At 47.0% G+C, this 144,179-nt stretch overlaps 1 protein-coding gene across 1 annotated transcript; it reads left to right on the top strand.

The window, feature by feature from the left end:
• Positions 1–62,314: 62,314 nt before the first annotated feature.
• UBR7 (ubiquitin protein ligase E3 component n-recognin 7) lies at positions 62,315–142,554 on the top strand. Its single transcript, XM_085626485.1, has 11 exons — positions 62,315–62,864; positions 64,382–64,515; positions 64,675–64,735; positions 66,123–66,218; positions 66,728–66,781; positions 72,177–72,282; positions 74,614–74,825; positions 77,993–78,154; positions 87,448–87,607; positions 88,060–88,121; positions 141,411–142,554. Exons 1-11 carry the CDS (start codon positions 62,712–62,714, stop codon positions 141,501–141,503), a joined length of 1,293 nt encoding a protein of 430 aa, XP_085482611.1. The 5' UTR covers positions 62,315–62,711; the 3' UTR covers positions 141,504–142,554.
• Positions 142,555–144,179: the final 1,625 nt, after the last annotated feature.

Below are 144,179 nucleotides of genomic sequence, written 5' to 3'. Positions count from 1 at the left end.
GCCTTTAAGTCATTAGACTATAAAGGAGTCTAAAGCGATTATACATGTTTGAAATCCTAAACACTCCAAAAGCCATGGTGCCTGGAAAAAATAAAACAAAACTGTTTTGGACAAATTTGTTTTTAAAAAACAAGCCGAATTGTTCCCACATGGGAGAGGTCAATTATTTCAGGTGTTCCGAGTGTCAGGCGCAACATGGCTGTTGCCCATAACCGCAGACGATGATCCCAGAGGCCAGTGGCATAACGAAACTTGAGGGGGCCCCCCTGCAAAGAACATGGAGGGGCCCCCCCCACGCTCCAGACTCAGTCAGGAGCTCTCAGATCAGGGGCCTGCCGCCGATGCACCAGTGGCAGCTGGTGGATCCTAAAAGAGGTGAAGCGAAAATCTGAGATCCAAGTTGAAGGAGTAAGTGAGTACAGCAAGCACACCAAAGTGAAAGAGGAGGGTTCGGGGTTGGCCTTCTCGAGTGGAACAGGAGTTTGATTGGTACATTTTACAAGACAAGATTCAGGAAAATTAATTAGAAGCAAGTCGAAAGATACCAATGGAATAATACTGAATAGCTTGGTTTGCAAAATCCTGTCCCTTCATGGCTCAGTACAGAGTTCTTACTCATATGACACCCTTGTGAATACAAGTGCAGAGCTCTAGTTAGAATAAAGCTCACATCCCCAGATTCTCAGTATAGGACTACTCTGCTAAGATGAATGAATGAAGGAGATTGATAAAGCGCAAAACAGCTGCTCCAGCAGGAGCATCCTTGCGCTAATTGAAGTCCTATCTGCTCAGTACATACTACATGTAGGTTCAGAGCTCTCCACTCAGCAATTATCAGGGCACCCTGCCCAGCACAGAGCCCATTGAACAGTATGTGCCCCCCTGTTCTATACAAGACCCTCAACTCACTAAAGGGTTCATTGATGAGTGCAATGCTTCCAATCAGCTCAGAATGGTCTTCACAGCTCCAGTCTCCATGCACAATCCTATCTCTACATTTGCTGGTTGCTTCATGTTAGGCTTGGCGTGGTTGCCCCTGACTTTTTGCCTCTACCTCCTGCATTTGTGACTGTGTACGTGATTTTGTTTTTGCTGGTTTAGATGCTATGGGCACTTTGCCACTGCTGATCAGTGTCAACGTGCAAGCGCTCCCTGTGTAAATTGTGATTATGATTGGTTATCCATGATTTAGATATTTGATTTATTGGTACGTCCCTGTTAAAGTGCACTGAGAGTGCCAGGGTCCGTAAATCAAATGCTATTAGTGGGCTTGCAGCACTGGTTGTGCCACCCAGATGAGCAGCCCTGTAAATGTGTCTCAGACCTGCCACCACAGTGTCTGCATGCACAGTTTTAAACTGCCATGTTGACCTGGCAAGTGTACCCACTTGCCAGGCCCAAACGTTCCCTTCCCTTACATGTAAGGCACCCCTCAGGTAGGCCCAAGGTACCCCCATTGGCATGGTGCAGTGTAGGTGAAAGGTAGGACATGTACTGGTGTGTTTTATATGTCCTGATCGAAAATAGTGTGTATTTCGTTTTTCACTGTTGAAAGGCTATTTATCCAATAGGTTAACATGGAAGCTGCCTTGTAACATTTTACAAGTGTAACTTGCGTTTGGGGCAAGAGAGAGAAATGGAGTTTAGGCTCACTGAACTCAGAATTTAATAACTCACCCTTTAGTAAAAGTTGTTTTTAAATTGTGTGCTTAAAAGTTCCACTTTTAGAAAATGGACATCTTCTTGTTTAATTATCCTGTGTGCCCCTGCCTGTTTGTGTATTCACCTTCTGGTTTTTGAAGTAACAGGAGCTGGGGATGTGCATTCACATTAGATAGTCACAAGGGGGTCTGAGGTGTGCCCTACCTTGCCTGGGTGACTCATAGCCAGGCAGAATAGACCTTGTCTGCATTTAGACTGCTGGGAGGGGTTTCACTAGCACCTGAATAGGCTGTGTCGCCTTTTCACAATGCTGTCTCCACCTTCTGTGGTCCAGCTGGACAAGGCGACCAGGACTGGTTTGGACTGGGCTCAGAGAACATTGCCACAAAGAGACCAATGAGAAAATGGGGTATAACTATTGGACCTTAAACACCAAGACTTTAGATCACTTCTAGAAACAAGAGGACCCTGCCAAGAAGAAGAGCTGTGTGAGGAGCGCTACTGTTTCTGTGTGAAGGGTGGGTTGGCCTGCAGTTGCTATTTCTGTCTGTGGCAGAGGAAAAGGTCTGACTCTTTTTGCTCTACTGTGGTATCCTACTGGTGAAGAATCTCCAAGGGCTTGTGTGTGCTTGTCTCCTGTTTTGGAAGACTTAGGGACATCAAAGTCTTCTGTGTGCTTTAAGGGGAATTTCCTTGAGCTTTCCTGGAAATTCCCTTGTGCTTTACTGAGAGCTACTCTGTGCTTTACTCATTTGGGGAGTTTTTATTGCGTTTCCCTTAGTGGAAACCTCCCTCTGCTTCGCTCTTTGGAAGCCGAGTGAGCGTTTATCTTTCTTAAAGTTCTGGGCTGAGTCCCCACCCGCTGTGTGCAGAGGCCAAGGTCGGAGAAGATCTGAAAGTGCAAACGTGGCCGCTCGTCAAGGAAGCCAAATGGAAGGAGTCCTCAGTGTTGTCAGGCAACCGCGCAGCCGACAGGAGTTCCCAGCATTGCCCAGCAACACCCCGGAGGCTGAAGAAGACGCGGCATCATCAGCGGCCACCCAGCCAGCCAACACTGCTGAGAAGAGCACCCAGGCGAGACAGAGCAGGATGCTCTGCGGGTGACCGGAGCATGAGCCCCGCCCTTGCTGCACAAGCCGCACAGTGCCAGCATGCTGTGCACCGCTACAGTAGCGGCGCCTTCCACCTCTGTGCAAATCCGTTTGGGGTCATTTTCTTTATTTGTCTGCATTTTGCTTTGGTGTTCAGGCAGGCGGATTAATTACCAGAAACAGCAACCTCGCACCGGAACGGTGTGCTCAAAGATCATTGGTACCATAGTGCTAACAACAACTTGGTAATCCTGGTATTGTTCCTTCACTACAGGTGGTCATTTTAGATGGTAATACCTGGTATTTCTTTACCCCTTCTGAAGACCATAGAATAAGTTTCCTGTTTACAGGCCCTTCCTATAATATGCAGTGGAAGTTACTTAATGAAATAAGCAATCTAAAAGTGTGTATTACAATGTTCTAACTTTTATGCTTATGACAATTGCCTAGTTGGCAAACTGATTGAGATTTATGTGATTGTGTTGTAATGTGTTTATATACAATATACGTGATATTTTTATATACTACTGTGTGGAGTTTCTTTTGTATTGTGTGTAAGTGTGTCACTGGAGTGTGTGTGTGTGTTGCGCAAAAACGCTTTGCACATTGTCTCTGGGATAAGCCTGACTGCTCTGCCAAGCTACCAAGGGGATGAGCAGGGGTTATCTTGGTTGTGTAACTCCCTTATCCTGACTAGAGTGGTGGGTTTTGCCTGACTTAGATGCATACCTAGGCCAACCAGAAACTCCATTTCCAACACTTCATCTCTTGAATGTTATACCTATTCATTAGGAAGTCTTCCAAGATTTAGGAGAAACAGAAAAAATAATGAAACACTTCGCACAAATGACTTCTAGCCTGACTAAAGAGACATACATGCACAATGACATACACACAGAGAATAGAACATCTGTCTATGGAGAGAAGCAGCTTCCGAAAGGAAGCAGGAGACTTCAGAGACCACATTTGGAGGGATTCTGGCACATGGAATATCTGTCTCAAATTGAAGGGACATGTTCAGAAACATCCTAAAGTTTTAGGTGACTGAAGTGCAGGGGGCACATGGCTCTGGTACAGGGGCATAGAGAGAGTACCCATCAAGAAAAAAGACGCACTCTTTCAAAGAGAGGAAGAAAAAGTGCAAGTTCAAAGGGAGTGATAATGTCAAATCAGAATGAGGGTGTTCTAGTGCAGAAGAGATCCTGTGACATGGGTGAAATATCAAGGAGCATACCAGGAGTAAGTGAGGAAAGGTAGGCATAGAGAGAATGCCAGCTCTCAGGGAACATGTCAGTAGGGAGGGAATGGTTGCAAGGCAAGTGAGCATATCTAGTGAATCAATCAGTTGAAGAATGTGAAGACAGATGGATTCAGGAGATGCTCTTTCAAGTATTAAAGATGGTGAGTGAACATGCGCAATGTATGAAAAGCATGTGTCTCGACACTTGTTACATCTCTGAAGGCAACGGCGATAGGGTTTGTGTTTAGGCGTATTAGGTATTTGCTCAGAAAATGCATGGACTGCAAAAATGGATTGGAAGGGGTGAGGACCAACAAACTGGATGAGGGCACAGAGAGTAGACAAGATGTCAAGCCCTAGGGCCTAGCTTAAAGTGATAACTGCAATCACACACTGCTCTTTAAATAATTGTACTTCACACACTACAAAAAACTCTGCAAATGCACACACTGTAAACTAGTCTGTAAATGCACTGCTGCCATGCTCAACTTCACACATCATTCTATAAATGCACTGCTGCCATGCTCTGTATCAATGTCAATGCTGCTCAAGCACTGAAACACTGGCATAACTCGTGTAATGTACCTCAAAAAGCCCAAGTTGAAGCAAGTGGTACTAAGGCCCAGGCAAAGCTCAAGCAATTCATCTAAGTTTTGGCCTGCAGCACCCACTGATTTCAGAAAAACCCTCCTCTCACATATAGACTCCCAACATCTGGGAGCTTCCTTGCTATGCAGTACCTCTTTTATTAAATTTTAGGGACCGAAGGCCACAGGTGTGCAGTGTGGGCCTTCACAGGAATGTGGGAGTGACTAAGTTACACATGTAGTGGAGGAGAACGATTGAGAGAGAAGACGCTAAGGAGGTAAAAGAGTCATTGAAAAAGTAAAGAGAAGTCAGGATGGTGTGGGAAAGGAGTTCTCTTTCTTTTACATATATCAACAGCTACACATGGACATACATCTCAGGTGTGACCATCTCATATGTCACAAATCTTCTATTATTTGGTCACTCCTGATTTAGATTGATGTTGGGACTCCTCTACGAATCTTATCAGCATAGCAGGTGGCATCAAGGTAATCTGCATAGCTTGCTGTCACCTCAGAGTAGGAACGGGGTCTAGTATGTGTCAGAACTATAATCATGGACGGGGGCAGTTTTGTGAGGAGACCTATTATATGTAAAGTTGCCAGCCAGCAGTAAATTGTAAAAAAAAATCTATATTGTGCACTTCCCTCCAAACGTGAAGCATGTTTCATTCTGGGACTCATTGGCTTAGGGTTATCAAAAAAATGAAATGCCAAGTCCAGATATGCAGAATGCTAGCAGCCGAGCAGTCTGCTATAAATAAGGTATTGCAGGTGTCATGCGATCACTTTACATTTCAGTGTTCTAACATCGGACATGGAGATGGGTAGCTGTCTCTTGAAATTCTAATTTCAAACCTTTTTTTACATTTTTTTAATTCAGTTTTAAAAGAACATATACAAACAATTAATCTGTAGTAGTTGAGAAGACATCAACAGTTCGTACAATGATGATGGCGTGCTACAGTAACCATAAATCAGGTGACTTTACAGACAGACCATCTCTTGATAGTTATCAAACATGCAATCAATCATGGCATCAAAGCATTACATTACATCAGTGACATGAATAATCAGATATCAGTTATAGCCAGTAGATATGCAGTGAGCGGGCCCCAAATATCACGGGGCTTGGAGGAGCTAGGCAATTCCTCAGCATAGCAAGTGAATTGATCTCGGCAATATACCAGGTCTTGCAACCATTGTTTAGCTGTTGGTGCTGGTCTGCCACCCCAGCATATTGAAACCCTTTGTTTAGCTATCAGTAGTGCCACTGCTACTAACTTCCTATGAGACACCTTAATGTCAGTAACTTTGCCCAGTAAGCATAATTGGGGGGTACATGATATAGGTAAATCTACCATCAGTTGTATAGTGTTTGTGACTGCTTCCCAGAATGAATAAACCTTTGGACAGGCCCAGGCTAAATGGTGGAAGTCGGCATCAGGTGAACTGCATCATCTACAATCGGCAGTGGCCCGCAGACCATACTTATAGAGTTGGGCTGGTGTTTGATATATTTGATGGAGATATTTAAAATGTACCAGTCTTAAATTCCCATTTGCTGTGAGTTGCCCTGTCATCTGGCAGCAGCTAATCTAGTCCTCTTCCGAGAGCGGATCAGGTAGGATTGCACTCCATTTGTCCCTTGCCGTTGTTCCCACAGTGGCTACCTCCTTCTGTGAAGCGTGATATTGACGCGTGACTAGTCTGGTCTGTGAAGGGGTCGTGTATAGGAGTTGCAACGCTTCTAATGTTTGGCGGTTCTGCCGGGAAGTGAGGATATAACGCACGAATAGCAGATAGTAGCCGTGTGTATATAAACGTGCCCATTGCAATATCAGTCCCTTCAGTGAGCTTAGTTTTCGCTTCCACAAATTTGCCCCCAGAGAATACATCTCCCATAGTAGACATCCCCATGTCTTTAAGGGTTTTCAAGGCACCTGGTTCCCTGGTGACTGAGAGATCCGTGTGGTGTAATTGTGGCATGTTTGGTGCATACAGTGTCAGTTTTGTCGCGCGCCTCCCGAGCTCTTGCCATTCCCTAGTAGTGGTTTGCACTGTGTCTATCTCCCCTTTTTCAAAAACGGTATGCTTGTTTACTATCATGGCCTTTAGTGGTATTGGATGTACAGCCCCTGCTTCTACCGCTACATGGGGAATGTGAGCTGGTTCTTGTTGCCAATAATAAGCATATTGGGCCTGCGCGCAGAGGTAATATAAATGGAAGTAAGAGGCTGTGAAGCCTCCTTGTTCATATAGCAGCGTTAATGTTTCCCATTTGAGTCGTGGCTTTTATCCACCCCATGCAAGTGTGACCAATAGAGACCGAAGCGTGTCAAAGAAGTGTCATGTTAAGTGTACGGGGATGTTCTGGAAGAGATATAAAAATTGTGGAAGGACCACCATTTTCATTAGTGCTATCCTATCCACGAATGATACAGTAGTTTTATCCAGCGGGCTATGTGTTCTTCAAGGCATGTGATGGCTGTGCCATAATTTGATTGGACCACCACTTGCGGGTCTCGATGGAACCACACTCCCAGGTATTTCACGGAGTCTGTGCACCATGTTAGTGGGTAATCCAAGGTTACCTTGGGTGTGCTATCCGTGAGGGGTAAGATAACTGATTTCGACCAGTTTATACCTTGTCCTGAGAACCATTCAAACCGGATATATTCCCTAATGAGCTGCGCTAAATGTGTATTGGGAGCGCGCATACAACACCATGTCATCAGCATACATGGAGACTGCCAGTGGTCGCTGGTAAAATTGTAGTGCTGCCTGCGCATGGCGCTGCCGCAGAATACATGCTATTAGTTCAAGCACCAAAGCAAATAATAATGGTGATAACGGGCACCCTTGACGTGTGCCCCGCTGTATCTGAAAACTATCCGATAGATGACCATTGACTCTCACACGTGCCACAGGGTCTGTATATAGTAATTTAATCCAGTTTGTAAAAATGAAAGGTACACCCATGCGATGTAAAATAGCGAACATATATGTCCAGGAGATGGAGTCGAAGGCCTTAGCGGGGTCGAGTAGGACTGCCACCGCCGGGAGGGTAGGTTCAAGGACGTGTAACACTGCAAATAACGTGCGCAGATTATGGGATGTGGAGCGGGTGGGGACGAACCCCGATTGATCGGGGAGTACCATAACAGGAAGAAGTTGTCTTAGCCTATTCGCCAGTACTTTCGCCAATATTTTTACATCAGTATTTATTAAAGACAAAGGTTTGTATGAATTGCACCGGTCCGGGGCCTTATCGGGTTTTAACAGAGCTATTACCAGTGCTTCTCGCAGAGTGGGAGGCAAACTCTGGGCTTCATATGCTTCCACGTACATCTCAAGAAGGCAGGGGGCCAGAATGTTGATATATTCCTTATAAAATTCAGCTGGTATGCCGTCTGTACCCGCTGACTTCCCGTTTGGCAGTGCAGCAATTGCATCACGAATTTCATTTAGCGTTAATGGATGCATTAAAAAGTCTTGCTGATGGCGCGAAAGCCACACTAGTGCAATGTCGTCTAAGTATTGTGCTATTTCTGCCTCGCTTGCCAATTGCCAATGCTCATAGACCTTGGTGTAGTATTGCGCAAATGTTTTAAGTATGTCAGGTGTATCGCAGTGCGTGGAACCTTCATCTGTGATGGCCTTAACCATATAGTTCTTTCCCTAAGGGTCTGCTATTCTGTTAGCCAGCGCTCATCCAGGCCTGCCTCCCTCCCCATAATATCTAGCTTTGCTTCTGCGTGACATGTGGCGTATTTCTGTTATCTTTATTTTAATAGAGGCTAGTGTGGCAGGGTTAGCTGTGGTGCTATATTCACGCTCAAGATCGCCCAGCTCCCGTTCCAATCGAGTCATAGTGCCTCATAGGGATTTTAAAACCCCCGATTGTAACCCCATACATGCACCGCGAATTGTCACTTTGAAGACCTCCCAAAGTGTCCCCATAGTTTGCACTGATCCAGTATTATGTAGGAAATATTCCGATATAGCTTCGCCAATCCCCTCGCGAAACACTGGATCAAGTAGGGAAGAGGACTGCAGGCACCACTGAAATGGAGAGGAGGTATGTGTCAATAGTGTTATGCTTAAAAGTACTGGGGCATGATCAGATAGGGTCCTGGGTAGGTGCTTTATCTGCACAGTCCACGTATTGACATTTGTTGTGACCAGCCAATAGTCAATACGGGACCAGGATTGTCGTGCGTATGAGTGGCATGTACCTTCTCGTGTGTCCGGATGTCGCAGCCGCTAAATATCCAGCAGCCCCAGATTCATCATACCGTGATGTATGGAATTTGCTGCTTTTTTCAGTGTGGGCTCAGCTAGTGAATATCTGTCTATTGCTGGGTCTAATACTGCATTAAAGTCCCCTCCACAGAAAATGACAGACGGGGGCAGTTGGCATACTTTCCCCCATAGCGTTTCATAAAAACCAGGGTCGTCAATGTTGGGTCCATATATATTGACGATGAGTATTGTTTCACCATATAGTGTCCCTTGTACTAGTATATATCGGCCCATCCTCTCTTCCTCTACATGAATTGGTTGGAAGGGGATACCTTTCTTTATTAATATCATAGCCCCTCGCGCATAGCAGGAATTTGAGGCTGCTAGACACACCCCTGCCCATCTGGTGGCCACCGCAGAAGCTGCCCGTTCAGTAAGGTGGGTTTCCTGCAACATGGCTATTTCGATGTTGTGCCGATCCAGATAGGAGAGCACTTGTCTTACTTTCTTGGGGTTGTTTAGACTCCTAACATTCCAAGTCACCCATGAGATTGTGGGTTCTTTAGCCCTTGTCATGCTTTGTGCTGTCAAACATTATAGTGCGCCATCGCACAAAATCTGCCAATAGTCATGACAAGGTCTGCAGCTGTTGTATCCTCAACACTACCATAATGAGACATATTTTCCCAACATTTCCCCCCACGCACTTCAGCATTCGAAACTCGCTGAAGGTCCCATCCCACAGAACAAAAGTACTACCATGCAACCGCATGTCGTAGTTAGAAACCAGTCCAAGCACCGGATGGTGCTTTAATACAATAGAAAACTTTTGTGGGGTATTTCCTTTCTGAGGGTCGCTAGTAGCCGTTGGCCCCCGGTTGTTACAGGAGGGCGTCGAGGAGACGATTATCAGACATATCTCCCGCTGGCATAACCGGCTAATAATAAACACCAAATCTCAAGAACACACATTCCCCAACATTATATAGAGAGTACCAAATGAGGACAAGTAATATCAGTATTGAACATTATACATTGACGTGTAGAGCATATATAGGACTGCGAGCGGTGTAAGGTAATAGATATAGACTAGACAGTGCCAGCGATACCCTAATACTAGGTAGTGGTTAAATCAGCCGTCTGCGATCAAGGATTTATCTCATACATGCTATTTAGCACAGGTCTCACGTGTTCAGCCCTCTGCATCAGCATCTATACCTGCCTCTGTCTCTCGTGCCGCTTCCTTCCGCTCAATCTGCCGCACATATTGCAGGGCATCTTTGGGTGTCAAGAAGATGCGGGCTTTCCCTGCATGCTGTATTCTCAATTGTGTAGCATATAACATTGCATACTGTACACGCAGTTCTTGTAGTTTTTTCTTTACGGAGTGGAATTCTTGCCGCGACTGCTGCACAGCCACTGTGAAATCGGGGAACAGCTCTATTTTCATGCCTTGGTATGGTTGTGGCCCCTTTTTCCTGAGCCAGACGTAGAGCTGTGTCTTGGTCTCTATAGTTCATAAGTCGAGCTATAATGGGGCGGGAAGGTGCTCCTGGTATAGGTCTAGCTGCTAAGGATCTATGCGCTCTCTCCACAATTAGCACTTTAGAGAAGTGTTCAGCTGCCAGCATGTCTTTGAGCAAAGTTTCTACATACATGGTTGATTCGGGGATGCCCGTAATTCGTAGATTGTTCCTACATTTCCGGACCTCGAGATCCTCGTTCTTCGCTTGGATCACTTCAAGTATTTTTTTCATGCTGGAGCACAATGCGCTAACGACCACCATTTTGTCTTCTGTGGTGGAGATACGTTGTTCAGCTTCAGCTATCTTCGCACCGTTTTGTCGATTTCCGCTACCATGTCGTCCATGCGCAAGTTGAAATGGTCAATGTTTGCATCCATAGTGCGCAGACTCTGTTGCATATTGAGCATCAGTCGTTCCAGCTTGGCATTTGTGCCGGCTTCCAGCTCTGGCTCAGTGTCCGAAGCAGCTGGGGTTTGAGATTTCATGAGGCGTCGTGCTTCGAAATTCAATTTGGACTGTTGCTTATCTGTTATACCCATGATGGCGCAGGATCGCGGTGGAACGATGTGCACAGCAGAGCCAAATCGTATTGGTGCAGAATCAGTGCGTTGGAGAGTCTCTGTCAAAGTGGGTCACTCAATGCAGTGAGTATGTAACCACGTTGCACGGAGTGCTAGTGTCGACCTCTGCGCTATACTGTGGTGTCGGGGTAGCCGTCGGTCATCAGGTACAGCCAGGCAGTATGACAGGGTTGGAGTAATCTAGGAGCCTGTGCCTACCACTGCGTTAGCGCTGCCCAGTTTGCACCTGTTAATGCCCCCTGCTCCCATCTAGTACAGCCTGTCACAATTATGCGCACATTGCAGTTTCACCAATCACAAATGATGCGGGACAAATGAGGGATCCTGCACATATGATGTAGCGCCAGTGGAGTGGTGAAGGTTATTGCTGTCACGATCCCCACAAGCGATGTCCAAGCGGGGCCTTGCCAGGCCTCCGTTCCGTCACTTTAGACTGAATAGGTGGGCACCATTTTGTATAGTTATCCGGTGCTATCAGCATACAGTCCCAGGGACAGGGTGGCCCATCAGCGCGCCTCCAACCGCAACCGATCAATGCCCCGCAAGCCAGGTATTAGCAGCAGCAGCAGTGGGGAATGTCCAGATATCCCCACGGTGTGCAGGCAAAGTGCCGGTCCACGGAGCCAAGCCCCGTAATGCTGAGATGCCTCGCGGTGTAGTAGGGGACTATGGCATCCATTGCGGTCTGTACGGGACGCGCCGCGGGGTCTGATATTTGCGGCGTAGAGGTGGCGGTGGTGTAAGTAGCAGCTGGGCTGCGCCGAGAGCCAGTCCTGCCCCGGTAACTCGACGAAGATGGCGATCGTGTCACGCAGGGGGCGCGTGCCGCAAAGCTTCAGTCTTACCAGTGGGAGCGGGCGCTCGGTCACTTCAGGGATATTGCCGCATGCACTCCGGGAGCCTCTCCATCCGTCGTGTGGCAGGCGGTGACCGATGGGGGCTCCGCATCGTCCGATTTCAGCTCCGAGAACACTCCGGCGCCGCCATTTTGTTGGGAGGTGAGGCGATGCTGCTTTTTGCTGGTAGGGGTGCGGAGTGGTGAAAACAACAGCACCACTGTGTTCCTCACTTGTTAAGGTTTCGGGAAATGTGCAGGTTGCCCTGGGATGGCGTCGTTATTGCTGGATAATTTCTCTGATTCATTCCTCGACCAGCAGAGCTGCACTTGGAGGCGGCCATCTTGCTCCGGGCTCTCTAGCGCCCCTCATCTAATTTCAAACCTTAATACATAATTGTCAAGTAAAAAAAATGTGGGCTTTTGTCAACAGCAGGTAAAATTAGGCCTCCTATTCAGTTTGAAATTGTGGGCAATGAGAGCGACTTCACATAGTCTTCTTTAAATCTTTATTTCGGCAATATTTCAGCCATAAAAGAGTACACAACATATTATACACATTAAAATTACAGTGTTAAAAGAGCATCTAAAATGACATAGGCAAATGCAAATCAGGAGTGTAAATCAATGTCAGTATTAATATTAATTTTAGGACACACATTGTATCTGTAACTAGCGTTGCACAAGCAAAAAACATGCCCGGCTACTAGGCAGTATTAGATAGTATAAAACTCCTTTTAATCCAGAAAGCATGCAGATACTTGGCTAAGGCAAATACAATGTGACCTGCAGTTTCAGTCTTAAAAACCCTTAGTGCGTCCGAGCATTTCCTAAATCCAAGGTTCCTACAAATAGGTACGATCCAATTCTGCCTTGCTCTACTATAGAGTGGACAGAAAAAAAGAATGTGACTTTCATCCTCTTTGATCATGTCACAGCCAATACAGTGTGAGGACCTAGTCGGGTACCATTTGCTTGTTAAACACGCTAGGGGGAGTGCACCAAACCTCCATTGTATGTATAGCTTCCTAGCCATAACAGGGAAGATTACATCCAAAAAATCTTCAAATGAATAAACAGATTTGATCTCTATGAATGCTTTCACCATGGTACCATTCTTTGAATCATGGAGCCACGCATTAGAACATCGAAATCGGTATAACTCAGTGAATGTTTTCCCAGAGATCTCTCTGCAAGCTATTGCTGGATTCACCCACATATCTGCAAGACCCAGATTCGTAAATTCATCTTTGATATAGGAAAGCCAGGGGATATGTGCTGCCCTGCCTAATCTCAGTATTTCTTGAAGCTCTGTTTTGTACTGCTCCAGCTCGGGGGTCAGCCAGATCCTCCTCCAAAACCTGAGAGGTTTGATGGCTAGTTCCTCCTGGATGGGGAGTATACCTAAGTCAAGCCTCAGCGGTAGTAGGGGTGTACTTTGGGGGAGCGCGAGCAGTTGTCTCAGGAAGTTGTTCTCAACCTTAGTCAGTCCTGGTCTAGTAACGTGCCCCCATAGTTCCCCTCCGTATAGTGCAGCCGCTCTGGCCCTCATCTTGTAGATTTCAAGACTAGGGCTGATGGGTTTAAGAGTAGAGGCATTTGTCATCTTTAAGATTCCCCCAGCTATTTGGGTCAGTTTAAGTTGGGATTTTGCAAGATGTGGGCCCCAGGAAAGTTTTTCACCTAGGGTAACACCAAGATATTGAAAGGTGTGAACTCTCTCGAGTGCAACTGAATCAAGGGTAGGTGGTGGCCTAGTGTGTATTGGGGGATTAAAAATCATGTATTTGGTCTTATCTACATTGATCTGTAGTCCGTGCTCCCTACAGAAGTTGCTAAAACCCTCCAATATACGTTGGATGCCCATTGGTGTCTTGGAAAGGAGCAGGGTGTCATCCGCAAACATTATGGCTGCTACTTTCCTACCTGCCAACCTGGGTGCATCGTTGTTAGGGACTGCATCCAGGCTGGCAATCAATCCATTCACATAGATACAGAACAGAGTAGGGGCCAAGACACACCCTTGCCTAACTCCCTTGTTTACAGCAAACCTGTCAGACAATACACCTCCTCTTGCACACCTGACCTGGGCAAAATTCTCAGTATGTAGCCTCACCAATATACCCAGTAAGGAGATGGGTACACCCAGATCGCGTAAAACAGCCCAAAGTTTGCCCCTAGGAACAGTGTCAAACGCAGAGCGTAAATCAACAAATACCATGTGGAGACTGCCACCCTCCAACGACACAGTCTTCCAGTATAACATTACTAGGCGGAAGATCTGGTCCATGGTAGATGTTTTACTTCTGAAACCAGCCTGATAGGGAGAAAGGATATCATTCTCATTGATCCAGTCCTGCAAGCGATCTAAAATAAGTCTTGCCATTATTTTTTGGGGGACGTCAATGAGGCTGATAGGCCTATAATTAACGGGGAGCAGGGGAGGACCCTTCTTGTATATCGGTACGATTTCCGCTCCCAACCAAGAGTCCGGGACCTCCGTACCGTGCAAAATTGAGTTGAAGAGTGCACAAAGGTACGGTGCCCATATCTTAGGCTGATCTTTGAGCAAATCCCCGGGTATCTTATCTATGCCCGGTGCTTTACCCATTGCCAGTTTCCCTATGGCAGTCGTAACATCATCTACGGTGAATTCCAGGGCTTCTGCATCCCCCACAGACGCAAGCCGAAAAGGCAAGAGATCTAGATCAGAAGTGGCAGCGTAAAGAGTTTTAAAATGGGATTCCCACACCCCCGGGTCAAGATTAGCTTCGATGGCATTGCGGGGTTCCGCGCACCCAGAATTCACAATGGCCCAGAATCTGCTCAATTCCTTATTTGCAAGGGCTGATGATAAACTTTCCCATCTCTCCCAATCCCAATCTATCTTAGCCTGTTTTAAAACTTGTTTGTGGGCAACCCTAAGTGAACAGATTGTTAGCTTGTCACTGCCGGTTTTGATGGCATTAATCAAGGCAGTTTTAGCACTCCTGCATGCGGCATTATACCAGGATGGCGGGATAGTCCTTGGTTGCCTAGCAGGAACTATAGGGTTTAAAAAGCCTGCAAGGGTATCAACTAATTCCCTGTGGACATTGAGGAAGCGTGCAGAGTTATCCTCGGACTGCCCTTTGTCCCAGATATCACTTGCCATCTTGAGCAGGGGGAGAATAGATGAGTATAAGCTTGGCAATACATCCCGCCTTTCACATAGGGTTTCCCACTTAACCCTCCTCCTATTGTTGGTAAGAACCAATCCTAGTTCAACAGTTGGTTCCGTATGGGCTTTAGCAGAGTTTGGCATTTCCATTCTCAACAGTAGGGCGTTATGATCGCTGTCCGATCTATTCACGACCTCCAAATCCATAATTTTAGACCATAACCTAGTCTGGACCAAGAAGTAGTCCAGATGGGATTCATGGTCTTTTTTGTTATAGGTGCATTTGGATGGAATGTCCGAAGGCATTCGGCCATTAACCGCCCTAACTGAAAACTGCAAGGTTAAAGTCATGACCTGGATAGCCAATGGGGTCCATGCCTTTGCATAGGTGGACCTGCACTGTGGGATACCCCAAAACTCATCTTCTTCCTGCAATGCCCCCTCACCCAGCCCTGGAAGGGGCTCAAAGTGGCAATTAAAATCTCCTGCAATCACACAGTTAATATCATGGTCCAAGGATTCCAGGAAAGATGATAGTTCCCCTACGGTGTTTGATTCTTTAGCCATAGCAGTAGGGCGTGAATATACATTCACAACTGCCAATTTATATGAGTTGGGCCAGGACAGTTGGACACAAAGGATGTCATCCGAATTGGTCTGGATCAAATCCACACTGCAACCCAGGTGTACACCTATCCATGTTGTCAGGCCACCAGAAGGGCGGCCCTTGCCTCCCCACCGAGCTGCGATGTTAAAGGAAGCAAACCCGGCTCTATGAACCACCTCCCTGGCCCAGGTCTCCTGGAATAGAATCACATCAGCAGTGTCCACAAAAGAGCCCCATTCAGGACATGCTAGCTTATTTGTTAGGCCTGCCACATTCCATGATAGTAGGTTCATACATTGGTGGCGAAGTGTGTGCTGAGATGGGGGATCTGGTACAGACGAAATGCTACTCCTCTGGTGGGGATCAATTCTCCCTATAAGGGTGGAACTAGCACTATGGGAGGCGGCTGACATTGGAAGGGAAGCAGAAAACTGCAGGGGGTGCGCTTGGGGATTGCCATTAGTACTACTGTAACTGGTCTCCCCTGTACTAGTGGTGCAGCCCATGGTGTCAGAAGTCAAATTCCCTTCCTCATGCAGCCCAGGGGGCTCTAAACCTAGAATACTATCCCCCATAGAACCCTGAGCTACCTGGGTTGGCTTGGCCAGTCAATCAACCTGGTCGAGGCAGCTAAACCTGTTTGAGCAGATAGGATAAGCCCATTCTGCGTCGGAGGGCAGATGCCTTGATTTCCCAGCACCTCCCCTTTGTCTATGCGGAATATATGTCCAACCGCTCTCTTCTATCCTCAGATGATCATTTGGGTAGAAGTAGGAGAGGGGGCGCACCCCAATGTTGGTGTCTAAGCGGGGTTTTTTCCAGTTGCAGATATAATCTGCTGTCCTGGCATCCCGGAAGTTAACTATGACACAGTCGCCAGTTAAGTTTTTAGGAGTGTGCCCTACCCACCCCACCCTTCCCACCCTTCTAACCATGATGATCTCACAACTAACCTGCGGTGGCAGGGGCCTATGGTTTGAGAGCCAGTGGATTACCTTGTTTTTTAGGTTCAGGAACTCCTCAGTATTGTGATCATTCATTTCAGGAACCCCTGTTAGGACAACCATGTATGGGCTTACTTCCGGGGGCAAGTCTATTCTAGAAGTCATCCTAGTAGCCTTATCCTGGGTTCGCTTTCTCACTGTCCTCATATTGTCACTATTATTACCCAAGGGGGCCTCTCCCAAGGTGTTACTATCTGTGTGATGGTCAGTAAGAGGCCTAACTTCATGATGTTCTAGTGGGGGAGTGTTAAGTGTGGCTGGAATTGCCAGTGATGTAGCTTTCGGGACAGATGGTAGCCGTGGAGCTATGCAATGGGCCGCCGGGACTGGTAAGGCCCCGGCTATAGTGGTACAGTGGCAATTGCAAAAGCATGCGGGGAGTACTTTGTTGTTGTTGGCACCCTCAGTGTGATCCTTAATTCCTTGTTCAAGCTTAGTCAGAAGGGTGACTATTCCCTCCAACCTGGATTCCAGGGGTGCCAGTAGCGCGCGCAGCATTAGATCTAATTGTTGCGGAACTGTTGCGTCCCCTTGTGACTGTGTCATCAATTCAGGCAGAGCTGATGCCTGAGCAGGGTGATCCCCAGGAGACTTAAAGGAAGACGAAGCTGGAGGGAGGGAGCAACTACCCTGACCATCTCTAGCCACCGAGTCTGCCACTAAAGCTGCACCATGGTGTGCAGATTTAGCTCCCCCTGGCTTAGAGCGAACTTGCCTGGTGGCTTTTGACTTGGAGTTTGCGGACAGCCCTACCTTAGTGGCCCTTTTTTCCCGTAGAATCGGTCCCGACCTAGTCACTGGGGGGGATGTAGTTCTAAGGTTGACCACAGGGTCGTTGTCACTAGAAGCTTCACTGCTAGAAGTCTCATCAATAAATTGGGTAAGAGGAAGGGCATTACTACCAGTGCCATTTGGGGTGCGTGCAGATGCAAGGAGGCCCAAGGAAGATCTTCTTGCTAGGGCCAGATCCTGCGACACTCTGCGCTCCATAAGGACAATACCCTGGTCAATCACCGAGTTGGCTCTAACTATGAATTGATCTAGTGTACCAGTGAGATTGCCTTTAGTCACATGGTTCCTACCCTCTTTGGCTGCCATGCTCAATTAGGATGCAACACAGTGCGCAATTACTCTAATATAGCAGCAATGTGTCCTCCACAAGACAATATGAACAATACAACCACATGCAATAGAAATGACATGTAATGAACACATACGCGCTAGAGCCGTAGGTGAAAGAGGGGTAGCCCGGTCCGGTCTCTCTCGGTCTCGAACGGGCTACAACGGGCCCGCCCTTGGCCCGGGCTTCGCCCGCGCTGCGATCCGCACTGCGGATTCACATGGACATAGTTAAATAGTAAGGAGGGCGGGTCTTCAGGAAGAGGAGCAGGTGAGCCTGGTTAGCGGAGCGCAATGCTCCCCGGTCCTCGCAGTCCCGTTGTGTTCAGGCGTTCCTGGAGCCCCACAGCAGCGTAGCGTCCTTGCACAGGGAGAGAAAGGGAAACCCAACCTTCGTAGCACAAGCCGAGTTTTTGAATGGTGATGGAGCCTTCGAGCGGCACCCGCACAGCGGGGGCCGCGAGGCGTAGCGTGACGTGGGCAAAGTGGTCAACGGGAAGAGGAGCAGGTGAGCCTGGTTAGCGGAGCGCAATGCTCCCCGGTCCTCGCAGTCCCGTTGTGTTCAGGCGTTCCTGGAGCCCCACAGCAGCGTAGCGTCCTGTGAAGAGATAAGCTGTGTGCTTTTGTTTCCTCGTGTGCATTTGTGAGGTTCCAGGATGCTTCCAGTCAGATACTAAATCAAAAGGAGGCCTGATGGCCCCTTAACCTCTGACTTTATCTCTGCCAAGCTGGAGGTGAAAAAAAGCTCCCTCGCTGCCTCCACGCTGCTACCCTTCGTCCTCTATTTCTGTGAGGCGCCAGACCATGAGGAGCAATTATAACAGGGAATAGTAAGTTTTCCGGAACACAGTGTTTTCACTATCCAGAAGCAGTAGCACAAACTGTGCTCATCTCTCTTCGAGCCCAGAATTAGAAAAGAAATGCTTCCGAACGATCAGACTTCACATAGTGATAAAGGAATTTCTCACCTGACTCCTCATGGACATGCACACCTCTCCTGGATCCAAGCTGCCGCAGTGCCATTTATGCACTGCTGGCGAGTTCCCAGTCAGTAAGTTATCCAGGGCCTGAGATCAAAAGGGCAGGCTTCAGCAGCTCTTAAAAGTGATTGAATATTCTTATGGCGCTCTCCCACTGTTCGAGCATCGGGAGCAAGGGAATGAAGGGAGGTGTGACACTGCAAATCTTTGACAGTCTATGAGTTCCCCGTTCAGCAGCAAAGCCTTTTTTTTTTTCCTGCAGATTTATATAGCGCAAACTCAATCTGAACGTATTGGAGCGCTTTACACGATCACCGTTACATTGCACAAGGACTCATTCATTTTTTGGTAGGCGAGGGGAGATTAAGTGATTTGCCCAGAATCACAGAGTGCTGAGCCAATGCCGAGGCTTTAACTTGGTTCCCCAGTTCCAGAGTCGGCATCTCTGGCTGTAAGGCCCCATCCTCTCCTCAAGTCTCATCTCATCCTCTCAAGTCTTGCACTTTTTCATGCAGGATAAATAACAAGACACCACAGTGCCAACAGAACAGTAGAGTGCACGCTCAAGCGGCCTGGCTCTGATCAAGGGGCCATACTGCACGTGCACACAGAAGTCGCTGCATCATGACGCTTACAATGGCCATGCCCGCCATCGTGACATCAGAAAGCAGGACTGTGCCTCAAAGGTGAATCACTCTATACGCCCGCCCGGCACATATGTAGCTGTCCCATCCCACCCAAAACTCAGACTATTTTCTGTGATGAGCATCTTTCCGGTATTTTACTTTTGCTGCTGACTCCCACATAATTTTTAGAGGAACAACTCTTATTACCAGTCCATAGCTGCCAAGGTTTCGGATTGCTTATGTGTGACATTTTCATAATTTTAGTGTAATTATGAGTGACATTCAACGACTATGAGTGGCACTCTCTAGCATGCCAAATCAAGCAATGAAGACGAGGGAAATATAAAACTCAGAAATTACCCCCATTGAAAAACAAGAAGCTCTAAGAAGATCTTAAAACTGCTACAAAGCACCAGAAATGGAAGGGCACTAACCTAGTGCCCTTACATAGGAGTGCTACATGGAGGCTGTGCTTTGCTGCAGCCAGGCCCCAGAGTCAGGGGTTTGAGGAAAGCGGAAGGTGTGAGAAGGCTCCATACATGGGGTTGCTACCTGGAGACTGTGTATCACTGCAGCCAGGCCCCAGATCCTGTGGTTTTGAGGGAAGCAGAGGTGTGTGAGAAGGCTACATACACATAGCTGCCAAGTTTTCAGATTCTGTGACATCACCATGGATTCAGTACACTTGTGAATGACACTCAACTCCCAAATGTGTGACACTTAGTGTGACATTTTCCTGCGAATAAAACCATGCAATGAAGTGCACGGAAATAAGTTACACCCTTTTGATCAATGAAAAGCCCTAAAACATCTTTCAACTGCTTCAAAACCTTGAAATTCAAGGTTAAAATACTGATACAAAACTATTTGTGTACCAAGAAAATAGAAAAGTAAAGCAATCATCATAAAATGTCTTACACCCAGATGTCATTGAACTTTATTGCGTCCTAATAACTAATACAGTGAAGTATGTGCTGCTGAGATCCAATTAACACAGGGCTGATTTGTTGATGTTCCAGCCAGTAAAAGAATAAGAAAAATCACAGCTGGTACATATGTTTTCTTTACCATTTATCAATATACTTCACACATATAAATAGAAAGCACGTTTAAATGTGTTCTGACCAACTGATACTTAAAGTTAACAAACACAGAAATTGCACATTACAAATGGCTAAATACGATTTTGTTTCCAGTTGGTATAAGGCATGTCCAGGATCCATGCCTTTACAGACTCTTAAAATAACAATTAATGGCCGGTAATTTTCTCTTGGAAAGGTGTGAACTCTAAGCAGAATGCATGACTCACCCGAGTGCTGATATTCCAGAGCTGCAGTTTAAAGCTGTCTCCGAGCACCCGGCGACCCACTGGCAGCTCCCCTCAAAAGTGCTTGCTCTGGCTGGCGGCAGTTTTCAGTGATTCGAAGAGACCTGAGACCCCCCTGAATGGTGTTTTCTGGCGGGCCCGCCTTATACAGCAGAGCTGCAGAGATGCCTTCCTGGATGCAAGCAGGATAGCAAAACAGGGGGTTCCAGTCACGTGCGTCAACGAGACTGCGAAGGCTTGATTGTTAGCACACAGAGTGCATGGCCAATACTGTCACGTGGACCTGAGCCTCACACACTCTCTTGATCTGCGGCAGAAAAAGAAAGAAAGAGAAAGTGAATTTGCCCGCCACTCATCCATTGTCTATAGTGATCCCAGCTCAAACTGATGATAGTGCTGGGGGACGGATGGCCCAGTCTCCTATGCCGTGCACAGTGCTTGAGGGGGACCCCTGGAGCTCGGGCCCCCCCCGCACCGCTGGGTCTGAGGGGGCTATTGTAACGCCCCTGCCAGAGGCGCACCTCGAAGCAGATTTATGGAGCAAAGATGATTCTATCCAGTTCCCACAGCAGCTGCTGAGGCAGGGACCGCATCCTGTAGGAGTATTGTGCTGCTGTTGTCCAAGTCACTAGGAGCCGAAGCATTCCAGGGTGGCTCAAGGAATGCATTCGTCAACAACGGAAGATGATGGGGACAACAATAACCATGGGCCGTTAGCGAGTCCAGTAGTACATCAATTTCCAATGGAGCAACCAATTGTGATCCTAGGCATATGTCCAATATGCATTTGTGGCCGCAAAGCAGGAATTAGAATACAGGTTCTATGCAGTTAAGTCAAACAGGCCTGAAGGACAAGAACCAGTGCTCGTCCAGTTCTTGAAGTCGAAGTGTGCCAAACGTCTGAACCATATAGTCACGGCATCATAGCACAAGCAGTGCTGCCTCCTTCCGAATCGAACTGGGGTGTCCATTAGTAGGCAAAAAAATTAAATCAGGATTCCCGCCAAAAGTAACGGGACAAGTGGGAGCCATCCAAAAACGCTTCCCAGTACAGGGTGTATGAATGATGGAATAACTGTGAAGATTGTCTGAAAGGTGCTAACCAGTCCAGAGCTGATACATTTTAAAAAGCACACTATTCTCCTTGTATCACAAACGTAAAAGATATGATGGACTAGCTCCCTAAAATGCAGCGGGAAGTTAGTGTGGAGTAGCGTCTGTATCTCAAACGAGGACCTTGCAACCTGGAGATCAATCGTCTCTCTTGCCGAAGTTAAGGCCACATCCTGTTGAAAAAGAATGGCTTTCAGTCTGCTAAGGGAATCAAAGCATATGTTGGAAACATTTATCGAAGGCCACAGCGTTGCCTCCCTAATTTTGCAGCCGGGTAGAAACAGTACTTGTGTCTAACAAGTGACTAAGGAATTAACCATCACCAGATAAACGATGCCCGGTTACATTCCACAGCAAACTTGATCATTCAGAATCAAATAGCTCCCATTCGAGAGAAGTTTGAAAACAGATGTATAAAGGCAGCTGGGGAACTCTTGAGATAACAAGACAAGTTCGCCACAGAAGCATTACTTGCCCCATGAAGAGAAATGTCCTTGTAAACTAAGGAACCGCTTAAAGCGTCCTCACAGTCGGAACCACTAAGGAAAACCTCTGGGTCCCCTTTCCTGCAACTAAACCTAAACAGTAATTCCAAATATTCATGCACATAACCTTCCCCTCGCGCTTCATATCTGCCTACCTGTTGTTATTAGAGACAATATTGGAATGGAAGGTTGTGAACGGTAGGGTGATATAACCATGGATAATCCAGTCTGTGGATGGTGTCTCAGCCTCGGTAAAAGGTAATTGGTCTAATTTTTCAATGTGCAGCATGGTGCATTTTGCATCTCTGCGTGCCATAGTTATTTGCCTTTCTGACAGATCATATTTAGAAAATAGGTTAGTAGGATTGATCTAACCCCACGGTATGTTGCCAGAACGTAGTGTTTTTAACATCCAGCTCAGTATTACGATTGGTCGTAATTGTGACTGTCCATGTTGTAAAATAGACATGTCCTGTTGAATTATGTAGATTGTAAAAGGCACAATGTTGCCCCGTGAAAACATTCTGGATGATAATGTGGTCATACCATTGTCAACCACAGCCAAAGCCTTTTCCACCTGTTGATCTCGCGCAATCTCTCTGCAGCTTCCTGCTGAGAAATCTTCCATAGCTAGTTGTATATACCACACAGGAAGCACTTTTGATATGGGTTTCTAGGACCTAGTAAAACATCCCTAAGATCCAGGTCATCAGAGAGAAGTGTTGTTTCACCTGGGACAGTGTTGAGGTCTTTTGCCAATCTAGGCATAACTCCCCAAAACTATGTGATGTCACCACCCCTGCGTTTTCTGATTGGGCCTAGCTCAGGAATATAACAGACCCATAAAGCACAATGTAGTGAAAGATTTGAAAGGAGTTTGGGAAGAGAGGAATGAGTTGTCGGTTGTGCAAGGTACTGAATTTGGAGGTGACAAAGTGGTTCCTCCTGCTCCTTTGCTAGTTAAAATTGTGAAGTTGTGTCATGAAGGGCATGCACACATTGTTAAAACCAAACAAAGAATTAAAAGATGGTATTGATGGCCTGGCAATGTCGTGTAGTTCCTACTAATCCATAGGCTCTGTGCACTGTTTGGACAACATAAACGAAGGGCTTAGTGTCAAGACTGATTCCAGACACCCCAGCAGGATATGTTGGCCTATAGGTGTCAGGTTGCCACTTTCTCGGGGTCTGTATGATGCTCTTTTGGCCCACCTCCAGGCACCTCTAACTCAGTAAACTTTACTAGTGCTGAGGATTAGAGTGGCCAGGCGGAGGGAAGGGTTTGGTAACGGAACAGCAGGGAAGGGGACCTGTAAAACAAAAGATTAAGCACATACAATAATACAACAGCAATCAAAATCTTGCAAATTAGATATCTCTTATACTTCAGGGATGTTATTGATGTGCTTCTGTATGGGTGAATCAGTTAAACCAGCACTGTGAATTAATGCTCCATCACACTCATGTTAGATTCATAAAACACATCCAAGAAGTACGTTAAATGGTTAAAATCATCTTAGCTGGTATAACTACTCACGATCCAGTGAAAATAACTTGGGGGCATATTATCAAGCCAGGCGATAAAATTATCGCCACTTTAGCGGCAGAAAACTGCCGCTAAAACGGCGATAATGGGCTTGATAATATGCTGTATGGAATTCCAATTGAAGCCCATGTTAGATGTCCTTCACATCTAACATGGGCTTCAATTGGAATTCCATAGAGCATATTATCAAGCCCATTATCGCCGTTTTAGCGGCAGTTTTCTGCCGCTAAAGCGGCGATAATTTTATCGCCTGGCTTGATAATAAGCCCCTTAATTACTACTGGACAAACTCTCTCTCTGCTTAATCACGATCCCGTGATGAGAGCTTAAATCACTATTAATGCAAAATACCTAAGGAGTGCTTAATCACTCTCTGGTGAGTATCATCTGTAGATTGCCAAAATTAATGAAACACAATCCCAATGCCGTGATTCCACAGTAATTTTTATGCCCCCAAAACCGGAAATAATGCTTTGCAACAATCTTACATCAGGCGTTTGAACAGGAAATAGCTCACAGCAAATAAATAGGCCAAAAGAAATGTCAATTAAACGATCTTACCACACAGAGCATAGCCTGCTCTGAATATGTGCCAGTAAAAGAACTCGGAAACCCGATCCGCGGAGAGAAAACTATGGCTGCAGGAGTACGCCTCGTAACCAGGATTCGGAATGACAGAGCGGGAGTAAAACCGCGTGCTAACACAACAACATGGGAGCCGGCCACGGCTTACCTGACAGCACTGCCACTCCGTGTTGGACCCGGCCTCGTGGCGTGGTCCCGAACCCTCCTACCCGACCCGACGGGGGCAGCCCCCACCCTTCGGGGTCCCGCCAGATTGTACTTTGCCGCCCGCGCCAGCCTACGCGACCCGGCTCGCCCCGACATCAGCCCCAGCGAAGCCCCGACATCGAGGCACCAAGATCCGGCCAGGGGGTACCAAGTGGCCACTCCACCGATCCCGGAGGAGGGGAGTTTCGATGGGTCCCCCAACCGTCCCTCAACGCCTGGGTTCAATCGCCCTCCGGCCCTCCTGGGCGCGGGCGCCTCTCCCGCTGGGTGTCTGGCCTCTCCCATCTTGGCTCCTCCGCCCCCCAGGCGCAAGGGTCCGGACATCAAAGAGGTCCAGACCTATATCTGGGGCAGCCTCCCGCCAGGACGGCAGTTGTATCCTGGAGTCCAGAGCCCTGCTGATCGGATCGCGGCTGACCCTACGGAGAAAGACTCATTTCTTGGAACTTGGACCTCTGAGCCCTGCTGACTGCGTCGCGGCTCCCCCCTCTTGCTGAGAAGAAGACACTCCCGAACCATCGGAGCCCTGCTAACCTCGTCGCGGCTCGACCTCGCAGAGAGAAACCATCGGAGCCCTGCTGACCTCGTCGCGGCTCGACCTCGCAGAGAGAAACCATCGGAGCCCTGCTGACCTCATCGCGGCTCGACCTCGCAGAGAGAAACCATCGGAGCCCTGCTGACCTCGTCGCGGCTCGACCTCGCCGCAGCAAGCCCCCCCCCTGAACCGTACGGAACCCCCCGGCTCGAGGATTGAGAGCTAGGCACAGGGTGGCCAGTACCAGGCTAAGACTGAGACTGTCCCGCTACCCCATCCCAACCAGACTTTGAGACTCTTTTGGGATCTCTCGATCCAACTGTAAATATTGCCACAGAAACCTGCCTTGCTTACCGATAAAAACGTATAGAGTTGATACCCTGGTTGTGTCCCTTTGTGGGGGTGGGGTTGCTTGGCTGTTACGAAACTAGGAGAAGGACCTCGCCCAGGAGGCTTCTCAGCGGCGCTCGGCTACTCACCTACGGAACGGTGCTCTTCGGGGTGGTCAGTCCGATAACATCGGGCACCCGGAGGGCGCCCTTCTAACATTGGTGGCCAGCGGTGCGATCCGAGCCCGACGCATTTCGTACAGCAAGTAACTCACCCACTGCCTACCTAGACACAGGGTAACCATGAACAACCAGCAGACCACCCCAACCGCGGAGTTCCAACAAGAACGGTTGGAGGAATATACACATAAGGAACTAAAACAGTTTTGTAAAGACAAAGGCATCGCGACCACCGGATTAAATACAAAAGAGGACCTGCAGAAAGCCCTAAAGACCTGGGTAGAGTCCGAAGCGGCCTCCCCCCAAACAGAAGAAAACCCGGTGCCAAACACACTGCGGGAACCAACCGCAGCCCCGGCAGAGGGGAGAACAACCAGCACGGAGACCGGCCTCTCCCCGGAGGAGATACGAGAACGGGAGAGGGCCAGGACCCACGAATTAGAGCTCGCCCGGCTCCGCCTGGACGGCGAACTCCTACTAGCCGAAAAGAAGTTGGCCCTAGAGCAACTGCGGTTGCAAGAAGAAATAGAGGAGAAAAAGCGGCACCGAGAACTGGAGGAGAGGAGACTAACCCTCGAGCATGAGCGAGGGCTTAAGGAACTCGAAATCAAGTCCAGAAATGGAGAGACCGGCACCCCCGGAAACCGAGACACCCCCCCCGCCGGTCGAGGCGAAAGTGCATATCCCCAAGGATGTCGTCAAAGAGTACTACAAGAACGACGACATCCAACAATGGTTTAAGGCCTATGAGGTAGCCATGACCGCCCATCGGGTGCCCCGGAAGGATTGGGGTGCCGGCCTATGGGGACGGTTCCTCAGCGAAGGCAGGGACACCCTGCTACAGCTCCCCGACGCGGTGATGACCTCCTATGACCATATGAAGGAGGCCCTGATCACCCGCTATGGGCTCACCCCAGAGATGTACCGCCAACGCTTCTGGGACTGCAAGAAGCTCCCCGGTACCACCTGGGTGGAATATGTAGACTTTTTTAGCAGAGCCCTGGAAGGTTGGATCAAGGGCAGCAAGGTCACCTCCTACGGACAGCTGTTCGACCTCATTATATGGGAGCACCTCTCCAACAACTGCTTCATCGAGCTGAGACAGCACCTCCTCGACAGCAAGCTGACCGAGCCGCGGAAGCTCGCCGCCTAGGCCGATCGATGGGTAAACACCCGGGTCCCAAGAAACTCGATGGGGGGGAGTACCAACGGAACCCCACGGGCCCCCCCCGCCAGCGGGGTGGAGGAGGAGGAGGATTGAACAGGAACAGAGACTTTCCAGCGGGGCCACCCCGGAGTCCTACCCGGGGACCGCCCTCCAACCGCACGTCCCCGTCCCTCGCTCGAAAAGGGGCACCTCCAGCCCGACCAGGGCCTCAACCAACGGTAACGTGCTACAACTGCCAACAACCCGGGCACTATGCCAGTGACCCTGCCTGCCCCGTGAACCGACGTGCGGGGACCACCGGGCCACCCCCCCGCCAGTTGGCGGCCACTGCCCTGGGGGAAGGGGGAGAAGAGGAAGAAAACTACGACACCGGACCAACAGAGTGGGAACCCGCCGCCATGACCTTAGTCTGCCTGGGCAGTCGGGAGATGGTACCCCGGGCTCCCATCCCGAGCAACACCCAGAAGTACCAACAGTGGGTCACCATTAATGGACGCCGGGCCGAAGCCCTCCGAGACACCGGAGCCAGCGTGACAGCCATCCGCTGCCACTTGGTGACCCCCAAACAGGTCTTGCCTAACGTACTGTGCCCCGTCCGGTCGGCAGACAACACTGAGAGCTGGTGCCAGATGGCCCGGATTCCCTTCGAGTGGGGGGGAGTGTCGGGCATGCTGAAGGTCACCATCCGCGACGACGCCCCCGTGGACTGCCTCCTCGGGAACGACCTGGAAAGTTCCCCCTGGGCCCACGTTGAGCGCCGAGAGCATCTGGGGATGCTGGGACTGCCCGAATGGGTCTGCGCAACCACCCGGTCCACAACCGCCCGGGCCATCCAACCGAGCGTCGAGGCTCCCCCCGAAGAGCAGGAATGGCCCGAACCACCAGCCCCCTCCGTCGAAGAAGAAGCCGACACCGAGGCCGGGCCGCCAGAACCCGCCCCGGACGAGGTCGCCGCGCTCGGCGACCTCCCCGAACTCACTCAATGGCGCCAAGAAGGTGGCCCCACACGGGAGCAGTTCCGACAAGAACAAAAGACCTGCCCCTCCCTCGAAGGAACCAGACAGCAAGCAGCCGCCCAGGCCGCCGGAGACCAGGCGGGGACCCACTGGGTCTATTGGGACAACGACCTCCTCTACAGCGAGCAGAAGACCGCGGAATTGGGGGCCAGCCGCGTGCTGGTGGTCCCCCTCAGGTTCCGGGACTTCCTACTCAATCTGGCGCATGATGTGCCCCTCGCCGGGCACCTGGGGCAGGACAAAACCTACAGCCGCCTGGTGACCCACTTCTACTGGCCCCGAATGCGGAAGGACGTGGACAATCATTGCCGGACCTGCCCGACCTGCCAAGCCAGCGGGAAGAGCGGGGAAAGGGTCAAAGCCCCTCTCCAGCCCTTCCCCGTAGTCAACACCCCGTTCGAGCGAGTGGGGATCGACATCGTGGGGCCCCTGGACCCCCGAACCTCCCAGGGGCATCGCTTCATCCTCGTCCTGGTCGACCATGCCACCGGATACCCCGAGGCCATCCCTCTCCGGACAGTGACGGCCCCCGTGGTGGGCGGGCCTTGATGGGAATCTTCTCCCGAGTAGGATTCCCCCGGGAGGTTGTTAGCGACCGAGGCACCAACTTTATCTCGAAGTATATGCGGTCCCTGTGGCAACAATGCGGGGTCACCTACAAATTCACCACCCCATACCACCCCCAGGGGAACGGTCTAGTTGAACGATTCAACCGAACATTGAAAGGGATGATCAAAGGCCTGGAGGAGCCCCTGAGACGCAAGTGGGACGTCCTGCTGCCCTGCCTCCTGTTTGCCTACCGGGAAGTCCCGCAAAAATCTCTGGGGTTCAGCCCCTTCGAACTCTTGTACGGACACCCTGTCCGAGGCCCTCTCAGCCTGGTCAAAGAAGGCTGGGAGACCACCATCCAAGATGCTCCCCCGGACGTCTACCGGTACCTCCTGACCCTGCGAAACCAGACACGGAAATTCAGGGAACTGGCCGAAGCCAACCTCGAGGCCAGCCAGGAGGAGATGAAACGCTGGTATGACCAGAACGCCTCCTCCATCGAGTTCGAGCCTGGCCAGCAGGTCTGGGTCATGTCGCCCGTCGACCCCTGTGCCCACCAAGACAAGTGGACCGGGCCCTTCAAGGTGGTCGAGAAGAAAAGCCCCGTCACCTACCTGGTCGACCTGGAATCCCCCAGGAACCCTCTCCGGGTCCTCCACGCCAACAGACTCAAACCCCACTTTGCCCGAACCGAACTTAGTCTGTTGATGGCTACGGACGATGGGGCCGAGGACAACTCCGAGCCCCTACCCGACCTCCTGAAAACCTCCGAAAAGGACGGCTCCGTGGAAGGAGTCATCCTCTCTGCTACCCTGACTCCCGATCAGCGCCGAGACTGTCAAGGACTGCTGCACCGCTTCGCTGCTCTCTTCTCCCTCACTCCCGGAGTCACCCGATGGTGCGTCCACGACGTCGACACCGGGGACAGCCCCCCTGTGCGACACCGAGCCTACCGGGTCCCCGAGCGAGTGCGGGCCTGCATCCACGCCGAGGTCACCAAGATGTTGGCCCTGGGGGTCATCGAGCCCTCCAACAGCCCCTGGGCCAGCCCGGTGGTCCTGGTGCCGAAAGCTGCCGCCCCCGGCGCCACCCCAGAGCTCAGGTTTTGTGTGGACTATCGGGGATTGAATGCCGTCACCAAAACCGATGCCCATCCCATTCCTCGGGCAGATGAACTGATCGACCGCCTAGGGGCAGCACGCTACCTTAGCACCTTCGACCTCACCGCCGGATACTGGCAGATCGGGCTCACCCCCAGCGCCCAGGAGCGTTCCGCTTTCTCCACACCCGATGGCCATTACCACTTCTGCGTGATGCCCTTCGGCATGAAAAATGCCCCGGCGACCTTCCAGAGGCAAGTAAATAAGGTACTGGCCGGCCTAGAAGCGTTCAGCGCCGCCTACCTGGACGATATTGCGGTGTTCAGCAGCCACTGGGCCGAGCACCTGAGGCACCTCGGGGAGGTCCTGACCGCCCTCCAAAGGGCCGGACTTACCATAAAAGCCAGCAAGTGTCAGATAGGCCAAGGGTCCGTAACCTATCTGGGACATCAAGTGGGGAGCGGCCATGTGGCTCTCCGCCAGCCAAAGATCGACGCCAGCGTAGCCTGGGAGCCCCCAACCACTCAAACAGCCGTGAGGGCCTTCCTGGGACTCACAGGCTATTATCGGCGGTTCATCCAGAATTATGGAAGCATTGTGGGCCCCCTCACGGAGCTCACATCAAAGAAGCAGCCCAAGAAGGTGCACTGGACGCCCCGCTGTCAGGCGGCCTTCGAGACCCTCAAGACAGCAATGTGTACAGCTCCCGTGCTGCAGGCCCCCGACTACAGCAAAGAGTTTGTAGTGCAGACGGATGCCTCAGAGTACGGAATCGGGCCGTCTTGTCCCAGGTAAACCCTGAGGGGGTTGACCAGCCGGTGGCCTTCATCAGCCGGCGCCTGCTGCCCAGGGAGCAGAGATGGAGCACCATCGAACGGGAGGCCTTCGCCGTGGTGTGGGCCCTCAAGAAGCTCCGGCCCTACCTCTTTGGCACCCACTTTCGGGTCCAAACCGACCACCGACCCTTGCGGTGGTTGATGCAGATAAGAGGCGAGAACCCAAAATTGTTGCAATGGTCTATCTCTCTGCAGGGGATGGACTTCACTGTAGACCATCGGCCCGGCAACGACCACGCCAACGCAGACGGCCTGTCCCGCTTCTTCCGCCTCGGCGAGGAGAACCCCCAAGACGATGGGTGACTCTCCCTGCCTTCAGCTGGGGGGGGACGCCTGTTGGACCCGGCCTCGTGGCGTGGTCCTGAATCCTCCTACCCGACCCGACGGGGGCAGCCCCCACCCTTCGGGGTCCCGCCGGATTGTACTTTGCCGCCCGCGCCAGCCTACGCGACCCGGCTCACCCCGACATCAGCCCCAGCGAAGCCCCGACATCGAGGCACCAAGATCCGGCCAGGGGGTACCAAGTGGCCACTCCACCGATCCCGGAGGAGGGGAGTTTCGATGGGACCCCCAACCGTCCCTCAATGCCTGGGTTCAATCGCCCTCCGGCCCTCCGGGGCGCGGGCGCCTCTCCCGCTGGGTGTCTGGCCTCTCCCATCTTGGCTCCTCCGCCCCCCAGGCGCAAGGGTCCGGACATCAAAGGGGTCCAGACCTATATCTGGGGCAGCCTCCCGCCAGGATGGCAGTTGTATCCTGGAGTCCAGAGCCCTGCTGATCGGATCGCGGCTGACCCCACGGAGAAAGACTCATTTCTTGGAACTTGGACCTCTGAGCCCTGCTGACTGCGTCGCGGCTCCCCCCTCTTGCTGAGAAGAAGACACTCCCGAACCATCGGAGCCCTGCTGACCTCGTCGCGGCTCAACCTCGCAGAGAGAAACCATCGGAGCCCTGCTGACCTCGTCGCGGCTCGACCTCGCAGAGAGAAACCATCGGAGCCCTGCTGACCTCGTCGCGGCTCGACCTCGCAGAGAGAAACCATCGGAGCCCTGCTGACCTCGTCGCGGCTCGACCTCGCCGCAGCAAGCCCCCCCCCCTGAACTTTACGGAACCCCCGGGCTCGAGGATTGAGAGCTAGGTGCAGGGTGTCCAGTACCAGGCTAAGACTGAGACTGTCCCGCTACCCCATCCCAACCAGATTTTGAGACTCTTTTGGGATCTCTCGATCCACCTGTAAATATTGCCACAGAAACCTGCCTTGCTTACCGATAAAAACGTATAGAGTTGATACGCTGGTTGTGTCCCTTTGTTGGGGTGGGGTTGCTTGGCTGTTACGAAACTAGGAGAAGGACCTCGCCCAGGAGGATTCTCAGCGGCGCTCGGCTACTCACCTACGGAACGGTGCTCTTCGGGGTGGTCAGTCCGATACCAACGGGCACCCGGAGGGCGCCCTTCTAACACTCCGAGAAGGGGAAACAGAACTCACACGATGGACCAGTGAAGCAGAGCTCCTGCCCCTAGCGAGGATCCAGAATAGTGAGCAAGGCCCATAGGGCGGGCCATAGTCCATATTGGAGTTGCACAGAAAAAAAAAAGAAAACACACAATACTGGACTCTAATGTTTAAAGAAAGGCTTCATTATAACAGAAACAAACAATACAATCAGCATTTTCTTGTAGGACAACATAACCACCATCGAGCAGCACTGGAGAAATGCTTTTTACCACATTGTATTTTCTTCACATAACAAGTACCACGTATGCTTGGGACTTCCCACAGAGGCTTGAGATGCGCCTATGTATGTTTGGGGCGGGCCCTTAGAGTTTGCGCCACTGCAAGGCTGACAGTACTCTCCCCTCCCAAGCATGTTTTGGGCCCGGCTTTGAAGGATGGAGGAGATGAAACCGTCGAAGAAGTTTAGGTGTGTGTACATGATCTGCAGGTACCCAGGAATCATTCTCAGGAGCATATCCTATCCAAGAAACCAAATACCATACAGAGTTGTTACGCAGGTTAGCATACACTATTGCCCTAACTTCATATTCCCATTCCCCATGAACTAACCCCGGGGAAGGACGAGGGTGACAATGCTGAGGGGCTTTCTTTAATAAAGAAGTATGAAACACTGAGTGAATGCGCAATGCACAAGGTAAAGCCAATTTATAAGTGACTTCGTTCACCTGTCTCACTATACGATGAGGGCCTATGAATTTGGGATGGAACATGTTTTTACGTTTGAACATAATGTGTTTTGTGGAGAGCCACACCTTTTCACCTGCTTGATACACAAGGTCTGGACTGTGATGTTTATCATGCTGCTGTTTGTAAAAAGAATTGGCATTTTCCAAATGGCTCCAGATCTGTCGCAATGTCGTTTTTACTGCAGGTGTGAGATCGGTGGTAGGAGGCAAAGTAACCAGCAACGTATGCAGATGATGACCATACAATCCAAGAAAAGGAGTAGTATCAGTGGAAGAATGATAGGAATTATTATAGGCCAATTCAGCAAGCCAAAGGAGTGTTACCCAGGAGTCCGCATAACATCGTAAATACTGATTTAGAGTTTGGTTCAAATTGTCAGTTTGACCATCCATTTGTGGATGATGACTGGTTGATAATGTGGAGAGAATCTTAAGTGTGTTATACCATATTTGCCAGAATTGAGATGTAAACTGGGAATCATGATCAGAGAGGATAATCTTAGGGAGACCATGTAAACATACAACATGCTGTAATAAAAGAATTGCCAACTGACTGGACGTAGGCAACGTAGTGCAAGCAACAAAATTAGCATATTTTGTAAGGCTGTCAACTATGACTAAAATGACTGCACCTAGTTGTACCTACAGCAATGTGATCCCAGGGTTTGGTAGGAGTACGCAACAGTTGTAGTGAAACTTTGGGGTTAGACTGAGAAGAAATGTTTTGAGCACATGTATCAAATGCAGTTACCATGGGTTTGATGTCTTGTCGTAATGTTGGCCACCAAACACATCTCTTTACTAATTCCAAAGTCTTTGGAAAGCCTGGATGTCCTGCTATTGGATTAACATGCAACCAGTAGAACACGATTTTCTGTAGTTTTTGTGTAGGTACAAACAGACAGGTTTCATGAAAGGGCAATCCTTGTTTGATAGTTCTTTTGGGATGTTCATTGAGCTATTTCTGCCAATTCAGGATTTTGAAGGAGTCTCGAATATTGTTAAAGAATGTCTCTGTTCTGTTATGCAAAGAACCTTTGAAGGTGTTATGACTGCTTGAGGAGGTCCTGTGGAATGTATAGCCGTGGAATCTTGTCAAGATAGAGCATACGTTTTTCAGTTGTCTGATTCAGGTCTAAAAGTCACCACAAAATAAAATTCTGCAAAAAACAGCATCCATCACAATTGCCTGGGTGTTAGGAGCCATGCTGAATTAATGAACTGCAAATTGCGATGATCCGTGAAAACCGTGATGGTGTGTTTGGCTTCCTTTACATAATGGTGCCATTCCTTAAAAGCATCTCGAATTGCTAGTAGCTCTTTATCGGCAATGACATAATTTTGTTCAGGTTCATTACGTTTTCGAGACATGTAAGCTACCGGGTGTAATTGCCCAGTGTTGGAATTTCTTTGAGATAACACTGCACCTATGGCAATATCTGATGCATCCGCTTCTACTATGAAGGGTTGTTCAACATTAGGATGCGCCAGAATAGGGGCTGAGGTAAATGCTTTTTTAAGAATTGTAAAGGCTACGTCTGCATTTTCTGACCAGTTAAATAGTTCTTTTTTCTGTAACAGTTTTGTGATAAAACCCACAGTACGAGAAAACTGGTCAATGAAACAATGGTAAAAGTTGGCACAGCCAAGAAAACATTGCACATCTTTCACTGATGTAGGTGTGGGCCACTCTGTAACTGCTCTGATTTTTCATTCCGCCATTTGCATGCCTGAAGGAGACAACATAACACCCAAGAATTCCACAGTAGTCACATGAAATTCGCACTTGCTTAACTTACAGTATAGGTATTTTTTTTGAAGGGCTAACAGAATCTTTCGTACATGTTGTTCATGTTCTTGTACGCTGTTTGAATAAATGAGTATATCGTCTATATAGACTATTGCAAATAAATCCAAGTAGTCTTGGAAACGTTGCTCAGAATAAACTGGAATGCGGCAGGTGCATTGCAGACACCAAATGGCATTACAGTGTATTCATACAAGCCATAACATGTTTTGAATGCAGTTTTCCAATCGTCTCCAGATCTCAACCTCACCAGATGGTATGCTCCTCGCAAATCCAGTTTCGTATAGATTGCAACTGCCTTCACCTGATCTAGGAGAACTGGGATAAGAGGTAATGGATATCTATTCTTTATTGAGATCTTATTCAAAGCCCTATAATCTATAGAAGTCCTCAGATCTCCATCTGCTTTTAGGATAAAGAAAAGTGGCGAGGTAGCTGGGGATTTGGAGGGTTGAATGATCCCGTTGGCTAAGTAACGATCGAGATAGTTTCTCAGATGTTTGTTCTATTGTTCTAACAAAGCATAGATTCGACAACTTGGAACGACTGCTCTGGGTACTTAGTCTATTTGACAATCATACTGTCTGTGTGGCGGCAACTCTTCTGCTCCTTGTTCATCAAACACATCAGCAAACATGACATATTGCAATAGTAACTCAATGTCTTTTTCTGCAGCAGTTGAATATGGACAATAGAAGAAGTAACAGACCCTAACTTGATACATCCTTTGTGACAGAAGGAAGAAGTGAATTGTGTTGTTCTTTTCGTCCAATCAATGTGTGGATTGTGGAGGGTCAACAAAGGTATTCCCAAAATGAGGCTTTGATTACATCTAAAACAATGGGTTCTGAATGACGTTCATGATTACTTTGATCGTGACATATCAATTGAACCTGTATTGTTTGCAAGGTTATTGGGTCTCCTGACAGAACACTACCATCCACTGCTTGTACTGTTTCAGGACTAGCTTTCTGTATACAAGGCATGTTCAACTGCTGTACAGTAAGATCATCGATTAAATTTTCCGTTGCCCCTGAAACAATCAGTACAATCAGTACACTCACCTTATGTTTTTGATTGAGAAAGTGAATTTCTAATTCAAAACGGAAATGCGTGTTTTTTTGGAATCTGCATGCATTAAAAACGCAGAATCTGAGACCAAAGTGAGCTTGGAGTGCGGTTCAAGGTGATTTATACGTGTCTAAAGTGACGCTGGTAATCGAGTCTATTTTGCCGAGTGTAGACCAAGGGATATATCTAATTCACGTCATGTGAAAGTGATGCCAAAGTGCAAGTCCATCTATAGGTACGCATGCGGATGGTTTACTGAAAAACCCCTACCTTCTACGCGTATTGTAGGAGTGTTAGACCTATTCAAATGAAAGATTAATGCTAGTTACTTACTGAATCTAGAGGTAAAATAGATGTGTCCCAACACGCTTGTAAACCCATTCCGGCTTACCTTTGAACCGGTGATAATTCCGACCCGGCAAATCTGTACACAACAAACCACAGATTACATACCGCAGAGGCAAAACACTCAGAACTCGTCTCAGTCCTAGCTACACCTACAAGGCAACCCAAGATACTTGGTTAGTTGCAAAATCAATAGGTTTCTTTAAATGCGGATGCTGTGGTACTTGTAGATGGGCTGATGACAAAAAGAAGAATTTTGATGGCCCCAACAAGACTTATATGTGCGCTTATATGTGAACTCAGAAGTTTGTTTCTCTGAACCATGTTGCCATCACTTTTCTCTGTTTCACAGTGCTTATCGTTCACTTTAACAGTAGAGCTAATGCAGAATCCAAGCTTTGGATGCAACTGCTGTTTTGACATGGTGTTTTTTTCCCCCACCGGAATCACATATGAGTCACTATAAATGACATGTCTGTAATATGATTATAGGATTGTGTTAGTGATACGCACCTCATGTATGCTTTTTCTCCAGCCCTGAAGAAGTCTGGGGTTTATACCCTCTGACGAAACACGTGTTGGCTGGTTGGATCTACAGAATTTCACATAAAACTGCAAAACGGAATACAACCCTGTTTTCTTGTCATCCATTGCCTATACAGTTTTTTTGGTTCTATATATGTTGTGGATACTTCATGCTAATATGCAATTTTACTTATAACGTGTGCACAATTGGTATTCTGTTCATATTGGAGTTGCACTAAAAAGAAAAGAAACCACACAATACTGGACTCTAATATTTTAAGGAAAGGCGTCATTCTAATAGAAACAAACAATACAATCAGCATTTTATTGTAGGACAATGAAACCACCATCGAGTAGAACTGGAGAAATGCTTTTTACCCCATTGTATTTTCTTCACACCACAAGTACCACGTAAGCATGGGACTTCCCACAGAGGTTTGCAGATGTGCCTATTTATGTTTGGGGGGGTTCTGGAACGGGCGCCACTGGAGTGCTGACAATAGGCCAGCTAGCTCACAGTGCCACCATAAGCCCCCCTAACCTTACCAGGGAGCGAATGGACACTGGCAACCACTGAACATGACAACCCTGATCACCCAGGGATTGTGGAAACAGTACAGAACCTTTCGCTCAGTCACTCATGCTCACTTGTTCTCAGATAAATATAGAGAGAATACACAGTGGGGCGTTTTCAATAATATTTATTGAACCAATGTTTTTTTTTATTTATTTATTTATTTTTATTAATTTTTACAAAACCAATCAAAGACAATGACATGTTCTGCATAATAATGACATTCCCATGAAAAAACAGAAATAAGCAGCCCCATTCCTATCCATCATATCCAAAAGAAAAAGAGGAATTAAAAAAGACCACAAGTGCGTACAATACCAAACATGCAATCCCTGGAACTTTTCTGTGTTCCCAACTCCTTCCACCTAGAAAATCCCTCGCATTACAGCATAGATATCTAACTGTAAGGGCCCACTACTCCGATGTGCTCTGTCGGGCGGGGGGGGGGGGGGGGAGACGTTGCGCCTCAGCGCCTGCATCCAAGTCAGGATCAGTCAAGTGTGTCAAGTCTAGTCTGATATAGAGTCTAGAAATTCTTCGGTCGATTGCGAGGTGGTAGCAACTCACTATAATTTTCGATCTGGGTAGAGCAGAAGGTCATATCTCTGGTCCACTGTGCTATCGTAGGCACATCGCCACGCATCTTTTAGCTAACAGTAGCGCCATATCAATTAAATGCCGTGCAGCTTTGGGAAGGGGCTTGGAGAACCCAACTAGTGCCAGTAACGGATCAGGGGCCATCGTCAGTTTCGTGATAATGTTGAGTTCATGAAACATCATACTCCAGAAGCGAGTTATCCCCGGGCATTCCCATTCCAGATGGATGAAATCCGCTATCTGTTCCCCGCAGCTCTCCTTAAGCCATACCGATGTAATCGTTCCGGGGTATAGTATACCCTATTAAGGAATTTAAAATGGACCAGTCTGTGCCGGCCATTCAGTGAGATTCATTTAGTGCTCATGCAGCAGTAAGACCAGATGTCATCCGTGAGGTCAACCTGCAGATCTCGCTGCCAGGCCAATCTAGGTTTCGTGTACGTGCTGCCCCTGACGGACATGGACATATGGTATATTCTGGAAATCATCTTAGCGGGAGATTGTGCTTTTATGACAGCCGTAAACGCTAGCACCAAAGGGGGCTCCGCCATATCTTCACCTAATAATTCCTTAAGCGAATGTCTAAGCCTAAGATATTAAAATTGTGTCAGAGTCGTGGGGGTAGATTCCTCATTAAGCATGTCAGTCCACGAACGGACTGTCCCCTCAGCAAAGAGGTCACCTATAACCTGTGCTCCAAGTTTATGTAACGCATCTATAACACCTCTATCCCTACACGGCGCCTGCCAGCGGCACCACTCCAAGCGGGCGACCGGCAAGTACAGCAAATTGCCCGTCTGCATGGACAGCAATCACTGCCAAGCGTGTGCAACCGAGTCTAGGGTTTGTAATATGCCCGTGCGTCGAGTGGGAGGCGTGAACAGTAAGCCGGGAAGGGGTACAGGGTCCGTGACTAACGACTCAATCCGCACATGGGGGATATCGGCTGGGCCATGTATCCAATGATATACATGGGAGCTTTGAGCAGCTCGGTAGTATAGTTCCAGGTCAGGCGTTCCTAGACCACCAAGTGAGTATGGCAGCGTCAGAATATGCCAGGCCACATGCGGCTGCTTGCCCGCCCAGGCCAGATGGATCAATAGAGTTTGTAGGCGCTGAAATACCGCTCGTGGGAGTATCATGGGGATATTTGTAAAGAGAAAAAAGAAACGCAGCAGGACCACCATTTTCATGAGTGCCACCCTGCCCATCAGAGATAAGGGTAGGCATATCCAGCGCTTAACATCCTCTTCTAATTTAGAAATTGCTACTCCATAGTTCTCTTTGAGGACCACCTCAGGGTTCGTATGAATTCTGACCCCCAGATATCGTACCTCGTCTGTAGTCCACTGCAAGGGGTAATCAGGTTCAACAGGTAGCGTAGCAGGGGTCAGGGGGAACATTACAGATTTGTGCCAGTTAAGCCGCAGACCGGACAGAGAGCCAAACAGTACAATCTCCCACAGCACAGGTGCGAGGTTGGTATCCGGATCACGGACGTAGAGCAGTGTATCGTCTGCATACGTGGAAACTATCAGGCGGTAGTTCGGGAAGCGTATGCCTCTATAACTGTGGTACTCCCAAAGGTCGCACGCCAGTGGTTCAGCAACCAAAGCATAAAGAATGGGAGACAAGGGGCAACCCTGCCGCGTGCCCCTGCATAGTCGAATAGGCTCTGTAACCAGATTGCCTATTTTTATGCACGCTGAGGGAGCGTGATACAGTACCGCTATAAGCTGTAGGAACACCTCGCCCACCCCCATGCTAGTGAGCACCTGTTGCATAAATGGCCATTCGACTGAATCGAACGCCTTCTCCATGTCTAGGAATACCGCGATGGCAGGGCTTAGTATGTTGCAGGGCCGCAAAAACCGTACGGAGGTTATATGTCAGGTTTCGGCTGGGTACGAAGCCAGCCTGTTCTGGGGCTACCAAGATCGTGACGAGGGGGAGCAGGCGGTTGCCCAATATTTTCGCGAAGATCTTTGTATCTACATTCATCAATGACAGTGGCCGGTATGAGGCACACTCTCCCGGGGATTTACCCGGTTTGAGGATAGCTACAATGAGAGCTTCCCTCATAGTTGGAGGCATCACCCCATAGGTGCACATGTCTTCATACAATGTAAGCAAATGCGGCAGAAGCAGGTCTATGAACGCCTTGTAAAAGGCAACAGTGAGACCGTCATTACCCGGCGCACTACCCGCCCTCATGACAGAGATTGTCAGCAGTATTTTATCCCGTTCTATCGGACGCATCAGGAACTCCCTGTGCCAGTTCAACAGCCATGGCAGCTTAATATGAGACAAATAATCTAGTATCTGATCATCCAGGCTGCATCCTCTAGAGGAATACAAGTCGGAATAGTATTGTCGGAACCGCTACGCCACTTGAGCATCCGTGAGGGGGGCTTCTCCCGTGTCCGAAGCGATTTCCGGTATCGCAGAGGCTTCCCTGTTCTGTTGAAGGAGCCGCGCCAGGATAGCCCCTGGCCTCTCCCCCTTGCCTTGCAGGCCGTGGCGTATTTCCCAAGGTGTTTAACTTCCGTATCCGCCTCCTCATTGTACTCCTGTACAGTCTGTGACAGTTCCGCTCTGAGTGTCTCATCCGAGCCATTCAACAACGAACTTTCCAGCAGCTTGATCTTGCGCTCCAGGCCAGCCAACCTGGCTCGTATCGATTTGAGGACCCCCCATGCTTAGAGATTGTAACCCCCCGTATATACACTTTAAAAGCCTCCCATACCATTTGGAACGAGTCAACCGAACCCACATTCGTCTCAAAGAAAGATTCGATAGCAACAGACAGTTCGTCTTTAAAGACGTTATCCGTTAGTGAATAGGGCGAAAAACGCCACACAAAGGGGGGCACCCGCGGCTTGTCGGTCGCGAGGGCCATCAACAAGGGGGAGTGATCCGAGTAGGTGCGGGGCAAGATCCTGCAGGACTTAATGCGCTCCATTACCGGTCTTGTAGCAAACCAATAGTCTATTCTGGTATGAACATTGTGCTAAGTGGAGTCATGCGTGTAACCTCCTTTTCCCGCATGTTTGGTGCGCCAAACATCACACATGTCTAACCGGAGCAGCGAAGATTCGGTAACAGTAGCCGAAGCAGACACCCGTCTGTCCGGGCCATCCGACCTGTCCAAAGCGGGCTGTCTGATAAAGTTAAAATCTCCCCCCCACAAAAACTGGGCTGTCGTGTGAGCAAGAGAGAGTTCAGTCAAGCTGCAGTAAAATTATTTGCGATTTCTTAAATTGCGATTGCATTTAAGGAATCGCCAATTGCGATTCCTTAAATGCAATGCCAGATGCCTTTTAAAATAGCCATTACGCTAATAGGGGGCGCAAATTACCATGAAGTTGAACTTGATGGTAATTTGCAAAAACTTTGAAAAATGCACTTTAGTGCATTTTTCAAAGTTTCATGTTGCGCACAAACATGCCCTTGGGGCATGTGTGTGCGCAACATGGGTGCACATCACTATTTCAGAGGTGCAACAGGGTGTCATTTTGACACCCTTGAAATTGCATGCGCAATTTGCGAGTACCTATTGTTACACGCAAATTACTGTTACAATTATTGTACTGTACAAATTATTGTTACTCCCATTCATTCCTATGGGCCTGTAGGCCCATAGAAATGAATAGGAATGCATTCCTTAATTGCGACCTGCAATTTGCGAGTCGCAATTAAGGAATGTGTGGGAATCGCTAATTTTATAGCGATTCCTACACGCATAGGCTTTTGCAATTCCTTAATTGTGATTCCTTAATAATCGCAAATAAGGAATCGCAAAAGCCTACATTGATGCATATGCCTGATAGAACGTTGAGACATAACATGTGTGAACCTATAATTCCAAGAAAACCTTGGCACACAGTGGCTATTGACATCATGGACCCCATTGGTTCCCCAGTAAAGTACATCATCGCACTTAATGGTGTGTTTTCCAGATGGCCTGTAGTCAAAGTAGTAGCCTGTGCAGATTATCAGCGATAATGGGGTACGGTTTATATCTAAATTGGCTAAAGATTATTTCAGTAAGATTGGTGTCTAGCATAGCACCACATCTTTGAATAATCCCAGTGGGAATGGTATGCTTGAGAGCTTTAACAGAGTACTTAAGAATCCTATTCGGCCAGCTACCAAGAACGACCATTATTGGGAAATGCAGGTTTTTAAGGCTCTGTGGATGTATAGAATCACCAACCATGAGGCTTTAGAAGCTTTGCCTTTTGAAGTTATGAGAGGTAGAGGAGCCAGGACTAAATTTAATCCTGAGTGGTTGATTCAGAATAAATATTCTGCGTTATCGGTGGAGTAGCTAAAGGAGAACATTTTTGCTAAACACTTCAAGTATAAACAGATGTTTGATCTCAGGAGAGAAATTAAAAATGTTGTTATTAGAGTAGGTATGTAGGTCAAAGTTAAGAAACCTTTGAAGGTTAAGAAAGGTGAAAGCCAATTTTCTGATCCTTTGTAAGTTAACAAAGTCTTGAGGAATGCAGTGTTGTTAAGCGATGGTAAAGTATGGAACCTTACAAATGTTGTAAAAAATAATTGCTTTTCCAGGAATAATGCGGGTAGCAGTGGTGTATCAAAATTTGATTTGTATGAAGATTTAGTTCAGAAGAATAGAAAATATTCTAAATTAAGTTATAGAAATGATTACAGAGAGGAGGATACAAAGTTGGAGGAAGAAGTAGTAAGTGGGAAGGAAGTACAGAGAAGTGGTTGAATCGGATTTGTTGCGTGAGGATGTTGTGGCATCTAAGGAGATTGAGGAGAAGGATGGTGGCAGAGATACAGTAGATCCACATTTTGGGGGCAGCAAGAGAGTTCGGTTTCAACGCAGGTGGTGTCATGTAGTTCCTAAAAATACATAGTATCTGCCGGTTTAAACAACATAAATTAAGGGATTGGTGTCAAGACTGAGTCCGGACACCCCCAAAGGATATGTTAGCCTTTAGACCATCTAGCTCACAGTACCACCATAAGCACCCTAACCTTACCAAGGAGCGCATAGTTTCTGGCAACTATCGAACATGACAACCCTTGATCCTGCAGGGATCGTAGAAACAGTGCAGTACTTTTCGCTCAGATAATCGTACTCACTTAGTCTCAGAGAGATACATAAAATAAACGATCTGGACATTTTCAATAAGTGTATTGAACCAGCGTGTGAGAGGGTGAGCTCCGAGAGAGGTACTGAAACACTAAGAACAGGGGGAACTCACGTTGGTGACCGCGTCAGGGACAGAGACAGTAAAACGGGAAGAAAAGCACCTTTCTCTCCTATGTTTCCTCAGCCCAGCCATTCTCCGGAAGACATCGGGTGGCCATCTCGAGTGACGGAGAGGAGGGGAGGAGTCGACCCCGGAAGTGAAGTGCCGGGGGAGGTAAAAGGCCGTCCTGCCCAGGAAGGATCGTCATCGGTGGAAGGAGGAGATCGACCAGCGGAAGCAGACGGAGCGACCCGGAAGTCCCGACCTGAGGAAGAAGACGCGGACGGCGGTCCAGGCGGAAGCGAAGAAGACGAAGCTGATGACCGGTGGACCGAAGAGTGGTGGAACCCTCCGGAGGTTGCTGAGGAGCGGCCGCAACTCCGGAGAGTTGCGGCGGGGCCGGTGAGTACCGACATCCACGGGACTAGGGGCGGGAAGGACCCAAGGGCAGGGGAAAACCACTTACAGAAGGGAATGGGTGGTGGCAGGCGGCCGGAGGACCTTGATAACTAAAGGAGTTTAGCGGGGTGTATCCCTTCCGTTTTTTTTTCCTTAGCCCACACTACTCCGTAGGCAAAGGAGTTTATTCACTACTACATGATTGCCTTACGTTGTATCACCTAAACCACCTCCTCGCTCCCGTCTCACCCCTGTCCCTCGCACTGATCCTTAAATCAGACCACCCCCTACGCCCACAGTACTCAGAAGCACCGGGTGTTGGTGACGGCACAAATATAACGGTCAACCAGAACTCACCTATGGCCTCTCTTGTTTGTTTTTCTCTCCTCTGAGCCTCCGGTCAAAAACACCACGACGGAGGAAGCGGAACCTTTCTACGGGGCCACAGGCCATATCGGCGAAATCACCACACCATCGTCCCACGAAGGGGGTCCAAATCTAGAGGACGAGGACAGTTCTACTCCCGTGACAACCCCAATTGTGCTACCTGACAATAAAACTACTTCTATTAAACACTATATAAAGCCTCCACGTCTGTATATCCGACCCCGTCTCCCACAGGTGGTGTCATAAGTGGGATCCAGCGGAGACATGGAGGCCGCCTTAGTCAAGATGGCGGAAAACTAAGAACATTTAGGGAAAATGATGGAAAGATTTCTCAATGTAGTGGAAGAAGATCGGGACAAGATGCAGAAGACATTGGTGGGACAAGGACAGGCCCATGGGACAGCTATGGATAAACTCGCTGAGGCCCTGGGTCAGCAACGGGGTCCCACCTCCCTACCATCCATGGTGTTACAAAAATATGTTAGCGGAGAAGACCCGGATTTTTTTTTCAACAACTTTGAACGGATTGCCACAGCTGCCTCCTGGCCAGCTGACAAGTGGGGGCAATACCTGGGGCCTCTATTATCTGGAGATCTCCAAACTGCGTATCAGGCAGCAACTATACAGGGAATGACCCCTTATGCAGAGATTAAACGTTGCATTTTAGAAAGGCTTGGGATTGACGATGAGTCCTACCGAATCAAACTCCGTCAAATAAAGGAGGGTCCCCAAGAGACACCCCGAGCCTTATATTATAGAGTAAAGGACATGACCGATAGATGGCTGAAGCCCGCCACAACAGATAAGGATGGTATCATGTCCAAGATATACCTCGAACAGTATTTAACGTCCCTACATCCGCCCATACAGCGATGGGTGAGACAACAAGCCCATCTTACCCTGGAAACAGCGGTGGACATAGCCAGTGCATATAGCCGTGCCCAGGACATACAGAGAGGAAAAGAGGATCCGTCTTGGAAAGGGGGAAGTGCCGGAACAACGCGACCTCGGGTTCCCCTGAACAAAAAGACTGAACCAGTGACCTTCATTCCTGTACCTCAGGGACTACCCGTACCCCGACCTCTCGCCCCTGGACCACAGTGTTACCAGTGTGGAGGTATGGGACATATCGCACGCTTTTGTCCCCAAAAGGAGGAACCCATGGACATAGGGGTGGCCCGCAATTACTACTGTTCCACTGGGGAAAAACAACTTCCCCCTTATCACTGTCAAGTGGCCGTGAATGGACAACCCACCACGGCTTTAGCTGACACTGGCTGTCGACAAAGTGTTATCAGACCACAAGATATAGAACCCCGGATTGGTCCTGTTGACGGGGTTGTAGCAATTCGGTGTGTACATGGTGACACTAAACAATATCCCACCACGAAGGTCCAGATTCAACATAAAACGACCCCGGCACTTCCTTGACAGTGGGACACATCCCCAATTTACCTGAATCAGTCATTCTGGGAAATGACTACCCGAATCTTACCCAATTGATAAAACAAACGCACAAGGAAGAAGAGGACTGGTGGATTACAGCCCCCTTCTCTGGAGAAGAGAACAGAGAATGGTCGGAGTCCAAACCAAGGAAAAGTAGGAGACAACGAAGAGCCGAAAAACTAAAAGTACCGGTAGACGTACATGTTACCACAGACGACAATCCCTGGGAGACGGATAGGAATTTCCGTGCAGCCCAAAGAGAGGATACAACATTACAAGAGGCTTGGAATGTTGCCCGTAATCAGGAAGATCCCCTTCATGTGGGTCCCTATTTCTTCGTTAAAAACGGATTATTGTACCGGAAGGGCAACCCAACCCAGACACCCCAATTGTTGATTCCAAGACCCTTTAGAGAGAAAGTGTTATTTTTGGCCCATAGTCATTTACTTGGGGGTCATTTTGGGTCAGAAAAAACAGGGAAACAGATAACAGAAAGGTTCTATTGGCCGGGTATTTTCCAACAGGTAAAACGATATTGTCAGGAATGTCCAGTCTGCCAGACCAATAGCCGATATAGACCACCACCCGTACCACTCCGTCCTCTTCCCATTATAGAGGAACCCTTTAACCGAATAGGGATGGACATTATAGGCCCCCTCCTTCCCTCCCGTAGCGGGTGCAGATATGTCTTGGTTATAGTAGACTACGCTACGAGATATCCTGAAGCAGTAGCCTTACGGCGACCAGATACCACCAACGTAGCAAAAGCCATGATCGCAGTATTTTCCAGGGTAGGGTTCCCAAAGGAAATATTAACAGATCAGGGGACACCTTTCGTTTCGAAGGTTATGAAACAGGTGTGTGCCCAGTTAGGGATCCATCAAATCCGAACCGCTGCCTATCACCCCCAAACAGATGGGCTGGTGGAGCGATACAACGCCACCCTAAAAAGTACCCTCAAGAAGCTTCTAGCCCTAGAAACTAGAAAGTGGGAAGACATGTTACCCCTGGCTCTATTCGCTATAAGATGTAAGGTACAGAAGAGTACTGGGTTTTCTCCTTTTGAGTTATTGTTTGGTCGTCAACCCAGAACACTCCTAGAGATGGCGCAGGAGAAATGGGAGACCGAGCCTGACGATTCTAAACCCCTAATAGAATACGTATCTAATCTTAAAACACACCTAGGACAAATCAGGGCGATAGTACGTGCTAATCTAGAGGAGGCCCAAACATCACAAAAAGTACAATATGACAAAAAGACCAAAGAAGGAACCTTTGAGGTAGGTGACCATGTCCTTCTTATGATGGCATCGTCGGAACACAAACAGCTGGGACAGTGGCAAGGCCCTTATATCATATCAGAAAGGGTCACACCTGTCACCTACCGGATCGTCACCGATCCGGCCCGAGGTACCTCCCAAATATATCATATCAATTTATTAAAAAAATGGGAGGGACCTTTACCAGCCCTCGTTGCCGAACACGACGGGGCGATCCCTCTGTTTGTACAATGTATGGACACGACCCTTTCTCCTAGTGGCCAAAAACAGTTGACAGAAGTCCTCCTGCCTCTTAGCAACATATTCTCTTTGACTCCTGGCTTAACATCTATGGTAGAACATTCCATTAGGACGATCCCGGGAAAACGGGTACGTCTCAAGCCCTATAGAATACCAGAAGCCCGCCGGAAAACCATCAGAGAAGAAATAGGAAAAATGCTACAAATGAATATCATAGAACCCTCCAATAGCGAGTGGAATTCACCAATCGTACTGGTGCCGAAACCAGATGGCTCTGTACGGTTTTGTATTGATTTTCGGGAGGTAAATAAGATCTCTGAATTCGATACGTACCCTCTCCCCAGAATAGATGAGATGGTGGAACGAATAGGGAAAGCCAAATACATCAGCACCCTAGATCTTTGTAAGGGCTATTGGCAAATACCTCTAAGAGAGCAGGATAAAGAGAAAACTGCTTTCTCCACCCCTGACGGGTTATATCACTTTAAAGTCTTACCCTTTGGATTACATGGGGCTCCAGCAACTTTTCAAAGGGCCATGAATCATATTTTGAAACCACATGAGAACTATGCCGGGGCATACATAGATGACATTGTAATATACAGCGATGATTGGAACCAACACTTGTCCCATTTATCATCAGTGATAAGATCTTTAGGACAACATGGTCTTAAAATCAACCCAGCTAAAAGCCACTTAGCCGCCCAAACTGTACAATACTTAGGATACTTGTTAGGTGAAGGAGTCATACGACCCCAACAATCCAAAATAACCGCCATTTCACAGATCCCGTTTCCCAAAACAAAAAAGGATCTTCGAGCCTTTTTAGGGTTACTCGGTTATTACCGGCGATTTATACCCCGGTTTTCTCAAACCGCGGCTCCTCTTACTGATTTGTTAAAAAAAGCAGTGAATACGGAACTACAATTAAAACATCCTACGAAAGAAGTCATGCAGGCCTTTAATGATCTTAAAACTAAACTAACATCAACATCGGTATTAGTCAGTCCCGACTTCTCATTACCCCTGATTCTCCAAACCGATGCATCCGCCCACGGTTTAGGGGCTGTATTGTCTCAAGTGACCAACCAAGGAGAAGAGAAACCCATTTTGTACATTAGCAGGAAATTGTTTCCGAGAGAGCAAAACTATGCAGTGATCGAGAAGGAGGCCTTAGCGATCAAATGGGCCATAGAGACCTTACACTACTACCTAGAAGGCAGGGAATTTACCCTTTTTACAGATCATGCCCCTTTAGAATGGATGGCCCGAAACAAGGGGAACAATAACCGAGTTTTGAGGTGGTTTCTAGCCTTACAACCTTACCGTTTTCGTACATGTCACCGAAAGGGGTCTGAACAAGTTAATGCAGACTTCCTATCAAGATATCCCCAAGAAAACCCCTCTAGTAGTAAGACAGCAAGGGGAAGGGGATGTGAGAGGGTGAGCTCCGAGAGAGGTCCTGAAACACTAAGAACAGGGGGAACTCACGTTAGTGACCGCGTCAGGGACAGAGACAGTAAAACGGGAAGAAAAGCACCTTTCTCTCCTATGTTTCCTCAGCCCAGCCATTCTCCGGAAGACATCGGGTGGCCATCTCGAGTGACGGAGAGGAGGGGAGGAGTCGACCCCGGAAGTGAAGTGCCGGGGGAGGTAAAAGGCCGTCCTGCCCAGGAAGGATCGTCATCGGTGGAAGGAGGAGATCGACCAGCGGAAGCAGACGGAGCGACCCGGAAGTCCCGACCTGAGGAAGAAGACGCGGACGGCGGTCCAGGCGGAAGCGAAGAAGACGAAGCTGATGACCGGTGGACCGAAGAGTGGTGGAACCCTCCGGAGGTTGCTGAGGAGCGGCCGCAACTCCGGAGAGTTGCGGCGGGGCCAGTGAGTACCGACATCCACGGGACCAGGGGCGGGAAGGACCCAAGGGCAGGGGAAAACCACTTACAGAAGGGAATGGGTGGTGGCAGGCGGCCGGAGGACCTTGATAACTAAAGGAGTTTAGCGGGGTGTATCCCTTCCGTTTTTTTTTCCTTAGCCCACACTACTCCGTAGGCAAAGGAGTTTATTCACTACTACATGATTGCCTTACGTTGTATCACCTAAACCACCTCCTCGCTCCCGTCTCACCCCTGTCCCTCGCACTGATCCTTAAATCAGCCCACCCCCTACGCCCACAGTACTCAGAAGCACTGGGTGTTGGTGACGGCACAAATATAACGGTCAACCAGAACTCACCTATGGCCTCTCTTGTTTGTTTTTCTCTCCTCTGAGCCTCCGGTCAAAAACACCACGACGGAGGAAGCGGAACCTTTCTACGGGGCCACAGGCCATACCGGCGAAATCACCACACCATCGTCCCACGAAGGGGGTCCAAATCTAGAGGACGAGGACAGTTCTACTCCCGTGACAACCCCAATTGTGCTACCTGACAATAAAACTACTTCTATTAAACACTATATAAAGCCTCCACGTCTGTATATCCGACCCCGTCTCCCACACAGCGTCATTCTTGTATAAAACATGTTTTCTCGACAATCATTAGACAGAAACAAATGTATAAGATTGCAAGCACCAACAGAGTAAATAAAAAGTAGATTTCTACCATTGTGCTAATCCAGTGAATATATGCAAGCATTTTTTTTGTAAAATATATTTATTGATTAACCTTGTACAATACTTCCGGAATACATCAATCAGGACCTTCCGCATACATAGCAGTACTCTAAGATACAATACTCCTTGTACACTCAAGCCTTTTAGTGGTCTTTGGAGCTATTGTCGTCCTAACACATTGTAACAGCCTGCAACATACCACCCACTAACTGTACCATTGTCTTTTCATAGCAAAGCGGCACATAACAATGCTTATATCAGTAAGTCCACTTGGAAGTTCCATTTCGCAAGCAAAGAAAAGTACTCAGTATCCTAAAACCTACCCCTTGTTAACTTCTCTTCTCCCTCTTACCCCCCCTTCCCATAACTCCCCTGGCATGACTTGTTGAGCGAATACATCATAAGGTCTTCAGTTTTGCTCATACTTGCATCTTCCACAGTTGTAAGGTGCACTTCAAACTTCCCCAGCTCAGGACTACTAACAAGCTGAGCAGAGCAACCATCCATTCACCCCAGAGTCATTCTAACCAGGCCCAGAGGAGGGTATGTTGTGCGGGTCGCTAAGCTCCGATCCTACCTCACTATCAGAGTCCATGGGTTTCAGAAGCTCTGCTAAAGCCCTCCAGGCCCGGGCCGAGTCCATTGCCTTATCGCTATGAGCGCGGGTAGCCGCCTGCAATCTAAGAACCGTTTCACATTCCGCCCACCAAATGAATTCCGCCCTCCATTTCTGCAATCTCGGTCCTCGCTGCGCCTTCCAATTAATTGTAATCTCTCGCTTGGCCAGTACCAACCCCAGATCTATAAATTTACTAGTTATTTTAGTCTTCGAGGTGTGGGGAAACCAGTGCAGCAAGCAAGGGGCAATACCAAATTCAATCTCCCTGTCCGTGATCTCACACAGTAAGGACCAAATTTCCTGCCAATAGCCCCCTATCTGAGGGCAACTCCACAACATGTGGCGAAAGTCAGCCCCCTTGGCCTGACACCTAGGACAACTCGCCGTAAGCGTGTGAAAATACTGTTGGATTTTAACAGGGGTAAGGTAAGCCCTGTGCAATATGAACAGTTGGATCTGCTGGAATCGGGCGTTTCTAGAACATTTCCAGGGCCTCTCCAACACCTCAGCCCATATTTTATCAGGTATTGTGCCCTCAATATCCTCCTCCCATTGCTGCTTCAACCGATCAAGGGGGACCAACCTTTCACAGGTAATCCCACTGTATAAGCACGTGACCGCTTTGATGGCGCCAGCCGCCAGTACCACGTATTGGCAGGCCATGGATGTTCCAGGCTCAGACAACCCTCCCCTCCACCGTCGCTGAATAGCCGACACCAGCGCCGCGTGCATCAGGTAGTCCCCACGAGGGAGATCGTACCGGTTGCGGAGAGTCTCGTAGGGCAACAGTACATTGTCTTCATAGAGATCCCCCACAGTCATCAGTCCAGAATCATTCCACCGCGCCAGCGCCGACCAGTTGCCCCCATGGGGCAACTGCTGACACATCAACAACGGGATCTCAGGTGCATACGGGCGCAAGATCCGCGCCCTCTGTTGACTCCTATTCCAACATAACCTGAAGGTCCGTACCTCACTAGAGAGACCCCCGAGGCGCATCGGTTGTTGCATGACAATCCCGGACAGTAGACATGCTGGAATCCGTCCCCTCGGAGCTTTCCCCACCCCCCCCCGAAACTCCCTAGCCACCGCCTGGGGTGAATATATGCAAGCATATATATACATGGCGGTAATCAAGCGTACTCCTACGATGCAAACCGTACCTGAGTGTACCTAGCATGTATGTAGGTGTAAAGCCAAGAATCTCCTATGAAAGAGCCAACCCCATTACCTGATGGGAGTGAACGAAGGACCCCGTCTTGGACCATTTTGTGCCAAAGGTTTGCATGGGTATTGTGAGGTTAAAAACATTTCAGAGAACGCTACACTCTGACTAAAGTCAGTACGAGTATGTACAGGCACTCAAACAATGTGCGGATGATTGAAAATGTGATCATTTGGAGGAACAACTGATTTGTGATCAAGTGGTTAAGCATGCATGTAATTCTGCTATACTGGAAACGTTATGGATAAATGGAGATGCTGCTTTGGAGGATATTTCGGCGATTGTGAAATTGTCTAGTCATAGTGCAAAAGCCTTAAAAGTGGGACACAAGGATATTTCAGAGGAATTTGTACTTAAAATTTAAAACAAAGGGTTCAACCAAAAGAAAAGAGATGTTTTTAAAAGTCAGGATCTGCATCTTCCACAGTTGTAAGGTGCACTTCAAACTTCCCCAGCTCAGGACTACTAACAAGCTGAGCAGAGCAACCATCCATTCACCCCAGAGTCATTCTAACCAGGCCCAGAGGAGGGTATGTTGTGCGGGTCGCTAAGCTCCGATCCTACCTCACTATCAGAGTCCATGGGTTTCAGAAGCTCTGCTAAAGCCCTCCAGGCCCGGGCCGAGTCCATTGCCTTATCGCTATGAGCGCGGGTAGCCGCCTGCAATCTAAGAACCGTTTCACATTCCGCCCACCAAATGAATTCCGCCCTCCATTTCTGCAATCTCGGTCCTCGCTGCGCCTTCCAATTAATTGTAATCTCTCGCTTGGCCAGTACCAACCCCAGATCTATAAATGTACTAGTTATTTTAGTCTTCGAGGTGTGGGGAAACCAGTACAGCAAGCAAGGGGCAATACCAAATTCAATCTCCCTGTCCGTGATCTCACACAGTAAGGACCAAATTTCCTGCCAATAGCCCCCTATCTGAGGGCAACTCCACAACATGTGGCGAAAGTCAGCCCCCTCGGCCTGACACCTAGGACAACTCGCCGTAAGCGTGTGAAAATACTGTTGGATTTTAACAGGGGTAAGGTAAGCCCTGTGCAATATGAACAGTTGGATCTGCTGGAATCGGGCGTTTCTAGAACATTTCCAGGGCCTCTCCAACACCTCAGCCCATATTTTATCAGGTATTGTGCCCTCAATATCCTCCTCCCATTGCTGCTTCAACCGATCAAGGGGGACCAACCTTTCACAGGTAATCCCACTGTATAAGCACGTGACCGCTTTGATGGCGCCAGCCGCCAGTACCACGTATTGGCAGGCCATGGATGTTCCAGGCTCAGACAACCCTCCCCTCCACCGTCGCTGAATAGCCGACACCAGCGCCGCGTGCATCAGGTAGTCCCCACGAGGGAGATCGTACCGGTTGCGGAGAGTCTCGTAGGGCAACAGTACATTGTCTTCATAGAGATCCCCCACAGTCATCAGTCCAGAATCATTCCACCGCGCCAGCGCCGACCAGTTGCCCCCATGGGGCAACTGCTGACACATCAACAACGGGATCTCAGGTGCATACGGGCGCAAGATCCGCGCCCTCTGTTGACTCCTATTCCAACATAACCTGAAGGTCTGTACCTCACTAGAGAGACCTCCGAGGCGCATCGGTTGTTGCATGACAATCCCGGACAGTAGACATGCTGGAATCCGTCCCCTCGGAGCTTTCCCCACCCCCCCCCCGAAACTCCCTAGCCACCGCCTGGGGTGAATATATGCAAGCATATATATACATGGCGGTAATCAAGCGTACTCCTACGATGCAAACCGTACCTGAGTGTACCTAGCATGTATGTAGGTGTAAAGCCAAGAATCTCCTATGAAAGAGCCAACCCCATTACCTGATGGGAGTGAACGAAGGACCCCGTCTTGGACCATTTTGTGCCAAAGGTTTGCATGGGTATTGTGAGGTTAAAAACATTTCAGAGAACGCTACACTCTGACTAAAGTCAGTACGAGTATGTACAGGCACTCAAACAATGTGCGGATGATTGAAAATGTGATCATTTGGAGGAACAACTGATTTGTGATCAAGTGGTTAAGCATGCATGTAATTCTGCTATACTGGAAACTTTATGGATAAATGGAGATGCTGCTTTGGAGGATATTTCGGCGATTGTGAAATTGTCTAGTCATAGTGCAAAAGCCTTAAAAGTGGGACACAAGGATATTTCAGAGGAATTTGTACTTAAAATTTAAAACAAAGGGTTCAACCAAAAGAAAAGAGATGTTTTTAAAAGTCAGGATCTGCATCTTCCACAGTTGTAAGGTGCACTTCAAACTTCCCCAGCTCAGGACTACTAACAAGCTGAGCAGAGCAACCATCCATTCACCCCAGAGTCATTCTAACCAGGCCCAGAGGAGGGTATGTTGTGCGGGTCGCTAAGCTCCGATCCTACCTCACTATCAGAGTCCATGGGTTTCAGAAGCTCTGCTAAAGCCCTCCAGGCCCGGGCCGAGTCCATTGCCTTATCGCTATGAGCGCGGGTAGCCGCCTGCAATCTAAGAACCGTTTCACATTCCGCCCACCAAATGAATTCCGCCCTCCATTTCTGCAATCTCGGTCCTCGCTGCGCCTTCCAATTAATTGTAATCTCTCGCTTGGCCAGTACCAACCCCAGATCTATAAATTTACTAGTTATTTTAGTCTTCGAGGTGTGGGGAAACCAGTGCAGCAAGCAAGGGGCAATACCAAATTCAATCTCCCTGTCCGTGATCTCACACAGTAAGGACCAAATTTCCTGCCAATAGCCCCCTATCTGAGGGCAACTCCACAACATGTGGCGAAAGTCAGCCCCCTCGGCCTGACACCTAGGACAACTCGCCGTAAGCGTGTGAAAATACTGTTGGATTTTAACAGGGGTAAGGTAAGCCCTGTGCAATATGAACAGTTGGATCTGCTGGAATCGGGCGTTTCTAGAACATTTCCAGGGCCTCTCCAACACCTCAGCCCATATTTTATCAGGTATTGTGCCCTCAATATCCTCCTCCCATTGCTGCTTCAACCGATCAAGGGGGACCAACCTTTCACAGGTAATCCCACTGTATAAGCACGTGACCGCTTTGATGGCGCCAGCCGCCAGTACCACGTATTGGCAGGCCATGGATGTTCCAGGCTCAGACAACCCTCCCCTCCACCGTCGCTGAATAGCCGACACCAGCGCCGCGTGCATCAGGTAGTCCCCACGAGGGAGATCGTACCGGTTGCGGAGAGTCTCGTAGGGCAACAGTACATTGTCTTCATAGAGATCCCCCACAGTCATCAGTCCAGAATCATTCCACCGCGCCAGCGCCGACCAGTTGCCCCCATGGGGCAACTGCTGACACATCAACAACGGGATCTCAGGTGCATACGGGCGCAAGATCCGCGCCCTCTGTTGACTCCTATTCCAACATAACCTGAAGGTCCGTACCTCACTAGAGAGACCCCCGAGGCGCATCGGTTGTTGCATGACAATCCCGGACAGTAGACATGCTGGAATCCGTCCCCTCGGAGCTTTCCCCACCCCCCCCCGAAACTCCCTAGCCACCGCCTGGGGTGAATATATGCAAGCATATATATACATGGCGGTAATCAAGCGTACTCCTACGATGCAAACCGTACCTGAGTGTACCTAGCATGTATGTAGGTGTAAAGCCAAGAATCTCCTATGAAAGAGCCAACCCCATTACCTGATGGGAGTGAACGAAGGACCCCGTCTTGGACCATTTTGTGCCAAAGGTTTGCATGGGTATTGTGAGGTTAAAAACATTTCAGAGAACGCTACACTCTGACTAAAGTCAGTACGAGTATGTACAGGCACTCAAACAATGTGCGGATGATTGAAAATGTGATCATTTGGAGGAACAACTGATTTGTGATCAAGTGGTTAAGCATGCATGTAATTCTGCTATACTGGAAACGTTATGGATAAATGGAGATGCTGCTTTGGAGGATATTTCGGCGATTGTGAAATTGTCTAGTCATAGTGCAAAAGCCTTAAAAGTGGGACACAAGGATATTTCAGAGGAATTTGTACTTAAAATTTAAAACAAAGGGTTCAACCAAAAGAAAAGAGATGTTTTTAAAAGTCAGGATCTCAACAAGAAAAATCAAGGTAAAATGTTTGACAATACAAAAAAGGTGGTTTTAGATGTTACAGACACGTTTTACCCGAAGCTAAGTGCTTCACATTTAGCTTCGAGTAAAACGTGTCCGGTGCTTAAACAAAAATGTTTCATTTGTGGAGTGACCAGACATTTTGCAAAAGTTTGTAGGAAAAAGTTGAGTTTTAAGGTTAAATGTGTAGATGAAGGTACCTCCAGTGAAGAGGAGGATATTGTCACGAGGGTTAGGCATTGTAATATCAATTACATGAATCAACAGGAATATTTTGTTTTGAATGTCCATGACACTAATGCTGGAGAGAAAAAAAACTGTATGTACGATGTCAATAGGAGCTGTGGAGATACAGATGTATGCAGACTCACGTTCTCTGTTTACTATAGTAAATGAAGATGTCTGGAAATCTACTTTTATAGAGAAATTGGTATGTAACATACTAGAGCCTGACATCAATCCGGAGGGATTTTCTGGTGAAAAGATCGATTTGATTCGGTTCAGAACCTTAGTCTTCAGATTTTAAAAAAAATTGAAAATCAATAGGAAAATTGTACATTGCGAAAAATGGTCCCTCAGTATTGGGTTGGAGGGATCAAAAAGATCTTCACATTATTTTAAATCCCAATAGTCCTGAGTCAATGAAGGTTTTTGATGGAGGGGAAAGCATTGGAGCAAGTATGTTTAAAAAATGTCCACGGGTGTTTAGTTGGAACATCGGGGCAATTCATTTTTTTTTAGCACTGTATTGTGTTAAAGAATGATGCTTGCCCTAAGACACATAAAGTGAGGAACATACCAATTCTGCGCAGGGAGAAGGTAAAAAAAGAATTGGAAAAATTAGTCGAAGCTGACATTATAGAACACATTGAATCGTCAGAGTGGATGTCTTCAGCAAGAAGAAGCAATGGGAAAATTAAGGTCTGAATTGACTTGCGCCATGTCAACAACAACATTATTAATGATAAATTTCCCTTACAAAGGATCTTAGAAAGGCTGGCTTTAGTGAAAGATGCCTATTGGTTTTCCACCATAGACCTATCAGCTGCATACCACCAAATATGTCTAAAAGAAGAAAGCAAACCCAAAACGGCATTCATTACTCCAATGGGTTGTTTTCAATATTTTGGGTTGGCATCAGGTGTGGCCATTTTCCAGAGGGTCATGTATCAATTATTTTGCAAACATCCTACAGTAAAATGTTTCCAGGATAACATATTAGTATTTGGCAAAGACAGGTCAGAGCATGACAAAGCATTAAACATTTTTTGGAGGTCCTGGAGAGCAATGAATTGACTGTGGAACAATCTAAATGTCGATTTGCTGTACGTTCGGTTACTTATTTAGGACATGTCCTGTGTGGTGAGGGGGTAGCACCTAAATCCAAGATTGTGGAAGCAATACTCAATGCTCCTCATCCCAAAAACAAAGACAAACTCAGATCCTTTTTGGGTCTGATTGAATTTTACAATAAGTTTGTAAAGGGATTTTCAAGCAGAGTTTATGCTATAGGACAGCTTTTGAAAAACAAGGTTAAATTTGTTTGGTCTAATGAGTGCAAGATGAAGTTTGTAGAAGTCAAAAGAGCCATTGCAGAGGCACCAGTGCTGACAGGATTTGATCCAGATTTGGGTAACATAGTCACTGTTGACGCCAGTAATAAAAGTTTAGGAGGTGTTGTTATCGCTTACTGCCTCCCAGACCGGGCACTCGGTGCCCGTGTCATTCTCAGTGGAGCGGGAGTATCGGGGCAAGGACGCACGTCTCGGTACCGCATAGTCCTCTTTCTTGGTTTATGGGCAGGTCACACCACGCATGCGCGGTGGCCATTTTTTACCCGATTTCACTGTTTACATTGGGTTTGAGTGAGCGCGGGAGCAGCGCTTCAATGCTCTTAATCCCACTTGCCTTGACCAGCCCCTGCGACGCCCATTAGCTGTGTGGAGCATTTGGGCTGTACAATTATTGCATAGGTTCTGCTTAGAGTGGTTGTTCTGGGCATGCCCTCCCTCCACGTTATATATTTGTTTGACCACACTTGTACTTCTGTGCTTGTGTAGTCTTGGCTTGTCTGGGGTTTTACCACTCCCCCTTATTTGGTCGTTGTCGATTTTCTGTCACTGCGACAGTGTAGTTGACTTTATTTTTCCTCTTCACGTGGGTATATTGGCCACTCTTTAGTGTCCACATGGCTGACTACTATTATGATGAGGATTATTTCGAGGAAGGCCCTTCCGGGTCTCTGGAACATGAGCTGGTTGAGGCTCTTGATGTTGGGGTTCAACACTCCGTCAATAAAGCCATGTTTAGGGCTATTGAGCCTCTCAAACGTCATTTGTGCAATTATGCTCTGCAACAAGGTTGGCTCCCGGGGTCTGCACCACGTTCTACCTCTGGTGGGAAGCCTTCCACTAATCCTCATTCTTCCGATTTTGCCAAATTAGCGCACTCCTTGTCCTCTGATCATACATATGATTCTTCCTCCAAAGGAGTTCGTTCTGGTTCGCCACAGGGTGATGATACTTCTACCTCTTCTGATACAGCTTCTGACTCAGAACCCCCTCCTCCACCTGCTAAGAAACAACGTAAGGAGCGTTATGTAGATGCTCCATCCCAGCCTACCGTCCTCACATTTTATCCCAAGGAGATTATTCATCCAAACTCCTCCTTATGGCTTCCCTCTCCTGAGGGCGCTGATTATGTACAATCACATATTCGCCAGGCGTTTGATAAGGATGTGAGGGCGCGTTTGCGCTCGGAATGTCCTAGACCGGATCTGGCTGACATGGTTGCAGATACACCTGAGGTCGACCCCTCCATGCTTACCTACCTAAAAAAATATACTAAGGATCCTAAGAAAGGGATTGATCGCGCATGGCGCTCTTGTCAAGATAAATTGCTCGACTTGACGGCCCCCTCACAAAAATTTGGGATTCAGGTTTCAAGGCTAAGGCCTCAGGCCATGTTATTGATCCTGACGACCTGATTGGTTGGGCTCAACGAGCTATTTGTCAATTAGGCAACGCAAACTGCGCCATGTCTTCCGAGCGCCGTCGCTCTATTCTCTTAAAGCTTGATCCGAAATTGGCGGAACTCTCTACTTCGGAATGTGGTCCTTTGTCCCAAGGTCTACTTTTTGGTCAGCCTTTCCTGAAGGAATTAACTAAGTTCGTTGCTACCTTCAGTGGCCTCGACAAAGCGCAGGTCTCCTTCAAGCGGGCTTTTTCGTCCGGTTTTTGGCCGGGCCGGACGACATCGTGGGCAGTCGTTCGGCCGTGGCTCACAACAAGGCGCCCAGCGGGGATATAATTCCCAACGTGGTAGATTTCAAGACTCCACTTCCTCCGCCTCCTTATATCCGACCCGTGGATCCCGAAACAAGTTCCGAAAAGGCCGTTTTGGAGGTACCCAAGGAGGTCAACATGATGCCGCTTCTTCAGGTGAGCCTGATTTCTTTTTCGGAGGTGTAATTGGGGGGCAGGATCCAGTTTTTTCTCCACAATTGGCAAAAAATCTCGCAGGATGCATTGATCCTGGACACGGTGCAGGGTTACAAAATAGTGTTTTTTCATTCCCCCTCTCAAACTCTTCCTCCTCGTTCAATGCTTTTTTCCCTTCAGGATCAGGTGTTTATTTACAGCGAGATCGACTCCCTGCTTCAAAAAGGGGCCATAGTGCAGACGTCTCGTCACCCTCAGGGTTTTGTCAGCAACATCTTCCTAGTACAGAAGAAGGGGGGTGGCTCCCGGCTAGTTTTAAACCTCAAAGAGTTCAATGGATGGGTTGTATATCGTCACTTCAAGATGGAGGGATCCATCTTCTTCGCGATCTGCTTCAGGAAGGGGACTGGATGGTCCGCCTCGATCTGAAAGATGCATATCTGTCCGTGCCCATTTACAAACCACATCGTCGTTTTCTTCAGTTCCATTGGCAGGGCATCTGTTACGAGTACAAAGTCCTTCCTTTCGGAATTTCTTCGAGCCCGGGGCGTTCGTCTCATTATCTACTTGGACGACATTCTCATCATGGACCAGTGTCCTCGTCTAGTGATGCAGCATCTTGCTTGGACCATAGATCTTTTGCAGACTCTGGGTTTCCTAGTCAATCTGCTGAAGTCTGTCTTGATTCCATCTCAATCTGTCGAGTTCCTGGGTTTTCTGGTCAACTCCCTCACGTGTCAACTCCTCTTGCCCAATCAGAAAATCAGATCAATCAAGAGAGAGTTGAGATTGATTTTGCACAAGCAGATTGTGTCCTTGAGGTCTGTAGCCCGGATCGTCGGCTTGTTAGCTTCCTCTATTCAAGCGATCTTTCCGGGTCCCATTCATTACCGAGCGCTTCAACGACTCAAGATCCGTCATCTCCAGAAAGGCCTCAAGTATTCAGATCAGATTCCTCTCACAGAGGAGGGGAGGTGGGAGATGTTATGGTGGCTCGAACACATGGAGTCGTGGAACGGTCGAGCCCTCTTCGGATCAACTCCGGAAGAGGGGATAGAATCCGATGCCAGTCGATGGGGTTGGGGAGCCCGTTGCGGTCAAGTGTCCACAGGCGGCCGTTGGTCTCCAGAGGAATTGAATCTCCACATCAATTGCCTGGAACTTCTAGTGGGTTCCTTTGCAATTTGATGCCTCTCGCCCCGTCAGACGAATTGTTGCATTCTCCTCCGCATGGACAATGTGTAAGCGGTTCGGTATGTGAACAAATTGGGCGGGACGAGATCCCACCTTCTAGCGGAGATTGTCAAGGACTTTTGGCATTTTTGCCTCCAAAACAAACTGTTTGTGGTGGCAGAGTATCTTCCTGGTTGCAACAACCAGATTGCCGATTGGCATTCCCGACATCTCCGGGATTTCAGCGATTGGCGGCTTTATCCTCGAGTGTTCCGAATGTTGACTCAGATTTGGGACCTTGTCAGATCGATCTGTTTGCCTCTCGACTCAACAAACAGGTTCCGGTATTTTTCAGCTGGCGTCCGGATCCGGAAGCTCTGGCCACGGATGCTTTTCTGCAGGTGTGGCCTCCGTCTCTGTGTTATGCGTTTCCTCCATTTGTCATGATCCCCAGGGTCCTGGCCCGGACCAAATGTTATCGGTCGGATCTAATTCTGATCACTCCTCTTTGGAGGGCTCAGACATGGTTCCCAGTACTTCTGGAAATGCTTTGTGCAATACCGATCCTTCTACCCCAGCGGTGGAATCTGCTATTGGATCCGCTCAAATCACTGCATCCATTGATAGCCTCAGGCCATCTCATGCTGGTCGCTTGGCGAATTTCGGGGATCGCTGGAAAATCCCAGGCCTTTCGCGAGACGCTGCCAGATTTATCAGTGAGGCTTGGTCGCCCAACACACACAAGCGTTATGCTCAGCCTGGAAATTATGGTGTGATTGGTGCTCTCAACGGGACATGGATCCCTCTTCAGTCGATGTCTCCCTGGTAGCGAATTTTCTGGCGTCCATCGCTTCTTTGGGTCTTGCCTATCGCACTGTCAATAATTTTCGATCCGCCATCTCGGCGGGTCACGTGGCGGTTGATGGCAAACTGGTTGGTGAACATCCCTTAATTTGTAAATTACTCAGGGGTATTCGGTTGGTAAAAACACCTTGCTCCAAATATTCTGAGCTATGGGATGTCTCCACTGTCTTACGATTCTTGGAAGCCTGGCCTTCTAATGCGCTTCTATCCCGTAAACAACTATCTGCCAAGCTCGCCATGCTCCTCTGTCTTGTATCTTGCAAACGAGTTTCTGATATCCGCGCACTAGATCTAGCGGGACGATGTTTTTCTCCAGAGGGTGTTACTTTTCTGGTCACCAGACGCACTAAATGTAACACCACTTCTATTACTTACCCTATGTTTCCTGATAGTCCTAAACTATGCGTGGTACAATGTATCCGGGATTATGAGGTAAGTACTGCAGCTTTTCGTCAAGATATGGGAGGTCAATTGTTGATTGCCCTGCAGAAACCTTTTCGCCCAGTGACCCCAGCTACCTTGGCAAGATGGGTGCGCTGGCTCATGGGCGAAGCAGATATTGATGTTTCCAGATTTGGCGCTCATTCTGCTCGTGGAGCTATGGCTTCTAAAGCTTTTTCTGTTGGAGTCAGTTTATTGGACATTATGAATGCCGCTGACTGGTCTTCTGATTCTACATTAAGTCTTTTTATTATAAACCTATTGTGAATATTGCATCTGTTGTGGTGGCACAGCTTTAAACAAGCATAATCGGAGCCTCCGGTCCTGACATAGAATTCAAAATTTGCGAACATACGTGACAAGAATTTTCAATTCTATTAAGGACACGGAGGCGAGGATTATCCCACCCATGATTCTGTTTTGTTTTATGCTCTGCATTGTTTATGTATTATACTGTAAATATATGCTGTTTTTTACCCTTCCCTTTCTGATACGTCTCTCTTGGAGAAGTATGGTATTACGACTCTGTCTTTACATTTCAGGTTCAGATCTCAAGTAGAGTTGCCGATTTCACCTTTGGACACGTCTTCCTGACCTCTGCAGGATAACACTGTTTCCGTTGAAGCTGGCTTCAAGTCTTCTGTTTGCTGCCGGTGGACCTGCTGGTTTCGTTCTGGGGACTTGGTTCTTCTTTCAAGTTGGTTAACAGATCTCAGACTTTGTTTATTGGACTTAACTGTTTATTTTATCGCAAAGAAAGAGGATATAGTATTCTATTATGCTCTTTATATAGGGTCTACTCTATGGTTGTCATGTGATACCCAGGAGTGTTTATGGGTATTGGAGTGTTTATTTGTTTTTTCCTTTATCTGATTGGCTGCTGAGAATTTTCAGTAAAGAAAATGAGAAGCATAATCCTCGCCTCCGTGTCCTTAATAGAATTGAAAATTCTTGTCACGTATGTTCGCAAATTTTGAATTGTCCTGCTCTTACTTGGTTTCCAAGCAACTAGGCACAATTATACCTTGGGTTTAGTGATAAACCGTAGCTTCAAAGCTGACCTCAAATCTCTTCTCTTCCAAAGACACTTTCAGAACTAATACTTTCATTCTCAGGCCCCTCTAGGAAGTTCGCTCATCATTGTAAATTTTGTAATTTTTTCTTGTACATTCCTCCCCCTTGCTTGCTGTGTTGGATATAGTGTTTGAGTACCCTACCTTTTTAGTCTCCTGTTTATCTTTGTAATGTTCTATTGTGTAACACTTTTCTCTTGCAACGTAACTGGTTCTATTGTACAGCGCTCTAACACCTTCGGGTAACGTCCGCGCTTTATAAAAATGCAGTAAATAAATAAGAATATTTTATGTTTTGCCTGAGGAAAATCTATGCTATACATACAATTACGAGCCGTGTCGACTACATTCTCACCCTATCTTATTCGGACTTTAACAATCCAACATGGCGTCCACACTGTCCAAAGAACGGAATAAGTGATCGTCACAGTTTTAGCCTTCACAGAGCACGGACATACGCACGTATGTTTACTGTGTCTACGCTTTAGCAACTCTGCTCCTTATGTAATTGCCGCGTTTTTACGTCCTTAACAATTGCTCAGCGCGGGAATTACGCATGTGGCGCATACCATTACGTTTAGGAGGGTGTAAATATTATTACCTAATAAATTACGCGCTTTAAGTCGAAACCATCAAAAGTTTTTTTTGCTTTTAATAATCAGAGCGTTTCTCTGGCTTCCGGTGTGTATGGGGTGGCGAGAGTTTCTTTGACTGTTGCTAAATCTCCTGAATCTAATCTGTGCCCCCCTGCTTTGCGCTTGCATTGGGCTTACTCTCCCGCTCTGTGGTCCCACTATCTGCCTATTGCGCACAGTGCCTTGGAAAGTATGGCGGCAGAGCAGGCTGGGCAGAAGCGGGCACTGGACCTGGAGGATGAAGTGCTGTCCTTGGAGGACGTGCTGGAAGAGCACGATGCCATGGAGGAAGAGGCGTGCGCAGTGCTGGGTGGCAGCGACCCGGAGCTGTGCTCTTACCCCCAGGTAAGAGAAATTCGAGCCCCCAAGAAACTTCAATGTTTCTCAAATGCTGGTGATGCAGGTAAAGGGCTAGTAAATTGTCATGATGTCTTCTAGAAATGCTGTATTGATGGCTGTATCTCAAGGGCGATACTCAATTGAGTTACACCAAAAATACTGTGAATAGAGACCCCCAAAGTATAACCATAGTACGCTGGACACAGATTACAAAGGAAACTGGACCCCCAGGGATAGTGTGTGAGCAGACACTTACTCTATATTTCTGTCGTAGAGAACACCTAGGCATGTTTTATTTCTACGGGTAACGTCGGAAGAGAGGCTGTTACTATGGCTATCATGGGAACAGAGTCCCCCTGGGTTAACGGATAAGATTTGTTTTTGGGTGGGTTATTTTTTTTGTGTGCAGGCTTTTGAATCGCGCGAACCTAGCCCAGGGCATTAGACCACTTTACAACGGAACAAGTTTGTAGTGCTTTTTTTTTTTAGCTGCACGGCGATTAAGTAATTTGCCCCTAATGCAAGGCTGTTGAGCCAAAATTCGAACCTGGTTCCTTCCTCGCGTCCCAAGGTAGGCAGCTACAGGCTTTACCTGCGCCCATTTGCAGCATGGGCTCCTGGACAGTCTTTAGGGTGTCTGGCGTTAAGATTGCTATGAAGGATAACGGCACGAGCTGCTTTGAATATTCACGATATATTGGACAAATTGTTCTTGAGGTGGTGCTGTAAGCGGTACTCTGTGGACCACTTGTTTTTGAGGTTCTGGTTAGTTGGGAATAAAAGATGTACCAGGACTCTCATGCGGATTAATATGTAGGTTATCGCGGTGGACAAGTTTAGACTTTGTGTTGACACAACTTGTTTCATTTTATTCAATGGTGAACTGGGCAAGATTTTAACATTGTGCTGACCTAGTTGCTATGTGCTTTAGGGTCGATGGAAGCGTGTGTGTATATGCGTATCAACCTGGGGGCCAAGGAGGTGTCGCCTTACTTGGTAAGGCGATTCATTGAGTATTGAGGGTGGTACACTTCGGAGATGCAGGAAAATCTTGCATACTATCGGTGTAATTTGAAAAATACCAACAATGTCCAGCGAGGAAGTTTTCTAGCTTGTTCTTGTCTTCAAAACAATAACATAATTTACATCTATTTTCTTGTTTGGTTCAACCATTTCCCACTTTGTGGGTGTCGTTATAATAGTGCATCGTAAACGGATAGTTGGGCGGCTGCCCTTGCATCAATTAACTTCATATCCCTTATGATGTTCCTACACCAACTTCAGCGGTTTTTTTTTGTTTTTTTTAATCACGCAGTTATTAATGCTGGTATTTGACTAGTCTATCACGCTGTATGTTAGCTAATGCTTTGAGCTCATGGATCTATATGGTGATACATTATAATGTATTGCGAAGTACAGATTTGACTTTTCAATCCCTATTCTATTCAAGCCTTTAGTCTGTTTCTCTAGAAGTTCAGTTTTTGTGTGTTGCCACCAAACCATTCTCCAATTTGTATTTGTAGGGTTATATAAAGCGTCAAGCTTTGTATGCTTGCAGTACTTGCACACCAAAGGGAGGAGAAGCGGCTGGAATTTGTTTGGCTTGCAGTTACAAGTGTCACGAAGGACATGACCTGCTTGAGCTGTATACAAAAAGGTAAGCTCCCTATAATTGGGATAGATTATACTTGTATTGTTGACTAGCTTATCTTTCGTGTTTGAGCAGGAACGACTACACTATCATTTAGATATCTGCTGCCTGACTTGTTCATAAGACTTATTTTTGATTTTTAAATTTGTTTTCCTCCCCAAACAGGAACTTCCGCTGCGACTGTGGGAACACCAAGTTTAAAAATGTGCAGTGCAAGCTATATTCAGTGAGTACTTTGTTGAATTTTGTGCAGTCTCAGCAATCCTCTTGAGGCATTCTCACTACTGTATATAAGAGAATTGAACCAATTAGCTTCTTAGGATTTTCCGCCCCCTGAGACCACTCCTTCAAGTGTGTGGAAGTAAGTTGGTGTCAGAGAATGTCTTTGGCAGATTCTTCCCTTTCCAGCAACTGCCCTCAGCCCCTCTGAATACAGAGGTGGTGGGTAGGACGTGATATCTCACCAGATACCTGCTGCTTGTGAGAACTGCGTGCTGGACTGGCACATAATTGATTCCTAGTTAGCCTCTGTAGGTTCCCACATCTCAGAAACCACCAGAGAGTCCTTTACCCCACCCCTCTCTCATAATCCATTGATGTCATCTGCCCTCCGCAAGTAGCACACCGATATTGGCGAGTCTTCCTGAGCGTTGGTTAGTTTAAAACCTATACTTGACTTTCTTCTTTGAATATTCAGACCCAACCTTGCACTTGTCAGTTTGGCCTCCACTCTTCACCCACAGATCAAGCGGATATAACAGTTAAATTGTACAATTTGCTGGCTAGGTTAAGTATGGTGGACTGGGTTAGAGCATTAGCAACTGAAATTACTTTCCTACTGAAAATTCTCACTTGGGCGTTCACTAACTCCTGTCTTGCAGTTGTTAGTTTCAAGTCGGAAAAGATAATTAGATATGTGTTGGCATCAAACGCTATCCTCCCTAGTGCTGCATCACACTGGCATCTAGACGTTGCAGCTTTAGGAATTGAGTGTTTACCTTAAAATTATGTTTTTGCTATTACTGGATGTAACTATCTGGAAAGTATCTTCAATACCACCTGTTCACTGAGGGCCCATCACTCTGGAGGCGTGCTTGAATTATAATTATTTTATGAAAGCAGGTTAACAACTAAAGTTAAGATAATTTTGTTGGTTAAAATAGTTGTATAGCCTGTGGTACAAGTTGTAGCAGTCTGGTCCTTAGTAAACAACCAGCAGTGGTTGACTATTCCGGTTTGGAAAAAACATTGGTACCCTGTAACAACAATAGATAAAATAGTACCCGGTTTTATTTCTTTGATAAAAGTAGAGTTCAACCTCTCCATCACTGCTACATTGGATAGCTTATTTAAAGGTATTACATTATGATTGCCAAAACTTGTTCTCCATATCTGAGATGGAGCAGGTTCTTCTAAAGTAGGAGCAAAACCATCTTAGGAGAATTATTTTTCCCATGTGTGGTTTGAAATTTAGCAATTTGTGTAATTGTGAATTTGATCATGTTTGTAATACAGTATAACCATCTCTGGTGCAGTAAAAAAAAAAACACTTGTATCGTAGCTTGGAAGCATCCGCCTCAACTGCTGTTATATAGAGACTTTTTGTTTTCTAGGACAAAGACAAAGTAAATATACTCAATAAATATGACCACAACTTCTTTGGTCTGTATTGTATTTGCAAGAGACCCTATCCAGATCCAGAAGATGAGGTAAGATTCTCGTACAGCTCAAGCTAGATTGATTTGTCTGGGACTTTTTCCTAACATAGAGGATAGTGAGTATCTTTCACTTGTTACAGTATTAACACGTTCAAACTGTATCTGATGTGCACTTTATTTGCTTACTTGAATTCTGGAGCTGGATTAGATGAAGTGGAGTGGAGACGCTCTGAGCAGATTAGTGATTTAATTTTGGGGATGTAAAGTACCACCACACTGTCATTTTAAAAGTTGCATATTCAGCGACATTTAGTAGTTCAACTTTTTTTTGTGTGCCCCCCTTTGCATAAATCACAAGATTAGAGCACAAAACTGTCGGAGCTCTGATATTTAATCACGTTTTTACACATTGGTATCTGAATTTCATAGCAACACCTATTTTTCATTAAAGCTTTTCATAAATCCAGTTCAACTGTTGACAAATTAGAATTCACACTGCTCAGTGCAGACCCCATACGGGCTCTAGTTAAATGATATTTGACTCTTCTTTGCTCCTGCAGACTCCAGATGAGATGATCCAGTGCGTGGTTTGTGAAGACTGGTTCCATGAAAGGGTAAATATAATGGTGTCCGACTCATATGTTTGATTTGATGGGTGTAGCACATACAACTAAAGGTTTGTTCTGGTTCCATTTTAAAGCCTCCAACTATCCTAAAAACAATGTTGAATACTACAGATATTCTGACTGCCTGAAAACATACGACTGCTCAACAGGATTGACTTTTTCTTAATGTACTTTTGTGTTCTGTCAATACGCTAAGGCTATGCTTTTTGCTAATTACCTTGTTTTTATATATATTAATATGCATGAGCGTACAAACATAACATGTCTGATACTAACAGTGGTAGTGCCACCCCACTTTTTACCAAATGTGCTAAGCCAATGACTGAGAAAAACCACCTCAAATTTCCCCTGTGGTCTCCAACACACAATCCTCCACCATTTCCAATTGGGAATCAAGCAATGAATCCTCAGTCTGTTACAATAAATGTGTATGCATCATGCATACACATTTTAGGAACCTTACATAAAACAGTTTTTCGGATAATGAGCCTCTTGAGTCTAAGAGCACAATCCCCTTGTTCGTTTTATTTATTTTCAACTTTGGCCGTGTAAAATGCCAACAGTTGCTACATGTTCAGAAAGTATCTCCCATTTTGAATTCAGTGGAAGACTGTATGCCATGCCATGTTCCAGGATTTCAAATACACCTCATTAGTGCAATTTTTCTACTTGTAATAAAGTATAGTCAGCTTGACCGATCATAATGGATATACAAATTTACATCTGCCTCAGTTCCAGTCCTAAAATATTCAAATATGAGATTAGCTGTAGATTAGGCACACCAGCAAATGTTCAAGACCAATCCGTTTTCTACATACCCTCAGCATTCCCCTGACTCATTTAAGAAAAGGAAGACTAAGCAAATTGATTACTGGCAAGGAGGATAAGGGCCAAGAGCCCACGTGGGAGAGTTATCCAGGAGATGTAGAACACAAGGCAGTACTGTGGGAAATTCTGAGCCTTTATCAATCTGTGGTAGAAGGGCTGTAGCACATTACGCTTCTGCCTGGCCAGCGTGAGATACTAGTCCATTATTGCCTTATATGTTGACTTCCTATGCCGATCTGCCAAACTGTTCATTACTTGTGTGTGATCTTGGTTAACTAACCCCTTTTAAAGGGAAAATACAAAGGTAATTGTAGAAAAATCTATAGTTCAGCGTGTCTTCACTCGGTCCTCCTACACAGATGTAGGACATGGGGTGCAAGTGTTAGTACCCTAAGCTCTGGCTTTGTGAGACTGAACTATGCGTTACATTTGTAGAAGGATTTAATTTCTGGGGCCTCAAATAAGCTCAGCACTATACTACAAATGAATCTGTGGCTGAAGGAGGACACTACATTGTCTGCAAATGACGTAAAGTTTAAACATGTACTTTAGAGCAACATCTGTTACCCCGTTTCTATTGTGGCCTCTGCCCAAAACCACTGCTAGTTGTATGGTCTTAACTAAGAACGAAGAGCACTGCTGACAACCTTCACTCTAAATGAGTAAAATTGCCTTAAGCAGACCCTGTTCACCGTCATATTTTGATGTTTGAGAAATCATTATCGTTGACATGTTGTTCCTGAGGCCAAAGCATGACATTCGCCCTAGATAAGAATGACCACATTACTGTGTCAAATGTCTTCTCTCCATTTAGTAAGATCACCACCTTTCCTTTGTATTAGCAACCCTCTCCATAAGTGGCCAGGTGTTTAATATGACCAAAGGTCTGCTTGCCTTTACAAAGCTTGATTTAGCCTGTCCTATTAACTAGCAGCAGGGAATCAAATATTTTGGTATAGACATTAGTGTACGTTTTACTGTGTATGTTAAAGAGGGTGATGCCTCTTAAAGAATCGCCTACTGTTTTAACTTTTCTCTGCTTGTGAATCATCATTTTGTCATCACTAATCATTGGCAGCGCCTGTGTCCCCGAAGGAACTAAATTGGTCTGATATCCTGTGGACCAGTTATAATTGGGAGGCCCTGTAGAATGCTATCTTGTTGTGGTCTTCATATAACACACCTCCTACGTGGACCCTTTTAACCAAATATAATTTGTCATTTTTGGCCCTTAGTCTTTTTGCCAGTAATCACTTCGATTTGTCTCCCTTTTCTTAAACTGTCTGTTTGCTAAACGTACTCCTTTGTTGAGCAGGCTCATGTTCGAAATGTTCATATGTCCTCATGGCACACCTGTAGTGTTTTCTAGCACCTTAAAGGCTGATACCCTTTTCTACTCCTCTTTAAACGTTCTTGTAAAAGGTCTGACTTTGATGTACCTTTGCAAAACGATCATGTGATTCTGCTGTTGCAGCATCCTGCGTCACTTTGTGTTTCAAGTATTTCCTAATGATCAATCTAATTTCTGTCCTACTAGCTGAGGTAGTCGCTTCCCTGGCTCTATTTCTCCCCTCTAGGGACACAATTGGCCATTGTTACAAACGATGAGCTCGGTGTGAGCTGATGGGGATCGACCATATAGTTTTTAACAGTTTTTGCTTCCTAATTACAGAAATGGGATGTGGTCAATCTTGAGTGACTGGTGTACAGTGAAGAAGAATGGATAATCGGTGGTCTCCACATTCCTGCCATTGACTTTATTGTATCTAACCTCTTAAGCTGCTTGTCCTAAGCAATAAATTGGAAATGATTGTGAAACGGGAGCTCTATTTCGCTAGTTTTGTTTCTAAGGTGGAATTATCTATGAATCAATTTAAAAGTAAACTTCCCTACACCTTTCCTTACCAGCTGAAATTTTTTGCAACACTGCCACTTTTTCATTCAGTAATGCTTGTACTCCAGACTTGGGTGAAACGTTAACATTAAGACACGTCCATGTATAGATTTCCTCTTGTGTACTACTTTATGGGCCCTGTCATTATGAACCTTCTCGTCCTTTCAAGTGCACTGTCTATGTGGACTTGAGCTATAAGCACGCCATAACATCAGGTCTACTGCCTCCTTCATATTCCTCCCCCTGATTTTTGGCTGTTCTGGTGTTATTTTACAATTTTTCCTTAAATTAAGTTTTTGTTGGTTCCTGCTGTCATGACCCTCTTGTCTATCAAGGTCTGTGCTGTCACCAGGCCCTGGATTTGTTTCTTTGTTCTCTATGGCTTCAACCCTAAAATGACCTTTTCAAAAAGAGTGTCCTCTGGTTCAGGCTTTAGTTGTGCCATTCCTTGGCAGGCCTTGACAATCTCCGGTTTTGGGAGTTTCGTCCTTTGACATTGTTGAATCAACGTGCCTTTCATTCGGCAACGTCTAATCCAGGAAATTTGAGTCCCCTCTCGGCTCACTTTTGTTGTTTGCAGATCTCTACCTCGATCCACTGCAAGCTATTTCAGCTCCTAGTGGTCTTGGCAGCTCCTATTGACTGCATATTGTGCAGATCTTTGCCTCAAAGGCATTTTAAGTTGTCCAAAAGCCCTATGCACACCTGGTACACCCTTCTCCCTTAGTATTATACCAGAGTATGAGCCTCCATGGGAAGATGCATCCTTCGAATATCCCAAGCACTTTGCTCGTCCATTGGAGATTGCTATTGAGGCCTTTAATGGAGCATCAGACTATGGCAACAAATTTGGAGAGCCTGTCCTGGCAGGTAATGCCTAGTATAGCGGTGGATGGTGTTGTGATTGGTGAAAATTTAGGATTGTGTGCCAGATCCTCCGCTAACAAACTATCTTTATCATAGCTTACGTGAGTGCTTGAGATTTCAGGTAGTCGCAGAGGAACCAATATGATCTACGTTCAAAATTCTCTGGGAAGCCAAAATTCAAAAGTTGAACTGCCTGCCCAGTGAATCAACTAGATCACCCTAACTCTAGAACATAATTTAGAGACTTTAACTGTTGTCACAGCAGACAATCTTAATTCATCTTACTAAATGTACCAGTGCATATATACCCTTCGATTACTGTTCCAACCGACATAATGTGGCCCATTTGTCAGTCTAATCACTTGATACCACAGATTCTCGTGCATAACATCCAATATTACCTGTGGCGTTCTGCAACAATTCTTGTGCCAATACTCTGAAATGTCATTACCCTACTGGCTCGCATGAGCCAAAGCCAGAATGTAAGTTATCACCCATCTGTATATGGAATCCAATTTTAAGGAATGTTCTAGAGACTAATGTTATCTTCCCCTGTGTCCTAGTATTGTTCCTTGTCAGACCTCACTTTAAAAAAAAATATTTTTAGGGGGCGTGGATCTATGGGGAAGGGAAGCTGGGGTGGATGCAGGAAGGTGTCATTGAAAGGCTTGTGTGGGTGTTGCCTTATTATACATTCTGTATTTAAGTTGCTCAACTCATCATGCCGTACTGGATTATGTACTTGTTGTGCGACAAGCAAGATGAGCCTTAACTGCTAATATCTTTGCTATACAAAAACACAATCTGATTTGAATCTAAAATTCTGGTACTCTGACCCTTGGACCATGGATCTAGTTACAAGATGCCTGAATGGCCTAACTGGGTTTGAAACTATTGAACTGAACCATCTGCAAGGTTTCCATTAATTTCGTTTTATGGTTCGGCTGTCTGGATCGCTGCTGTGAAATCTGAAGCTCTAATCCCAAATTCGGCACTCTACCACATAGATCGATAATCCTGATGCTTCTGTTTTCAATGCTGGATTGGAACCACTACCATCAATGAATATTCCTGCACGGTATCCTTCCTTCACCACAAAAATAAACATGCTGGCAAAATGAGTGGATACTGATGCAGCATTACTATCCCCTTAACCTTCCCAAAAAGTGAGATTTGCCATGTTTTTAACAGGGAATGCTTCCATTTTCATTTCACAGACTTTTACATGGCTTACAAATGAATACAATCCTAGCTGGTCAGTCTTTTTCACTGTCCTGTCGTTCTTTAAATAGTCACACACTAATTTTAGCCCCATCTCATTTGCCTAGGCAATTAAGCTGCTACTGGTTGCTTTTAAATTCTCTTGAATCTAAAACGAGCATAGGCTCTGTTATGTCACCATTTTGATTGGCCAAAACATGTCAAGATGTTCAAGATGTTGGTGTGTTGATAAAAGAATATTACTGTCCTGCTCATTATTCATTCCCATTTATTCTGTCGTGAATTCACAGCTTCAGTTAAGAAAACAGTTACCTGAATACATGAAGATTCCCCTCCCCCAACATACTGATATAGGGTAGCTAAGATTCCCCCAGCTGCTTCCATTTCTCATGGTTTGAGGACAAAAAGGCAATTTGTGATTAAAGATGGCACTTCTGAAGTGTGGCTCGCATGAGTTTTTAACCACCTTGTGAAGGTGGCCACATGACTCTGGTTCTTGGTATAATGAAGATTAACTATAGATTGTTGTGTACATGTGCTGTGCATAAAGTGATGGTGTAAATGTTTTGACAGCACCTAGGTGCATCACCAGAGGAGAATATGGAATTCCAGGAGATGGTCTGCCCGGCCTGCATGAAGCTTTGTCCTTTTCTTTGGGCTTACGCTGCTCATCTGTCAGGTAAACACAATGGTGCTTATAAGTTAGCCAAGATTAGTTTTTGAGGTGGACCTTTTGCAGGCATGACCTACCAAAAATGTCTTTAGGGATATGCTTCGGTGTGCTGTTCATTGATCTATTTAGATGCTGGTGGTGGTCATTTTTTCAAGTTTGGAGTGAGCTGTGTCCCAGAAAGCAAATATGGCTTCTTTCCCGTCCTAAACTTAATTTCTGGGAAAATTAAGACATTTGGAAGAAGTCTTTAAACGACCGTTCTGCACACATTCTAAAAGTAGCACAGGGACCCCTTTGAGTTATCTTTATATGATCAAAAGCTACAACACTATGTGAATGCCAGTAACCGTTCACATATCCCTAGTTTTTGGCATCAGACTTTAGCTGTTATCAAGCTATTGCTGTGGTTGATGCTTGCCCACCTGAGTATGGAACGGTCAACATTTATTACAGGCAATCCCATCTGGCCCACATTTTTGCATTTATTTAAAGCCCCCCAGCAACCTGCTGCAGGTTTTGTAATCCTCTTGTGTACTAAATTATCAGCTGCTAAGGATGAAGTGGCATCCCTGAAAGTATTACTCCTGCCATGGTTACATTCTTTTCTCTTCTCATATCCCTGTTCAATGCTCTAATTTGCATCACATGACTTGGTATACAAGTGAATATTCGTAGACACAACCCCTGAGCATGGCAACATAAAAAAGAAAATAAATGGCTACCTTCTTAAACTAAGCTTATGTTGTCCAAAGTGCAACTTGTTCCCCATAGTTCGGTAGACTGGACCACAGAAATGAATGAGTAGATCACAAAACATAGAACAAGTAAAATGCAGCTGCATAACTTTTTGCAGGCTAAAAGGAAAGGCTCCATCTAGCTGTGGTTGAATGCCACCCGAATACCATTTAGATCTAAATACAATTAAGGAACCTCTTCCTCGTGTACTAGAGCCTTGTTGCAACAGCTGCTCAGGGGCCTCCTTGGAGAATACACATTTAATTTCAGACTCTTCTTATAAACATACTCACATGCTCGCTCCTCCCAGGTACAGCAGGTGGAGCTGGGCATTTCTTTTTAAATGTACAAAAAAATCACAAACATCTGGTTGCCATTCAAATCGGGGCTAGATCTGTCACAATCTTTGATCTTTCTAGGTTTTTGATTTTTCGAACTACGTGATCATTTTAGCCATATGCAAACGTGAGTAACCACGTTCAAGCCGTAACCCTTTTTTTTTTTTGTATAAAGGCATAATGAGTTTATTAAAACAAAACTGGCAACCTGCTTGCGCCATTGCAGTGTTACTTTGTTGTACAAATAATGAAACAAAGTTGTATAGAGCTTGCTCCTGCACTTTCGAAATATAGGCACTGCCCAACTCAACTGGTACATATGTTAAGAATGAACATGTGAAGCACATCTCTTTGCTTCTGAACCCAAATCTTTACTCAGTATCCCTGCCTCAAGCTTCAATTCACAAAAGGGGCTAGGGCTCGGTCCATTGTTTGAGGTTTTAGAACGGTCTTCCCAATCTTATGCAATCAATCACCCATGCTTTCCAGAGCTCTGAAAACGCAAGTGCTTGCCAAGAAACGCCTTGGGTAGTGTGCAGAATTTAAATACTGTTTTACAAGTATGCATGCGTACTGAAATCCATTGAGTTATACTGCCGCACTGGAGTTCTTCATGATGCAGTCATGTGTGAAAGTCCGGTGCTGCAGGCTGGCATCTCGTGGGATCAAAGTAAAATGTTTAAAAACCCAAGAAACGTATGCATTTGGAGATTTTCCAGTAATGCTCATTATGAGGCACATTGGTTAGGTTGATTGAATGGTTTTGAAAGGCAAGTTCATGGGACTTCTGCCCAGGAGCTTATCAAAGCTACCAACTGGTTTGGGCACTTCTTTTAGAGAAGATGTGATTCAGCAATTAAGTTGGTAGCTTTTCTGATCTATAGGCTTATCCTGGGTTATTTAGAGATTTGTTTGGGAGATTCTGGGGAGGTAAATGGTGTGTGTTGGATGGCTCAATTTTCATTTGAAGGAGGTGATTGTATAGAAAAACTGTAGTAGTAAAAACGCATTGTACAGAAGATAGGGTATGGACTTAATACTACATTTGTTTAAGTAATCTTGGTTGGTTAAAACTATGGTTACAAGAACGTGCTGCGGGCCCAATATGACAAACCTACGAGTGTGTTGTGTTTTTAAAAAAAAAAAAAAAAAATGTAGATTTCTTTTTTAGACTTGTACATGAAGAATTGATAAACAGAAAATGTCTGTCAGAAGTTTGAAAAATCATTTTGGCATACTGTATGCTATTGATTGCATTTTCTAGTTCCAACCGTGACCAAGGTAACTCCTCTGGATGACAGCAGTGGAGATCTCAAGGTTGAAGTGACTGAGGAGTGTAAAACGGAAAGCACTGTAATTGAAAATGGAGCAGGTTTGACCAGCGACGTTTCCAAGATCAGTCACAAAGGGATCATGTCAAAAGAAGATACCGTAAAGGAAGAGTCGGCACCATGTAATGGACCATCTACATCAAAGGTACATTTGTAAAAACAAATGTACACTAAATGACTGGTAAAATTTCGAATAAGATTGGCTATGTATAAGATTACTTAAACGCCTGCGCCTGTCCTCTAATTTTGTGTATGCACATCAGCGGCAGAATGTTCAGTGGTAGACTTCAGTATCGCAAAGCTATCTGGTTGGTTGAGGATTTTTGATGGCTCTCTTATTGTTGGTGTCTAATGAATAAGTTCTCAAAGCATGTGATAACCTCGTACATTGTTACTCATGATACTGCTCTTCTGGTATCATATTATAGTTATTGTACCTTTAAATATCAATCTCGTGGCCTCCAGCAACTGCATTGGCACCACCACCGGAGTCAAGTAACCTCAACTGGGACATCAATTATGTCCATTGATTCTTTCAGGAACTGCTTGCTCGCTTTAGCAATCGTCTTGTAGGTGCAGTGGATTCAGTCTTAAGACTTTAGATGTGCCGGTTAGCTTTGTTCAACAACATTTTAGGATCTGGTTGATCATGCTAGTCCCACAAGTAATCTGGGTATTCTGCTCCATGACACCAAGAACTAGGACCTCTTCTGCCCTTTGGTCCTTTAACCCAGTCTCATATGGTTTTTGTGCTGACTGTAATTGTCTTTCTGTGCCATGCGATTTAATCAAGTAGCAAGCTCTGACTCCCTAGCGTGGAAGTTTACTCCGCTTTGATATCTGGCCATATAGTTTTAGGCTGTGCATCAGCATTGGAGTCTTGGGTGCATTGGCACCTGGCATTCTATTTCCACTTGTCTGCTGTTAACCTTTCATGCTGAATTTTTGCATTTATATTGAAAATGGCCCTTTGCCACAAACTTTCCAGGATGACCAAGAGGTACTTTTCCCAACTCTAATTTCTTTATAATACCCATAATTATCTATATAGATGGCCAAGTTCTATATTTACATTTTGAGGATTGAGTTCATATGACGTGTCTACAGTGGATCAGAGAATCCAGAATGTCTCTGGAATTTGTATTTATTTTAGGAATTATTTCAATGTTCCTGCATAAGTTAAGAACCAGAACCAAGCTCATAACAAGCATTGCATAAGGTCTTTTACTCTAAGTTGGTAGTAGAATTTTAGAAAATATGCAATATTCTTAAACTGTGGAAATCTGCCACAACTAGATCTCATTGAGCTGAATAGGTTCACCTCAATTAAATGCAAGACCAGACAACCTTAACCTATTGAAAAATTAGTGCTGTTTGGGGACTCCAGTTGCTGTACTAATCAGGTCAAACCAGAAGTAACGAACATGTTGAGTTGGGGACTTAAATGAGTTACGTCATAAATAAGAGTGGAGGTCACCAAGTAGGCTAATTGGTATGATGCAAGCACAAGAGCTATTGTTCTAGGTACCTATAAATGGACATCCTGTGGTCTGCGATAATGTTAAATTTATCTTGGAGATGAATGAGGATTTCCATATGGGGAACCACCGCTCTAAGAGTAGGGTGATTCATAGCGATCAATATTCCCTCCCCACTCTGCATTTAGAAACTATAGAAATAGGAGAAAACCAACTCGTAGACCATCAGTAACAGACGTATATATGCTGGATTGCGATCGGGAAACCACCTTTGTCAAAATCCGAGCCAATTTTTGCAAGGCCACTAACCGGATGTCACATGTAGACACCATTGTGTACAGGAAAAACAGTTGCATTTAGTTAGTATACATTTTTAGGCCCAGTATATGGGTCTTCGAGTCCAAATTTTTAAATTTCCACTTTCTCCACTTTTGCCAAATCTGTCCTCTGGAGAAGTGTCTGATCATCTTTACTCTTCACCCAAAGGTGAATATTCAGGTTAATATTTCACCTATGCAAATGCCCCTTGACCACTATCAATCGGTGTTTGAGTGTGACTACTCACCTGCGAGAGTCTCGAAGGGGTGGAGGCTGCAGGTCCTGCTGGGTGCTGAGGTTCAAAGAGCCAGGTCTTGAGATCCTTCCTGAATTGGGTCAGCGACTGGGATAGCCTGAGGTGGAGAGCCAGGGTGTTCCAGGTTTTGGTGGCAAGGTAAGAAAAGGATCTTCCTCCGGTCCCAGTCTTGCAGACGCCAGGGGTGGTGGCTAGGGCTAGTTCGGCAGAGCGGAGGTGTCTGTTGAATGTCTGCTATACTTTCCTGGAGCCACGACCTAACACTCCTGATGGACCATGGCATTGTTGAGCGCAGCACCCTACTCCTGTGGGATGCTGTTTTTCTCTAAGGCCATTTAGCCATTCTGCTTCGGGCTTTCTCATGTGGTCTCTGGGTTTCTCTCCCTTTATCTGTCTCTTCTCTTCCCTGTTCTTGTCTTAGCTCCTCTCTCTGCCCGATGCATGTTTCCCACTCGCTGACAATCCATCCACCCATTTGGCATCCTACCCTTCCCCCTTTATAATGATCACTTCCCTCTGACCTGGAAGTGACTTCACTTGCGCTTCCGTGTTGTGTCCCTCCTTCGGCTTGAAACAGCGGAGTGGCATTCTCCCATAATGTTTATAGACAGGAAGTCTTCATTTACCTAGATTTGCTCCTTTCCAACCCATTTCTGAAAATGTTAAGTCAAGATTACCTAGCAATAACTTGAATAGTAATTCTGAAAATCAGTGGAGTTAGAAGTACCCAAACTGCAACCACAGAGATTCCTTTCTTGACCAGTCCTCCAAGCAGAGATTTTTACTTTTAATTGAGCCATATGGATACCCCTATAAATTTAGAGATGCTCTTCGAGTGTTCTCCAGGAAGTTGATGTTGGGCAACCATGAGTTCTCTGCATTCTGGTCAACCTAGTATCCTTCAAATACTCATTTCTCTTTAGTCCAGTACATACCTGCCCAGGCAGATTGACTTTGCTGGATTGCTAACCAGGTCAGTGTGTTGCCCAGATTGGACTAATACACTTCTCTTTATTAGTTCTACCTGTATTGCATATCAAAGCCAAATATGTTTTTTTGCTTAATTTGATAATTTCTTGGAGGGAAATTATGGTTGACATATAATATTTGGGGAAATATTTGCTTTTTAGTTTAGTGAATCAAGGCAGTAGATCTTTGTGTGTAGGTAAATATCACATCTAACATTGTGCAAATGCCTAGATATTCGTCTACAATCAGTTAACAAAATGATTCAAATGGAGATATTTCCTTTCTGTACAGACCACGTCCAATGGGGATGTCTGTCCCATAGTGAAGATGGAACATGAAGGGAGCACCTGCAAACTTAAAAATCTAAATGCCAATCAAGTCTTGAAGGGAGAGACTGCCACGTACTGGCCATTGAACTGGCGTAACAAGCTTTGTGCTTGCAAGCACTGTCAGGTAAATGTTAATACTATTTGTACACTGGAAACAAAGTGAGCGTCTAGCTGTGATGAAGGCAAGAGATTAATGTGTTTTTATTTTTTTTCTCTTTTGTTTTTCTTGCTAGCTAAGCCCAAGTAGACTTCCTCCCTCTTGAAAGCCTGTGTCTCCAACACAAGTTTCCTTTTTAGTTGACCATCTTAATGATGCCTCTTTGAAAAAACAAAAATGGCGAAACTGTTGCAGCTTTTGTAATTTTATGCTGAAGAAAGTTATTTGACACTTTAATCCCCTGCGATGGGAGTGAAAAATAAAATTGACCATGAGGATTGATGGTTTTTAAAGTCACTTTGAAGATCTTACCAGCGCTTCATTTCCTTGCTATCTAGTAAAGTAATTCATGCATTGCACATAAATTATACTTGTTTGTATGGAATATTTCTAAACTATGATCTTTGTGCCATATGCAAAAGGAACAAATGATGGAAGCAATGCTGAACAATGCAAACCTTCACCCCAGTCACAAATGGCACATCTGTAAACACTGATGGTGTCCTAGTTAATTGTTTAGTAGTATTTTAGGTGGTACTTCACTCAAACTGGGTATTGGTGTACTTTTCAGTGACGAAACAGAATTAGGCTTCTTTTGAATGTAACCTGATTAAAACTGTCAAGATGTAGCAATACATCACATTTCTGCTTTTAATTCTTGCATAATCTGAGTAGGGATGATGGGAGAGCTCATTAAGGAGACAGAAATTGAGATGTAAAAGGGGTGAGAGTAGGAAGGAATTTGGGAAGTTAGAGGTGTAGGACTTGAATAGGTATTTTTACATCTTCGTTGCTGATTTGAAGAATATCTCCCTTCAGTCTTCTGATAAAAATGTATACAGGGCTGGTGCTGCTCTCAAAGGATTGTGTTAAATGTATTTCAGTTAGAAATGTATTGTCTGCTGGGGTTTTTACTTGTCCCCCCTGAAATTGACAAGGATGGGCGATAATTGGGTTATTTTTGTAGAGCTTTGGAGACTATGAACACCATATTGAATTCGATGTTTGCTTTTGACTGGTGCCAGGAAGATCAAGAGGCAATCTTTTTTTAGTGTCATTAAAATTTGAGTTTTGCCTGCATATTGATGACTGGTAACACTGGGATTCATGAGTGCAGACGAGGTTTTTAGTAGTGGTGGGAATTAAGTGACTGTTTGAAATGTGCTGAGACATTTTGAAAGTCCAGTCATATGGTGTAGGATGGACTAACTTTATTCCGCTTTGTTTGGTGCTTTATTGGGTTAGACGAAGATCTTGGAGTGTTTTTAGAATCCCTTTTTTAAACTTAGCTGATCACTCTGAGCTCCAAACTAAGCGTAAATTTTATATATTTTTTTTTTGGTTAGCCTGTCCAGTGTGGGCTAAGTTGTTCAGATTCTCTTTGGCTTATGGAAAGGAATGTATTGGTTGTAGATAGAATGAATTTGTCAAATGCAGTGTTAACTTATTGTTTCTAATTAGGAACTCCTGGATGTTAAGTGCCTGAGGTAATGCAGTTTTCAGAACTTGGTGAAATGCTCCATATAAAGTAATGTTGCTGTCTTGCAGAGAAACATTGATCTGATGAACCTAGAATCTCAAATTAACTTTATTTAGATGAGTGATGACGAGTGCTACTATTAATCCCTCTGATGTAAAACAGATGAGCTAAGATGTTGTTGTGGCTAATCCTTTTTAGGTCTCGGCTGGCGTAGGCTGCGCTGACATGCGCCGTCTCGCTGGCGAGATTTAGTGTTAGCAGGGTATTTTCAGTAAGGGGCTTTAAGCCACGCCCCTCTGTTCCATTGGCTGTCGTCACAGTTTATGCTAAACGGTGGACAGCCATTGGAACAGAGGTGTCTGACGTTTTTGCTTTGCTTTTCGAGCCGTCCCATTTGGACAAACTCGTTTTGCTTTACTTTTGCCGTAAAAGCTTGTTCCGATGTTGATGGCCACCATTTTGCGCCCTGCTTCCAGCACACACAGTAGGCGGCGGAGGGAAGGAGCAGACATTGTGCTTCCTCGCTGGGCACCAAGGAACGACCTGTTCAGCTGCGGTGGCACCAGTGTGAGCCCGTGTTCTAGGGCACGGAATGAAAAGGTCCGATCGGAACTTATTCCCGGAGCTGGCCTTTAATGCTTTACTTTTCCAAGTTATATGTATTTATAAAGCGCCCTGCCTCCAGCACACACGGAAGGCGGCGGAGGGGAGGAGCAGACATGGTGCTTCCTCGCTGGACACCGAGGAGCAACCCGTTCAGCTGCGGCGGCGCCAGTGTGAGCCCGTTTTCTAGGGCACGGAATGAGAAGCTCCGATAGGTTCTCATTCCAAGAGCTGGCCTTTTAACGCTTTACTTTTCAAATATATATTTATAAAGTGTGGCACGCCAAGCTTTGTATTCATGGCGGCCGCACACTTATCTCCCTATTCGGCGTTATTACAAGGATTTTTCCTGGCTCAGCGCGGCCCCCGCCGTTTCACAGAAGCTGGGTCTCCTCCCGCTGCTCTTGCGGGTGTGAGACCTCCCCTGGTATTGCCTTTCACACCCTCTCCTCAGTCTCCACCTAAATGCTGCTTCCCCCTGCTTGCTTAGTTTGTAACCACAAAAATGCTAACTATTACAAACATGTAACTCCATGGGGGGGTCCTTACACCGAGCCCACACGTCAGCCAGCGGTTCGTGTTTCACCAATTCACCTCAAGGTGGGTCCCTTTTGCAGTGTGGGGGCTAACTCGCTCAATTTACTTATTTATTGAAGGACGTTTGTAAAGCGCTTACATGCCACCAAGCGGTGACTTCTGAGCGCTGTGAGGATTGGAAGCAAAGAGAAGAAAGGACGGAAAAGGCGGGGGGTTTAGATGATATTAGTAGATGGAAGGGAAGTTTAAACAGTTCGTTATGCTGAGTGGAAACCAGGAAAGAGTGAAACCCTTTGCACAGATTGCCTTGCAGATGGTGGGTGCAATACCCAGCAAGCGGGACCATTTACAGGTCTCTCCTGGACTGGCGGCGGTTTGTAGACTTCCTACGTCCCTCGATACAAGTTGCCGTGTTTCACTCGCTCTGGTAGCTCTGGGTGAAGTAACGCACTCCGCACTTAAAGTGTTTTAGTGCCTGGAACTTTCGGGTGTGAAATCTTCAGGCCCGATAATCCATCCAAGAGACACGGCGCCCACTCAGAGGCGCCGGGGCTGAAGCTTTGAACTCTGCTACCCACTATGTGCTACAGTCGGGCGTGCGACCAGTGAATGCCCCCACCACAGGCCCAAGAGGGGACCATCATCCCTGCACCCCACTGGACACCCCCCACACCATCACCAGCGGACCGTAGACAATGTCAGCCTTTTGATTTCCACCAACATGGTGAAAATCTGCTCGGAAAATCAGACAGTAATTCTAGGTACAAGCAGTTTCTCATTTCAGGAATGCCCCCACCCCCGTACACCCATGCCCCCGTCCTGTATCGCCTCTGCACATTGAGCCCCGGTACCTCAGTGAAGGTGGAGGATGCTCCGGGCCCACAGCCTGGGTTGGGATTGTGCAGTGCTTGTTGGTTTCCCAATAATCTTGCAGCTGACCTTTGGGGCTTTGCTAATGAGTGGTGGTTAGAGATTGACGTGACACTGGAGACCATGGTACGGCCAGCTGATGGATGAAAGGAAGCCGCAGAGCATATAGACTCAGCAGGCGAGAGGGGGTGGCGACCAACGTGCCATTCCAGGTGTGTGTGTGTGTGTGTGTGTGTGTGTGTGTGTGTGTAGGAGGGGAGTCATGCGAGTGCTTGTGTACGTGTCTGCCTGTGTTTTTATGAACTGTGAAAGTGTGCGCGTCCATATGTGTTCGTCTCCATGCTTGCATGTGCCAATGTGTTTATAAACCTGTGTGGATGCCAGCGTTCATATATATGCATGTTTCTGTGTGTGTGTATAAGCACATGCTTGTGTTTGTATGTTTCCGTGTGCCTCCGCGTGTGTAAGCGTTTGTCTGTTTCCTGGTGTTTCTCTGCATTTGATTCCACCCACTACCCCACCGAGCGGTTATCTTTCAGAGTTGTTAGCTGATCAGCAGTGCTGGCTACAGTTTCCGACTCTCATGAGTAAAAAATCACTGAGAAATGCGCATTCACACAATCGGAGAAAAAAAATCACATGACGTCAAATTATCAAGAAACCTCCATATAAAAATCTCACGGGCCAGAGATGCACACAATCAGAAAAAATATCTTCTGAACAGAGAAACAAAGGCAAAACAATGAAATAATAAGAGATGGTCAAGAGAAACAGGCCCAAACAGAAAGAATCCAATGTAAAATCAGAGAAACAGTCACATAGGAATCCAATAGAAAAGCACCGAAAGTCACATAAAAGCACGCAGACCAGCTTACAAACACTTTCTAAATCTGGCACAATTCGGATACATCATATTTAACCCAGTCACTTCCGCCAACATGCCCCCGAAAGTGGGTCATCCAAGGCCTACGTTTACAACTGCGGACAGCTAGGCTGCTGCAGCAGGCGCAGTAACCCACTGAGCTATTTCACCTCCCATGGAGTTATGGCAGACCAAGCACTGAGTGTACACTAGTGTAAATGCAATAGGTTTCGCATTTAAACAGTTATTTAGCAATTGCCGTATTAAATTACAATGCGTTTGATTTGTTTTACAAAAGAAAAAAACAATGTCATTTACAATGTCAATAGCTCAAAATAATGTCAATGCGAGACCTATTGCATTGTAAATGCTTGGAATTAGTAAATCTTCAAGCCGAACAAATCCATCCTAGACAGAACGAGTTTTACTACAATTTGATCCAAACACCCCGCCGGCCAAATCCCCTCCGCCAATAATATGTCGGCTGTGCAAATCCTCCTCTTCACACAAGCTGGAAAGCCACTCTGTAGGGTTAAGCTCCAGTTGACTTGTGCCATATCAGCTCCTCACTAGGGGGCCGTAAGGGAGTTGACCTTTTTAATTAAGAGCAAGCCATTTGCTTTGCTAATTTTATTGTATAGCAAAGCAAATGGCTTTGACTTAATAAAAGGCGAGACCTATTGCATTTTTAATGCTCGTTTAGAAAGCAATGGGTGATATGGCCAGTAATGAAACCTAAGTTGATGGTTTGCTGCTAGGTTTTGTAGTTTCTGAGTTTCCGTATTTTTGTTCAGTTTATAGGAGTGGTTAATGGCATCATACATGGCAGCCTAGGCATAACAATGGCTATTTTGCCCCTATATTGGCAACCTCAATGAGTGAGTAGCCATGGAATATGGAACTCGCACAGAGGTCTAGATAGATGCACTGTCCTTCTGCCTATTAGTGTACGGGAGGAGCATCAAGATGCAAGGAACTGTCTCAGCAGGTTATGGCTCATTGCAGTCATTTTTTGAAACCTGCACGTCGCAGGTTTAAATCTCGGCAAGGAAGATTCTGCTCTCCATCCTTCAGAGGATAGTAAATTGAATACTATTAAGTTGAACAATACAGTCTATTTTATTATATTGCTTTGAAATTACACTAGTGCAGTGAAATATTAAGCACTACAGAAATGAACATGTTAGTATTACGAGAGACTCTACAAGAATGGAGTCGCAGTACTTGGACAAAGAATTGTGCTGCGAGATGTGGGAGTTTTTCTGTTGCAGTGTCACACACACACACACACACACACACACACACACACACACATGCTTTGCCTGGCTTTTGATGCAACTTTGAAGTGTACTGGGACCCTGCTGTCCAGGTTCCCTGTACCAGTATTCTTTTGCTAAAACAGTTTGCAACTTCAGGCCCCCTGTAAGTCCCTAGTAAATGGTACCCTTGGTACCTAGGGCATTGAGACAGAAGAGGGCCCCTTAGGGACCCCTCATAAAGGCTATGCTAACTGCCACTGCAGCCTGCATGCCTTGGTGCAGACAAACGGCAGTCGACATAGCACACTGCCTGTGTGCCAGGTCAAAGCAGCACTACCTAAGGTATGGGCAAGTCACCAACCTATAATATACAGTATCCCTCTAGACCTATATTATTTTGACGTGGGCTCACATGAAAAAAACACAACTACCTATTGGATGTATTTTATCTTTTTTTAAAATTATTTTCAATACTTTTGTTCATTTTACGTACAAAAATTCATTACTTATTTTTCAAAGAACGTACAAACATTTGTTCCTATTTTTATATATACAAATTTACACCAAAATTCATAGCAGGCTTTGTATATTTTTTTGATTTTCTGAGAAACAGTTAATACAAGATAGAAATAAATACCCTATTACAACCACATACAATTTTTAACATTGCTTCAAACGGAAAAGAAGGAAAGTCCCCACACCATTCACACCTCTGCATACTCCTCATTCATGTCACTCTCATACATAACACATACCCTACCCACCCCAGAACCTATCCGCATGCACAGGAGAACCCAGACAGGGGTGAGATGCTCAACCCTCTGTACTGTGCTGAACGCTGGGGTGTGTCTAATACTCTGGTCGATGCGCGTTTCGATGGCTTAATGTCCTTTGGTTGCCATCTTTTTCAAGACCTGTTACTACTTGGTTAGGTAACGGGCATGGAAGGGGAAAGATACGTTTTTCTGCAAAGAAAATATGAAAAATTCGTATTATAAGTTTTGCATAGGTACTAGCGTTGTGTTTACAACCCACCGGAGAATTTTTAAATTGTCTCCAAAAGACTTTTATTAAAACATCAAGAATATACATGCTACCAAGGATACAAATGTGCCACTGGAAGAGTGCCCTAATAGTGTGGGAAAAGGCCCTTCCCGTGAGGAAATATTTAAGAAAAAAATTAATGACAAGGAATCACTAAGAAAGAAAGAATTGTTAAAGGTCATAGTGCTGGTATTGATGCCTTGTGTATACCAAAGCACATTAATAGTCTCTATAGGTAATTCACATGATGGTTTATGTAATTTAACTATTCGAAGTTACTTTGCCACAAAATAGACTCATGTGAGTGGGGAGAACAGGATAACCCTCTCTGCTCACTGTGTGCAAATATTGTGATCACAAACCTTCTATGCGTTTGCCTTCTTGGAAACACTTTTAAATCTGGAAATAGAACGTATTGTTTTGTCCCAAAATGCGTGCTCATCTAAATGGATGCAACTTCAAATGCCAACCTTCCTTGGTTCGTATCAAGTCTGCATATAATGACAGGGAAATATTTGTATTTATGTTAAAGTCAATGACATTACTAATCACCTATCTTTGGATGGTTTAAAAATAGTGATACCATGACAATCTATTCTTGTGTTCTGAAAAAGATTTGACCTTAAGTAAGTCGCCTACTTACTCGCGTGGAAGTTACTCGAGTTTGTCCTTTATATCGTTGCTTTAATGTTCCTTTTCTCCATCTTGGAGTGGGCCACAGCGGTACGAATATCGTCTGTGTGGTAAGTAATTTTCTTCTACTGAGTAAGCCTAGTGGTAGTGGTGTAAAGAACAAAGTTTACCCAATATGAAAGTCCAATAGTTTTACAGACAGAAAACGGTACATGTTGCTGATGATAATTATCTTTCTTGACAACCTCTGTATATGGTTACAGATTCCCAATGTAGGGAATGTTGGTTAATGATCCTAGTAAATACCATCTACAAATAAAAACCAAGATAAGTCCACTCATTGATTATCTTGTTTTTACTCCTCTAGCAGGCCTTAAAAGCCCTAGGGCAGGGTGCACTATATCTCAAGCATGGGCATATCTGCATGGGTAGATATTCCCCTACAGTCTATTAATAATATTGTAAGCACCGGTGAAGCCATAGAGAGTACATAGGCTGGAAACTCGACAACTCTAGTGCCCTAACACCACAATGGCTTTACTGGACCCAGGAGTGTTTGATACTAAATAACTCCTCCCTATAAACCCCCACTGATGCCAATTTAGGATCTATTGAAACATGTACCCAGGGGCCTCAATGTACTTTGCAGGGATGCCCCACTCAAGTTCTGTTACGCCACTGCCCTGAAAACCTACCAACCCTGGTGTGGTCTCTGACTGGCTTTTAGGTGGCCTGCCACAACCAGACCTGTTTCTGAACCCTTGGGTCGAGGGCCACTGCCCTGAGTCCAGGAACAAATCATAGTGCTCGAGAAGGAAGCTTTAAATGCCTTGCCGCCTTTGTAATGCAACCCCAACCTCTGCAGCTAGCAGCAGATGTCACCCTTGGTTCAAAGGCCCACTTTTAGTGGGAGAACGGTCCGGAAAACAGTATAAGTAGGTGTGCTATCACCCAAATCCACTCCTCAGATGCAGGAGGCGAAGTAAAGCAAATTTATTTCAGTGCCCACCATCTTGAAGATGGTGGGGCTTATCCAAACAGGGCTAGGGCTATGCACCAGAGGGTGGTCTTAGTGATGCCCCCTGAAAACCTACCGGCCTCTTGGTGTGCTGGCTGCCTGGTCTCGTCCAGCCTGCTACCACAGACATGCCTTTGACCCCCTGCAGGTAAAAGCCACACTCCTCTGGAGGAAGGTGTTCACACTTCTCCAGCAGGATGGCTAGTGAGTTGGCATACCAAGGGCTTCAAAGCCACAAGCTATTAGCTGTTGCTTTCATTACTGTTCAAAAAATTCCGAGGCTGTGTTTAAAAATTAAAGTGAATAGTCTGCCTCTGGTACTCTGAGAATATCATCTTGACAATTTGCGACTTGGCTCATTGTTAGTCTGGGTGTTAACTATGATGTGTAAAATCACTTGACTGGGACTTGGCAACTGTAAAACTGTCTGAAAAGTAAAATCCTAAATGATTCCTACATATAAAACTGCAACTGGGAGGGTGCTCAAATTATTGGGATAAAGTTGCGGATTGATCTTCGATATGTGAGCTGGGACAGGCAAGATAGGTTTAGAATAGGTTTCACTCCCTCGACACTAGCTAGTACTGTTTGGAGATGTACAGAACTAATTTGGATGTCAAATGGACAGAGAATCTAGATGCTTGTAAGACCTGTGCTCAAACTAAATACACGATTGATAAATGCATGCTGCTTCACGGAGTGTTATAGGAAATATTGTACCCTTTTCAGAATTGAGGCAGGTAGACTCACTGCTCCGTTGGTATACTTGCGCTTTTCCTGACGCTGTGGGAAGATTTAGGGTATTTAAGGTGTGCTTTTTACAACTGCAAAGTCATGTTCTCTCTCGTTACTAGGCAGTCTGCTGACATGAAGAGTACGTATGGTAGGAGTTTGCATATTGAGCTGTTGAATGTTCTAAAATAACCTGCATGTTTTTCTCCCCATTGTTTGAAGGAAATGTATTCGGAGCTGGACTTGCCGTTCCTGTTGGATGAATTTGATACAGTGGTTGCTTATGAGACAAAGGGCAAAAGTGATAATGCGACTAGGCAAGATCCTCTATTGTCTGCACTGAGCAACATGGATCGGGTTCAGCAGGTGGAGTTAATATATGGTAAGTGTCATGTGGCCAGTCCAATTTCAGATTCCCATCTTGCTTTGAACAAAGATTTATTTCAGCCAGCTTGTAGGGTGCTAAATGGATCATTTAATGGATTGAATACAAGATTGATGGCATCGCCCAAGAGTGGTAAACTAGTAAGGACAGCTTGTCTTATTGAACACATCCTGAGTTTTCTTCAGTCTTCATTCTATCTGTGATGACCTAAAGGGCAGTTTAGCACAGGTAGTGTTTCCATTTTCCTCCAGTCATTTTGGTTTTCATGCATCCCGCCACCCTTGTGCCTCTTTTTATTTAAGAAAAGACTGGCTGCTTTTGACTGATTTTGTTTGAGGAAATCATGCTGGTCCCTGACTGGTAGATTTGTGTCCTGTTGCAGACAGAACTTAGTGCGTTTTGGCATGTTAGTATAAATCGCCTAATGTGGTGCATTTTTTTCCCTATAGAATACAATGACCTGAAGACAGAGCTCAAGGATTATTTGAAGAGATTTGCTGAGGAAGGAAAGGTTAGTTATGTCTAGCACGTTATACATCTTGCTCGCACATCTTGCTTAATCTGTTGATCTAGATTGTATACCTGTCCCAGCTTCTCTGTAAATTTTATTTTAATATTGTAATTGTATTTAGATGGCGCGTACTACCCCTGATGAGGCGTCTTAAGCACTTTTTTGCCAGTAGCACATTACTCTGGAACCCAAAAGGATTAATGGTGGGAAATGAGTTAATTTTGAGCAGTGGACATGTGAGTGTTAATTGGATTGAATAGGATACTGGTGATAGGGAAGAGTCTAGAACGTGTTATTTGGGGGACCATAATAGTAAGATGAGGTATGGGATGAGTAAAAATGAGAGAGAGAGAGAGGAGGGAAGAGTCTCTAGAAGGAGATTAGGGAGATCATAGTAAGACATTTGGGGTTAGTCAGAGGAGGGGGGACATGAGAGAAGAATTAATAAAGGGTTTTAGAATGAAGTTTGTGGTGAGCCAGGAGGGATGGAACGAAAGAGTCTAGAAAGGGTTATTTTGGAGATTAGCAGTAGAATGAGATTTGGGATGAGTGAGTGGAGGCAGAGTATATTTTGAGAGAAGTATAGGGTGGGACAGCGTAGTAAATTGGGGAATGAGTTTTTTTTTTCTATTTTTTTTTTTTTTTTCTATGCATATGGGCACTCCTCATGTATAAGCAAAGGGGCAGAAGCGCTGGTAACCCCTGCATCCATTAGAGATGGGCTTAGAACACACACCGACACCTACCCTCACCCGCACCTCTACCCTCACCCGCACCTCTACCCTCACCCCTACCCTCACCCCCCACCCCTACCCTCACCCCCCACCCCTACCCTCACCCCCCACCTCTACCCTCACCCCCCACCTCTACCCTCACCCCCCACCTCTACCCTCACCCCCCGCACCCCCACCTCTACCCCCGCACCCCCACCTCTACCCCCGCACCCCCACCTCTACCCCCGCACCCCCACCTCTACCCCCGCACCCCCACCTCTACCCCCGCACCCCCTCCCCACCTCTACCCCCGCACCCCCTCCCCACCTCTACCCCCGCACCCCCTCCCCACCTCTACCCCCGCACCCCCTCCCCACCTCTACCCCCGCCCCCTCCCCACCTCTACACACACACCCCCTCCCCACCTCTACACACACACCCCCTCCCCACCTCTACACACACACCCCCTCCCCACCTCTACACACACACCCCCTCCCCACCTCTACACACACCCCCTCCCCACCTCTACACACACACCCCCTCCCCACCTCTACACACACACCCTCTCCCCACCTCTACACACACACCCCCTCCCCACCTCTACACACACACACACACCCCCTCCCCACCTCTACACACACACACACCCCCTCCCCACCTCTACACACACACACACCCCCTCCCCACCTCTACACACACACACCCCCCCTCCCCACCTCTACACACACACCCCCCCTCCCCACCTCTACACACACACCCCCCCTCCCCACCTCTACACACACGCACACCCCCTCCCCACCTCTACGCGCGCGCCGCCTCTACACACACCACCCCCCCACCCCCACCTCTACATACCCCCACCCCACCTCTACACACACCACCCACGCCTCTGGCCAGACTTGCACACTAGCAGCAATGCACACTGTTCGCCATGTCTACGATAGTCCTCAGACCTGCTAAAGTCCTGCAAATTTGACCAAACGCTGGCATGCAGCAATCCTCAGATTTGTCCAACACGCAATGATAAAATCATGCACTCCTGTGTAGTTTTCACAGTGCACCATAAGGCCTGCATTTTCTTGGTGCCTACAGCGTTGCAATAATCCATGTTTTCTTTCTTTTAACACTACTTTATAGCCCTAGAACTCTTTTCAAACACAACTGGCACTGCAAGTTCCCTACACAGGCGGGAGGCCTATCACTAGGACTGATGCCTGCAACATAGCCATTTCTGTAGCAGGGGCATTAAACACAATGATCTAGCTGTGATTGCAGCCTGTGATGGTAGTGTGAAACATATAGCTCAACGGTATGTGAATTCACCCTTCAGGCTTTGTGAAGGGTTTTAGGACTGGTGATCTGCAGCTTACACATTTATGGCTGCAGTCAGTATATTAACTATTGCACTACTTCACCATGGTTGGAGTTGGAGAGCAGTAGATTACACACACTACCTTGGTGCATCACCCCTCTGTTGTAGCTCACTTGTATCTTATCTGTAGCACATAAGGCTTCTGTATTTTCACTCTTCTTTTTTATTTTCATTACTTTCTCTTTTCTCCCCCATTGTCGGCAGGCTTTCCTTTCTTCTTGGTTGCTATCTTACGCTGATTTCTCTCATTCCTTCCCTTACACTATGATCTATTCTTTTCTACCCATTTAGCATGGTCTACTGTCTCCCACATTAATTCTTGATCACATCCCACTCTGCATTTTGGTTCTGCTGTTACTTCTCTTCATTCTGCTCTCCTTTTATCCCCCTCTTTTTTACTCTGTTTTTCCCTTGGTTTTATTCATGTTTGCCCTCCTGCTGTCTCTTTATTTGGATGCTCTTTCACTTTTTTCCTCCATCCTTGTTCCTGTTATAGCCCCCTTACATTTTTATTTCCTTTTCTCCCAATCTTCCTTTCTGCCTTCTGTGATTGGGAACAGGTTCTAGTGAAGTGATGAGAGCAGCTGAATGACATTCACAAAGGGAGCAGCTGATTGTAAGCTTGTGGTTAAAGGTCTTGTCTTTACAAATTCAATGAACAGTTTTGTTAGCAAATGGCTGATGATTAGACTTCTCGAAGCTCTGTCCTTTCTGTAGATGCTAAGGGTGAGCTGGGGAGGAGCTGCAGGTTGAAGGAGACCCTTAAGGTGAGGCCAAGCATTAGTCTATCTCCGTCATGCTTCAGGGCAGAGCCCTCACACCGCTTTGTGCCTCTGCTGTGGGCTCTCCAGGCTGGAGACCGCCCTGCTGATATGGGCATCACTACACAATGGGCCTGTCTGTAGCGCAGCCTATAAGACATTTTAAATGTAAACGTTCTCAAATTTACCTTGACTTATTAGGAAAAGTAGCTGCCACGGGTTAGGAAAGTAGGATCTGCTTCTATGGTTACCCCCACTGTTTGCCTGGTGCTAAGCTGTATTTGACTAGTCTGACTGGGATCCTGCTGATCAGGATCCCAGTCTATATGCTTCCTCCTAGAAATGGTCTTGTTCAGTACTTGTGTACACCCCATATTGGGTACAGGGGGAACCCTTGTAAGTCCCTAGTATATGGTACCCAGGGCATAGGTACCCCAGAGGTCTCCAATGGGCTGAAGCATGTATTATGCCACCCATGAGAGGCCATTCAAAATGGAACTACATGCCTGCCATTGCAGCCTGTGTAAGTTGGTCCTTGCACCACTTACTAAAGATATGTATCCTATGTCTAGGGTCACTGCACTTGAAACCTATGTCACCCCTCTAGCCGGCCTTTGCAATCCTGAAGGCAGTGTGCTTGGTTCCAAGTGAAATGGCGCCCCTGCATGAGCAGGACACCCCTACAGCCTAAGAAGTCCATTCTCCCAGGTTGTCAGTGAAGCAGCCATATACTATATAGAGGGGCACCGCGTAATTACGCTATAACCATCTAAAAACTGGCTGCAACAAATCCGATCATGTTTGGTATCAAACATGTTTGAATCATACCTCCCACACAGTAAACGGTGTGGGAGGTATGATTCGAAGCACTGGAAGAGCCCTCCATTAGGCTGTGTTCCCGGTACCAGCCTTCTTGATCCGGACAGCACAATGGTTGCTGCCACCCAGAGACACGATTCTGCCCTCCTCCTGCTGCTGAGCCAAGCTCGAGTAGGGGGAGGCAGAGCAATAGGCATTCTGTCACAGGGAGGTGTGACCGCCTCCCAGTCAGGATTCAGTGTATTGGGGTAGGGTGGGTACGCTTGCCAGCGCCACTAAGTCTGCATGTGGGGCACATTTGGTGTCTCCGTGCATAGTCCAGTTCAAACCAGTCCTGGAGTTGTTGGCTCCCGCTCTGGTGCGAAACTAGACAAAGGACATGAGAATAACGTCCCTCCTGTCCAGGTCCTCCCTGAATCGGCCCAACCCTTTCCTTAGGGTACTTAAAAGATTACCTGAGTGTAGGTCCCTAGATTCGTCATGGGACAAGGATCAGACACCACTTCTTCTACAGTCCCGACTTCGTTCCCCTTTCAGTCTGCTGCATCGTCTGTGCACCATACAGGAACCTTCCAAAGTTTGTGGGCATCAAAGACACCTGAAGAAATCTCCCTTGGAGTGAAGGAGTCACTCGCCTGCATTCGCCGGCACCGCAACGAAGGCTACCTGTCTGCTGATCCTGAGCTCCTCTGGACTCCGAAAGGTGGTGGTTTTCCAAAGCTCCTGTGCCCTGCCCTCTTAAGTTAGGGGGCTGTAGTAAACGAACCCCTGTGCACTGAATCAACTTGCAGATGCAAAGGCTTGGTATTTTCTTTCCAAGAAGATCTTCAGGCTCCAAGTAGCCCCACCATCAAGCACCTCCAGTGACAAGAATCTTCAGTCACACCGCAACGTGTGCACCGTGGCCTGCATCTTTAGGTGAGCTGCTCGAGGTCCTCTTGTGACTCCAGTGCCTCTGGTCTTTTTGAGGGTCAACTTTGTTTGTTTTGGGCTCCCCTGATTGCTCGGGGCCTGCCCTGACTCCCCTGCTTGTGGAGAGTCCCCTGGACCTTGCTGGTCCCGATGTTGCTCCTTCTTCCATTCCTACGTTGGTTACATTTGCCAAGGTTTTTGGTGCTCCCGCCGGACACCGACCAATCGACATCCTTCGTCGGACACCTCATGCTTCCTCAGTGTCGCTTGGTCCTCACAGCTGCAGAGTCAAGGTCATCACCCATCCTGCAACAACCGACATCCGAGGCATTCATCTTACAAGTGACCTGGTCACTCCTGAGCGACACTCTGTCCCCCCTGTTTGCAGGTACCTCTCATCTTGAATCCACCTTCGGTTTCCACCGGACACTTTCTCCTTCTCAAACAGCGGCACCTTCCTGAAGTCCTCCATTGGGTTCGACTGCAGTCTCCGACACCACTTCTCACACATGCACCTGGCTTCCCTGGTGTGGGTCACTAGGGTATCCACGGGTAGGGTGGCTTTCCAACCTTCTATCTTCCACGGGGATTCCTCAAGAGTCCGTTGGGAAGGGTCTTTAATCTTTCAAATTCCAACCGCGACTTACAAGTAGCATTGTACAGAGCACAGAGTAGGTTATTCACACCGCACATGCTCTTCGTGGGGTTCCTAGTCATTCACCTTGGGTCCCCAGCACTTCTACGTCCTCTAGAGATTTGCTTGACCAGAGTCGTGGTTCTTATACCACTTTCTTAGTATATGGTTTGGTCCCCCCCTGGGGACCACTGTGTATTTCGTGCTATTTACTGTATTTCTGTGCAAAGTATTGTTTATCTCTGTGTAGGAGATACCTTAACGTATTAGAGTATTGTATAATAAATACATATTTTTATAAATACCTTATGTGCTTCTTTTTCACTTTCTGGTTCAACAAGCTGCTTTACGGTCCTTTGTTAAGCCTGAAGGCTGCTCTCCACAGCTACCACTTGGAGAGCTTTCTAAGGTTGTCTAAGACCTCTTAAATCACCATAAGGGTTGTCTGGTCTGGTGCAGGGTGCCCACTTACATTGGTGGACATCATATACCAGGCCAGCTTCTCTCACACTAGTGATTTTGCGGATAGGGGCAACTTTAAAAGCAGCATAACCGTGTTAAGGAAAAAAACAAATCTCCTCGCATGGATGATCTGTTTCAAAGTGATCCGACCAGAGGAGACCAAAATGAATTTCAGGAAAAAACCGCCAGTAATTGGAAATTGCAATCCATGGGAGTTGTAGAGTGGTGTCAATAACAGTTGGCCTGTTAAGTTCTAAATAAGTAACTGGATATCCAGAAACAAAACTGCTAGTACTCTGATGAACCCAAAACATCGGAAATAAATCTGTATTTCTCCAGAATTGGAAATGTTCATTTCAGTTCAGCCTATGTAAATTATCTGAAAAACACAGTGATAGATTCCTTACCTTAGAATTACCCCAGGCGTCAGACTGGATCCGGAAAGTTTTTGTCAGCAGTACCCCTGTTCGTTAGAAGGTGGCGTCCTGTGGCTCCGCACCCGTCTTTGGTGCTGTGGTCGCGGAGATGACGTCGCGGCAGCTACTTAGACACCGCCCTCGTGCGCTGAGGTCAGTTCTTTCTTTTTCCGTGCCAGCAAGCGCAGATCGGGAGAGAGCGGTACCCCAGTCATCTTTTGACTTTTTTTTTTTTTTTTTTTAGGCTTTTTGTCTGTTTTTTTTTTTTTTTTTTTTCTTCAAGTCGATCGACTCCTGGTGCTGTAGGGATGCCCGGCTTCAAGTCTTGCAGGGACTGTCATCGTATGATGTCGGTGACTGACCTGCACCGCGTGTGTCTCTACTGCCTGGGGCGTGACCACGACCCCAAGTCTCCCAGCTGCTGGGCCATGGCGCCTAAGACTTTGCAGAAGCGGTCCCGAAAGTTGCTTGAAGTCCGGCAGTCTGCTCCACGCCACTTAAGGTCCCGGTCCCGTGGGAGGTCGAGTAACCGGTTGCGGGGCAATCACCATCATTCGACGGGATCAAAGTTTTCGCACTCTGGATCAGGTAAGACGAAACATCACAAGAAGTCGAAGAAGCGTCATCGCTCACCGACTTCTCCTCGCCCGTCGCGGCTGAGGGTGCTGGTGGTGCCTCTCCCGCAGCTCCGGCGGAGCCTACGGTGTCGCTGTCCGCCTACCCGCCCTTCCCGGGTCCGTCGGTGACTCCGGCTCACCTGCAGGAATTTGTCAGCCATGGCCTGCCTCTCTTCTTTGAGCGGTCGGGCCCTGCCGGCACACCTTAGGGCCCCGCTGGCCTGACTGGGGGTCCTCGCCCTTTACCGTCTTTGGCTCCAACATCCCTGTCTGCTTCGGCGCCGCTGGTCTCCCAAGGATCCAGGCCTGGATCCCAGTCGACGCCGGTTGACCTCGTAACACCTCCAACGTCGCCCGTGGCACTGGGCAACGTTGCCCCCGGCACCGCCTCCGTCGCCTGTTGCACCGGGCAATGTCACCCCTGGTCTCAGTCCCGACATGGACACGGAGCCGGTACGGCGTCACTCAACGTCGATGGATTTCTATCCCCATGTCCAGCCTCCTTATTTTAGGCCTGTTACTCAGCCTTCGGAGAAAGGGGAGGACTGGTAGGGTTCTGAGGACCCTCTCTCAGCTCAGTGTGAGTATGACCCAGACTGGGCAGAGGAACTGGGGAATGCCAGTGGTCTGGACACCTCTCCTGACAATGGCATGCTCACTCCTCCTACTGTGGCTACGGAGGAGGGTGCAAGTTATGCAGTGGTGTTGCGTAGGGCGGCAGAAGCCCTCCAACTCCCTACAGTAGCGCTCAGGACTAACCACCTGACAGAAGGGCTTCAGCCGGCAGCTACCTCTGCGGAGCCACTGCTGCCTTTTAATGACGCATTTTCTGACAAACTTTTGGGCACCTAGTCCAGGCCCAACACGGGGGCTCCTGTGGACAGGAATGTGGCCTGATGCCTGGCCCGGGCGACCCCCCCCCCCCTTTTTCCTCTCCCAACACCCCACCCCTGAGAGCTTGCTTGTCCAAGTCTCCACGTCCCAAAGCTCCTTCCCTGCCGCACCCCCGGATAGGGAATCCGAGAGACTGGAACTGGGAAGAAGATTTTTTTCTTCCGCCAGTTGAGGGCTGCGGTCTGAACACTGCATGTCTCTTGGGCCGCTATTCCCATTCTGTGTGGGATATGGTGGCGGAGGTGCTGCCTCAGTGTCCGGAGGAGGCCAGCACAGTGCTCTCTCAGGCTATTGTTGAAGGGAGAGATGCAGCCAAGTTCACAATTCGATGTGGCCTTGACAGTCAACTCGCTGGGCAGAGCGATTTCCACGACAGTGGTGCTCCGTTGCCAAGCCTGGCTGAGGACTACTTGCTGTTCGGCAGATGTCCCGAACACTCATGAACATGCCCTTTGATGGCATTCGCCTTTTTGGCAACAAGGAGGATAGTGCGTTGGAGCATTTTTAAGGACTCACGTGCTACAGCCAAGTCCTTGGGCCTTTCAGCCATTTGTCCTCCTCTGCCTTTTGTTCCTTTCGTGGCCACGGAAGGGGCGCCCCAACACGTTCACTTCAGATCACAGGCCTGTGCAACAACAGTTCCGGCGTGGGACCCGCCGAGATGTCAGGGGGCCAGTGGGCGGGTCAGTCCACCTCCACCACTGCCTCCAAACCTTTCTGGTCCGTTTTTTCAGGCCCATCAAAAGCCAGTGGTGGGCGGTAGGATTCGCCATCACCCCCCCCCCCCCACCACCCCCCTACCACCACTGGCGTGCCATCACTATGGACAGGTGGGTTATACAAACAGTCCGAAGGGGCTACTTCCTCCCCTTCTAGACTACCCCTCCAGCCATGCCACCCCAGTACCATTGCATGTCGGGGGATCGCTTGGCACTGCAACAGGAAGTTGTGGCCCTCTTGGCCAAGGGGGCCCATCGAGCACGTTCCTGCGCCAGAAGTAGGTCATGGTTGTTAGTCCCACTACTTTCTGGTGCCCAAGAAGGACGAGGGCCTGTGTCCCATCTAGAAGTTCAAGATGTTAACTCTGGCTCAGGTTTTGTCTGCTCTCGACCCTGGGGACTGGATGGTAGCGTTGGATCTGCAGGACGCATATTTCCATATTCCTGTCCTGCCGGCCCACCGGTGTTACCTGCGGTTTACGGTAGGCCACGAGCACTTTCAGTTTACCGTGCTCCCCTTTGGCCTTACCAGCACCCCGTGATGGTGGTGTTTGCAGCTCATCTGCGCAGAGCAGGGTTTCCAGTCTCTTCGCCCCCCCCCCCCCCCCCCCCCCCCCACCCTCTCCTATCTCGACGACTGGCTGTCAAAGTCGGGTGATCGCCCCAGGCAGTAGTCTCCCCACCTCCAGACTACGGCCGACCTCCTGCATTTGCTGGGGTTCTCAATCAATGTGCCGAAGTAGCACCTGATTAGCTCTCCGAGGCTCCTCTTCATCGGAGCCGTTCTGGATACGACACTTTCGGGTCTATCCACCCGAACGGCGAGTCAGGGGATATTCAGGCTCTGATTCAGATCTTTCGGCCTCTATCCTGGGTTTCGGTCAGGCTGACCCTGAGGCTGCTGGGCCTCATGGCCTCCTGCAGCCTGCTGGTAGTTCACTGGACCTGATTTTATTAATCATCGAGGAATCATCTAACATTCTAGGCGAACTAGCCACAGAGATTCACAACTTACAAGATATTTCTAAGCAAGTGGATACAGACGACTGGACTAAAATTCTTGATGAAATAAATTCCCGACTAGACCAACATGCCAAGGAAGTACACGATCGCAAACTACGCAAATTCAAGCGCGATACATCGATTACAAACTTGATGAAGTATATACATGGGCAGAAACATACGCTCAAAAGATTTATTTTTTTTAAACGGGTGTGAATTCCTCTGAGGAAAGTATAGTGACCGATCAAGATTTATCCATTCAAAGACAACCGGCATCAACCTCACATGCTAGTTCTTCAGGAATCTCTAATGTGGAAGGACCGTCAGGTGGAACTAAGCAATCTTTTTTAGCACAGGGACTCACCCCGAACCATCCACTGGACAAAGGAGATCCACCCAGGACTATCGAACAAGAAGGGGAAAAGGCAAAAAGAACTACAGAAACATCCAGGCCACAGCGCACAGTGAAGAAGACAACAACTTAGTGATGAATATATCAAACAGAATCTTGAAATAACGGTACTCAACAAAGGTATGTCCTTCATACCTACATATAGTTCCAACTCTCTGGAAACTGAAATCACTCTATTTAAATTCTTACGAAGTTAAGACTAAAGTGGTTTTTTCACACATGTTTACCACAACCTCATCCACGGACAAATCTGACTTTTTTCGCCCTAAGAGCAAGTTTATGGCACCCACATCCCATAAAAGTTTGGACACCTTTGAACTTTTGGTTCAAAAATGCCTACAGCACATCAGTTACCGAAGACCTACTCAAAATAATTTGACACCAGTTGAACAAAACCTTCTCAGATCACTTGCCATGGATACAAGTCTGACATTTCAACCCGCGGATAAGGGAGGAGCCCTTGTTGTTATGGATAAAACATTTTATGACCGTAAGGTGGAGGAACATGTACTAGACACCACTACTTATATTCTATTGACATCGGACCCTACGAAAGAATTTGAAAAATATTAGTGCCTTTATATGCTACCAAAGATGCACAAAAATGCATCAGACCCTCCTTTCCACCCTATCGTAGCAGGATGCGGCTCTATTCATGAATCATTCGGTCGACTGGCTGACTTTTATCTACAACCCCTAGTCCAAACTTGGACCACATATGTAAAAGACACCACTGACTGTTTAATCAAATTACAAAGCATCCAACATCAATTCAACATAACATTGACGTGGTATCCTTGTACACTTCAATCCCACATGGTGAGGGATTAGAAGCAGTGGAATGGAGTATTCTTAATAGTGATCTGGAACAGGACTTTGGAGTATTTTTGTTGGAACTGTTATTGTTTAGCTTACATCAGTTACTTCACATGGGATGGCAAATTTTATCAACAACGGACTGGAACATCAATGGGCTTTCCCGGGGCCCCCTCGTATGCAAATACCTTTATGGCAGCTTTTGAAGACAAATATATTCTACATGACCATCTCTGGAAACAGCATCTCATCATGTATGAGATACATTGACATTTTGATCATTTGGAATGGCAATCAATCACAGTTGGAAAATAACATTGCAGAACTCAATCTACGTAATCCAGGTATACAATTCACATTCAACATTGATGCAAACAAAATTCAATTTTTAGGTATAGAGATAAGGAACACAACCAAAGGATTGGAAACCTCAGTATATCGCAAACCCACAGATAAACAATGCCTTACATTTTTCTAGTTTTCACACGTTCACTTTAAAAAAATATCCACCGGTCTCCCAATTGATTTGCATCAAAAGGATCGCTTCGAATGCGGAGGAATCTGAAGCATTAATTTGTGATCAGTTGGAAAAAAATCGTCAACGTGGTTATCCATTGAAAATGCTTGACGACACAAAAACCACAGTACACAATAGAAGTCGGGGTGAGTAACTCTCCAAGGATAGTAAACAAGTGAAGTGTTTGTTTTAAAACATTCAACACAAGCAGCAAAAATCAAAAGTATCATAAGGAAAAGATGAGAGATTACACATGAACCGGATTTCTAGAATGTATTCATGGGACAACCTCTGTTTGCTCACAAACGATCACAATTATTATTTTTTTTAATTCTTTTTATTAACAGTAGGAATCTGAGTTACAAAGCAAGAATGTAATGCGGTCAGATGTCTTGGTTGGATATGATACATATATTAGTACAGTGCATAATCGGTTGGATACAGGTGATTTGTGCATTTACTGTAGTGGTTCATCTTGAAACGATCGCAAAATTTAAGAGAAATACTGAAACCTAGAAAAAAGCAAATGCTTCAGACCATGAAAGGGATGAAAAAAATGCTTTAATTGCGGGCAGTGTGGCAATGTCATGGTGGGCAACATTTTTCATCATCCGCACAAGGGCAAGCCGATAAAATTAAAATACAATGGATATTGCAACACTGAATGCGTGATATATGCAATACAATGTCCCTGCGGATTAGTCTACGTAGGAAGAACAGAACGCAAAATTAAAACCCGAATCATTGAGCATAAAAGCAGGATACACAATCTCAACCAACACTCCTGTTGAGCCACACGTTGGGCAGATGCTAAACACAGTGTTCGAGGCATATGAGCTGCAGATCACACACTGAGGATAAGATCGCCATCTGGTGTTGGGCTCGGATGATTGCAGGTTGTTGTTGTCTTCGGAAGAAGCCTTTGGTCACGAGGTTGGTGACTCCTCCCCTGGACAACAGTGCGCATGGGCATCCACTCCATCGTCAGATTGTTTTTTTCCGCCATTGGGTTCGGATGAACTTTTTTCCGCTCCAGCAGAAAACTTCTAGCAATCAGTTTAACTCTTTAATCTTCATTCCATCGACTCGAAATCAACTCGGACCGGTTCCGGAAGCGGCTGATGGACAGGACACCCTTCAAAAAATGCCCCCAGTGTGGAGCGAAGTTCCCCCACAGTGACCACCACGAGGTTTGTAACCTCTGCCTGTCGCCGGAACACAACGAGTCCACCTGTCCAGCTTGTGCCGCTTTCCGTTCGAAGAAGACCCTCCGGGACCGAAGAGCTCGACGCCATATTATGGCCAAACCAGCTCCAGAACCGGAGGACATCTTTGCTCAAGATGTTCCCGAAGACGACACCGAAGATCTCGATCGTGTCCGAGGCCGACGATTCCGATGACCTCATCACTCCAGGGCAGCGTGTGAGTACCACCCCCCCTGCCCCTGCCCCATCCAAAAAGACAGTGGTCAAGACTCCGCCAGCTGGGCCCAGTCGCGACCGGAAATCCTCTTCAGAAGCCCCGCCCTCGGGCCCGGCTCCGAAGACATCTAAGCCTGTAGGTGGCTCAGGCTCGAATCTAAGCCTGTAGGTGGCTCGGGCTCGAGCAAACCTCATGTGATTGTGCCTTTAACACCCTCGGCACCGAAACACCCACTATTGGCACCGAAACAGGCTTCGAGACCGAAATCTCCTTCGGCACTGAAACGTTCCTCGGCACCGAAGTCTCCACCGGCGCCGAAACGTTCTTCGACATCGATGCCTAAAAGTCTCTCGGCACCGAAACATACATCGGCACCGAAAACTACGTCCACACCAAAAACAGCTCATAAAGACCCGAAGCGGGCGTCGCCGCCACCACCTTCGGAGCCAGATGAACTTTTTCGACCAGATCCTACTCAAAAGCGGATCTACATCAATCCTAACACTGGACATGTGACTGCCATCCCATATAAAAAACGGAAGCTGGACACTACACCACCCCCAGCTCCCATACGAAAAAAGGACTGTGCCACTTCACCACTTCGTCCTTCTTCTCCTGTTTTACCTTCTAACCCGTCCCCCCCTCCTCCTCCTGCTTCTCCTTTACCTTTACCTTTACCACCTCCCTATCATTCACCTCCTCCACAGGATGATAATGATGACTTAGGGGGAGGGGCGGACCCTGATTTATTTAATGATCCTGTTGATCCAACTGACCCGTTTACCTTTCCAGACACAGCACCGGTAGATGACTGGTCTTATCCAATGCCTGACCCCACCTCCAAGCCCTCCCCTCCTGATGACCACCTAGGGTTTGGCCAACTAATAAATAGGGCAGCAACGTTCCATGGTGTCACTATGCACACGGACCCCCTTGAGGAGGATTTTCTCCTCGATACCTTTGAGCAGTCACAAAAAACTGTTCATATACTTCCCATGATTAAAGGGGTTATAAAGCATGCCACTGACGTCTTTAAAGACCCTGTTCGAGCGAGGGTTCTCAACCCCCGCATCGAAAAAAAGTACCGACCAGCCCCGCAGGACCCTGCATACATTAAAGCCCAGCTCCCTTTAGACTCCTTGGTCGTATCAAATGCCAGGAAGCGCGTTAACTCACAGACAACTGGAGAAACGCCCCCCCCAGACAAGGAGTCTAAGCTTTTAGAGGCCTCAGGCAAACGAGTCGCTGCACAGGCGGCGAACCACTGGCGTATTGCCAATACCCAGGCCCTGTTAGCTCGGTATGACAGGGCACATTATGACCAACTTGAGGACCTTATGCAACATCTGCCTGAACCCTTTAAGTCCCAGGCCACTGACCTCATTCAAGAAGGCAAATTAATATCTAATGCCTCCATTAAATGCGCCTTAGATGCAGCAGACACCGCTTCTAGGGCGGTCAATACTAGCGTCTTACTCAGACGACATGCCTGGCTCCGTATTTCCGGTTTTAAACCGGAAGTTCAAACCGCAATTCTGGCTCAACCTTTCAACCAAGAGCAGTTATTTGGCCCTGCAGTAGATACTGCATTAGAAAAAATGAAAAAGGATAATGAAACTGCCAAGTCTATGGGAGCACTGCAGTCTCCTCAAAACCGGGGTTCCTTTCGTCGCTCCTTTTATAGAGGAGGCTCCAAAAACACATCAACTGAGACCACGTCCACCTTTAAAAATTCTGGACAAACATCCCCTAACGGAGGTTATTTCCGGGGAGGTTATAGGGGAAACAATAACAAAGGCCGAGGGCGGGGCAATAACAACAACACCCGCACCTCCCCAGCCACCAAACAGTGACTTGCCACCACTCCCCCCGGACCATTCCACTCCGGTCGGGGGGCGACTCCAACAATTCCTACCTGTCTGGACTTCCATCACCACAGACAGATGGGTAAGACAAATTATCCAGTCTGGCTACTGCCTCGAACTCATACAATCCCCCCCAAACATACCACCCAAACAACGCCCAATGTCCTCACATCATCTCTCTCTCCTCAAACAAGAAGTTCAATCCCTGTTACAAAAACAGGCGATAGAACCAGTCCCCCTTCAACATCAGGGAAAAGGGGTATATTCTCTATACTTCCTCATTCCCAAGAAGGACAAAACACTAAGGCCCATACTGGACCTCAGACTACTAAACCAGTATATACATTCGGATCATTTTCATATGACCACTCTCCAACAAGTCCTCCCACTCCTACAACAGGGAGACTTCCTTGCCACATTAGACCTCAAGGACGCATACTTTCACATCCCTATGCATCCCGCTCACAGAAAATATCTACGATTTGTGGTAGATGGGCAACACTATCAATTTACAGTTCTCCCATTCGGAGTAACAACAGCACCCAGAGTGTTCACCAAGTGCTTAGCAGTCGTGGCAGCGCATCTCAGAAGACAACAGATCCATGTCTTCCCCTATCTGGACGATTGGCTCATAAAAGCCAATACATACCAAAAATGCGTTCTCCACACTCCTCGCACGATTCAAACTCTCCACGATTTGGGATTCACTATCAACTACCCCAAATCCCACCTACAACCCTCCCACTTACATCAGTATCTAGGAGCAACCATAGATGCATCCAAGGCCATTGCTTATCCCAGCACTGCCAGGATAGCCAGTATACAAAATCTCATCTCTCAGTTTCAAACTCATCCATCTCTTCCAGCTAGAGTGTTCATGCAACTCCTAGGCATGATGGCGTCATGCATCTCCATAGTCCCACACGCACGACTTCAAATGCGTCCCTTACAGGAATGTTTAGCACAACAGTGGAACCAAGCTCACGGACAACTTACCGATCTGGTGTTGGTGGACAGTCGCTCACTTCGCTCACTCAAATGGTGGAACACCATCAACCTGTCCAAAGGGCGACCGTTCTTAGAGCCTCTTCCACAAGTTGTGCTAACTACCGACGCATCTCTCACGGGGTGGGGAGCCCACCTCCTTCACCATACCACTCAGGGCAGATGGACCAGTCAACAAAAACTGCTCCACATCAACCACCTGGAACTCTTAGCAGTGTTCCTAGCACTAAAATCCTTTCAAGTTCACCTAAAGAACAAAACTGTCCTCATACGCACAGACAACATGACGACAATGTATTACATACAGAAACAGGGAGGGACACACTCTCCCCAACTGTCCCAGCAAATCTGGAGATGGGCAATTCCCCAAAACATCTATCTGTTAGCAGAACATCTCCCAGGGATCCACAATCAAGTGGCCGACCTCCTAAGTCGCCACACACAGCAGATCCACGAATGGGAACTACACCCCAAGGTTCTACTCCCCTTCTTCCAAAAGTGGGGACAACCAGACATAGACCTGTTCGCCACTCCCGAAAACACAAAATGCCCAACCTTCGCCGCCAGGTTTCCACACCCACAGTCCAAGGGCAATGCCCTATGGATGAACTGGTCAGGCAGATTTGCGTACGCCTTTCCGCCTCTCCCACTAGTTCCATTTGTGGTACGCAAACTGAAACAACAGTCACTAACACTAATACTAGTGGCTCCCACTTGGGCACGTCAACCGTGGTTCACCACGCTTCTAGAACTATCCTTAGTTCCACATCAAAGGCTACGCCTCTCCCCGGATCTATTAACCCAGAACCATGGAGAAATCAGACACCCAGATCCTCAAACACTGAACCTAGCGATCTGGCTCCTGAGGTCTTAGAGTTCGGTTACCTCAATCTCCCTCCAGACTGTATGAATATCATAAAGGAAGCCAGACGCCCTACTACTAGAGCGTGTTATGCCGCTAAATGGAAACGATTTGCCATCTACTGCGCTAATAATGACATACATCCATTGGACGCTTCCATCCAAAACATCATTTGCTATCTACTACACTTGCAAAGATGCAATCTAGCGTATTCCTCTATACGTTTACACCTAGCAGCCTTGGCAGCCTACTTGCAAAATAGGCAACACCTGTCCCTTTTTAAGGTACCAGCCATCAAAGCGTTTATGGAAGGTCTCAAAAGAATCCTTCCCCCAAGATTGCCACCTGCACCAGTGTGGAATCTCAATGTGGTTCTAACAAGACTCATGGGTCCCCCATTTGAACCTATGCACAAATGTGAGTTACAATTCCTAACATGGAAGGTAGCTTTCCTTATCGCAATCACTTCACTACGCAGAGTAAGTGAAATACAAGCCCTTACACTAGAGGAACCTTTCTTACAACTACACCGTAACAAAGTGGTTCTTAGGACAAACCCTAAATTTCTTCCAAAAGTGATTTCCCCTTTCCACCTTAACCAATCAGTAGAGCTACCGGTCTTTTTCCCAAACCCAGACTCCGTAGCTGAAAGGGCCCTACATACCTTAGATGTCAAAAGAGCCTTGCTTTATTACATCGACAGGACAAAACCCTTTCGAAAGACAAAACAACTCTTTGTTGCTTTCGCACCACCACATAAAGGCAACCCAATCTCCAAATCCGGTATAGCCCGGTGGATAGTTAAATGCATCCAAATATGCTACCTCAAGGCTAAACGTACACTTACAGTTCCCCCTAGGGCGCACTCCACGCGTAAAATAGGGGCTTCTATGGCCTTCTTAGGTAACATTCCCTTAGAAGACATTTGCAAGGCAGCCACGTGGTCTACCACGCATACCTTCACTAAACACTATTGTGTTGATGTGCAGGCCAAACAACAGGCCTCCGTGGGCCAGGCTGTCCTAAAAACTTTATTTCAAGCTGCTGCAACGGATACAGGCGACCACCGCTAAGGGGAAGCACTGCTGTATAATCTATCCTCAGTGTGTGATCTGCAGCTCATATGCCTCGAACGGAATATGCTACTTACCAGTATGCATCTGTTCTTGGCATGTAGAGCTGCAGAGTCACACACGCCCGCCCGCCTCCCCGGGACCTGTATCTGTTCCAGCATCCGTCTTACTTAGACATTACACATGGACATCCTTTCTTTCATTTCTATACACTCCATCTTTTCCCATCATGGCGAAAAACAATCTGACGATGGAGTGGATGCCCATGCGCACTGTTGTCCAGGGGAGGAGTCACCAACCTCGTGACCAAAGGCTTCTTCCGAAGACAACAACAACCTGCAATCATCCGAGCCCAACACCAGATGGCGATCTTATCCTCAGTGTGTGACTCTGCAGCTCTACATGCCAAGAACAGATGCATACTGGTAAGTAGCATATTCCATTCCACAACTTAGATTTACCATTTTAGAACACATTACGCAAACAGGAAACCTAGATATTACCACGAAGTTAGCTCAGAGGGAGACATTTTGGATTAAACCTCTGAACACCATCATTCCTAAAGGGTTGAATGATCATTCTGAAACGTTGTCTTTCATATAATATGATTTACTTCATGCAATAGTCATTTTTTATAATTGTCTTTTGGTCGTATCATTTAGATGGATTATGGATGTCTCTTTGTGATACTTTTGATGGTACTCTGTGGCTATGCTTACCATTATTCAGCAGACTGTATTTTTGTCGTTTTACTCATGTTTGTAAGTTTATACTTGCCCCCAATTTTCGTGCACATCCTGTGTTCTATTTACCTTCAGTCACACTTCTTTTTCGACCTTTTCGCAAGTCTCTTTAATTTTACAAACAGTACTCATTTTTGGCATTCTAATGCATTGTGGGTTTCAAGTATTTTTCACTCAGTTTCTCTGCACCACATTTTTTAGCTGTATCTGAATTCTAATGTTCGCGTGTTTAACTTTGTTAGCCGGGATAACGTTTTTTCACAGCCCTTGTTTTGGGGCGGTCATGTGATTAACAAACGTCACGGTCACATGACCTAGTTCATATTTCTTGGGCACGCCAGCCCACGGTTTTCAAACGCATCGCGGACACGTCCGCACACAACGCGTGTATTTCGGTTGTTCATCAACTTTTTGGTAAGTGCATAGGATACTTGCATGCAATATCCTGGGGATATTTTTACTCGCTTGGACCGTTAACCCAATGCGGTGGTTTCTATTACAGCACATTTCTGACCACACCACGGCATTTTTTGGCTGTTCTTTGAAACCTCTAACTCCGAGACATCTCGGTAAGCGTATGTCACCGGGTGACGGTTTTCTCAGCACTTGGGCACACTTTTCAGTTGGGTATAACTGACATACGTTTTTATTACAGCATATTTTTGAATTAACGTTTCGTGATTTTTGGTTATCGACTGAAAATTTAAGCTACGTCTTGGTAAGTGTTTATTATCTGGTGAGAGCTGTCAGCACTTGGGCAAATTTTATTGAATCTTGCATAACTGATACAGTATTCTCTGGCATTCACAGATTAAATTCACCGTCAGGGAAGTCAGTTGATGTTCATTATTGTTCAGTTCATAGCAATAACCTCGACTTTTTGATTCGGGAAATCTTTTCTCGGTCATCAATAGAGAAGGTACGAGTCTTTTTCTCCTTTGTCTCACCTGCCACGGTTTAAGTTGAGTACCTGTCGCATCAGGTCTCAGCACACTTTCTCGGTTTTCTTTTTCCTGTTCTAACTTAAAGCTTGACGCTGATGACACTGCATTCTGGAAATGTTGGCACTAAGTAATCACACTAGTGTGATGATCACACTGTTATTCTATTGCCATTCATTTGGTTTCTTTTTTCACTGGCACCTCGTAATTTTCTTTATCACATAAAATGGTAGCAAGTACAAACCTTTGAAATGTTTATAAACACATGCATTGTATATCATGAAGTAACATCATTCGTATATTGCCCACAGTTCACTTACTATGATTCTTATTGTTTAGTGTTCCAGCAATTGGTTTTGAACATAAACCTGAAGAGCAGAAAATTGTGAATTCTAAAGCCCCTGAAGAAGGGATTCTTCCCGAAATGCATCGGGCATTTTTCAAATTGTATTTTCCGTTTTCTTTATTTGTGATTAGCTTATAATTGTTGAGAAAACATAGGTGATGCAGCAGATTTAGCACATAATGCATATGTTTATGGCTCATTTTTATTTGAACGTCATAACCTTTTTTCTATAATGGTTTGAGCTCATTATATAAAAAAATGATACAGTAAATGACATAGACAAAAGCTTGTTTATATGCTTTATTTTTTAATAAGACTGTTTGAAACCTTAGGGACTCAAAAACATTGCGTTGAGTAAGGGAAGGGGACGTTTCCACTTCTTTTCTTAATTCATAGTCTACACAGGTCTAGAGGCTGGACCGCAAGTACTCAACAGCACACACACACACATCAACCCCATTTATCACACAAGTTCAAATACTTTTTCAAAGCACACAAGTGTGGTTGGCTCCATAATCTTTCAATCCTGCCAGATGGCATATGCGGGCTCTGCAGTGGGACCTGAAGTTCCAGTGGGCACAGCACCAGGGGAACCTGTCCGAGTCCGTCCATATCTCTGAGGTCACTGCAAGACAGTTGCGGCTCACAAACCGGCATTGGGTCCATGGCAGATCCCTCTCCCCTCCCCATCCGAAGCACACAGTGGTGACGAATGCGTCCCTCCTCGGATGGGGCGGTCATATGGGAGAGGCCTCTGGTCTCTGGCGGAGTCCCAGCTCCATATCAACCTTCTGGAGCTTCGGGCGATCGACTTGCACTTGAAGGCATTCCTTCCTTCTGACCGGGGAAGAGTAGTGCAGGTGTTCACGGAGAAAACTACTGCCATGTGGTACTGCAACAAACCGGGCGGGGAGGTGTTGTGAACCTTATGTCAGGAGGCTCTGCGCCTCTGGACATGGCTGAAACATCAGGACATTTCCCTGGTGGTTCAACACCTGGCAGGTTCACTGAACGCCAGGGTGGACGAACTCAGCCGCAGGTGCATGATATATCATGAATGGCGTCTTCACTCCCACGTGGCTCAAGGCTTCTTTCAGCAGTGGGAGAGCCTTGGTTAGATCTATTCGCCACCGAAGAGAACGTGCAATGTCAGCAGTTCTGTGTGTTGGAATTTCCAAGGCGGCACTCGCTAGGCGCCGCTTTTTGTCGCGAGTGGAGTTGCGGTCTGTTGTACGCCTTTCCGCCTATACCACTTCTACCCAGAGTGCTGCCGAAGATCTGGCGCGACCGGGCCCTTGTCATTCTTGTGGCTCCAGACTGGGCTCGAATAGTATGGTATCCTTAGCTACATTGTTTGAACATCGATTTCCCCCGATTCGACTGCCTCTTCTGGAGGATCTTCTGTTGCAGCAGCAGGGTACGATCCTCCACCTGAACCTGTCCAGTCTCCACCTCCTTGTGTGGAGATTGAGCAGCTGCAGTTGATGCCTTTTGACTTTGCCTCTTGAAGTTTGTAATGTTATTTTGGCGGCCAGACGGCCCTCCACTAATTTGGTATACGCCTGCAGGCGGAACAAATTTGTGGCATGGTGCACAGCAAAGGCTGTGGATCACCTTTCTGCCCCTCTTTCCGAAGTCCTTTTTGTTTCTTCTTGCTTTGGCCCAGCAGTGCTCTGGGCACTATCCAGGGCTACCTTTCTGCTATTTCGGTCTTTCTCAGGCTCCCTGATCAGCCCTCTCTCGTCAAGTCCCCTGTTGTAAATAGATTCCTCAAAGGAATTACTCACGTTTTCCCCTCCTACCTCATTTGTGATGCCACAGTGGGACTTGAATCTGGTTCTCACACATTCAATGTCCGCTCCCTTTGAGACTCTTCACAATTGTCCTCTGCGTCTCTTAACTCTAAAGACTGCTTTCCTGGTTGCCATCACCACCGCTAGGAGGGAGTGAGCTCCAGGCTCTTTCTCGTGAACCTCCTTTTCTATCTGTCCATCCGGACAAGGTTGTGCTCCGAAGCTGTCCATCCTTTTTGCCAAAGGTTGCCACTGCTTTTCACATTGGGCAAGCCATCACTTTGCCCACCTTCTTTCCGCCTGCGCATCCTTCAAGAGAGGCTCCACTGTCTTGACCCAAAACGTGCGCTCTTGTTTTACTTGAACCGCACACAACAGTTCCGCGTGGCTGACCAGCTCTTTGTTGGCTACGTTGGCGCAAAGAAAGGTCTGGCTGTACACAAGCGAACTATTTCCAGATGGGTCGTCTTGTGTATTAAAGCCTGTTATTCTCTGGCTGAGAAGGAGCCTCCGGTGGGGCTGCGTGCCCATTCCACCAGGGCGACGGCAGCCACTACAGCATTGGAACATGGTGGCCACCTGCAAGACATCCGTCAGGCAGCTACGTGGGCCTCGCTGCACACTTTTACTAAGCACTATTGCCTGGACAGCCAAGTCCGGAGAGAAGGCTTCTTTGGCCGTTCTGTTCTCTGGGACTTACTGGTGTGATCTGGGTTCGCAGACCCACCACCGGGGTTGGCATTGCTGGGGTATCTATTCTAAAGTAAGCAATCGATCACTGTTTCTTTCAAATAAACAAGTTACTTACCTTCGGTAACGATGGGTCTGTAAAACATTAGTAGTGATAGAACCCTTACCACCCCACCCATTCTCCCCGTTCTGCGAACTGATTTCTAGGGTTAAGGTCATCCCTTGTACGGCCCTAGTTTCAAGGCACCAGTGGGCAGTATCTTGCATGGCTCTGCGTTCCTGGAGCGGAAAGTCGTGTACAGAACTGACGTCCGCGCGTCGTCTTCTAAGTAGCTGCTGCGATGACGTCGCGGCAGCTTCTTAGACATCTCGGCGACGCCGGACGCGGAGCCGCACGACGCCACCTTCCAATGCGTAGGTGTACTGCTGATAAACTTTCCGGATCCAGTCTGACGCCTGGGGGTAAATCTAAGGTAAGGAATCTATCACTACTAATGTTTCTTACAGATACAGCGTTACCGAAGGTAAGTAACTTGTTCTGCAAGCCCCAATAATGGGAGGCCAAAATCGTTATCTGCTGTGGGTGAGACACCGTTTCATGCAAAGAAAAAGCAGCTGTTACGATCCATGCATTTTTAAAGGTGACGACGAGGTAAATCTACATATCACTGACGAGGAAAATACGCATTCATTGTTCAGCTGTTTTAATGAGCTTTTATTTTAAATTGTATATAGAGGAATGCGCACTGATCTGAATGTACCCCCATGGCGATAAACTAAGGGAAGTACTAGCCCACCTGGAAGGATTTAGGTACTGCACTGCCCCCCCCCCCCCCCCCCCCCCCCCCCGGGACGTGCTCTGGTGCGCCGGGTTGCCCCAGTCAGAAAGCAGGTGTGGTGGGAGTACCTGTGAGGTGCTCCAGGTACACCGCGTCCTGGGGAATGGGAACCTGAGTGGGAATGGGGTGGAGAAATGTCTGGGCTCTGAGGATCCATCAGGTGCGGAGGGTCACACAGTGCTGCCACGGCCTCTACCAGGTAGCTGGGCGGCAAATGTGAGGTGAGGTGAGTCTGAGGGGTGGTAACAAATGTATGGTACAAAAAGGAAGCACAGACCTTAGATTTTTCAAAAAATGAAAAAGTTCCACATATGCTTACCTTATGGAAGATTTGCTCAACAGGAAGTGAATATTTATTTGAATAGCCTACTAATCAGCCAAGAGGGTATCCAGGCACTCGGACAGGTGTGTAGGTTTGTGGACCCCAAGGTGCTTATACGAAGAACCAGGTCTTCAGCTTCTTGCTGAACTCAAGTGAGGAGGATGCTCTAATATGTTGAGGGAGGCCGTTCTGTGTCTTGGGTGCGATGTATGAGAGGGGGCAAACTCCAGTTTTGTTTTTGCGGATGAATGTGTGCAAGTTTGTGAATGAGGCAGAGAGGGTAGGTGTCGGGTGGGTTGGTCAAAGTGTATGTAGCTGTTCAGGTATTGTGGTCCGGTGTTGTGTAGGGCTTTGTATGTGTGCGTGTGAAGTTTATATTGGCTGCCTGCGTGAAAGAGGAGCCAGTGAAGCTTCCTGATATGCGATGTGATGTGGTGCAGCATTGGCGGGTCAAGTAAGTCCTGCAGTGGTGTTCTGGATGGTCTGGAGTCTGCGTACAAGTGGTTTGGAGATTTCGGCATTGTTGCCAGAATTCATCATGCTGGTGATGACTGCTTGTGTGACGGTCCGTCTGGTGTTCTGAGGCAACCATTTGAAGATTTCTCGCAGCATGCATAGAGATGGACTCTGCGCTGGCTTGAGCAGTCATGTTGAGCTTGTCATCTAGGATGATCCCTAGATTTCTTGCGTGGTCTGTGGGGCCTAGCTCCAACGGCCACCAGCTGGAGTCCTATTTGAAGGTCTTGTTGCCATAGGCCAGTACTTCAGTCTTGTCTGGGCTGAGCTGCAGGCAGTTGGTTCACATCCAGTCTGCTACCGTGGTTGTGAAGATTGTTCTGGCAGTGGTTTTGTCTGTCAGAGAGGATGAGTTTGGCGTCATCAGCGTAGGAGATGATGAGGATATCTTCTGATTGGATGATGATGAGCAGAGTCCTGTATATGCTGAAAAGGGTGAGGGATGATCGCTGTCTCGTATCTAAATCTTATTTGAAGAATGGCAGCCTGACCCTTTGGGTCCTTTCCAAGAGTAAGGAACAGATCCATTTGAGAGTGGATACTTGTATGCCAGTCTTGTGGAGTGTTCTGATAAGGGTGTTTATGAGAAACCGTATCGAAGGCTGCAGAGGTTGAGCAGAATGAGGGTCACCATTTCTAATCTGTCCAGGATTATTTGAATGTCATAGGTGGCTGTGTGGAGTACTGCTTTGGTTTTTTCTGAATCGTCACTGAGATTTGGCTAGAAAATGGTTACATTTGAGGTAGAGAAGGCCATCAACAAACAACTCGCAACCTATCTCTTTGACTGGATAGGGAAGTTGCACAGTTGAATTGGGTCGGCTGTGGGCTTCTTAAAAGGGGGGGGGGGGGTGGGGGGTTCTGCAGGTTTCCATTCATCCGGGAAAGTGGCAGATGTGTTGATGTGGGTGGAACTGATTAATGATGTTTGTAGGTTGCAAATGTGGGTGGGGCATTGGATCCATTCGGGCCCCTGAGTAGATGGTCTGCATGATTGCCATTTGTATTTTCTGGTGAGAGTTATCAATTCGGCCAGGTGGGTAGGTCCGCAGCAAGTTCTCTGCGGTTAGATTGGTGTGCTAAGTTGCTGTAGATGTTTGCGATTTTGCTGTGGAAGAAGTTGAATAGGTTGTCGCATAGTTGCTGGGAGGCAGCGATGTTGGTGACTGCTGGTGAGGTAAAATCCATAACGATTGAGTTACTTCTCTGTGCTCCAGTTGCTGGTGGTCCTACAGGTACCACTCTTATCTGCGTGCATCAGCGGCTCCCCAGCCCTTGTGATGCAACATATCCAGCAGATCCTCCTCCCTAAGGCCCTTGGTCTTACTCCTTTTCCTGTGGTTCAATGATCTCGGAAAATACATATGGAGTAACTATAGGGTAAGCATAGAGTTCACCTAGAATTTCGGTTCACCAAGCTTGCTCTGTTCAGCAAAATCAAATCCACAGATCTAGTGCTGAGCTTGCTACACCCTAGTCCCCCTGCAGAAACTACTCTTACCTCTGGCACCAAGGGTAGTTGTGTGGAGGCCGGTCCAGCGCTCTCCTGTCTTTTCTACATTGAGTAGTTTTCCCGCTGACAGTCGGGGCATGTAGGTACACAACCGAAATTAACTTATGCTTACCGTCTGGTAGCTTGGCATAGAGCAGTCCAGATTAATTTAAGAGGCAATGTGTAAATATTTGTGAACATTTAAATTGCAGTAACACAGTCCAAACACCACAAAAAGGCTCCCCACCAGTTTAAAATAAAAATCCAATGTCCAAAAACAGTGCTTAGAAGTCAATAGTGATTAAAGGGGTCTTGAGGTTGCACTAGACCTGGATAAATCAAAAGTTAAAGCTGACTGTGATGGAGCTCAGGTGGCTACAGGACTCGCTGAAAAAGCACGTTGTACAGGACAGGTGTCTGGCTTCACTGCGTCTGTTCTGATGCACAGTCTGATCACTGTATCAACTTCAAGCCTCTCAGTCTGTTTCGAAGGATATGCGCTGCATCCTCTTAACCTCGCAGACCGGACCCGTGTTGTCATCGAAATGGCTCTGCGTCAGAGGGCACTGTCTGTTCCGATCTGCGCAAAGTTGTCACTGCGTCTATAGTTGCAGCCCCTACTTTAAGGCCTAGGACTTGAGGTGGCATAGTCCTGCAGCACCTGCAGAGTTAAAGTATTTTGTTTCCCTGAACCTTCAGCAAACTGGAGGCAAGCGCTTGGAGAATCTTGGGTTTAAAGAAATTATAGAGAACCGGTTCAGTCCTTCTCACTCCCAGACAAGCAGCAGTACAACACAGCAATGCAGGTAGCAAAGTGGTAGTCCCTCCTGCTGCACAGCAGCTCTTCTTCCAGGCAGAATGTCCTTGGTTCAAGTAGAGTTCTGATTTGGTGGTGTTACGGGTCCAGTATTTATAATCTAATGTGTCTTTGAAGTGGGTAGACATCAGAGATCTTTGAAGATCACAAGTTCCCTGCCTTGGCTTTAGACTTGCTACAAGGGGGGCTAGGCAGCTCTTTGTGTGGTAACAAACACAGCCCTATTCAGGTGCAAGTGTTGGCTCCTCTCAACCTACCTCAGGAAGGCCCATCAGCCTACAAATGTCACACCCCTTCTCCCTTGGTGTGACTGTCTAGAGGTAATGCCCAAAGCCCAGCTGTCACCTAACCCGGACGTGTGTTCAGAGGCAGGCAGAGACACAGAATGGTTAGTGAGAAAGTATCTCTTTCAACATGGTAGCACCCCCCGCCCCTGACTTATTGCCCGGAAAATTATGTGGTTTTGAGTGTAGTGCACAGGGTCCCTGCCAACGAGGTCCCTTGTGCCAGTGCTTCTTCCCTAAAGCTGTTCCCTCAACTGACAACTTCGCCCCCTGTAAGTCCCTAGTAAATAGTACCTAGGGTGTGGGAACTGAAGAGGGTCCCCTGGGTATCCCTCACCAAGGCCATGCCACTGCTCTTGCAGCTGGCATGCCCTGGGGCAGTGAAAAACAAGTCCACATGGCACACTGCCTGTGACATGCCAACAAGCACTGTCTAAAGTATAGGTAAGACACCCCTCTAGAAGGCCCTACAGCCCTGAGGCAGGGTGCACTATATCACAGGTAAAACAAAACGGGTGTGGGCATATCTATATGAGCAGATATGCCCCAACAATATTTAAGTCTATTCTTAGATATTGTAAGTGCCAGTGCAGCCACAGAGTACATGGGCTGGAAACTCGACAACTCTAGTTCCCCAGCACCATGATGGCTTCTCTGAACCCAGGAGTGTTTGGTACCTAACAACAAGAGAAGATGAGCATCAAAAACAGCACTCTTCGCTTTCACTTTCAAGTAAATTTATTACAGCAACGCGTTTCAACCAGAGATGGTCTTAGTCACGGCAATTTACACATTGTGCCCCATCAACCATTGAAATAACCAAGCAGGTGATAGACATAGAAAACAAACTGTCGAACAGTTTTCAAAGGAATGCAAAGCAAGACTAACACTGGTAAATCATGATGTGCATAAACCATATGCTCGTCTTCATTTATACATGTAATTGCAGACCTTAAATTATACAATCTGAGCCAAGGATTAAAACCAACTATATATACCCAAAGGTTACATTTTACTGCATAAGTCACTGGAAAAAAAAATCTCTGATGGCCAAGTGGCCTCACCAAACAAGACCATGCAAGACGAAATATATTTTAGTATCGCCTAAGTGGCACAATAAAAGAATTGTTTGATCAATCACAGAGATGAACGTTTCTAATGGCCAGTGACTTCACCAAGTGGCCTGACCAAGAATTATTGGACACTGACTGAGATCCCTTATCCAGAAGCTTGACCGCACAAAGAGGGCTTGATTGGTGGCCTATTTGCCTATTATACAAATCAATAATTCATGTACATGATGCAAAATAAATTCCAATCCAGATATTGCAGCACTTGGCCCCATATCTGATCGACAGAAAGATGCATATAGTGATCACCTGCCCCAAAACCGAGCAATAAAGTGTTAGTGTAACGATCAAAGGAATAAAAAACACAAAAATTAAACTGTAAAGAGGGAACTTCAAGTGGAAAATAAGGGGTCAGAGGACCAAGCAAGGGATGCCATTGGGACCAATTCTTAGGGAGGCAGGGAGTAGTCTACCCTAGACATCTGAGCACTGGCTCGGAGGGGCGAAGAAAGAATGTGATAGCACAAATCTGCTAAAGATGTGGAAACAAACCAGAATCTACACAGTAAAAATCAGGAGAAATAGAATGATAAACCTTTAGTAAAGTACCACATCAGCCAATGTGTATATGAAACTCCTCCCTCTCATTCAGTCCTCCTGGAACCTTGCTGCCAAGCACAATGATGCATTCCGACTCCTTCTGCCGCAGACTTCTTTCCCTGTTCCCACCTCTGACTTTTGTAATCTGGCCCAGTGTCTGGCAACAGGGTATGCCTGATCCAGGTTCTTTATTGCCCTGTAGTGTTCCAAAATACGTTTCTTGATCGGACCTATTGTGCTTCCAACATATTTGAGACCATATGGGCAAACAAGGACATAAATGCAAAAATCACTTGCGCAGGTCATGAATTTGGTAATGCGTCTGCCCGTGGCTGTAGTGCATTTTCCAACATTGCTACTTTTCTAGCATGCTTTGCGCGTCCTACATTTGTAAAAGCCCTTTTGTTCATGCAGACAACCTTCTCACTTGTTAGATGTATCTGTGTCTTGCTGTGTGCTAAAATATGTAATGATTTGGCTTTTCGAAACGTGATTTGGGGAAATCTGCAGACCGTTTTGCCAATTGTGGGGTCTCCTGATTAGGTGCCAGTGACGTGCCACCATCTTTTCTTGGACAGTAAAGTGTCCCTAGCCAAATTCGCTAGGGATATTTTACTGACCAAGAAAATGAGACCGATGAGGGCCACACACCTGTGCGACATCACCACTTTAAATAACAATATTCTGGGGATCAGGAAGGTGGTGGTGCGGCATTGACCCCATCGAGTGACCCCACAATTGCCGAAACTGTCAGCAAGTTTCCCCAAATCACGTATCGAAAGCCCAAATCATTATTTGATATTTTAGTCTTTTTCCTTCAGACTGCTCCCCAGAGAGAAGGCCTTAGAGGCCATAGCCCCCTTTGTGGAGTGTGCTCCGAAAGAAAGAGGTATCAATGCCTGCTTCTTGCTGTATCCATCTTACCCAGTGGGCAATAGTCGCTGCAGAAACTGGCTTGAACGGCTTCTTAAGTCCAATAACCAGTTATGCTGTCCCAGGTGGCCTATATTCTTCCGTCATAGACTCGTATGCTCACAGGCAGCGCACCATACACAGCTTTGGGTGACCCAGAAAAGCTAGGTAGTGAACGACCCTAGTATTGGATTTGGTACGTCTAGCAATAGTGAGACACCCTCTCCAGGGTGAAGATGCATGCTGATACGTCCAAGGCACGGACATTAAACTCGTTTCCAGGAGATGAGACCAAGCATCATTGCCAACTTACTGTTAACTCATACCTTTCCCGTAAGGAATTATCAGCCCCAATGGGATCTAAATCCTGTCTTGCACACCAGTGTGCCCACCGTCTCCACATGAAGCTATACATCTTGACCATGGAATCTGCCGAGGCTACTGATGGGGAAGGTGGCCCCCCGACAAAAGGCCAGGTACTTCCCCCTGTAATCCTCCAGTTCGAGGCATGTGGGCTGCTGAATTCTTATCTGTGCATAGATCGCCGCCTAGTGTTGGGTCCGGATGATTGCATATTGTTGTCCTGGAAGAGTCTTCGAAGTATCACGAGATAGGTGGCTCCTCCCCTGGACTACAGTGCGCATGGGCATCCCCTCCATCCTTAGATTGTTTTTTTTCCCGCCATTGGGTTCGGATGTCCTAATCTTAGCTCTTTGAGTATTTAGGAAAACTTTATTTTTGTCAAGCCAAAAGGCTTTTAAACTCGTCGGTATTGTTTTCGTTCGGCGCCAAGTATTTTTCTACAGTTGATTCTCTAGAAAAGCATCGAAGTTAGCCGTTTGCCCTTCGACGCCAGAGGCCCGATCGAGATCGACGATGGAAACATCAAATTACCCCTTTAAGCGTTGCCCTCTTTGCAACGCTAAGTATGCTCGCTTCGACGTGCACCCCGTGTGCAATAAATGCCTCTCTCCAACACACGACGAAGCCACCTGTATGGCGTGTTCCAGGTTCCGATCGAAGAAAACTCTTCGCATTCGTCGAGCAGCTCGGCTCGAGGTGCAGAAAGCGGCACCAAACCCGAAGATTAAGAAGTCGTGGACCTTGAAGTTCTGGAGGGACTATCGGAGACGGATTCGGAGCGTGAATCCAACTATGATGCCGAAGACTAGCGTATCGTAGATGTCGAGGAAGATTTTGCCGCCGATAAGGTAGGAGACGACGGAGAGGCCCTTGGGGCCGAGGAAGATGGCTCGGAAACTGAGCTAGGCCCACGTGTCGGTGCAGGGCCCGAAGAGGCACTCGATATGGCTCAGGTCGAGGGATCGCCACACGGCCTTACCCGAGATCTTTCCTCTCGTTCTACAGCCCCGCTTCAAAGCCCGGCTTCGAACTATCCTACGAAGCCATCGGTCTCGAAAGCGCCATCATCCGGTCAAGGAAAACCGAAACTGAAGGCACCGAAACCGAAAGAGAAAATGACTCAGCGGCGACAAGGCCTCGAAGCCGTCGGAGCCGAAGACACAAAAGACGGCACCTAAGACTTCGGTCAAGGTGGTCGACCCGAAAAAATCGTCGTCGAGGATAGTCGATACGGGGAAAAAGGGCAACCCTCAAGAGCCAAGCCCTTCCAATCCTCGTGCCGAGAAACAAACGTCTGGTACGGGGCTCGATGTCACACCAAGGACGGTCTCGAAGGACCATGTCAAGTCCACGACACCGTCCCCCCTTCGTAAAGAAGACGGTGTCGGAGTCGTTATTACGCATCCAAGACCGGGCTTCGCTGCTCACCGCGACAACAGCCCCGCAGCCGAACACGGCCTGCACGGTTCAGACCGTGTCGACGCACATCAAGTTCGGATTACCACCGGCGGTGTGACCAAAGATGTTCGACGCACAGAAGGGTCCCGCACCGACGAAAGGTGTCGACACGAAGAACGCTGTTGAAGCGCAAAAAGGGGTGTCAATGGGACAAACGACTGCTGCAGTAGCTCAAGAAGATGAGGAGCCGAGGCAGTTTATCTCTTCAGGGACTGGTAAACTTTCACTACATAAAAGAAAGATAGTGCCAGAGAAACCTATGGAACCATACAGAATTCCATTAAAGAAACAGAAAACCACGTCACCAGTTCTTCTGGAACATGTTCAAGATTATAGACAGGAGCCTCAATCATTCTCACCCACACAGTCTGATGTGGATGCAGGAGATTATGGTGCTGATGACAGCACTTATCCATTGACCACTGACCCTGACTACCAAAACCAACCTTGGGTGGACACTATTGGTGCGGGGGACCCGCACACTGCTCCAGACACACAAGCATATGAGGTGAAAACATCTCCAACTGAAGATGCTGCTGCCTTCAATGCATTAATTGAGAGCAGCTGAGAACCATGATGTACAACTCCACACTGATCTTATTGAGGATGATTTTCTGATGGATACCTTCTCTACCTCAGAAAGATCTGTTAAAACTCTGCCCATGCTCAAGGGTGTCCTAAAAACAAGCTAATGACATTTTTAAGGAGCCCACGAGGGCAAGAGTACTGAACCCTAGGATTGAGAAAGTATAGGCCATCTCCTGTGGACCCTACCTACATAAGAGGCCAGCTGCCTTTGGGCTCGTTGGTGGTTTCCAATGCTCGGAAGAGGGCCAACTCAGACAACGGGTGATGCTCCTCCCCCTGACAAGGAGTCTAAGGTCTTGGAAACATCAGGAAAGAGTTGCTGCACAGGCAGCTAACATTTGGAGGATTGCCAACACTCTGGCACTTCTTGCTAGGTATGACAGGGCGCATTACGATACCCTAGAGACACTGCTACAGCACCTCCCAGATCAATATAAGGAAGGAGCAGAGTCACTGATTAGAGAAGGAAAGCTCATAAGCAGCGCTTCCATTAAGTGTGCTCTTGACGCAGCTGACACTGCAGCTAGGGCTATTAACACCAGCGTCATGTTACGACGACATGCTTGGTTAAGAATTTCCGGATTCAAACCAGAGATACAAACCACTATACTCAATCAACCTGTCAACCCTCACTCCCTCTTTGGCCCAGAGGTTGACACCACCCTAGAGAAAATCAAAAAAGATACAGAGACTGCAAAGTCTATGGGGGCTCTGCAATCACAGCAGTTTAGGAGTGGGGCCTTTCGTCGCTCTACCAACAGGGGACCATCTAGAGGCCAGAACTCACAGCAGTCGCAGTACACTAAACAAGGTACGCAGACCAACTATAATAAAAATCGGAGGTGGATACCGTGGCAACAACGTCAAGGGTAGAGGCCGTGGAAACGACAGCTCCAGGTCCTCCGCCACCACCAAACAGTGACGCTTTGTCACTGCCCCCCGACCACATAACACCTGTCGGGGGGAGACTCCAACAGTTCCTTCCGGTCTGGAAATCCATCACCACAGACAGGTGGGTGAGAGAAATTGTCCAGTACGGTTATTTTCTAGAGCTCACAGCCACTCCACCAAACATACCACCAAGACACCGTCCTATGTCCGCAGAGCACTTGCACTTATTGCACCAGGAAGTGCTCGGTATGCTCCACAAAGGAGCCATAGAACTAGTGCCTGTACAAGACCAAGGATCAGGGGTGTACTCACTTTATTTTCTGATCCCCAAAAATGACGGGTCTCTCAGACCCATACTGGACCTCAGACCTCTGAACCGTTACATTCTGTCAGAGCATTTTCACATGCTCACCCTGCAGCAGGTGCTGCTGTTGCTCAGTCTGGGAGACTTTCTCGCAACCCTAGATTTAAAAGATGCGTATTGTATTTCCATATACCCATACACCCATCACACAGAAAATATCTCGGGTTCACTCTTCAAGATCAACATTACCAGTTCAAGGTCCTCCCTTTCGGAGTAACAACGGCACCAAGGGTGTTCACCAAGTGCCTAGCAACAGTGGCGGCACACTTAAGGAGACCGCATATACACGTCTATCCTTATCTGGACGACTGGCTTATCCAGGCAAAGTCCGCCCGGCAGTGTGCCAGCCACGTCTCCCACACCATTCACCTTCTTCACAGCCTGGGATTCTCACTAAATTATCCAAAGTCCCACCTTCAACCCGCCCACGTACGGCAGTACCTAGGCGCGACCATAGACACTCTGGCGACCACGGCACAACCCAATTCCGTGAGGATCCACAGCATGCAGTTGCTAATAAAAAAAAGTTCAGACCTCAACACTCACTACCGGCCCGAGTGTTTATGCAGTTGATAGGCATGATGGCTTCCTGCATCTTCATAGTCCCGCACGCGAGACTACATATGCGCCCGCTTCAGGAGTGCTTGGCACGTCAATGGAATCGGGCTCAAGGACAGTTGAAAGACCTAGTGTTGTTGAGCGGTCGGGCATACAACTCTCTGCATTGGTGGAATCCACAAAACCTTTGCAAGGGCCGACCGTTCCAAGAGCCTGTTCCCCAAATAATACTGACAGCGGACGCGTCTCTCCAGTTATGGGGAGCTCATGTACTCAATTACACAGTGCAGGGACTATGGACAACACAGCAAAAGAAGATGCACATCAACCTTCTGGAACTGATGGCAATCTTCCTGGCAATGAAGGCGTTCAAAGTACACTTGTGCAACAAAGTCGTGTTGATCCGGACGGACAACATGACTGCCATGTACTACATACAGAAGCAGGGAGGAACACACTCCACGGTTGTCTCATCTGGCTCAGAGCATGTGGAAGTGGGCCATTCAGAGGAACATATTCCTCATGGCGGAACACCTCCCGGGCAAGGACAACCAGATGGCGGATCTGCTCAGCAGACACAGCCACCAAATGCACGATTGGGAGCTACATCCGTCAGTACTCCAACCGTACTTCCAGCAGTGGGGTCATCCAGAGATAGACCTATTCGCCACAAGGGAGAACGCAAAATGCCAAAGCTTTGCCGCCAGGTTCCCGCATCCACAGTCGCAGGGCAATGCGATAGGGATGAACTGGTCAGGCAGATTTGCGTACGCTTTTCCTCCAGCACCATTAATACCGCTAGTGGCACGCAAACGGAGGCAACACTCACTGACGCTCGTCCTGGTTGCTCCCACGTGGGCACGCCAGCCATGGTACACCACGTTTCTAGAACTCTCCGTGGTACCGCATCAAAGACTGCGGCTGACGCCCAGGCTTTTAACCCAGAGCCATGGCGCAATTCAGCACCCAGATCCGCAACAGCTAAGCCTAGCGATCTGGCTCCTGAGATCTTAGAATTCGGCTACCTCAACTTGCCTCCAGAATGTATGAATATCATCAAAGAGGCAAGACGACCCACGACCAGAGCCTGCTATGCGGCTAAGTGGAAAAGATTTGTCATTTATTGTAAAAATAATGACATCAATCCGCTGGATGCATCAACTCAAAACATTATCTGTTATCTATTACACTTATACCGATGCAATCTAGCATACAATTCCATCCGTATACATTTAACCGCGCTGGCAGCTTACCTTCAGAACAGGCAGCACCTCTCACTGTTCAGAGTGCCTGCCATCAAAGCCTTCTTGGAGGGACTCAAACGAGTGATTCCTCCTACGCACCCACCTTCACCAATCTGGAACCTGAATGTGGTCCTCACCAGACTAATGGGACCACCTTTTGAACCTCTACACTCTTGTGAGATTCAATTTCTAACCTGGAAAGTGGCCTTCCTAGTAGCCATTACTTCATTGAGAAGAGTTAGTGAACTCCAGGCACTAACCATTCAAGAGCCATTTATACAGGTTCATGCAAACAGGGTCGTACTACGCACCAATCCTACGTTCATGCCCAAGGTGATATCACAGTTCCATATGAACCAATCCATAGAACTACCCGGGTTTTATCCTAATCCTGAGAATGTAGCAGAGAGAATGCTCCACACACTTGATGTCAAGAGAGCTCTCATGTACTATATTGACAGAACACAAAATTTCAGAAAGACAAAACAACTGTTTGTTGCCTTTTCTCCACAGCACAAAGGCAACCCCATTTCCAAAGCAGGAATAGCTAGGTGGATCGTTAAGTGTATACAAATTTGCTATCAAAAAGCTAAGCGCACACTAACGATTCCTCCAAGAGCCCACTCCACACGAAAGTTAGGGGCCTCCATGGCTTTCCTAGGGAATATTCCTTTACAGGAGATATGTAGAGCAGCCACATGGTCCACTATACATACATTTACAAAACACTACTGTGTAGATGTACACTCAAGACAGCAGGCAGCTGTAGGACAGACTGTTCTCAAAACTCTTTTTCAGTCTGCTGCAGCTGGCACGGACAGCCGCCGCTAAATGGAGGGACTGCTATATAATCTATGCACAGATATGAATTCAGCAGCCCACATGCCTCGAACCGAATATGCTACTTACCAGTATGCATCTGTTCTTGGCATGTAGGGCTGCTGACATTCATATCGCCCACCCTCCTCCCCGGCGCCTGTGGCATCTGCAGCATTCAGTTATTACTGGTTAGCATGGTCATCATTTACTGTATTACACTCCATTTCTGCCACAATGGCGAAAAACAATCTAAGGATGGAGGGGATGCCCATGTGCACTGTAGTCCAGGGGAGGAGCCACCTATCTCGTGATACTTCGAAGACTCTTCCAGGACAACAATATGCAATCATCCGGACCCAACACTAGGCGGCGATCTATGCACAGATATGAATGTCAGCAGCCCTACATGCCCAGAACAGATGCATACTGGTAAGTAGCATATTCGATTTCGGAGTCTGAGCGACCAACCCCTTGCCCTCCACCTGCAGAAAGGAGTACATTGCTTCCGCATGGGAATCCGGACGGCAGCTAAAAAACAGGGAAGCTGGTGGTTGAGGCGGGACATGAAAGTGGCTACTTGACATGAACATCGACTCGTCAAGCTCAGAGGGGTCCAGCTTCCAGATGCTATAATCCTTTAGGTGTCTGGATTGCCAGTCTGCTGTCTGGTTGAACTTCCTTGGCACATATTCCGCCGTACTGGACAATTTGTGATCCAGAAAGTATTGCCAGAAATCTCTGGCCAAATCCGCCAGCATCTTGGACTGTCGTAGTCTCCCCACTGTTCACCATTTGAGCCCCTTCTCTAGAAAAGACTAAAGGCCGGGGTCGTAAGTGCTGACCAGGTGTACTGTGGAATTCTGTATGAAAGCCCTTCATGGTTTGAAGTACCCATGTGTTCCCTGTAATGGAGGTTCATTGATGGATGAACCATTGCAATCTTAGAAATATGTGCAGACACTTTAAGTGGGATGAAAAAAGTAGGGGCTCCCTATAAAGGAACATGTCGAATACATTTCTGTGATTCCCATAGTGTGCCACCTGACCAGTATTTTGGTTTACTGGTTTCTCTCTGGGATGTAATTGTATCCAGATAAATTACATAACTGATCTACACCTAAAACCTTTCACTATGATTTGCTTTGTCAATGGGTGTTAGCTGTTTAAAATAAATGAGTAACAATGATTTGTTATAAATAACATTAGAATTGTTTCAATTCTGAAATGGTGAGTCTGAATTAAATAGCATTGAGGCATGTGGAAGGAGTTTTGGCCTTCAGTTATGTGTGCTTTATGTTAAATATGTATCCTTTTTCTCTGCACATCTTCAACCACCTCTCTTCTTCAACATCCTCTTTTCAGTCTTCTGCACTTCCTTGCATCTGTCACTTCACTGCCCCCACCACCCCATTTAAGCATTTTATTTTCTTACTTTTGCCTTGCAAATATTTTGACATCTGTGTTCCCCTTTACACACACATCCACAGAATTTCAGTTGCAAATGGAATACATAAACATTGTTCGAGGCATATGAGCTGCAAATTACACACTTTACATAGATCGCCATCTGGTGTTTGGTCCAGATGTTTGCACTTGTTTTTGTCCTGGAAAGTCTTTGGAAGTCATGAGGTATGTGACTCCTCCTTAGGATCATAGTGCGCATGGGCATCAGCTCCATCCTTAGATAGTTTTTTTCCCGCTATCTGGTTCGGATGTGTTTCTCGTGCTCCAGTTCGGAACAGTTACCGATTCCAGTTTCGACACGCTATCCTTCACCTTTTCGACGGTATTGTCTCGAACGCGACCCCTAATCGGCGCGCATCTCTACCAATCTTCCGTTCCGGTCGTCGAAGCAGGCCTTCGGGCCGACCTGAGCCTTGGCATCTGGCTCATGGAAAGGATGCCATTTAAAAAGTGTTCTCCATGTGGGTCGAAGTTTCCCCACACCGACCTGCATGAGGTGTGTAACCTCTGCCTCTCTCCCGAGCATGAGACCAGAGACTGTCCTGCTTGTGCCTCCTTTCGCTCGAAGACCATCCCGGATAGATTAGCTCGAAGGACCATGGCTTGCTCATCGAGTTCGATCCCCAACGACGTCTTCCACGAGGGTGTTTATGTGCCAGAGGAGCGGGTCGAAGAAGAGCTCATCAGCGCCTCCGAAGCCGATGACTCCGTCAAAGAAGTGACTCCAGCTCAACGGGTCGTAAGTACAGACGTCGCCCCGACCCACTCCCTACAACAACAAAGGCTTCGGTCACGCCTTCGAGCTCAGGTGCACACCGACTCACTGCTTCCCATGCCCCGCCCTCGTACCGGGCACAGAAGCCTACCAAGTGTTCCGGCGACTCTGGCTCGATTCTGCCTGTTACCGGTGCCCAAACCCAATCATCGGCACCGAAAAAGAAGCCGCACCCATCCTCTGGGCCGACTGCTATTTCAACCCCGAAGCCTTCGGGACCGAAGACTCCCAACTAGTGACTCCCCGGCACCGAAGAAACACTCTGAGCAGATGAAGCCACTCACCAAAGGTTCGGACTCGCACTCTTTGGAGCCGGAAAAAGCATCGACACTGCAAAAACACATAGAATCCAACAAATCGCATGGCTCCAAGCCCAAAACTGCTCCACAGCCAGCGCCGGAAAAGGCCCGAACACCCAAACTTCTTTGGAGGAGCTTTTTCAACCAGACCCTCAATAAAAAAACTTTAACTAAAGACCCTAAAACCGGTCAATTGACTCTCAGTTCCAGGAAAAGAGCACTAGACATACCTATTCTAGACCTCAGACCATTAAACAGGTACATACAATCAGACCACTTCCACATGGTCACACTTCAAGTCCTCCCTCTACTTTCACAGGGCGACTTCCTAGCCACCTTAGATCTCAGACGCCCATTTCCATATTCCCATACATGCTGCTCACAGAAAATATCTCAGGTTTGTAGTGGACGGGCAGCACTATCAATTCAAAGTACTCCCCTTTCACAACAGCACCACGGGTATTCACCAAGTGCCTAGCAGTAGTCGCATCCCATCTAAGAAGACCGCACATTCACGTCTTCCCATACCTTGACGACTGGCTCATAAAAGCCAGCTTGTACAACCAGTGTGTTCGTCACACTCACGCGACTATCCAATTACTCCACAACCTGGGGTTCACAGTAAACCACAAAGTCTCATCTGCAACCCTCTCACACACAATACCTCTGTGCCATAATAAACACTTCAAAAGCGTTAGCCTATCCCAGTCCAGCAAGGATAGCAAGCATTCTAGCCCTCTTACCCAAATTTCAGCCACATCACTCTTTCCCAGCTAGAGTGTTCATGCACTTCACAGGAATGATGGCCTCTTGCATTTTTATAGTGCCTCACGCAAGACTCAAGATGCGTCCCATACAAGAGTGCTTAGCACGACAATGGAACCAGGCTCAAGGTCAGCTAACAGATCTGGTGTTGGTAGACGGTCGCATTCACCGCTCTCTGCAGTGCTGGAACACCAAAAACCTTTCCAAAGGGTGACCGTTCCTAGAGCCAGTTCCTCAGATTGTCATGACAACTGGCGCATCGCTCTCCGGCTGGTGAGCTCACCTATTACATCACACCATACAAGGCAAGTGGACACCAACAAAAGTTATTCCACATCAATTACCTGGAATTACTGGCCATATTCCTAGCTTTAAAGGCATTCCAAAAACAAATATCGAGCAAGGCTGTCTTAGTCCGCACCGACAACATGACAGCCATGTACTAAATCCAAAAACAAGGTGGGGCACTCTCTGCAGCTCTCCCAGCTAGCACAAAACATATGGAGGTGGGCTATACCTCAGAATATATTTCTCCTAGCCCAACACGTCCCAGGAGTCCAAAACACCATAGCAGGTCTGTTAAGTCGTCAAAACACAACAGATTCACGAGTGGGAACTCCACCCACAAGTCCTCCAACCATACTTTCAGATGTGGGGGCAACCACAGATAGACCTTTTCGCCACCCACAAACGCCAAAAGCCCAAGCTTCGCCACCAGATACCCACACCCATTATCCAAAGGCAATGCAATATGGATGAACTGGTCAGGCAGATTTGCGTACACCTTTCCGCTTCTCCCATTCATACCACTGGTGGTGCGCAAACTACAGCAACACTCACTGACTCTAATTCTAGTTGCTCCAACTTGGGCCAGACAACTGTGGTACACCACATTGTTGCAACTATCAATAGTCCCGCACCAAAGATTACACCTCACTACGCCGCTTAACCCAGAACCGTGGAGAGATCAGACACCTACACCCAGCTCAGCTGAACCTAGCGATCTGGCTCCTGAAATCTTAGAATTCGGTTATCTTAACCTTCCTCCTGACTGTATGAACGTCATTAAGGAAGCTAGACACACTACCACCAGGGCCTTCTATGCAGCCAAGTGGAAATGATGTGATATATTGCCATAACACTACCATCAATCCCCTAGATGTGTCTATCCAGCACATCATAATCTACCTACAAAGGTGCAACTTAGCCTACACGTCTATTCGGCTACACCTTGTTGCAGTAGCAGCATACCTACAAAATAGACATTTATCCATATTTAGAGTGCCCGCCATCAAAGCTTTTATGGAAAGCCTCAAGGATAATTCCTCCCAAAGTTCCACCCTCACCTGTGTGGAATTTAAATATCGTGTTCACATGACTAATGGGGCCTCCGTTTGAACCTCTACATAAATGTGAGTTACAGTTCTTAACACGGAAAGTTGCTTTCCTAGTGGCTGTAACTTCTCTAAGAAGAGTTAGTGAACTACAAGCCCTAACTATTCAGGAACCATTCTTACAAATGCATCATAATAAGGTGGTTCTCCGTACTAATCCTAAATTTCTCCCTAAAGTCATTTGCCCCTTCCACCTTAATCTGTGGAGTGCCCGTTTTCTTCTCGCAACCACACAGTCGCAGAAAGAGCTCTTCATACTTTAGACGTGAAAAGAGCATTACTCTATTACATTGAAAGAACACAACCTTTTCGAAAAACCAAACCACTTTTTGTTTTTCTCACCATCACACAAAGGCAATCCCATATCGAAGTCCGGGATAGCCAGATGGATTGTTAAATGCATACAAATTTGCTACCACAAAGCAAAACACACTTTAACTGTTCCTCCTAGAGCCCACTCTACAAGGAAAATGGGGGCTTCTATGGCATTCTTACGCAACATTCCATTAGAGGATACCTACAAAGCAGCTACATGGTCTACACCACATACGTTCACTAAACACTACTGTGTAGATGTGCAAACGAAACAAGCCAGTGTGGGTCAAGCTGTACTTAAAACCCTATTTCAGACTACTGCAACAGATAATGGTGGCCGCCGCTAGACGTGGGACTGCTGTACAATCTATGCAAAAGTGTGTAATCTGCAGCTCATAAGTATGCATCTGTTCTTGGCATGTAGAGCTGCAGATCTACACACGCCCACCCGGCTTCCTTTGTCTGTTCAGTATGATCTTATTTAGATACATTATACAAGGGCATCTTCCTGTTTATTACAAAACTCCATTTCCCTGCTGGCGAAAAACAATCAAAGGATTGAGCCGATGCCCATGCGCACTATGATCCTAGGGAGGAGTCACATACCTCGTGACTTCCAAAGACTTTCCAGGACAAAAACAAGTGCAAACATCCGGACCCAACACCAGATGGCGATCTATGCAAAAGTGTGTAGATCTGCGGCTCTACATGCCAAAAAGAGATGCATACTGGTAAGTAGCATATTCCTCAGTCTGCTCTGCAGAGGGGCCAACCCACTGACACGCACTTTGAGCGCGCAGGCGCTAAGGCTGAAGCCAAACAATCCAAGCCCCTCGTAAACACTTGGCATGGCTCAAGCGTCAAAGTATGCACAGAAAAAAATTTTTGATAAACATTATAAAATAGCAAACTCTTGGGGAATGCAAGATTAAGTAAAGTGTGAGACCTATTAGAGGAACTAAATCACTGAAATGTATTGCCTTAACGTTTTTAACATTCATTGTTTGCAAGTCAATCCAGGTTTTTGGCATCATTCTTAACTTAGGGGCGTGAAGCAACGGGCTGTTTTAATATAACACATCAGAGAATTGTCCACTGTAAGCACCTATTTCTCGCCTTGCTTGACTGATATTTGGATCAGCTTCGCAAGGAAACCAGAAAGAACCCGGCTTGTTTGGATCCATTTCGCGGTGGAACAAATGCTGCAGTTCCACTTCTAACAGGGCAAGCTATGTGCAGCGAGGGCCTGGGGTTCACAGTGGGGGATGTTAGCGTGATGAGGTGTCTCTGCAAGCTAAAGTTATGTATATTGTGCCAACACTTGCATTACCAAGAACAAGTCACCAGATCGGACGTTCTTGCATCCAGTCTCGCGTATGACGAAATGGTAGGATCTACGCCTTTGAATGACGAACGTTTGAAGTCATGCAGGGATGAAGTCTCCGCCCGTAAATATGACGCTAATTTCTTTGCTGGCTACAGAGTGCATGCAACGATAGACCCAATAGCAAAGAAGAGCTGTAAAACCGAAAACCCCGCTTCCTGCATCACAATTCCAAAAGTTGATTTGCTGCTTGGCTTCCGCTCTCGCTTCAGAGCGAGGCAGGGCAGGCAGCCCAGATACATGTATCTGCTTAGAGATACAATTGGATCTCTAAATAAATATCTTTTTAATATGTTATGTAAATGTGTAGTAGTTTGAGGGGCGCAGTCCCCCAGCCCTAATGGAGAAACAGCCCCTGGCTCTTGCCACTGTAGTGTTCGTCTCGTGTGGAGCTTTTGGGGGTTGCAGTTGTATGAGCAGCCAGAGGAGAGCCCCCTACCTCTTCCAGCCCCTCCAAAAAATGTGCTGGCTAAACACTTCCGCAATGGACTGTTGGGCCTTGCCCAAGAAGGAGAAAGTATTAACAAAGTGACAACTCCTTAATAAAAGGCTCTCCAAGGAGACCCCATTGGCTACTGGGCCGGTTTCAGTGTTTGCTGGTCAAAATAGAGCCCAGGCTAGATGAACTAGCAAAGTGCAACAACGCTCTGTTAACTCTGAGCCAGCATTACTGAGGAAAAACAGGGCCCTTTGAGCCCATCCCGATAAAACTGTGGGATCAATCCTCTGGCCTCGCTCACTGGCATCCTCTGCCATGTCCAATATTTTTCTTAGCGGGTCCCAGGACAACTAGAACCTTATCCTAGTAGGAACGCCAGGACCACTTCAAACCCTGTTTGGGATCTTTAGCGTATTTGGTTATCTGGCCATTCATGAGTCAGTGTCTGGTGTACTCGCCACCTTATTGGCTAGGGAGGGGCTGGCGTATTCTGGCTTTAAGAGGCCCCGGACCTCTTGGTCCATGGTTTTGCTAATGCGACTGTCTATATTGTGCTATATCTGGTGCTGGAACCCAGTCCGTTTGATCGGGGATCGTAGATTTTTTCCGGGTTGCGCATGACTGGTATCCCCGAGGAGTAATGGTTGTTGGAATCATTCATCCTGCGTGTTTTGGCGCCAGGGTCTGCTCTGGTATTATCCACCCCTTGCAGGGGGAAGAAATAGTTCTTGGGAGCAACAGCCAACTGGGAATTTGTCTATCTTTTTAGAAAGGCCTGGCACAGTCTCTCAAAGGCATCTGATGCCAGTGGTTGCCTTAACTGTGGCATTGGGCCTGACTTTGCTCTTGAAGGCCTCTGTGCCTATAGGTTCTAGCCTCCAGCCTTCCCCAGTTGGGGGTACTACACTGCGCTTCCCAGTCAACTTTATTTTGATCTGGCTCAGGGGTTCCAGAGCTGAAGACTGCCCTTTCTAGAGATTCATCAGTGGCACCCACTAATTCCTCATGGATGGAAAGCAATTAGTGCTCCTCTTCCACAGACTCCCAGCATGCGTCCAACTCACTGGCCATGGTTGATCAGGTGAGTCAGAGGTCAGACAAATAGTGTATAGGGTTCAAAATCGACAAGCTTGCTGAAGAAACCAGTTAAATATTCCCAAACAGTTCTAAAACGATTGCCTTAGCCAAGTTTTGTTGGAATATGCTCCAATCGGGCTCTAAATACACTGGCAATGCACAGTAAACGCTCTGCGGTTGAGCTGCTTGACTGAAGCACATGAACGTAGGAAGGAAACTGCTGATCAGGGGAGTCCTTGGGAAAACGCTCCCTCCAGCTCGCCTAGCATAGTGACAGGCCCTAATCACCACAGATGGGGAAGCTCAGTGCCACACTGAGGGATGAGAGGGAGGGGCTCATCTCCTCTGAGACACGCACACTACACGCCCCGTAGAAGCACCGCACATCTCGTTGTTGGGGAAAACTCGCTGGGAATTCATCTGAAGCAAACACCCCGTTGCCGGGAGTTGCGGACTCCTGGCCACAAATCGCGGCTTTGGGAAACTAGCATTGTCATAGCCAATGGGTCTCGCCTTTGGGACCTTATAAGTGTTTAGCCATGCAACAGTTGATGTTTTTGCACCAAGGATATTGTGCTGCATAACTAAATACTTATAAAGTCCCAAAAGCGAGACCTATTGGCTATGCCAATGCTTGTTGTTATAGCTGTGCTACCACTGGCTGAAGATCAGTAGTAGGACAGCTGGTGCTGGAAGAGGCAATGTGCACACCATGTTTTGAACATTTTGTTGCAGTGCCTTATTTGAGTGATCACCCAACAGTGATCACAGGCCTTGGATGGAAGCTAGCATGTTTTTGCAGCGGTGGAATGTGTGAGACCGACAAACAGTGAGCTAATTGAAGAATAATTATGATGGGGATAAGAATCTTGGAAATCGTGGTGAGATAAAAACAGCAATACAAAAACTAGTTGTTCGAGGCATATGAGCTGCAGATTGTACACTTAGCATAGATCGCCATCTGGTGTTGGGCCCGGATGTTTGCAGTTTGTTTTTCTTCTTGGACAGTCTTTGGAAGTCACGAGTTTGGTGACTCCTCCTTCGGTCCGTACTGCGCATGGGCTTCGGCTCCATCCTCAGATTGTTTTTTTCCGCCATCGGGCTCGGATGTGATACTTCGTGCTCCAGCTTCGAACTTCTACGGTTCCAGCCTCGACGGAAAATCCTCGTTTCTTCGAGTTTCTTCATCTTCATCTCTCGAAGCGGCACTTTTCTCCATCCCGTACATCGGCACCGGCCTTCGGGCCCTCCTCGACTCCGGTCCCGGCCGATGGAAAGGACTCCGTTCAAAAAGTGCCCAAAATGTGGGTCTAAATTTCCCCACACCGACCTCCATCAGGTGTGTAATCTTTGCCTCTCTCCAGAACACGAGGCCAGAGACTGCCCCGCCTGTAAGTCTTTTCGATCGAAGAAAACCATCCGGGATCGAAAAGCTCGACGCACCATGGCGCACTCATCGTCTGCAGCTCCACCGGACATCTTCGGAGACGGCGCCGAAGCTTCGGGGCAAACACACACCGAGCAGGAAGAAGACGTCGTCAGCGCTTCCGAGGCCGACTACTCCGACGTGGAGGACATCACACCGGCGCAGCGGGCCGTGAGTACTGTGCCCCCTCCCACCCCCGCGCCCAAAACCAAAGAGACTCTGGTTACTCCCTCGCCTGCCGGCCTGGGCAAAACCAAGACCAAAGCTTCGATCACCCCACCTTCGGGCCCGGTGTCGAAGCCTCCAAAGTCTCACGGCAGCTCGGGATCGAGCCAGCCGACGCCCGGTGCCGAAAAACAGCATCCGGCACCGAAGAAAGCAATATCCAGCTCGACTCCGAAGCCACCGGTACCGAAGCCTGGACTCTCGGTGCCGACCAAACACAAACACAAATCTGTCGGCACCGACGCTCCGGCGCCGAAAACTCCTTCGACGCCGAAAAAACCGGAGGCCCCAAAAAAGCATGGCGCACACAAACCATCGAAGTCCTCGGTTCCGAAATCACCGGTGCCGACGGACGATTCGACGCCATTGGCTCTGTTTACACCAGACCCTTTACAAAAGACTCTGTCCAAAGATCCAAAGACTGGACTATTGACTTTAATTATCAAGAAAAGACGCCTTGATACTCCGGCTCCTCCTCCACCACCCAAACGGAAGGACTCTGCTACTTCTCCCCTCAGAGTGCCCTCCCCACTACTACCTCCTCCACCGCCTCCCAGGTCTCCGCCACCTTTACCTCACTACTCTCTGGCCCCGTCCCCAGATCCGGACGACGGGGACCCGGACAACGGGGACCCGGACAATTATCCGGCGGACGCCCCAATGGATCCCACTCCACCAGGGACCCCAGACCCGTGGGAGGATTACAATAACCCTGATGTACCCGATATTCCTCAGGACGACCTATACCCATCCAGGCCGTCTCCTCCAGAGGACTCCTTAGGGTTCCATCATTTAGTGCAGAGAGCAGCACACTACCATGGGGTGGACATGCACACTGAACCAGTGGAAGACGACTTCTTACTGGATACATTCGACATACAGGACAAATCCACCTCTATCTTACCCATGCTTAAGGGTGTCACCAAGCATGCCGCAGAGGTGTTCAAAGACCCTGTCAGGGCCAGGGTACTAAACCCTAGAATAGAGAGAAAGTATAAGGCGGCACCCACAGACCCTGCATACATTAAGGGCCCTGCTCCCTTAGATTCCCTAGTTGTCTCTACAGCTAGAAAGCGGGCTAACTCCCAGTCCTCAGGAGAAGCCCCACCGCCAGACAAGGAATCCAAACTCCTAGACGCGTCTGGCAAGCGCACCGCCTCTCAAGCTGCAAACATGTGGCGCATTGCAAACACACAAGCGCTACTTGCGCGCTATGACAGAGCACACTACGATGAACTTGAGGCTCTTATGCAGCACCTCCCCGAGAAACACAAGCGTAGGGCTCATGAGCTAATACAGGAGGGTAAACTCATTACAAACACCTCCATTAAGTGTGCCCTCGATGCAGCCGACACTGCTTCTAGAGCCATAAATACCAGTGTCCTGCTTCGTCGCCATGCCTGGCTCAGGATCTCAGGGTTTAAGCCTGAAGTCCAGGCGTCCATACTCAATCACCCCTTTGACCAACAAACTCTCTTTGGGCCCAAGGTAGACGAAGCGTTGGAAAAGATGAAAAAGGACAGACACAGCAAAGTCTATGGGGGCACTCCAAACACAAGCGTCTAAACGTTCCTTTCGACGCTCCTCCTTTCGTGGCACAGGCAGAGGCTTCTCCACCGATAGCACCTCTACCTCCTACAAATCCCCTCCTCAAAATACCTTTTCAAAGGGTCAAAGGGGTGGTTACAGAGGCAACAACAATAAGGGCAGGGGCAAAACTAACAACACCCGTTCTGCCACCCCGCCCACACAATGACTTCCCTCCGCTCCCCCCAGACCATTCCACTCCGGTCGGGGGCAGACTACAAAACTTTATCCACGCATGGGAGTCCATAACATCGGACAAATGGGTGACCCAAATCATTCGGTCAGGGTACTGTCTCGAGCTAACATCTACCCCACCAAGGCACCGCCCAATGTCTCAAGAACATTCCACACTGCTCAAACAGGAGGTACTCTCCCTCCTCCAAAAACACGCTATAGAGCAGGTCCCCATCAATCAGCAAAATCTAGGGGTTTACTCCCTATATTTCCTAATACCAAAGAAAGACTGGACCCTCAGGCCCATTCTGGACCTCCGGCCTCTAAATGCCTACATACATTCAGACCATTTCCATATGGTCACCCTACAACAAGTCCTCCCGCTCCTCTGTCAGGGAGATTTTCTCACAACCTTGGATCTGAAAGACTCATACTTTCACATTCCAATACACCCCTCTCACAGGAAATACCTCAGGTTCGTGGTGGACGGGCAACATTACCAATTCACGGTTCTCCCCTTCGGGGTCACCACCGCACCACGAGTGTTTACCAAATGCCTAGCGGTAGTAGCAGCACACCTCAGACGTCAACACATTCACGTCTTCCCTTACTTAGACGACTGGCTGATAAAAGCCGCGTCCTACCACCAATGCGTGCAGCATACAAACAGCACCATCCAACTGCTCCACCAGCTAGGCTTCACGGTGAACTACCAAAAGTCCCACCTCATACCATCTCACACAAAGCAATATCTTGGGGCCACTGTAGACACCTCCAAAGGTATTGCCTATCCAAACACAGCCAGAATCACAAGCATTCAAGCCTTACGCAAAACATTCCTTCCCCAACACTCTCTTCCAGCAAGAGTGTTCATGAAGCTCATAGGAATGATGGCGTCTTGCATCTTTATAGTGCCCCATGCAAGACTACACATGCGTCCACTTCAAGAGTGCCTAGCACAACAGTGGAACCAGGCCCAGGGTCAGCTGACGGATCTGGTGTTGGTGGACGGCCGCACACATCACTCTCTGCAGTGGTGGAACACCACAAACCTTTCCAAAGGGCGGCCGTTCCTGGACCCGGTTCCTCAGGTGATTCTAACAGCGGACGCATCGCTCTCCGGCTGGGGAGCGCACCTCCTACACCTCACAATGCAAGGTCTATGGACGCCACAGCAAAAATTGCTCCACATCAACCATCTGGAGCTCTTGGCGATCTTTCTAGCCCTAAAATCTTTCCAAAAACAGATTTCGGGCAAAGCAGTCCTCATTCGCACAGACAACATGACTGCAATGTATTGTATCCAAAAACAGGGGGGCACACACTCTCCCCAGCTCTCCCGCTTAGCCCAGAGCATATGGAGATGGGCAATTCCCCAAAACATCTTTCTCCTGGCACAACACGTTCCAGGCGTACAAAACACCATGGCAGATCTGCTCAGCAGACAAACTTAACAACTACACGAATGGGAACTGCATCCGCAAGTTCTTCAGCCATTCTTCCAACAGTGGGGGCATCCTCAGATAGACCTCTTCGCCACCCACGAAAACAAAAAATGCCCAAGCTTCGCCGCCAGATACCCACACCCATTGTCCAAGGGCAATGCGATATGGATGAACTTGTCAGGCAGATTTGCATACGCCTTTCCACCTCTCCCACTAATTCCATTAGTGGTCAGGAAGCTACAACAGCACTCCCTCACACTCATTCTGGTAGCTCCGACGTGGGCCAGGCAGCCGTGGTACACCACGCTACTACAACTATCAGTGGTACCACATCAAAAACTGCACCTATCCCCATGCCTCCTAACCCAGAACCATGGAGAAATCAGGCACCCGGACCCAGCTCAGCTCAACCTGGCGATCTGGCTCCTGAAATCCTAGAATTCGGATACCTTAACCTTCCCCCTGATTGCATGAACATCATCATGGAAGCCAGACGTCCTACCACTAGAGCATGTTATGCCGCAAAGTGGAAAAGATTTGTTATTTACTGCCGTAACAATACAATCAACCCTTTAGATGCATCCATACAGCACATCATATGCTATCTGCTCCATCTTCACAGGTGTAACCTGGCATATTCATCCATACGCCTACACCTAGCAGCGATCGCTGCTTATCTACAAAACAGACAGCATTTATCTCTCTTCAGAGTGCCCGCTATTAAAGCCTTCATGGAAGGCCTTAAACGAGTAATTCCTCCCAGGGCACCACCTTCCCCTGTATGGAATCTAAATTTAGTTCTTACACGACTAATGGGTCCGCCCTTCGAACCAATGCATAAATGCGAGCTACAGTTTCTCACCTGGAAAACAGCTTTTCTCGTAGCTATCACTTCCCTTAGAAGGGTTGGTGAAATACAAGCGTTCACTATACAGGAACCCTTCATACAAATACATCACAGCAAGGTCATACTTCGCACAAATCCGAAGTTCCTGCCCAAGGTAATTTCCCCCTTCCATCTCAATCAATCGGTGGAATTACCTGTCTTCTTCTCGCAACCTCAATCTGTTGCAGAAAGAGCCTTACACACACTCGATGTAAAAAGGGCCTTGCTATACTACATACAAAGAACGCAACCCTTCAGGAAGACTAAACAATTGTTCGTCTCCTTCTCTCCACCACATAAAGGCAACCCCATTTCTAAATCAGGGATAGCTAGGTGGATTGTAAAATGCATACAGATTTGCTACCAAAAGGCTAAAAGAACATTATCTGTTCCGCCTAAAGCCCATTCTACAAGAAAGTTAGGGGCTTCTATGGCCTTTCTAGGGAATATACCCTTAGATGACATCTGCAAAGCAGCCACATGGTCTACACCGCACACCTTCACAAAACATTACTGTGTAGATGTGCATTCCAAGCAGCAAGCTAGAGTGGGCCAGGCTGTACTAAAGACACTATTTCAAACCACTGCAACGGATACCGGTGGTCACCGCTAGGGTTGGGTACTGCTATATAATCTATGCTAAGTGTACAATCTGCAGCTCATATGCCTCGAACGGAATATGCTACTTACCAGTATGCATCTGTTCTTGGCATGTAGAGCTGCAGAGTTGTACACGCCCACCCGCCTCCCCGGCTACCTGTATCCGTTCCAGTACATCTTATTTAGATACTACACACATCGGTTTCTCACTGTGATTACCAAGCTCCATCATTTCCCTGTTGGCGAAAAACAATCTGAGGATGGAGCCGAAGCCCATGCGCAGTACGGACCGAAGGAGGAGTCACCAAACTCGTGACTTCCAAAGACTGTCCAAGAAGAAAAACAAACTGCAAACATCCGGGCCCAACACCAGATGGCGATCTATGCTAAGTGTACAACTCTGCAGCTCTACATGCCAAGAACAGATGCATACTGGTAAGTAGCATATTCCTTATTTTATTTATTATTGTGCCACCTGACTTGCGATTGGCTTTTGTAACCTTCATAGCATAAACACGATCTAAGGTTACAAAGGCTGATCGCAAGTTAGGCGGCACAATAATAAATGAAAAAAAATAACGTGGCGAGATAACACCGCAATAAAATACATTGTGGAATAATAAGCAAAATAAAAAGGCATACACATGATCGAAGGTTACATCTGGTTTTACCTTGAAAAGCTGCTCTTGAATTTCTGCTGCTAGTGAGCGCGTGAAATGGGACATCCACAGCTCAACCCAGCCTGGGCTCCCGTGCTAAATAAATGTGAGCAGAATTCAAAGCACGCAGCACGCTGAAAATATGCCAGGACACACCAAACAATTATACTTTCTGGGGGGTCCAACGATTTTGCCTGGCCGTCGGCAATGCAGGTAAAAACAGCAACAGAGATAGAACAATACCAATATACCTGTGCCAGCGTGCGCGTCTTGAGTAGCTCTCGTACTCTCCAACTCCGTGCTCACGCGCTTGAAGCTACAGGAAGCAGTGTGAATCTGAAGGAACCCTCCTAAAACGTAAGTATCCCAAATATTTAGTCACAGCACACTAGACTTTGACTAGTCTAACATATGGAGCCTGGAGCAGGACTCCGCTACCACACCAGCTCACAGGTTCTGCGCATTATCTTTAGTCCTACCTGTTTGCAGATCTTTGGAAAATGTGTTGTCCATCCTAACGCAGTAATCCAAGGACTTTTGCCTTTTAGTTTTAGAGTTTGTTTATTAGTATTCAACCGATTGCGCACAATACCGGTTAAAAGAACAAATATTAAAATCTCCAAATGAAAACTTTTCTGTTAACCCTGGAGTCTAGAGGCTGTATTGTAAACCCAGAGTGAAAGTCATTAAAAATATTGTACCATAAAGTGCTGCTGTGCTCGATGTTTACCTTCTAGCTCAACTTGTGCCTTTTGGGGGAGTTTCTCATCCTGCCAGTTATGGGATTAAAAAAGAGGGGGATGGGGTTTGACTTTCTTCTAGGAGTCTTTAATCACAGTCTCTGCCTGTCACCTGGGCCTCTGTTCTAAGAATGGAAGGATTAACCGTTTAGGGCCATGAATGTGAGAATTTGGAGTCCTTTTCATGAGTAGCTCGAGGAGGGTCCTGAATACGGATTTAAGCAAGCTCTACCCAAGACCCTTTGGGTCCCCATGGGTTCTGGATTCTTCGGAATGCCTGTCTGGGTTTCAGAACAGGGCGAAGAGACTGGGACATGCCAAGAACATAGAAATAGCACTAATTTTGTAGCGACCGTGGGACACAGTGAATTGACTTGACAGAACTCGCCAACATAGAACACAAATAGCAATGTGCAGATTTGACACACGTTATCATTTGTGTTACTTAAACTGCTTTCTGGTCCGGATTCCTTACTAATCCCGCACTGCTACATAAGGCTATTTATCACCTTCAGTGTGTTTCAATCTCACCAAAAATTCCAAATTTTCCTGGGCAGTTGTTGACTATTCGGGGCTCTCCTGGCAAATTCGGGCCGTTTTCAGCGCTATATATTTACCTGTTCATTGTCCAGGCTCTGACTACCAATGATGGTGTCACTAGTTCCCACCGCTAACATTTCGTCACAAATTGTACACATTCTTTAGCTTGTATTTTGGAGTGAGACACCGGGATATGAACTATAAGTTGTGAACACTTTAGGGGGGCCAACGGAGGGCAGTGTTTAATTAAACTTAACGCCAAATGTCGAAACAGGTTCGGATTGTCATGATTGAGAACAGTTACAGATTGTTAGGTTTTGGGGCCTCTAGTTTTGAGGGGCTAGCGCTCTACTTACCGTTTAAGATCCTATTGTAGGCGTCACATGCATTCCACTCAGCATTTGGCCTCATCATCTTTATGGCATTGCAGTCTGGGGTACCGAGAAAAGGTGAACAGTCACACCTACCCCACAGCTGCGCTTTCTTCCTCAGTGGTGTCTGTGACAAAGGCACAGCAAGGGGAGACACATATGCAGAGGAGAGGCAGGGGGTTACCCAGTCCCGCTAGCACCCATCTCTATCCCCTCTCAGAGAAAGCTTTGTAAATACAAAGTACTGTGTGGTATGCAGAGCCCCCCGAGGGCGCAAACAAAGAGGCAGAAGGGGGCCATTTGAAGCCATAAAGGGATAAATATTCAAGGAGAGGTAGGATGAAGCAGAGGGAAAAGTTTGTTCTGCTAAGAGAATTAAAAGCGGCCTCCTCTCATCCGAGCACCACCTCCCTTCCAGAGAAAACAAACCTTCAAAAGAGCTCCGAGCCTGCTCGGCAGACCTCATAAAATGGGTGGGAGACCTGGCCAGATAAAGGGAAGCCACCACAGATTAGATATTAGGACACACGCTCGCCAGGCAGCCGATGTTTAAAGTGAAAGCGCAAAAATAAATGCGCTGTGCCCTGTCTCCTTTTGAGACGGCCCATCCAGACTGGCTCTCACGGCGTGTTTATCTAACACGCCTCCTAAAGACAAGTAATTGCTTTGCAACAGCCGCAAAGCAGACGAGCCACTCCGGATTAGCCGGACCAAAAGGCGGAAGGGCGGCAACCGAAGACCCTTCTTTTCAATGGGAAGCCAGCGTTTAACATGAACGCTGACGCTACCTAATGAAAATGAGGCGGCAGGACTTCAAGTCCCCTTCTTGAAACCACCTTGATGACTTTAGCTCTCGCAGGCGAGGAGCGCATGCGTGCTCCAACGCCAGGCGAGATGTAAAAACCCCTCTGTGAGCCTCCATTACTGCAGAGATAACTTGGGGGAAGGAGGACCCAGCAGGAGGTCTGGACCAAAGGCCCAGTCACCGCATTACGGTGTGAGGGAGGTTTCAAGCATGCCTTCCGGCGTTTCCTAAGGTGAGCGGCTAGAAGGAAAACACCTGTAACCTGAACTGCCCGCACAAACCAAATAAACAGCGCAGCCCTCAGGCCCAATTATGCAACATTAAGAAAAGCACTTATCTGTCTCCTGAGCAGCGAGGAAAGAGGAAGTGCTATTCCTTGATGTTGCTTATGAGATTGATTGACTATAGTTATGTTTACTGTTTGAAAAGACTCCTGGTATTTGTAGTCTTTGTTTAAACATGTTAAGGCTGCAGAGCGGAATAAGTGAGATGAGCATAATCTGAGCCTCTGATCCGGACATGGAATAGTCCTTCTGGAGCAATTTTTATTTTATTTACTAGGAGCAGAGACAAGTTTTTATTAAAAATGCCTTTGGCTCCCGTGTAAAGTTGGGTTTAGAATGCATTTCTGGAATATTCATCCCACCCATGTCGATGTCTTGACAGCGTTCTTCTTTGAACATTTGGAGTATTGCTAATAGTAATGGAGACAGTCCTAATTTATTTTCGAAAGATTTGCATGCTGTACTAAATTTCTAATGCAAGTATTTTACATGCCTCCTATCCATTTCAAACTTAAAACAAAAAATGTAAGTGCTGAAAACGCAAGCTAAATGAGATTCACTGCTATGTTAATGTTCTTCCATTTACCTATTTAGCACTAATATCAGAATTGGCGGATGCACTGGAATATTTTGTTGTAACTATTCCCACTGCATTAAATAGCTTTTTTATTGCTTGTATTGCTTTCCAATAGGTTGTTAAAACCGAAGACATTCAGCAATTTTTTGAAGAACTGCGGTCTAAGAAGAAAAGGCGGGTTGACGAGATGCAGTATTACTGCCGTTAAATGTGTTCCAGTGCTATGAATTATCCATCATGTGTTAAGAATTGTTCTACCCACTTGGAATCATTTAAAACCTGATTGTTCCCACAAGAGTCTTTAAATATCTTGCTCTACATCCAGTCTTGAGACTGGGCAATGTTGCTTTCTCAGAACATGTCATTACTCCCTTTGCGTTTTTTTCTTGGTTTTGCTTGCTCCCTGGTAACAAATTGTTTTTTTTTAATATACTTTATTTCTTGTGCTCCTTATGAAAGTATATTTTAAACTTTTGATTTTAGATAAGTTGTACTAGTATTTTTCCCTGTCTTGGTAGGCAGAGCTGCCGTGATGCAACAGATTTTCCGATATAGGAAGGTTTTTGCAGCTATGCTATTTTGGCTGTATCAGCTGAATATGTACTTATGTGTTGCTATGAAGCCTTCATCTCTGTATTAGTAAAAGAACTGATATGATTATGAATCAAAATTTAAATGCCCCCTTTTATCCTGTAGATTTTCAAGTGCAGCTTTTCCACTTGATTTTACATTTACCCATGTTGACAAAATGTGTCTAACAGTTGGTCACATTTCTTCAGAGAACATCCACGGTTTGTTTAAACAAACCACCAACTGGCTTTATCATTCATATTCATACAATTTGGGTTATACTTTTAAGCACCAATAATTCTACCAGACTTTTGAAAGAAAAAAGTAGCATCTTGCTCTGCTTTCGTACTTTCTTTTCTCTAGTGATTACCTGCATTTTTTGACTTTCATTGTTCCAATGTTACTTCAAAACTTGATCAGGTAAAAATATTAGTTTCAATTGTGTAAATGTAATTTGTACCCATTAAAACCTAGTGTTTCAGTTCCCTGGTGGAATTATAATTGTCCTAAAGTGTTCTTCACAAGAGAGAGAATTGGCAGATGCACTAGTCACTGAAGATGTTTGCATTGGCCAAGAAACATTCTTTTGCTATGTTATAGCAGGGATAAGGACCCAAACATCTGTACCTACTATTCTTGCCAAGTGCAGTTCGTTAATCTGATAGACAAATAAAAAAAAATAAAACCCATTGCTTCCTTGTGTTTTATACCGGATTAAAACAGTGACCTAAATGTATATTTTAATTAAGGTTAAAGAGGAGTGAAAGGAGGACTGGGTAGATGGAGGATTAACACTGTTGGTATTCTCTTCCAAACTTCACTTACTGTTGATTGCAGATATTTGCTAGAAACAAGTTTTCAGGCCATTTAAGACCAGTCTTTAACATTTGCCATGCATGATATTTCATGGAGAGGTTATTACATTTTTTTATGTTCCGTTACAAGCAGTTTAAGTAGTGTATTTTTGATGGACTGCAACACCAAGTATTTAACTTTTTTGCCCCACATTTACACAAGACTACATTTTAGTGGTTTGATTGGTTTTAAAATCATTTTTGCGCTTTTGCGTTGTGTACAAGTTGTTCAGTATTATGATTCAATACATTTGGTGAAGAGTACGTTCTTACAAATTGTCTTACATAAAACTAGTGGGTCCAAGCAATTTTTTTTTTTTTTAAATAATAATTTTAGCCCTGCATCACAAGTGAATAGTTTGAAAGGGGTGGGAGATCTAGGATGGAGAGTTCTTTGTCCATTCTATTTGCGAAGGCAGTAATAAACAGAACTACTGATTAACTTGTATTCTAAGATGTGACCCAATTTAAGTTGGCATACAGCAATGCAAAAGCTAGGCAATCAAGAGGAGACTTGAGTAATAAGTCAACCACCCATAAAGGTGGTTCCTTCGAATTGGTTTATTTGACCTATTTACATGCTGTTGACTATTCTAACACAAGCCCGGCCGCCTCTGGTTAAAAAGAAGGAATAGATAATGTTCTTGTGCAAAATGCCCAGGAAAGGGAAACTTTCCTACACTCAAGCTGTGCCCTCCATAATCTGTACCTTTCATGTCTATCCTACTAGTGCCTCCCGTGTTCGGGTTGTTTTTGCCTCTTTTAACCATGCAATGCAGAATGGCTTCCTTTAAAACAACTTGCTGAGTGGGTGTTACTTAACTCAAAGGCATTTAAATTAAAAATTTCCTAGCTATTGTAACAAAGCTTCAGTTCTAATAAGGACTTGGAGGCGAGGGCGATTCTTTCTTTAACTTTATTACACCGCAGCAATTTAAACAATGCCCTCAAAGAACAATCTTTTTCCATGAAGCCTGGGGAAAGATAAACAGAACATTGCCCAATCAGTTGGGTAAGTCCCATCACAGTCCTTCCTCTGTTCATGCCCCTCTTTTTTCGCGCGACTGAGGTCCATTCCTCCTCCGAAGTTATTCTTGCTTGTTTAATTCATTTCCAGAAGAGAAAACCCAAATACCCAGAAATTAATTTGATTTCCAAGAACTCCTACTCGTGTATATACAATAAGATTAACGAACAGTCATATTGTCAATATTGATCAGAATAACATCCAAGAATCATCTATTCACAAATTCCATAGAGAAATTCATACTTACTACCATATGTTATACCAAGAAAAGTAGGTTTGCCCCTCCACCCCCACCATACTGGGTGGTACCTGGAGTAAATCCTGGGTGGGATAATCCTCGCCTCAGAGTCCTTAATAAAATTGATGCTTTCTGTTACGATAGATAGGAAATTTTCCAATCTGTCTCTGGATCGGAGGCACGGATTATGCTTGT

Source organism: Triturus cristatus, chromosome 9 (genome assembly GCF_964204655.1).
Source record: "Triturus cristatus chromosome 9, aTriCri1.1, whole genome shotgun sequence".
Classification (NCBI taxonomy): domain Eukaryota; kingdom Metazoa; phylum Chordata; class Amphibia; order Caudata; family Salamandridae; genus Triturus; species Triturus cristatus.
The sequence above is the reverse complement of the archived record's forward strand: the minus strand, read 5'-3'. Positions and strand labels throughout refer to the sequence as shown.

What these genes read in the sequence shown, in the direction of transcription:
- UBR7 (XM_085626485.1), top strand. Translation starts at nt 62,712, where the DNA reads ATGGCGGCAGAGCAGGCTGGGCAGAAGCGGGCACTGGACCTGGAGGAT. An exon ending in AAGACTGGTTCCATGAAAGG is followed by an intron (nt 66,782 to 72,176) that starts GTAAATATAATG and finishes ATGTTTTGACAG; the next exon opens with CACCTAGGTGCATCACCAGA. An exon ending in GTGCTTGCAAGCACTGTCAG is followed by an intron (nt 78,155 to 87,447) that starts GTAAATGTTAAT and finishes CATTGTTTGAAG; the next exon opens with GAAATGTATTCGGAGCTGGA.